Source organism: Haliotis rufescens, unplaced genomic scaffold, assembly GCF_023055435.1.
Source record: "Haliotis rufescens isolate VD_foot unplaced genomic scaffold, xgHalRufe1.0.p SCAF_10, whole genome shotgun sequence".
NCBI classification, from domain to species: Eukaryota; Metazoa; Mollusca; class Gastropoda; order Lepetellida; family Haliotidae; genus Haliotis; species Haliotis rufescens.
The window spans coordinates 37,704,115-37,848,293 of NW_025963780.1; the positions used below are offsets into that span (position 1 = coordinate 37,704,115).

Sequence of the window (144,179 nt, forward strand, 5' to 3'; positions counted from 1 at the left end):
TTCGATTAATCTGAACGTACGTGATAATATGCGCTAATACGTTCATAAAATGCAGTTCATACTTAAATAGTTGTATGCTGAATGAAAACCTCCTAAAACATTTAAAGTATATCACAAAATGAACGTCATCTGGCAATGGTGATTGACTGTACTCCCGACTTAAAAGAAAGGTTGAAACTCAAATTGTCATATTTATATATTGATTGATGGCTTAGTTACTAAGATTTGTGGTTTCTATTTAGCACTTATTATGAACCATTTTCGAGAGGTACGAATTTAGATGAGTCAAGGTGGATACAAAAGAAAGTCAGTAAACACTAGCAAGGGCGGTTCAGTTTTTAATCACTATTGTGAAAGTGGCATTCCTTTGATACGTTTATTTTGACAATGACTGTTGGATAGATACCTTACCTGCGATTAGTGGTTTACATGAAGCACTTATTTACTACTACCGATTGCAATAGGTTTTTATAAGGATAGAATTTAGATTTAGACTAATGGGGTATATGTTATGGAATGTGGTGGTTCAATAATATTTTCAAGTCTGTGATTTAACAAATGTGCCCATAACATAGATACTGCATTTTGTAAATTATCCTCAAGAAATAACATACTAAATGTTAGTATGAAGGTTCAACAAACATAAAATATATTTCAATAAAAAAATAAAATATGTTTCATAAAACCGGTATTAGTCTAGCCTAGTACAAGTAGCTACACGCGCACACACATACAAGGCCCCAGGAAAGTACAATAATCGTCAACGTGACATTAAACCAAATTTCACCTCACCTTCAATTGTATTCATATTTACGCCAGGCTGTCAAGCACCTGTAACCTAAACTTGTAACATAATATGTGAAAACATGTTTACATGTTCAGTGATGTGTTCACAATGAAATAAAATGTGCATATTTGGGAATGTGAGTGATGGTTTACGTCAGAAAGCTTTAATATCAACATTTAATAATAGCTACTTAGAATGATAGTATCTGCTTTGCCATAGCTTAGTTAATTTTCATGCATGGACTGTGGTAAATAGTCATCGTTATTATTCACCACAAGGGCTGTATGAATTACATGTACAATATAGGTTACAGTGGCTTAACGTTGGTCTACATGTGCAAACATTTGTCAATATTTCGCTTTGCTTGAACTTGTATACACGTTTCTATATACATAAAGAAATACACATGCCTTCGATCACATATAATTCATTGGTTATTCATATAGGATGAACCATTTCCTGTCTTTTTCAATCATTACAAAATGCTACCTTTTGAAACGCGTAAGGTATTATACCCAGCTGATCTGGTTTTCAAAGTTGGATCCCCCGACTGGCGATAACAACGACATTGTTTGTGTTGACAGAGGTGAGCGCATCGATGTCTTTTGTGAAATTTCACTCTTAAGAAGTTGTTTGTTCACATCTTTACACAAATACTAAAGGTGTGCATACAATTATATTCACACTTTTTGCGTACGCATAGAAATACACATTATCTCTGTATGATAGCAGTGTTCAGGCATTTTGGATTCCGTTCTTATTTTTAAGCGAACTATAGGCGCACATTGAAATTGAGTCTTCACAACCTATTTAAGTGTAATCGAAAAGGCATTACCGTAACATCTGAACAAAATCAATAGTTAAAACGCTACCTTTTGATACGCAGAAGGTTTTTAAATCTGCTTTATTTTTTCAGTCCCGTCCCACGCTCGGCGTTGACACCAACACTACTCGTGTTGACACTAGTACTTGTGATTTTCACACTTTAAAATCCAGCATTATTGCAACCTTACACATATTAATGCTATTCTAAAGATCTGATTTCAACCTGTTCATTATTGGTTTCAAACTCGCACTTTAAGGGTTATACTTGAACATACATGTTCTGAATATAACAAATATTAACTGTCCTTTATTGTGTTTGGCATGCTATTGCGTAAAAGCAACATGCTAACTCACGAATGAACGAACGAACCCGTGAGTTAAAATTTAACGTCGCATCGACATTAATTCAGCCATGTAGCGACTAGATCAAATTCACATATACACAACTTATTCATGAATACAAATTTATATTTAAAAACAATTTGTCAAACATATTTAGGTTTAACAATATCATTTATACAGTTTAAAACGTGGGATAGGGGCGGTCGGGTAGCCTAGTGGTTAAAGCGTTCGCTCGTCACATCGAAGACCCGGGTTCGATTCCCGACATGGGTACAGTGTGTGAAGCCTATTTCTGGTGTCCCCCGCCGTGGTATTGCTGGAATATTGCTAAAAGCGGCGTAAAACCATACTCACTCACTCACTAAAACGTGGGCTAGTCCACCTGGATCCAAAGCTAGGACACCTTGCTGGGGATCATGGGGACGTGTGGTGTCTCTGCTACCTGCACGATACCCCAGCAGAATTTACGTCATCACTTTAGCGAATGGTGGTTGTGCTAAATTCTAGCTAATATATATAAAAACAAGCAATGAGTTGGCTTAAAACACTGGATGATGATTGTCACATCGATTATGCTAGGATTACGTGTCACACAGGGGGACAAAAATTTTACGGTACTACAATCTCCTGGACATAGTCTTCAATAATGAAAGTTAGTAAAATCATCCCCCCAAATTTTAACACAAGCAATTAATTATTCACATACATATTTTTTTTTTTTTATACAGACCAGTTCCCCTCAAGTAGCTGATAAAGAGAAGCCCGCTTTCACGGGAAAAGAGATCTTTCAGATTTACTGTTTGACAATGTGAATCCCTTGCAATTGTAAAGTCCACACAGTCTAGCAATATATGCTTGACGGTGAACCTTTCATCGCAAGGGATACACTTAGGAGGTTCGTCCTCATCTCTTTCAAGCCGATATTCGTGGGTAAACCGACTGTGGCCAATACGACATCGGACCCGTCAAGATCCGGGGTAGAATAGGTCCTCAGCAACCCATGCTTGCCGTAAAAGGCGACCATGCTTGTCGTAAAAGGCGACCATGCTTGTCGTAAAAGGCGACTAACGGGACAGGGTGGACAGGCTCGCTGACTTGGTTGATACATGTCATCGATTCCAATTGCGTGGATCGATGCTCACGATATCAATCACTGGATTGTCTGGTCCAGACTCGATTATTTACAGACCGCCGTCATATAGCTGGAATATTGCTGAGTGCGGCGTTAAACAACAAACCAGCAAACCAATACGACATCGTCGAAATACGACCTCATCATGCCTTGACTGACAACCCAAGTAGGCTTGACCGATTGTTATGTTTAAATTCGCGAAGTTTATTGATTCCTACCTGTGTGACCACATCTTTTGCATTTAAGGAATTCTTGATGGTTGGTTTGAAATCACTGTACGGGGTAAGTAGTGGAAATAACGGTTTGTCGAGAGCTGCTTAAGCTGAAAGTAGAAAGATCATTATACAGTTCATGGATAATAGGGTCATACGACGAGACATTTTGAGTGCCTTAAGGCAAGACACCAAACAGAGAAGATGATTCTTTTTAGTTTGGGTTTGTTGTTTAATATAGGTTAACGCTGTTAGGATAGCGTTTGTCTCAGCAGTGAAGATTGAACAATTACCTGGGAAAATACCATGTCATCTGCCTTCTCATCCCTTTTATCCGACAAAACCTATTCCATTGGGCGTAAAAGGCAAACTTAGCGATGAAAAGAGTATGAATGGAAAATACATCGATTAACAAGGGTAAGTATTTTTGTTACCCCTCATTGTTCTGTACTGATATTACGTGAAACCATCTTCACTCATTTACAAAACATAGATATAATACCGACAAAATATAATGGAACTAATTATTTGGATGTATAGTCTGGAAGTTAATTTAATTTACAATATCTGAAAAACTATTGGACCTACTCCAGTCAAAGTTGGTATCAGATTATTAAATAGTCATACATAACTGGATATTACATTTAAAGACAATCGGTGCATGAATAGAAAATCTGTCTATTGAGCTATCACTATATTTCATCAACAACCAGACCTGTTCGTCACGGGTGGAACGAACATTCATTGTAACAGCCATCTGCATAATGCTACCCTTGCGTCACAGGGCCATATGACACGGTTGAACCAATCAACTCAACTCGAAAGGTTGCACGGGAATCACGCACGCACGAAATACGGTGTTAGCATTAGATTTCATGATGTCTCAGTGCAAGCATCTTTCCGCTGATGCGAAAGGTTTCGTTGTTAAAATATTTGAATACTTTAAGGCTGAAAGTGAAAGACGTTCGCCCTTCGCTTACATGAAAAGAACAATTCATGCGTTACAGCTTCCCAAACAAACCGTAGTTAAGATTTTGAACTCTCATAAAAACAAATGCTCCCCTGCACATCACTTACCGGGCATCTCAAAACAGGATAGGAAATTAAAGCTAGATTCCTTTGATAAGAAAGTTGTCAGGGACGTGATGCGATGTAAAACTATTACTCACTCACTCACCCAAGGACATATTTTCAGTACCGATTACGACCCCAACAGCCTAAAGTTCCCCAGTTAGCACACTACGTTTTCATAATGCTGTGGATTGCGAATGCAGTAATAGAACATTTTCACAACCGTTACAGTTTCATACCCCCTTCACATACACGGATTTTTCTTTCGAGTCCAAACGGATCGCCAAATCGTGGTCAATCGAAAGCATCCGTAAATAACTCGCTGGTATCCGTAAACAACTCGTCACTACTCGCAACAACTCGCAGACACTCTTAAGGATCCGTTGAAGGGGAGGCAAATTTTTTGACATGTCAAAAATCATCTTACGATTGTCCACGGATGGATTTTTTCGTAAATAACTCGTAACAATCCGTAAGTATCATAAACCGCTCGCAACAACACGTAACCATCCGTAAACTGCTCACAAGAATCCGTAATGACTCGTAACAAAAGAATTTACGATTTGTTACGGTTAGTTGAGGATTTGTTTACGTATTATTTACGGATTATTACGAGTGCTTACGTGTTGTTTACGATTTTATTCGGGTCGTGTTACGATGGCTTTACGGATTGTTACAAGTAAAGCACTTTACGTGTAGTTACGAGTTCTTTACGAATAGATACGTATACTTTACGTAGTCTTACGTATTGTTAACGATTTGGGAAAGGTGTAAAAGCTGCAAAATCGAACACTTCATTTTCAGTTGTTATTATGAAGTCATAGAAGTCACATTTCTGCATATCTACTCTACAATATCTACAAGCATGGCTCCAAAGAAGAAGTCAGTCAACAAGAAGTCTCCTGCTCTTCGAAAATCTCCGCGGAAGAAGAGGACACGCTCGCCTTTCCCTGAACCACCACTGCAGCTAGACCCTGTTGATGTAGAAGACGCTGAAGACACTGAAATTGTCTCTCTGGATGTCAGTTGTCGAATGATGATACATTGAGATTTGCAGGATTTATATATTTTTTGACAATAAATCTTAAGGACTCGTAAATACTCGTAACTAACTCGTAACTATTCGTAACAACACGTAAACAGTTCGTAACTAACACGTGAAAGATTCGATGAATAGTAACATTCCGTAATATACTCGTAACAATCCGTAAAAAAGCTCGTAAAATGCCCGTAAGTTCCTCGTAGTTAATCGTGACAACTTGTAACAAATCGTGGAATTTTGCCGTAAATTCATCGTAATAACTCGTAACTATTCGTAACAACACGTAAACAGGTCGTAACTAACACGTGAAAGATTCGATGAATAGCAACATTCCGTAATATACTCGTAACAATCCGTAAAAAGCTCGTAAAATGCCCGTAAGTTGCTCGTTGTTAATCGTGACAACTTGTAACAAATCGTGGAATTTTGCCGTAAATACATCGTAATAACTCGTAATAATCCGTAATAAACCGTTAATAGCTCGTAATAACTCGTAACAACTCTAAAATCAGTCGTAAAAGTGGCCACATCGTTAGGATCCGTGAATTTGTGCGATCCGTAAGGACTCGTAATAAAAATCCGTGTATGTGAAGGGGGCACATGTATAGACTAAATGTCTCAAGAAAATATAGCAGATATGAGTAAGACAAAAGTTCACATGATTTATTTGTTGCTGATCACAGAGAGTGTCACAGGCAATTACATTTAGTCGCGCACATAAGGCAGGGGCGTGAGAGAACCTTGAGAACTGAATAGATATAGTTCTAAGGTAAAAGACCCATTCTCTCACATTTAATTATTTTTCATGACTAGGTATGAAAACGTTTTTGAAAATTTATCACACAAAAAATGTTTTTAACATGTTTTTAAAACGTTTGTAAAAACTGATATCACACAAACGTTTCGAAAACAATTTTAAATGTGCCAAAATGCTTTGTCTCGTGAAATGACGTCGGCTGGTCACACCACATGGGTGAATATGGGACACCCCGGTTCTGCGGCTGGTACACCACATGCGGTATGTCGGACACCCTGGTAATGGGGCTGGCCACACCACATGGCGTATGTCGGACGCCCCGGTTGTACGGCTGGTCACACCACATGGGTGAATATGGGAGACCCCGGTTCTGCAGCTGGTCACACAACATGAGGTTTGTCGGACAACCTGGTAATGGGGCTGGTCACACAACATTGGGTATGTCGGACGCCCTGGTTGTGCACACAACATGGGGTATGTCGGACACCCTAGTTGTGGGGCTGGTCACACCACATGGGGTATGTCGGACACCCAGGTTGTACGGCTGGTCACACCATATAGGTGAATACAGGACACATCTGGTACACAACATGAGGTATGTTGCACACCCTGGTAATGGGGCTGGTCACACAACATTGGGTATGTCGGACGCCCTTGTTGTGCACACCACATGGGGTATGTCGGACACTAGGTGCGGCTGGTCACACCACATAGGGTAATTCAGACACCCTGGTTGTGGGGCTTGTCACACCACATGGGGTATGTCGGACATCCCGGTTGTACGGCTGGTCACACCACATGGGTGAATATGGGACACCCCAGTTCTTCGGCTGGTCACACAACATGGGGTATGTCGGGCGGTCCGGATGTACGGCTGGTCACACCATATTGGTGAATATGGGACACACCGGTTCTGCGGCTGGTCACACCACATGGGGTATGTCAGACACCCTGGTTGTGCGGCTGGTCACACCACATGGGGTATGTTGAACACCACGGTTATGTGGCTGGACACACCCCATGGGGTATGTCGGACACCCCGGTTATGTGGCTGGACACACCCCATGGGGTATGTCGGACACCCTGGTTGTGGGGCTGGTCATATCACATGGGGTATGTCGGCCACCCCGGTTGTGAGGCTGGTCACACCACATGGGGTATGTCGGACACCGGGTGCGGCTGGTCACATCACATAGGGTATGTCGGACACCCTGGTTGTGGGGCTGGTCACACCACATGGGGTGTGTCGGACACCCTGGTTATGGGGCTGGTCACACCACATGGGGTGTGTCGGACACCCTGGTTATGGGGCTGGTCACACCACATGGAGTATGTTGAACACCCTGGTTATGGGGCTGGTCACACCACATGGGGTGTGTCGGACACCCTGGTTGTGGGGCTGGTCACACCACATGGGCTATGTCGGACACCCTGGTTGTGGGGCTGGTCACACCACATGGGGTGTGTCGGACACCCTGGTTATGGGGCTGGTCACACCACATGGGGTGTGTCGGACACCCTGGTTATGGGGCTGGTCACACCACATGGAGTATGTTGAACACCCTGGTTATGGGGCTGGTCACACCACGTGGGGTATGTCGGAAACCCTGGTTATGGGGCTGGTCACACCACATGGGGTATGTCGGACACCCTGGTTGTCGGGCTGGTCACACCACATGGGGTATGTTGAACACCACGGTTATGGGGCTGGTCACACCACATGGGGTATGTCGGACACCCTGGTTATGGGGCTGGTCACACCACATGGGGTATGTCGGACACCCTGGTTATGGGGCTGGTCACACCACATGGGGTATGTCGGAAACCCTGGTTATGGGGCTGGTCACACAACATTGGGTATGTTGGACGCCCTGGTTGTGCACACCACATTGGGTATGTCGGACACCGGGTGCGGCTGGTCACACCACATGGGATATGTCGGACGGTCCGATTGTACGGCTGGTCACACCATATTGGTGAATATGGGACACCCCGGTTCTGCGGCTGGTCACACAACATGAGGTACGCCGGACGCCCTGGTTGTGCACACCACATGGGGTATGTCGGACACCGGGTGCGGCTGGTCACACCGCATGGGGTATGTTGGACACCCTGGTTCTGCGGCTGGTCACACCACACGGGTGAATGTTGGAAAACTTAAAATCATCAACAACATCAGAGATTTCAATTTATGAGCCCATGTGTGGTACAAGTGTGTCATGACAAATAAGACGGCGGCTGGCAAGTCAGACTACGAACTTTCGAGTTATGAAGAAGTAGTTTCTATTCATTACGGGGGAAGAATCCCCTTCTGAATAATGCCACTGTGCTTACGTCCTGGCACAGTAGGTGGATTAGCATCCGGGCGTACGGGATGCCCAGTCGTCGAAGGCGCCGCAATTATGTCTTCAGACTTGCGTGTTTTGGGCAGGCCAGAAACCTATGATCGAAGCCCGGTTCGTCATAAATATGTTTCTAGAGTTGTCAGCCACAAACCCTTGCTCTCGGGTTTCAACAAAGTGATAAACGGTTACGAACTGCATTATTTCGGGCTTACATATCACATCAAGCTGATACGCTGTGATATCCCTGGAACACTGTTCTGACCGGGGTTAATCCAATCACTCCTTACGAATCATAAAGGATTTAAAGTCCCCAATGGATAGATCGTTATATGACTCTTGACCTGGGCATTCAATATTCAAGGCCTCTGCAAGGCTTCCATAAATGTTTTGGTTGACATGAGGAGGCTATTTCCAAATTTGACGCATCAGTGACAAAAATAATGTCCTGTCCCTATTTTGACTTGTACCATATTTTCCCGTGCTTTTTCAGGTGAAGAATTGTCTTACCTTTGCATGTGTTTGTATCGGATGTTTTGTTTGTTCACGGAGAAGTGAAAATAAAGTATATAAAAGAGTCCTATAAAGCCTTCAGAAGAGATAGGCACTAGTGAGTGGGTGAGTGAGTTAATATTTAACGTCACATCGGCAATATTGCAGCCTTATCGTGACGAGACAAAATTTGCCTTTAATAATATTTTTGTAAACTGTATAAAATTTTGTCGACAAAGGACAGTAAAACAACTAGATTATCACAGATATATGTTTAAAACTAGTACATAACCATAAAATTTGAAAATTCATAACATTACAATATAAAATTGGGCTATATATCACCAGCAACTAAAGTGAGGTCACCATACTGAGGACCATGGGGACATACAGTACCTTTGCTACCTGCATGGACCCCAGCAGGATTTACACCATCCCTTTAGTCACTAGCGACCATTGACAGGGTTTAGCCGGAGAATTAAAACAAACAAATATACTACGATTAAAACACTGGCAGATATAAAATTACTTTGATTTATGTGGGCTTACTTATCCTCTCACGGGGACAATACTTTAACGCTACTTCAACTCCCTTCGAGGATATAGCCACTAACAATCTCAGTTGTAGTTGCATACAGCAATAAACATATGATACACTCTCTGTGGCGTCATGCACATGTATGCTCGAAAGGAGGATATTTCACATACAGTAAACTACGGTTAAAACGAACACAAAGGGACGGGCAATTTTAGTTCATTATAATCGTAGTTCGCTATAAGCATATTTACAACATATATACAGCAAATGGCCGGAACCAAAAAATAAATTCGTTATATCCATCAGTTCGTTATAACCGTAGTTTACTGTAATGATAAACTGTATACAGGGTTCACACACGCTGGTCACATCTGACAAGGTTATAACCGCCTCCACCGGATCATTGCAACATGCGATCATAACACGTTAAACAGCGAAACAAACACAGTGTGTCCAAAGGATTTTACTGAATCATCATACACCGGACCGCCTCCGTGGTCTTGTGGTAGAGCGTCCGCCCGGAGAGCGGAAGGTCCAGGGTTCGATCCCGGGCCGCGTCATACAAAAAGACGTTAAAAGATTGTACTTGTTGTTACCCTGTCTGGCGCTCGGCATTAAGGGGCTAAAACAAGGACTGGTCGGCTCGGAGTCAGTATACTGTGTCTGAGTGGGGTATTCATGTTAAACTGCGGCATGGTATCTCAGTGAGCTAGCACTATAAATCGGAATCAGTCCGGACTAGTACAAGCAGCCACACACACACATACACGTGCATGCACGTCGCTATATAAGTGCAATAATCTTGGACGCGACGTTAAACCCAATTTCACCTCACCATCATACACCGATTGCAATAACAAGTATACCTTGAATTTAACATATGCATTTTGGGGACAAAAACATTTCTGTTAGGTTTTGACTTTGATCGATGTGTTTTGATATCCTTCATTGTCCTCCTACCTGACCCTTCCTTCACCCCTGTCTCGTCTGTAAATGTCAACACAAAGCACACGTTGTCACTCACCGTATTTCAACCTTGTTATCGTGAAAATACATAGCGTGAATAGCAAAAGTTGTATTTCTTAAAATTGTATTTCGCGGCTGACGAAAGTCGGAAAGGAAATTGTTTGGATTTATTTCTCGACTGATAAAAATGAACAAGTGTCACATGCTGTTATTTTTTTCCAGCGAAGGAGCTTTGTGTGTGTGTGTGTGTGTGTGTGTGTGTGTGTGTGTGTGTGTGTGTGTGTGTTACTTTTACATTAAATCATTTAGTTTCTCTTGACATAAAGCGACCCTAATTCCTATATCTTCTTACGGCTTTATAGGACTCCTTTTCAATAGTTTATATCCACTACTATATGAACAAATAAATTTCTTATGTGCCCCCTGGCGGGGGAAAGTTATAATGCTGTTTTCTAGTACAAACTGTATTGTGTGACAGACGAAAGTCTAATAAATGTTAGCAAGTCTGTAATGTTGTTTTGACGCAACATAACTGTGATATGTATCACTTTTATTGGTGAAAAGTGTTTCATTTATACAAAAAAGTGTATAAAAAATTAAAGCGATGGAGACGAAAATCTGAAAGAAAATTATTTGGATTTATTTTCTCGACCAATAAGTCTAAACAAGTTTCAAATGTTGTTTTGACGCATCATAATTGTAATATGTATCACTTTTATTGGTAGAAAGTGCTTCATTTATGCATAAAAGTTTATAAGAGACTCAAGCGGTGGAGTGGATACAGCGTTTGCTCGTCACGCCTAAGACCGGGGTTCGATTCTCTACATTGGTACCATGCGTGAAACCAATTTGGTCAACAATAATAATGAAGAATAAGCATGTTTTCATGATACTATAACCATGTTGTTTACTGTGTTCATTTCATGAACCTCGCTCATTAGGAATGAAGTTGAAACCATTCAAACGTAGACCTCGTCGGTCCCACTCCACTCTTCTATGACAGAGTCTCCTGTAGCTCCTTCCTACGGTAGGTTCGAAATATTTGTTGGGACTTGGTCAACTAGAACAGACATAACCAATTGTTATCTAATATAAGCTGTAAACAAGAAAGTGACAAATAAGTAGTTGGATTAGGTTGCAATATTTTAAGATTACTCCTGCAATTAGATGTTACATCAGAGATCTTATGCAAAAGAAGTGGGACACCGCAGTGGGTATCAACAAATTACATTGCGGCGTAAAACAACAAACCAACCAAACCAACGATACTTATGATATCAATCACTGAGTTGTCTGGTCCAAACTCGATTATTCACAGCGCTCAGTGCGACGTTTAACAAACAATATCAATATACAGGTGAACAACAAACCAACCAACCAACCAAACACGCAATTGGGATCGATGACATGTATCACCCAAGTCAGCGAGCCTGACCACCCGATCCTGTTAGTCGCCTTTTACGACAAGCATAGTCGCCTTTTACGGCAAGCATGGGATGCTGAAGACCCATTCTAACATAGCTAATAGTTAATGCGTGATACATAACCAATCAGGATATGTATGCAAGAGTGCAACCAATTTCCTCCCAAATATATTACTCTTAGATATGTTATAATTGGTTTCTGCATATTGCAATATTATCACTATATAGAATGTATATCATAGAGACTCCCAAAGCATGTTTATCAATCCCAACCCAAATGTATGCTGGAAAAATCTGTCACAAACTGCCCCTGGCAATTGTTATAAAGTATACCTCCCTGAGTCACGCAAGTATGTGGTCAATGCATGTTTACTTCATTCTGCGATGGCATCAGCCTGCGGACAAAAACAGATATCCCCAAAAGCCACATAAACACTCAGGTATCCCCTTGTTAAGGATTATCCTATTTAGGATACACTGGTACTTGTATATAGATGAAAGCAGGCATAACATTGACCTTGGTGACTGATCGAATTCTTTACTTGTTGAAATGAACCAAAATTGACACAGAATGCTATAAAGTTGTTTGCGTCCGTTCATGCAGGGGGTACATGGAGGTATATAAGACCCCCACAGACATTATTTGCAGTACCCAGCTCTACACCTCGCACAATGCAGATCTACAGGACACCGTTGGCGATTTCTGTCCTCATCTTTGTAGTCACGATCCATCTACCCTACACTCATGCCCAGGGTAGGTACACAGCATTATTTTAGAGAGATTTTCACGTATGTGTATGACGTGCCTGGTCTTCTAACAAATCCTTGTACGTGTAAATGTAAAAACTCACTTTTGGACATTTTATTATATAACTAGTGCATAATATGTTAAAAACATTTCCAGACTATTTCCAATTTATTTTACCTTTGAACAAGGTAGGTAGTTCTATGGATATGAAACTTCATTGTTAAAATGGTTGCGATGTTACGGTGTAGATACTAACATCGTTGGTAAGCAAGTGATCAGAAGTTGTACATCCATTTAACTATCTCCCTTCCTCATTATATCAACTTCTAAATGCCACCCAAGGACTGATTTTTACCTTTACTTTGAATTATTATTTGAATGGGGAACTAGATTTGGTCAATGGATAGTCCAAGCAAATTTGATTCACGTCTCTGGGATAAGAGTTTCTTTGTCAGTTAGTTCAAAATGTAAATATGTATCACTTTTACAGTTATTGATAACCCTAATTACATAGACAGAATACTTAAGTTACATTCCAGAAGGCACAACCGTTTACTTATATTGCCACCAAACAAACTCCAGTGAAAAACGAATGTAGACTTGCTTTGAACAAATTCTACATTCCGGTGCTGATGTGAAACAATACATCCTGGAACCACATGTATAATGTTATAAATTATGTTTCCATGGGAACAGATAAGTGTTGTACATTCTGCTTCATCTCTCGTGGCTCCCATCCCGTTAAGATCCGGGGTAGAATAGGTCTTCGTCAACCCATTCTTACCGTAAAAAGCGACTAACGGGATCGGTCGTCAGACTCGCTGACTTGGTTGATGCATGTCATCATGCCAATTGCGTGGATAGATGGTCGGGATGTGAATTTCGGGATTGTCTGGTCCAGACTCGATTAATTATAGACCGCCGTCATAAAGCTGTAATATTGCTGAGTGCGGCGTTAAACAACAAACAAACATACAAATCTTGTGGCTCCCGATGTTCCAGTAATCATTCGTTAGTACCACTGGCTAGTTAGTACATGGTACAACGTTTAGCCAATATTACAATTAGGCCGATGGAATATCAATTGTCAGCTGCATGTCTACATTGTACGTTACCTCGTATTACCTATACATGTAACTGATGTCCGTATATGTTACTACAGCTCAGTGCGACACCGCGGGCTGCCTGAATGGCGTATGTCTCTTGCCTCCGGCTGTAGCTACCCCTACATGCAATTGTTCTCAAGGGTTTTCGCCAGACCCGACAAACCCAAATGTTTGCAATGGTAAGAAATCCATATTAAATGTCATTATTGCCAAAGGAATTAACATAATTGCATTCTGATTTAAGATGTATTTCGCATAATTTTGACATCATATATGTCAAAGTTTGGATTGGGGACTAAATTCCCTCAAAACATTACCAAACGTAAAATGATTTACGTTAGATTGTGATCAATTTTGCATTCAATTTAGGCGATATTAATAATAACGTCCACGTGAATGCGAAAAACAACTTCCATTCACACTAAACATTCATGTTTCATAATAATATTGTCTATAGTATCAACACTATTCTAGAAACAAATATTTCTTCTAATTGATTTCTTTCATATAACAAAATGTGTATAACATATATGGCTTGGTTTTGTTTTGTTTGTTTGTTGTTTAATGCCGCACTCAGCAATATTCCAGCTATATGGCGGCCGTTATATGGATTGGTAAAGGTATCAAGCCCGAATAATAATAAGTATCAGTTTCCTGACAAATCCCGTTTTTGCAGTATATGTACATGCTAAAACTACAATTTAATAATATTCGTTTCTGAGATCGCAAACCCGTGAAGATGTTGGGTAGTGAAGGTCTTCAGCAACCCATGCTTGATGCTAAAGTCTACTATGCTTGTCGTAAGAGGCGACTAACGGGATCGGGTGGTCAGGCTCGCTGACTTGGTTGATGCATGTCATCGTATCCCAATTGCGTGGATCGATGCTCATGTCTGGTTCAGACTTGATTATTGATAGATCGCCGTCATATAGCTGGAACATTGCTGAGTGCGGCGTTAAACAACAAACAAACAAAACAGATCTCAAAGATCTTCAACTTGCATGTCCAAATGTATTCGTCTTTTTCTTCTTATTATTATTGTGAAAATGTTACCCTTTCTGTTTTGTTTAGTGGCAGATTTTGACGAATGTACTGCCAACCCGTACATTTGTGGCTACGCCTACAATCCGACATACGGTCAATACGGCCCGACTGGCACTTGCGTGAACGCCCCAGGCACCTACTACTGCATGTGCTATCCGCCATTCATGGCCACCTATATGTATAAAAGTTGTTACTGTAAGTACTGTATGTCTAAGAGTTTGGTTTAGCTCTGCTTTTGAACAGTATTCCAGTTATATCACGGTGTGTCAGCTTAATGAGACGTCTCATACGTTTACCTTCGAGCACGGGTATGATGCTGACAAATATACAAACATAAACGTGTCAAATCGGGATTCGAACCCACTTTCATAGTGTTTGGCGGAACCAAGGGCCAAACTCAGCACAAGGCATCTTAGAGAGGAGAGGTATGTTAGATTTTTAGGATTGCTAATTGTTTGGTTGTCGGTGATAAAAAAGTGAGTGAGTGAGTGAGTGAGTGAGTGAGTGAGTGAGTGAGTGAGTGAGTGAGTGAGTGAGTGAAGAAAACAGGTGGACATTACCATCAGTGCCATGCCAGGTGAAACAATTATCATCACTCGTGAAGAAATTATCGCTACATTCTAATTCTCCTATATGTCACATACTGTGTAAATACAGCATTTTCTAATTGTTTACTCAAACCACTTACAAAAATGTCTCACTCTTCTTTTACAGATTACCAACCCCCTCAACAGAACGTATACCAGGATCTTTATTCGTGGTACCTATTCAGCGACGAATTTGACTTCGGATTCGATTAAAATGTCGATTTGAAAATATTTGTAAAATTTCCACCATTTATCTTAATTATACTTTTAGCACCCTTCCCCCATGCATGTATATGTGTAGAAACGTATTGCGCGTACAGCTGTGTGTTCTTTAGTTTGTGTGTCATCAGTGTACTGATATCGTTGTTAACTTTGTTTCATAAATATTCTCGCAAGCAACTTGAGCAACCAAATTGAAGACCGATTTACTTTGTATATATTTCATGTAGCCAGTAGCGTTTACGCCCTTGTATTTTTTACTTTGTTTACATGTCAAATAAAGAACTTCACTCACGGTCGGAATTATATTTATTCTACGAACAACTCCAAAATATATCCCAGTGTACACAGGACAAGCCATGACGTCGAATGTTGTATCACTTTTTCACCATGCTAATACCAATCACTCTCACAATATGCGTGTATAACAAAAATGCACTTATTCGTTGCAGTTCGATTTTACACCGCCACTTTTCACGTATATTCAAGTCATACCATATATTACGCCGACCTGTGAAGATCCGGGGTAGCTACAGAATAAGTCTTGCCTCTCGTAAGAGGCGACTAACGGGATCGGGTGGTCAGGCTCACTGACCTGGTTGATGCATGTTGGATCGATGCAATGTTGATGCATTGCGTTGATCGTTGCTCATGATGTCAATCACTGGAATGTCAGGTCCAGACTCCACTATTTACAGACCGCCGTCATATAGCTTGAATATTGCTGAGTGCGGCGTTAAACAACAAACTAACAAACATAGTACAAAGACTGCTATACAATGGAATCTGACCAAATTAAAAGAATGGCTGCCCGTGAAGATTCCGGGGTAGAATAGGTCTTCAGCAACCCATACTTGCCGTAAAAGGCGACTAATGGCATCGGGTGGTCAGGCTCGCTGTCATGGTTGATACATGTCATCGATCCCAATTGCGTGGATTGATGCTCATGATGTCAATCACTGGATTGTCTGGTCAAGACTCGATTATTTTACAGACCGCCGTCATATAGCTGGAATTATGCAACCCCTTTAAGACTTAAAGCTAATTTTCGAGGCACGGGTGGCCCAGTCGTCTAAGGCGCCGCGATTCGCTGTGCAGAGTTGCGTCCCTTGGGCATGCCAGAAACCTATGATTGTGGGTTTGAATCCCGGTTCGCCCCGATTATGTTTCTACGTTTGGCAGCACTTCAGATCGGCACTTCACAGATCTCATGCTAGTTGCCCTGGAATCTCCATCGGTGGAAGAATTTGATCCAACTGATTCAATCAATCATTGGAACAATTCTTCCACTAGATCCAGAAGACCAGTCTTCATGGAAAACCAGGGTACTAGCAGGAGATCTGTTTCTGTAGATGGTGATAACAACAATGCCCAAGCTGAGGCGGAGTCTCTCCAGGAAATGCAGCAGATGGAGTCCAGAGCATTTCGCATGCTCCAAGCTGCATACACATTGGCAAAAAACATACATGTTGATGCTCTTTGTGGGGGTGATCATTAATGAGCTCGTGACGGAAGTCATCATGATGTGTTTGTCACTCAAGATATTAGAGATTTAATGTTACTTCTATTTCATGATATTATAATGTTTTCATACTCTGTTAATGGTCTACAGAAACAATTGAATGTATCACATTCTTTTTGAAGTTGATGGGGATTGAAAGTTAAATTGTCAAACGATGTTTAACAATAGACATAAAAACAAGATGTTAATGATCAGTCTTATACCTTCATAGCCATATTGTTGAAACATATATTCTCTGTCAGTTTTTATATGTCATGTATATCACGTGACTAAACCAATGAATTTGAAAATATACCAACTGTACAATGGGCCATGTGGCCTAAGATACCGAACACAATATCTATATATCTGTTAATGATTTCCTGGTTGTTTCTTTATTTAAAACTTATAAGGACTACTTAAAATTAGAAAGGACTAGTAATTTTTTTTATCCACTAGTCCTTGTGACCAATTTCAGTTAGTTTCTACCGCTGCCTCCACAATTAGAACAAGTTGTTCCTATGGCAGGGCATTTCTGTTTGATGTGGTGCGATCCTCCGCATGATCCACATTGCTGTCTATCTCTCTGTATGGCATGAATTCCATTCTGTTGAGTGTGAACATTCTGTAATTGTGCCATGTGTGTAATTGATGCTTCATGAGTACGTCCACATCTCTAATGTAAGGGGATGTTCCTTCCCTAGCAGTTCCTTCTGTAATTCAGGATACCTAGTGCCAATAATTAACTGTTCAATAAGCCTCTCACCAAACTCTGCTTCTGTAAATCTGCACCTGAATGCTTGTAGTTTACTTCTTGTAACAAAATCATCAACACTCTCATTTTCTCCTTGTCTGTATTTCTGTAGATTAAATCGTTGAACACAAAAGTTTATCTTAGGCTCTAGCTGACTCTGAAATTTGTTCCAAACTACTTCTGGATGATTCTTTTCTTCTTCTGACAAACACCATGAGTCGAACCTCTCCAAGCCTTCATCACCGGTATACAGTAAAATATAGTCAACTTATTTTTCAACTTTGGTTTCTTTCACGGAAAAATAAAGTTCACATTTCTGACGAAATAATCTGAAAGCTCCCACTTGGTCTGGGTTAGACCAGTCAATCTTAGTTCCAGAATCCATATTGTTGTCAATGATCAAGTCAAAAGTTCAAATGGTTATAAAATGTCACTATTATGAAGTTTCCCGATGGATACGTGTGTTTGTTTACATTTTTCCGGAAGAGGAACTTATGTCCGGTAAGTCATATCCGGCAATCCTGTGAGGTCAATTTACTCTGATGCTTGTTACTTTTCGCGGGGTTTTCAACCAACGTTCTGAGATATCATGAAAGTTCCAATAATACATCTTTAATTCAAGAAAAGTGTTCCCAATAATCCAGTTCTAGTGAACGATGATATTTGTTATGACAAGTATTCATTTACACCGGTAGATTGAATGATTTTGATTACAGTTCCAATGACAGATTCTTCAAAATGGCGGTGCGTCGTTACGGACGACAGTTCATGTTCAGAGTACATACATTTCTTACTTACTGCGATACAGTGTTATTCCAATCCATGAATATCCTTATGAATGCCTAAGAATATATTTCACACTCGCGCACAATTTCAAAGCACGCACTGATAGGCCTAATTGATTTAAGATATTTGATAGATCTATTCCGTCCCCCTGTCAGCCCAACGTCTCAGTTGTGAGTCCCCTAATTTTGTCTGTTTTTCCAAACGATGAAAATTCTGCAATTTCAGCACCATCACTAATCCTAAATGATCAAACACACAGGGTGACGAAGCCAAATTTCACAGATGAAACCAAACTAAACTAGTATCCTGACGGATAATTATGGATCATATATTATTATAGGTATATTAATGTCAATCTGTTACAACGGAGGTGATTCCGGGGTAGAATAGGTCTTCCGCAACCCATGATTGCCGTAAAAGGTGACTATGCTTGTCGTAAAAGGCGACTAAAGGGGCATGCAACACATTGCATCGTGTGAACGGGCAAGTCGGTCCAACTTTTGACGCATGCAACTTGTTGGACGTGAGTTGTACGGAATAGGACATGCTCTATTTTCATGCGACAAGTTGTATGTACGCAGCCAATCAAAACGCGTATCCAAATCACTTGATATTTTCACCTCCAAATGTAAACAATCATGGCGACCCCAGCGTCCCGCTTGAAGAAAGTTCAGATGTCTAGAGTGGAAACGGAGCGGTTTATCGGCTATTATGCGTCCCATGATTGCTTGTGGAATGTATCCAGTCCATTTTATTCCATGCGGGAACACCGACAAGCAGCCTACATCTCTATTGCAGAGATGATGGGTAATGGGATGACAGATGAGAATTCATGAACATGATATGCGAAGTATCAGCTGATAACACACGGCATTTGTAGAAGCTGTACTCGTTTTCGGGCATTACGACTAGGCGGAAATTGTTAATTTGGGACATTTGTACACATAGAAGGGTCAGATAACGATTTCATACTTCTAATTCATTGTTTTATGTGATGAACTATGACCTCTTACTTCGGCGATTGATAGTGTGTGTAAAACGTGCGTCTGCTCTTCGAGCGTGTTCAGACAGATCAGCGAACATAAAATGAATCAGAAATACGTGTTCAGCTTGAAATGATGTTGAATTTGAGAAGCTATATCTCCTACTATGGGCAGTCACCGATATATGTTATTACAACCCTTTTTAAATGTCGATCCACGCCTTTCTGTTTACACTATTTGACCTACATGCGAGAGGCTCCATTGGAGTGATACATGTCATGCTAATGTTGGAATAGAGACCGCTTAAGTATGTTATTCTATGAAATTATAAGGAATATTCCGGCTCAGTGATAAATTATATTTTATCTGAATATTTTACAACAATGAAATCTTAACAATCAATCATATTGTACAGCTGCATATATACACACAAAAATCATTTAAATTATATTAGCAACAATTCATATCACAGTTACTTCCAAGTTGACATATATTTCCATGATGATTTTCAGACATGATCATAAAGTACATGAGCGTATTCCAAATAACAGTCTTACAAATAGTCTTACTGTCATGTGTGTGTGTAATCAATCATAATGTTAATTCCACACAGTTCTCACATTGTTCACACTAATTTTCCAACTCAAGTTCATGTTTATTTATGTTCTTATGTAATAAACCTAAATTGCTCTTTGTTGTGTATCTTAATCTAAAAAAATTCAGTCCCTAAATGTAATATTGAAATTCATGCACTCTATCAGTAAACATTGTAAAAGAATCCAACTATCCGTCACTTTCTTGTTTCCAGCATTTGATACATATATGACAATATGTATGTCTCTTCTAGTTGATCAAGTCCAAACTAAAGTTTCTACCTTACGAACATACTATGGTAAGGAGCTGAGGAAGGAGACCCTGTCCAAGAAGAGTGGAGCAGGGACCGACGAGGTCTATGTTTCCACATGGGAATGGTTCCAACTTCTGGATCCATTCCTCAGGAGGAAGGTTCATCAAAAGAACACAGTTAACAACATGGTTGGTGTCATGACAATAGGCATATTGCTAAAAGCGGCATAAAACCATACTCACTCACTCATTCAAATGAAGATTGTACTATTTGTGCTGTTGCTGAAGTGGGAACATATGAATGACCATGAAATTAAAGAACTGTCTCCATCTGTACTTGTGGTACTATAGGTAAAGGGTATTAGAAATATAACTTTAGATGACATGGTCCCATTGCCACTGAACCTGACCATTTGTAGAAAAAAAAATATTCTGCAAATTCCTCTCTAACAGTTCTTGCATTGGCAGTGTTTCTGTTTCCCCCTTGCTGGACAAGTGATGTTGCGCTACTCTCTCTCTTACAACAGAAATATCAGTGCTATTTGATTCTGTGTATACATTGTCACATTTTGTACGAAGAAAGTTGTGAAGAGCCACAGATGCCATAACAATCTTAATGCCGTTTTCAGGTTCAACAGTAATAGTTCTTTGAAATACCGCAAATCTGTTAACGAGTTACCAAATGCATTTTTAGAGACACGCCTAGCTCTAGAAAGACGATAATTGAAGACCTGTTTGTCCTCTGTGGTATCCCTAAAGGGAAATGGTTTCATGATATATGTCTTTAGTGGGAAAGCATCATCCCCAACAATGACATGGGGCACAGGTTCTTGGCGTCCAGCAAGGGGGGAAGGGGGTGGTACGTTCAGAGTATTGTTCTCCATAGCTGCATACACTGAGGAGTTTGCAAATATACCTGCATCACTGGCTCTTCCATTGGCTCCTACGTCAACATAAATAAACTTATAATTTGCATCAACAAGGGCCAACAAAACAATGCTGAAGAAATTTTTATAATTGTAATACAATCATCCAGTGTTTGTAGGGGCCCGAATGGCAATGTGTTTCCCATCCAGTGCTCCTATACAGTGTGGGAATTGCCACTTGTCACTGAATCCCCGACTTATGTCTGCCCATTCCTGTTCTATGGTTGGAACCTGAAATTGGAATAAAAAATAATGGATAACATTGTAACCTTAAATTTACAGAACAGCTCAGAGAGACAAGACACAGATGAACAGGAGCAAAGCAGCGCCTCTGACAGTTTGTTGACAAGTCCAATGGATACAGAAGACTGCCCTTCTCTGCCCCCTGGCAGAGTCAACACCAATCAAGAAATCAAGGCGCTCAGACAATAACAGTTTGCAAACCCAAGTTCTGCAAACACTAAAATCACTCGAGCAAAGAAGGGCAGCGAAAGAGAATAACGGGGACATGTTGTTTGCTAAATACATAGCTAATGAATTATCAAATGTCACCAATGACAGAAAGAGACAAGAATTAAAAATAAAAATTCAACAATTAGTTTTTGAAGCTCAGTTAGACAACTGAAGTGAAATTGTTATTTCGAGGTTATTTATGATGCACAATTTGAAAAACATGATCGTTTTTACCAAACCTTCTATATGTATTAATCAGGGGATGATGTGGTGCATTTTGTCAATTAGGATTTTAAAAAAATATTCCTGTTTCCATGGCAACAATTTTTACTTTAGTAGTGTGTTTGTCCAGACCATATCTAAAGTACTCTTTCTTGAAACTGTACACACAAAAAAGACCAGGTTATCAACTGGTGCCTATGCTATTTATATTGTTTTCGATAAACTTTGCTTTCAGGAAATAATTTTTAATAAAAATATCAACAATGCCTTCAGGTAATCAACCTTCAATGAGTCATAAATCGCTTGGCAGACATTGGGAATAAATCCACATATTGTGTTGCTTGGTATTCTGTATAGATACTCCAGTGACTTGTAACTATCTCCTGTTGAAAATAAAAAAATCCCATAAAAATATGTATTCATAGATTATCATTATAGCATCACTCAATTTTGGAGATAACATTACCACCCAATAAAAAGATCATTACAAAGTAGAATTTAAAATTAAATAAATTGTTATATCATTTACAATTGCATACCCACTTCATTGAGTACATATGTACTAATTTTCACATCTTTGAATCAATAACAAATGTAAATGAAAATGTTTCATGGCATCTGGTTATTTACACACTTGTGTCAATCATTTTATCACTTTGATATATACAGTTCAGAATAATAATTGATAAAAATATGTAATGATCTGAACTTGTAATGATTTTTTTTTATAGAATAAAAACAACATTAATTCTAACTAACATTCTTAATTAATTAATTCTAAGTAACAGACCCAGAATGAGAATGTAAATGCCAAAGATGGTGGTTGTGTCTCTAAATGTTAACATGCCAATTTAAAGTGCCTATGTATTTGTGTCAAATAAAGAATTGTTTGTGGGTTTTGAATAAATTAAATCAGTAAAATGTAATAAATTGAAATAATAAAGCTTCGCACAATTTATCACATACAGCTTTATTATTTCAAAATATTTTTCTTATTACATTTTACTCATTTAATTTATTCAAAACCCACTCAACGGTTATATATTTCAAAACAGACACTTCACATCGATGAAATATACCTGAACATGTACAAAATAGATACAATTCATCTTCAAAATAAGCGTTTATGTTTTCTATGGCAATACATTAATGATAATAGACTTACAGTGGAAAATCAAGCATTCTCATTCACCCATACTCAGTTTTACTGTTTGCCTTCCGAGATCTTATGCAACAGAAGTGGGACGCCCAAGTAGGTATCAATAAATTATATGAAATTAAACCAAATATCGGTTACACCTACTTGGGCTGTCAGTCCAGATTTGAAGAGGTCATTATGCGACGATGTCGTATTGGCCACAGCAGATATACGCACGAATATTTATTACAAGGTGAGGATCCTCCGTTTTGTATCCCTTGTGATGAAAGAATCACGGTCAAGCATGTCCTGCTTGACTGTGTTGATTTTTCCATCACAAGGGATAAATATTTCAATGTAAAAACAATTAAGGACCTTTTTAATGATGTTAATTCTCGTTTAATATTATGTTTTTTAAAGGAAATAGAGCTTTTTCATAAATTTTGATGTGTTCAATGTATTGTTTTAAAAATTGGTAGTGCGAAATTCATAACTTAGATTGTTAGTGGCTGTACCCTTGAGGGGGGTTGAAGTAGCGTAAAATTATTGTCCCCCTAAGAGGGTATGTAAGTCCCAAATCATTCGAAGTATTTTTCTGCACACTAGGCTTTTAAACGTAGTATCTTCGTTATTTTAATCTAAGGCTTAACTGGTACACTGTCGCCAGTGACTGAAGGGATGATATAAATCCTGCCGGGGTCCATGCAGGAAGCAAAAGTACTGTAAGTCCCCATGGTCCCCAGTATGGTGATCTCCCTTCAGTTGCTGACGATTTCTAGCCCATTTTTAAATTGTGATGTTCATTAATGCTTACTGCCTTTTAATATTCTCAACTAGTTTTAAATCAAGTCTGTGATATTCTAGTTATTCTACTGTCCTTCGTTGACAGCTTTTTATTCAGTTTAAATATATGTATCATATATGTATCATAAATGTACTTTCTCGTCATGATATGGCTGAAATATTGCCCATGTGACGTTAAATAATAACTCACTCACTCACTACTGTTTGCCTATATACTGGTATGATGAGATGTAGCAATGTGTTTGTTGGAGGTAGTGATTGGCCTAATCTTTCCTTTAGGTAACGTGACATACAATAACTTATCATATAATGGGTAGGTTTCTCGGCAGGATAAAGCCAACGGATAAAAACGATATCCGTTGGGGTCATATGCGGATCGTTTCAGTAAGATTCCATGTCCAGTCACACGTCCGATAATGCCGGTATCCGAGCAGACGGAGACGAATACAAGGTTTCGTTTAGTTGTAAATGAGGATATCGATGAAATCATTGAGACAAACGAAAACAAAAACACCGCAAAAAAGACTTTGTACACAATGAACCTTGTGGGCGAATTTCTTTCCTCTCAAAATGAACATAGGCCTATTGAGACCATCCCCCCATGTGAACTTTCACCTTACATATGCAAATTTCTCGTTGGCATAACGAAGAAAGACGGCTCTGACCCCGAACCTTTAACCCTTCGGTCATACATATCGATCATTGACAGATATTTGAAGCGAAAAGAATATGGGTGTACACTTTCCTACTCCCCAGAGTTTGGCAAAGTACGGGAAGTTCTGAAATGTCGACAAATAGCTCTCAAAAAGAAAGGGAAAGGCAACCTACCCAACAGATCAGATCCGTTATCCGACGAACAAGTGAATAAACTTTGGGAAACGGGTCAGTTTGGCGCACACTCTCCCCATGCAATCATAAACACACTGTGGTTTCACAACACAGTCCACTTTGGCCTCAGGGGTGGGGACGAGCATCGATCCATGTGTTGGGGAGATGTGTTGTTGAAACGTGATTCAAACGGGTTGGAGTTTCTCACTTTCAATGAAAAACAAACGAAGACACGTCCAGGTACAAATCCAAAGGATATCCGGGATGTTACTCCCAAAATGTTGGAAAATATTGACGATCCTGATAGGTGTGTTGTTAAAATCTACAAGGTGTATGCAGCAAAACGTCCGCTTGATATTATAATGAACCAAATGATCCTTTTTACATTTCGACAAACACTCTTGGTCCAAACGCACAATATGGTGATTCCAACACATGGTTTCGTCGCCAACCAATTGGAGATAGAAAAGTGTGTTCACTTATGAAATCCATGAATGAGTCGGCAGCACTCGAAACATCCAAACGCCTTACAAACCACAGCGCAAGGAAATATCTGATTCAAAAACTGTCAGACTGCAACGTCCCTCCCAATCAAATAATGCAGCTTTCGGGACACAAAAACATGCAATCAATAAACAATTACAGTAAACTAAATGAACAGCAACATCGTGACATCTCCCGAGTTCTGTCAGATACAACTAGACCCAGTTTCAGTTCATTCAATCCTGCCTTGTGCTATCCTGTCCCACCGATCGGCACCTTTGGCTTGGCCGCGCCATGTGCGACTTCCACAACTCGGTCACAAAACGAAATGACTGTGAATGTGTCAGGCGGTGTCATGGGGGGAAACATCACTGTGAATGTGTCAGGCGGTGTCATGGGGGGAAACATCACTGTGAATGTTGTTCCTGAGCAGAAACCCTCACCACCGCGAAAATACCGGCGTCTGGCAGGAAACAGTCAGTAGCCAGGAAACTCTTGACTGATGTCGTTGTTTCGCCTCCTAACTTGATGACCCGTTACACTGCCCACGTGCAGAAATTTGAACCAAAACAAACCTTTGAAGTTATTTTCAAACGTTCATTGAAGCACATTCTCCCTTCATAACGCGTTTTTGTTTTCATTATCAAATAAATAGTCTCAGATGCCAATAATCAGTGTCTAAAAATACAAGTTTCTGTTGGAACTATATTGTCTGTTGTCTATGTCCGGTTGACAATAGACTGGTTCCCGGAACGAACGGGAACCAGTCTAAGTGACTTATCACTTACTGTGTGACGTAATATATTAATGCGCACATTTCACGAAAACTTGCAATGTTTGTGGGAGATGAGAATACTTTTTTCAACGGTAAAAGTTAAGAATGACATTATATGATAAAGAGGTTATCACGCTCGTGTGTTTGGGGATGGTAAAAATCCTGCATTAGGAATAAACATTGTATTTAGCTCGTGTGTTTGGGGATGGTAAATATTCTGCATTAGGAATAAACACTATGTATTTAGCTCGCCAAGGCTCGCTAAATACAATGTTTATTCCTAATGCAGGATATTTACCATCCCCAAACACACTCGCGTGATAACCTCTATATATACGAAAAGCTGGCGGGCACACATTTAGACCCTCGTTCAAAGCTCCTCGCACACTTATTCCGTTGATGTATAACAAGCGATTATGCCATTGTACAATGTGAGGAGTATTGCCTGTTCATCGTGCCCTTGCCCTTCAATAACAGCTTATCACGGGTAAACAATAGATCTCTTTTCGGTGGTAAAGATAGCGGAGAGTAATGGCCAACTTCTCACCGGGTGGAATGGCATCACGCATGGGGGTGTCCGTTTTGGCAATAAGAGGTGACACGCGGTCTAGGAGATCGGTGAAGCTTGACTTGTTCATGCGAAGAAAATTGGAGAAGGCCTTTGTATCCTCGGCTTCGAGCTCAGCCAAAAGAGCGCTGTATGCTCCAAATTGCCCTCGCCTAGCAATCCATGGCCTGACCCAACATGACCGCTTGGTTCTAACTTGTGAACAATCCGCAAGCAACGCAACTGTGGCAATCTCAAGTATATCGTCACCGCTATAATAGTCATACGCAGACGCCATGATAACATCGTCTTATAAATTGAGATCTCGTGAGATTTGAAATCTTGCGAGATCCGAGTATGCAACTCGCCGCCGTGTGAATGCTGAGTTGTATACAACTTCAGTTCGTGCAACTAGTTGCATGCAACAAATTGTATATAACTAGTTGTACCGTGTGAATGCCCCTTAACGGGATCGGGTGGTCAGCTCGCTGATTTGGTTGATACATGTCATCGATCCCAATTGCGTGGAGCGATGCTCATGATGTCAATCACTGGATTGTCTGATCCAGACTCGATTATTTTACAGACCACCGTCATATAGCTGGAATATTGCTGAGTGCGGCGTTAAACAACAAACAAACATAATCTACAATGTCATCCCTCCAAATTAAAAAAACAATTAACTAATAAATAAATAGACAACACTGTAAAGCTAGGAGCACTTGATGGAAAACACCCCTTCAAACAGTGGTTCGTTGCACTACAACTCCAAAACTTTCTTCAGCATTGTTCTGTTGTCACTTGTTGATGGAAATTTTAAGTTCATTAATGCAGATGTAGGACCCAACGGAAAGCCACAGTGTATGTTGGTTGGTTTGTTGTTGAACGCCGCACTCGGCAATGTTTCAGCTATATGGCGGCGGTAAATGATCGAATCTGGACCAGACAATCCAGTGAGTGACATGATCATCGCCAGGAACCTGTGCCCCATGTCATTGTTAGGGATGATGCCTTCCCACCAAAAAAAATATTCAAAGGCATGTATAATGAAACCATTTCTATTGAGGGATACCACTGAGGACAAGGAGGGTTTTTTAATTATCGGCTTCCCAGAGCAATTAAGACTCGTTACTAATAAGGGAACCGTGAAAACCCGGGGTAGAATAGGTCTTCAGTAACCCATGCTTGCCGTAAAAGGCGACTAACGGGATCGGGTGGTCAGGCTCGCTGACTTGGTTGATGCATGTTATCGATCCCAATTGTGCGGATCGATGCTCATGTCAATCACTGGATTGTCTGGTCCAGACTCGATTATTTACAGACCGCCGTCATATAGCTGGAATATTGCTGAGTGCGGCGTTAAACAACAAACCAAACAACGTTACTAAAAAAATTGGAATTCTCATTGACAGGTTTGCTGTATTTCAAACAACGATTACAGTTGAACCGGAAAATGGCAACTGTAGCCCTTCACAACTTCCTGCGCAGTAAATGTTAACCAAACAACACTGATATGACTGCTGTTAAGAGTAGAACAACATCACTTGTCCAGCAAGGGGGAAACAGAAACACTGCCAATGTTGGAACTGTTTGCAGAATATTTTTCTACAAAAGGGCAGGTTCAGTGGCAATGGGACCATGTAATCAAAAGTTGTATTTCTCATACCCATTACCCACCTGTATGACAAGTTTGTTGGTTTGTTTGGCCAAAAGACCCAGAAGAAATTCGTACCGCGATGCAAAGGTTGGTTGGTTGGTTTGTTGTTAAACGCCGCACTCAGCAATATTCCAGCTATAAGACGGCGGTCTGTAAAATAATCGAGTCTGGATCAGACAATCCAGTGATTGACATCATTAGCATCGCTCCACGCACGTGGGATCGATGACATGCATCAACCAAGTCAGCGAGCCTGACCACCCGATCCCGTTAGTCGCCTTTTACGACAAGCATAGTCACCTTTTACAGCAAGCATGGGTTGCTGAAGACCTATTCTACCCCGGAATCTTCACGGGTCATCTGTATGACAAGAACAGATGGTGACGGTTTAGTTCATTGGTTTCATATGACTCGATTATTTACAGACCGCCGTCATATAGCTGGAATATTGCCGAGTGCGGCGTAAAACAACAACAAAACTCAATCTCTTTGCCGCCGCCTGCAACACCTTAATGCTTTCCCAACCGTCTGTCACGAACTCGCCTGCCTGCCTGCCTTCCTATCCTCTGATATGTCCTCGAACCTGGGCAATCTTACTCTGACCTTCACAGTAGCCGTCCTTGCCTCTGCTAGAGTCCTCTCCAGAGCCACATTGCTCTCTTGAAGGCTCGCTTCCAGGGATGATGAACTTAGTATCTCTGGAACAGGCGCTCTGATGACAGTGCTGATAGGTCGGTTGCTCTTCTGTTCCTGCTTGGCCACTTGTTTGGTCCGACCTCTACACCCTCGTGGCCTCCACTTTTGCCAGGACAGGGCAATGGTCGCAGGGTCAATGAAGTTCTCATTCGTCTCCATAGTTATCTCTGCCCCCGAACAGAACTGTCGCATTAATCACTCTCATCATCAGATGCACATTTGCGGCATGGAATTTGAGTGCTCTTTTCGTTGATTTAGATGTTCGGCAACCACTCTGAGCGCAGGCAAAGTGCTTCTGAAATCTCAGATGCACCTGCGCCCAGTGAGCATCGAGGTGGTGTTTCTCCTTGTAGTTTCCTTCCTTGCACACAGGGCAGGTCATGCCTGGACGAAATTTAATGGAATTTGTCCCTGGCCCCCTCAATGTCTCCGTCTTACCCCAACTCCCTGTTGTCTACCTTGATTTCAAAGACTTCCATAGTCCTGTTAGAATATTAGGGATAAATCTATTGTATCATATTGACACAATCCAGCATCAATAAAAACATTTCAATACTATAAGTTATAATTCCTAGGTTTGGTCCATTACCAAAAATATCTCGTAATTATTTAATCAAAATAGATACACAAAGGTTTAGTGGGGAAAGCTTCCGACAAGCACAAATTTTAAATCTCCCACCAACACCTTGATGGTACTATCTTGACAAATTAACGTTTCCATCATCTACTTATATGTACAATGCAACCAACATGCATCTCCACTTACGATGTAGTAAACAAGCTCAAATCTTTCATAAATCTATAAACAGATTAAAAGAACAGGCAAGGCAAATAAGGTCAGCATCTTTACTGCGGCCATTCCTTAAATTTGCAAGTTTATTTTATGTAATTGTGTCTATTAGAAATAATGTGTATTTGATTTTGTCATAACTCTTTCATTATATTTCTTAACAGGTACACCAAGTTGGCGGATCATTTCCCTCGTATGGCATCAATCTATCAATATCTACCACCCGAGGTGTATTGTTTCGACCATTTTGGATCCTAAAGGTAATGTCATCAATTTTCTTTGTCCTGACCCAACCTTTTTTCCAACAAGTGACACATTTCTTCCGTTTTGACATAATCTTGTTTGGGTTGTAAAACCAAACAGGTTGACCAACTCGCAGGTTTGATTGCTTTGAATGTTTCAGGTGGGAACGCGCGGTTGTAAAAGCATGATCAAACTTTTCCTGCAAGTCAGAAACATAAGTCATCAACCCATGTTGGTCGAGTTAGGGTTCCCTGTCAATAAATGAACGGGAAATCGTACATCCCTACCAAGTAAGTACTAGCTCATTTGGCCTGAAGTGAGTAGATTCAAATGTTTCGATGACCTATAAGCAGCCATTACAAATGGAAGGTGTTAAATGCCATGTTCTGGGTTTCCCATCCGCATAAATGCTTAACATGAAGCTCAGTGTGCTATTGAACTGCTCGACCTGACCATTAGCTTGACGTCTGAGAGCTTCGGTTCTCGTTTTTACCACTCCCTGCAATTTGCACATCTCTTGGAAAAGACGAGCTTAATATTGTCTCCCTTGACCGCTGTGCAGCAAAGCTAGAGCACCAAATCGGCACACCCATTCCTCAACAATCTTTGCGGCTATTGTTTTTGCCTCAATGTTTGGCACTGCATATGCCTCCGTCCATTTTGTGAATGCATCCGTGACAACCACAATGAATCGGTTCCCCGACTTAGTGCATTCAAGTGGACCCATTATGTCAGCCGTGAGACGCTCCATGGGAGATCCGGTTACATATTCCTTCATGGGCGCTCAGCATTTTGCTGGATGTTTTCTAGCCACACATTTATCACACTGACGACAATAATTCTTAACATCATGCTTCATTCTAACGTAGTAGTATGACTGCTGGATCTTGCCATGGGTGCGATTGACACCTTGGTGTCCACCCATCAGGCTATCATGGTGGTGCGATATTATCGACTGACGGTTTGTTTCAGGCGCAATGATTTGCCAATGCCATCTTTTTCCCTCACTGTTCTCAAATTTGCGATGCAAAACACCATTTCTGAGAGAAAATCAGTTAAACTCATCACATAATGCTTTACATACTTCAGAATTACCTAAGATTTCTTCCCAATCAGGCCTAATATTTGCCTCGTTAGCCTTGTGATTGAGATCCCAGGGTCATCCATTTGCAATGTTTTCCTTTGTTCTTGGTTAATGTCAAACTTTTGTTTTGCAGATTGTGATCTGGTGATTGCCCCACATAATGAGGATGTGACATTGTCTTCAACTGATGGAGGATCACAGCAAGTACCATCTTCTCTCTTGCACTGGGAACATGGACCTGGAGGTTTCTGACTGAGGGCGTCAGCGTTCCAGTGAGCTCGCCCAGGACGATGTACCTCATGGAAGTCGTAGTTGCCCAATTCATCAAGCCAACTAGCCATTTGATTTACAGGCTTCTTTATCTTTTTAGCCCAGGCTACTGCTGTATTATTAGTTCAGATGATCACAGGTCTTCGGAATACATATGGATGCCAGTGCCTACAAGCAGTGACAACTGCTAAGAGTTCATGCCTTGTTACACAGTAATTTCTCTCTGCAGGTGAGAAGGTCTTGTTTAGATATCCCAGCACAACCTCGTGGCCTTTCTGCTCTTGAGATAATACTGCTCCAAGCCCCTCAACTGAAGCATCAGTATCGATCGTCAACTGACTGTCAACTCGAGGATATCCTGGTATAGGAGCTGATATGAGTGATTGCTTTAGCTGCATGAATGCAACATCAGCTTGGTCGCTCCACTCAAAATCAACTGAATGACTGGTGAAAGAGGTCTTGCTATTTTGGCAAAAATCTTTAGGTACCGCCAATAGTAATCGACAAATCCAAGGAACCTGAGGATGTCTTTCCTACACTTTGGGGTTGGCCAGGTTTGTACAGCCTCTATCTTATCTGTTTGAGTGTGGATGCCTTGTGAGGAAATGACATGTCCTAAGAAATTGACTTGTGTCTGAAAGAGGTGACATTTCTTTGGCTTTAGCTTCAAGACGTGCTTGAGTTTGCTCAAAATTGGTACCAAAGACGGTTATTTCATCTAGAAAACATAGACATTCAATCCACTGCATACCTCTTAAGACAGTCTCCACTAGGTGCGTTGCATAAACCAAATGTCATAACAGTCCACTCGTACAAGCCTGATCTTGTCACAAAATTTGTTTTTTCTCGGTCTTTGGGATGCATCTCTACCTGCCAGTATCCTGCTTGAAGATCCATCGTGCAGAAAAGTTTTGCTACTTCGAGACTGTCGATACAGTCATCTACTCTTGGCAACGGATAGGCATCTCTTTTGCTCAAACAAGTTAGAGCGCGGAAATTGCAGCAAAATCAGTAACGGCCATCAGGACGTTGCACTAAGACTGTAAGAGATGCCCATTGACTAGTAGAATGAGTTTTCACCCCTTGGTCTAACATGCAGGCAATCTAAAGTTATAAGTACCATGCTATTCTATTGTATGTGTATGTGAATGTCTGGATTTGTATCAAGTATATGAATTAAATAACATACAACGGTCCACCTTTAGAATTCAGACGTCCCTTTAACAAAATTATCGTAGCGCTAAGGTTATCGCAACTCACATACTTTGACTAACGACCGTCGTTTTGCGCTACAATACGAACGGGGACCTTGCACCTCAAAGTTTACAATCACTGTCCCACTAGTATGACGAATGCATGAATTATTACGCCACAGTCCCATTAGAAAAACGAATGTATGAACGGTTATCATTGTTATACTTAAGGGTTCTTTTCTTGTATGATTGGCAGGACACCCATCCTTCCTTCCCCCGATGTCAGGTCAACACAGACAGTGTTGGAATATTGGTGGGAACCCTGTTTTACTGAGGGGCCCTGGAAAACAGCACCTAACCCACCTGTGATTATGATCAGTTACGATGAAGCACGCGCTAATTCCCATGGATGTGGACACACCCACCCTGCTTCTTTTTCAAGAAGATCAACACAGCGTGAATGTAGTAACTGTCGTCATAACAACATGTTCAATGGATGTACGTAGCCATGGACAGACTTGTTGGTTTCTTCGAGGGACATTTAAAGCACTCCCTCAGCAGTTGTCCATTGATTCGTATTTTCTATGTATATATGTTGATGTTGCTTTCATTAAGCTGATTCATTGAACTGACTTTTTGTCTCATGACTTATCTCAACTCCAATAGTTGGTTGGTTGGTTTGTTGTTTAACGCCGCACTCAGCAATATTCCAGCTATATGACGGCGGTCTGTAAATAATCGAGTCTGGACCAGACAATCCAGTGATCAATATCATGAGCATCGATGACATGCATCAACCAAGTCAGTGAGCCTGACCACCCGATCCTGTTAGTCGCCTTTTACGACAAGCATGGCAAGTATGGTCAACTCCAATAGAGAGCCAAACCGAGGGTAGAGGCTGAGTTGAGATGTAACATTGTCTGTCATTTCTGTGCTCGTGCTAGTTGAACAAGTTTCAGAGTTCTTTCTTTGCAAAACACTACTTTAATTTGACAAAATTGTAATTTTGCTGGTTTTAAATCCAAGAAAAAAAAGAAAAAAATGATCGTTTGTTTTTAAAACCAGAAAAAATAAAAATTTTGAGGAGGAGGAAATTGTGGTGGTGGAGGTTTTCACTCTATAGGAGTTGAGATAAGTCATGAGACAAAGTGTCCTGTCAGAAGAAAGATGGCGACCCATCAGTGCCTGTGCAGCACAGCAAATATGTGGGTGAGGAGGTAGTCTTTCACGATCCTACGGCCCTTTTCAGGGTTACCCAACTGTCCCGAAAGAACACTTTGAAAATTTCAAAAAAAACCCCCCAAAACCAAAAAGAACCCCAACCCTCCTCGCCATCTTGGATGGTTACCAGGGTACCCCATGGCACTAGGGTACACCCCTACACTACTCGTATGGAAGGATTTAGCCAAATCCCGAAGAATTTGTACAACATAACCAATTCATTATTGTTAATTGTATTTATGTTTCTGGAGAGGCATTCAAATAGGTCTGTGGCTTGTTTGCCAATCCAGATTCAGATTTGTTTTGAAAATAAGTATGTTTAGAACAAACTATGGTGATATAAGTGGTAATAATTCCTGGGCGAGTGAACTCGGACTGCATGATCTACTTAAAAATGTAATGCTTTTTCTAAACTAAACTGTATCAAATGTATTTTTTCTGGCATCCTATGTGATTAAAAAATATATTTGATTTCTCTTTTGAAATAATTTAACGTGATCTAAGATGAAATGTATTAAATCATTCACTCACTCATTTCTTGTAAATTATGAAATTAATTACTTACAATGATTTTTTTAAAAACAAGTTGCAATTTATTGATTAAGACTAAGAACCTCAATCCGCTCGCGTTTGGACAGCGTAACCAATGATCTACTGATTTGTTTATGAATCCCAAAGAAAACGAACACCACAAGACTAAGTCGATAGTTTGTTGAATGTTACTTCGTGAATGTACCAATTGCGTAACACCGTCCCTGAGCACAGACCTAAAGGTATCAACCCGCATCGTCTAATTTTCCAAAACAGGTAAAAAGTAGCTATTGGACATAGTCAGGGATGAGTGACTTTGCTGGTAGGCATGTGGATCAATCTATTTTACTGTGAACAGGGATGCACGAAATTAAAACAAGACAACTTTTCTAGCATAATGTTTTGGTCTATCTTAGCACTTTAAAAGAGCATATTCGACACAGACCCTTCACTGTTCACGACAAGCATGAAATTCAAGAATTATTTGCTACAGACTCTTTACTGTTCATAAGAAGCATTATATTCAACAATTATTCCACATGGACTCTTTACTATTCACAACAAGTTTAAGTTTCAGCTGTACTGACAGAAATGTTAGAAAAATGCCTTTTTAAACAAGATGAAATGTTTCACAGACAGATGATAATGACTACCGATCTACCTACCCGTGGTTAGAAGTATTTCAGTTACAAGTGTTCTATTGATAATGTTTCTATTCTGAACAACATAAGTTCCTGTGACATTGAATAAGATTTAATGCAAAGTTATGTTTTTTACCAAATCTGAAACAATTTCGGTTTGCAACAGATAAAAGACTCCTGTTAGTGCTCAAATGGTTTAATTTGCCATACTGACTGCAGAAAATGCGTGATTTCATAAAAAAACATGAACATGCCAAAATGTCAATTTACAAATCAATAGCGTGTGTGTCAACCTCTGGTTGCGATGCATCTTCGACTCATGGAATGGACCAGGCGTCGCACAAAGTCCTGTGGGATATCTGTCCATATCTGCTGGATCATGTTTCGAAGTTCCTGGAGTGTCTGTGGAACACGTGGTTGACGTCGAAGGCGCCGATCCATCTCATCCCACATGTGCTCGATTGGTGAGAGATCAGGGGAGCGAGCCGGGCAGGGAATGACATTCACGTTGTTTTTGTTGAAGAGAATCCTGAACAAGTCGAGCAATATGAGGCCGGGCGTTGTCATGTTGAAAGGTAACGCCTGGGCCGTGACGACGCAAAAAACGGTAGAACAACAGGGCCGATGATCTCGTCGCGGTAGCGCTGTCCATTGAGATTTCCCTCTACCACTTTCAAACGGGTCCTCAGTCTTGCTGTCATCCCATCTCATACCATAACGCTGCCGCCCCCGAAACGATCTTCTTCCATGACACAATGATTGACGTAACGTTCACCTCGACGTCGGTACACTCGAATCCGTCCATCGCTGTTGCTGTGGTGAAAACGAGACTCGTCAGTGAAAAGAACTTGTCCCCACTGCATGGCCGTCCAGCGGAGAAGCTGTCTGCACCACTGTAGACATGCTTGACGGTAGTTTCCTGTCAAAATGGGACGTCTGGCGGGTCTTCTGGCAACAATCCCTGCACATTTGAGGCGACGACGTACGGTTGGTGAAGATTTCCGTCGAAGGCCAGGGATGCTTCTTGCAGTCACGGTTGCTGGCTGGAATCGATTTCGTAGGTGTGTTGTTTGAATCCAGTTGTCTTGTCGATTATTGGATACGCGTGGCCTGCCACTCCGAGGATGGTCTCTGACTGCATTCGTTTGTCAGAGACCAAATGGTGTTTCTGTTGACGTTAAATTGTATTGCATAATCACGTTGACTCGATCCTGCTTCAAGCATACCAATGGCTCGAAGACGCTCATTTTCAGACAGGCGTGGCATTTCGTAATGTTGAATAATTGCGTAATTTTTTTGTTTAACTGAGTGGTTGTTGTCAGCACGATGCTAAACAATGCATATGGCATCCCGTTAACGCACATGTTTTTATACCCTTTTTTGGGCAGTGAAATGCATAGGGGTTGCATAAAAGTCACCTTTTGCATTGAATGCATGCATTTCTGTAGCAGTTGCGTTTTTGTGACTCGATTCCATACATGTACTACGATATTGAAAACCAAACTAATACACTAAAATATTGTTGTCACAGGAACTTTTGTTTTTGAGTATATTACCTGCCTTTTCTCTCGATATTGTCAAACTATCTTATTTCACTTACATTTTTTCATGGAAAAAAACAACTTCCAATTATTCTTATTCCATTACTAAGAATTTGAATAAGTACACGGCTTTATTAATCTCCATCTCAAGGTGTCCCTATCCCAACACCACAATGCCCATCGATAGTCTCTCCCAGACAGATCCGGGGTCAAATAGGTCTTCAGCAAGCCATGCTTGCCATAAAAGGCGACTTTGCGTTTAAGAGGCGACTAACGGGATCGGGTGGTCTGACTCGCCTACTTGGTTGATGCCTGTCATCGATCCGAATTGCGTGGATCAATGCGCATGATATTAATCACTGGATTGTCTTGTCCAGACTCGATTATTTGCAGAGCCAACCAACCAACCCAGACATATTATACAGTCAGTGACGACGCGGAATACACTGAGCCATTGAGCCATCACTCCTGCATGGTTAGACAACCCAGACATTGTGCCTGTCCCTTGTGACACTAGTTGATTGGAGAATATATTGCCACTACAATAGCCCAAGTATGTCCCAATGTCCCAGTTCTCATAGGATTCCGGGGTAGAATAGGTCTTCAGCAACCCATACTTGCCGTAAGAGGTGACTATGCTTGTCGTAAAAGGCGACTAACGGGATCGGGTGGTCAGGCTCGCTAACTTGGTTGATGCATGTCATCAATCCCAAATGCGTGGATCGATGCTCATGATATTAATCAGTGGATTGTCTGGTCCAGACTCGTTTATTTACAGACCGCCGTCATATAGCTGGAATATTGCTGAGTGCGGCGTTAAACAACAAACAAACCAACCAACCAATCATAGGACTGCTGGCCGTGTGATTGTAATTTATATTTACCATCAAATTTACCAGTTACATGTATCTCATAACATGTAGTTGTCATAATGAACATAGTATTACGATATTATGGTCAAGAATACGGTCCGGTACCAATCAACGATATACTGTATGGAAACATGTATATGCAAACAATAAACAAGCATTTATTGGTTTTTCCGTTGGATATACCAAATATACAAAATTGTATTTTGTTATATACAACATATACAATAAGGTATAATTTGGATATATTGGAATTTTTCCTTGTGTTTCATCAGGCTTCGAGAGATTGCATTTGTTGTCGAGTCCCGTCACAGCTGGTGAGATTACGCCACTCGTCGTTGGGTTGAAGCGCTGTACGCAATCTCTGAATAGAAACATTTAATCAGCCCTTTACATTAAAACGTCTTACGGATTTCTTCTTGACAAATAGATGTCCAAATATATATCCACGAATCAATTTTGTGTTACAGTATTTACCCTAGGTGCTTGCTAAACAGTACACAATTCATCAGTTAGATAAACACCTGTGACTACTTTTATTCATAGACCCGTGAAGATCCTGGGTAGTATTGGTCTTCAGCAACCCATGCCTGCCGTAAAAGGTGACTCTGCTTGTTTTAAGAAGCGACTAAAGGGATCGGGTGGTCAGGCTCGCTGACTTGGTTGATGCATGACATCGATCCCAATTGCCTTCATCGATGCTCGACCCGTGAGGATTCCGGGGTACAATAGGTCTTCAGCAACCCATGCTTGCCGTAAAAGGTGACTATGCTTATCGTAAAAGGCGACTAACGGGATCAGGTGGTCAGGCTCGCTGACTTGGTTGATGCATGTCATCGATCCCAATTGGGTGGATCGATGCTCATGATATCAGTCACTGGATTGTCTGGTCCAGACTGGATTATTTTGACCGCCGTCAAATAGCTTGAATATTGCTGAGTGCGGCGTTAAACAAGCCAGCAAACCAATCATCGATGCTCATGATATCCATCACTGGATTGTGTGGTCCAGGCTCGATTATTTACAGACCGCCGTCATATAGCTGGAATATTGCTGAGTGCGGCGTTAAAGGACAAACAAACAAACAAACAAAACATTTATTCACATACCTCCCTTAGCGTAGAACCAGGCGTGTGGTACAGGGTCCAGATGAAAACTATGGGCAGCTGAATTATGGAAATGCTTGATATCACCCATCCGACTCCTGTTGCCCAGGTAGGGTAGATGTAGTCTCCATACTTAGGGGGCCGGTAGGAGTAGATGGAGTAGCAGAAGATGGCCTGATGAAAGAAGCAAATATAATGTGATGTAGATAGTTTGCTAATTGCCCTTTGTATAGTTTTACTATCATTAAGCTGAAAGAGAACACCCTTACATACATGTAGCCTGCAATGTTCTGTGAACATTTAGCTGATAACCATCGGTACATAACCATTGAGCAGGATGATTAACCTGGCAATATGTTTCTTCGATTAGTATCATAATTAGTTACTAATCCACCGTGGATATAATCATGGCAGATGTTGCGTATAACGAAGCTAAACCCACCCTCTACAATAAGTATTGAGCTGAGTACTGAGGTTTGATATTACAAAACATTGTGAAGATCCTCCCGTGCTTGTGTTCCCTTTTATAAATGATACGGTAGAAAAAAAACCACTCGTTGCATTTGACTTGTAGATTACTCAATACCAAAAGTTTGATGTTAACAATGTGTCACAGCCTTACCTTATTGTCCCCCTATGAGAGAATGTAAGACCACATCATTCAAAGTACGTTTATTTCTACCAAAGCTTTAATCGTAGTATACTTGTAATCCTTATTGTTGGCTTAACTTTCAAACAATCACCTGTAGCCAGAGGGATGGTATACATCCTGCTGGAGTACCATATGTAGGTAGCAAAAGTACCATAAGTCCCCATGGTACCTAGTATGGTGACCTACCTTTGGTTGTTGGTGATCTTTAGCCCATTTTTAATTTGTATTGTTATGAATAGTTCAAATGTTTATAATGACATGCTAGTTTTAAATATACGTCTGTGATAATCTAGTTATTTTACTGTCCTTTGTCGACAGGTTTTATAGTTCAGTTGTGTGTTTCATTAATATATAACTTGATTTAGTCACGATATGGCTGAAATATTGCCGATGTGACTATAAACAATAACTCACTCACTCACACAGCCTTACCAACAGCAGAACTGGACACACATATTTGACAGACAGCATCATGGCTCGGGGGACTGTCTTTCCCCACATAAGAATGATATCCCGTTTCAGTCTATCTAAACCTGAAACACACGAACCCAAATATGACATAGACTTTTCTTGTGAGAAGTAAATAAGCACCGTCATCTTCAATGTTAAATGAATATCGCAATTATTGTTTTAATTAATGATAAGGTAATAAATGTTATCAAGCAAGAACAGTAGTTACTGATTCTTTGCTATCTATGTTGCTAAACATCCATGTTTTTTGCATTACACATGTTGTTTGTGATTAGATATTTAGATCAAAATATTTTGTTTTCATAAGGTGACGGTTTGTTGGTTTGTTGTTTAACGCCGCACTCAGCGTGACGGACAAACTCTACATTACATGTCTTGAAAAGCTGATAAAATGCAATGCTCTTGAATCTTGTTGCAACTATACCATACTCTATCGGGCAATTTATAACTCATTTAGATCATTAAAGATCTCAAAAGCTGTAAAGATATTTTGCTAAGGCATTAATTTGACACATTTGAATGATCAACAGCTTAAGCTTACATTATCACATTATCTAAATCATTGTAAGAATAAAGTATACACATTCTTACCATAACACCAACTCACAACAAAACATTCCAGCATTGCAAATACAGCTACGGCAGGGAAGTAGGTATACCAGTCGACCAGTGTCACAATGTAGATTCCACCCTAAGACATTCATGCATGTATACAATGTCTGCAATAAACGGCTGACAATACAACGAACCCAGATATTCGATACGATGCATTGATATACCCTATTCACGATGTGACACCAGACGCTATTATGGAGCATAGATGCGTTGGCATTTTCTAATTTATACAGCAGAAAAATCCTAAGCATACATCAATATTCAAGTTTATGATACCATTAAGGGACACACCAGATAAGATAGCAAATATAGTTATCATTTTGGATAACTTGCATACGAAGATCTGCGGATATTTTGGTGCCAATGGTTCCAGTTGTTCCATACCTGGGTGGTGCAGGGAAGGGCAAACAAGAAGTTGCTCAACAGGATTACAAAAATGACAACCCAGCGTCGCTTTGCTAGTCCATGGAAAATGTCTTCAACGGCTGCAATCATTATCACCAACCCTGGTAACTGTGGAGCGAACGGTTCAGGAAACTGTTATATTACCAGGATCAGATTCAAATTGAGTCATGTTGTTCCAGATTTTAATGAGTGCAAGGATAATAGGTCACGGATGCCCTAGTGCATAACATTGTACGACACCGACACGAATATGATTATCTATTACCGAAGCAACTATGCGGTTTTGAGGACGTAACATTACTCAAACATTTTTTATGTAAAAAGTACAAGAAGGGTGGAAGAATTTGATGACGTGTTGTAAGTCAAGAAACCAAGTTGGTTTGGTCTGTTTTTTTATGCCACACTCAGCAATATTCCAGCTATATGACGGCGGTTTGTAAATAATCGAGTCTGGACCAGACAATCCATTGATTGATATGATGAGCATCGATCCACGCAATTGGGATCGCTGACATGCTTCAACCAAGTCAGTGAGTCTGACCACCCGATCCCGTTAGTCGCCATTTACGGCAAGTCGATCCCAATTGCGTGGATCGATGATCATGATATCAATCACTGGATTGTCTGGTCCAGACTCGATTATTTACAGACCGCCGTCATATAGCTGGAATATTGCTTAGTGCGGCGTTAAACAACCAACCAACCAACCATTGGACTTGGCGTGATGTCGTCGAGTCGAAATCATTTTTTGTCCTCATTCTGTCATTCGAATATACTTCATGTACTTTATACATGAAACAGATATGATTTAATATATATCCTTTAATGTCCACATGGTGCCCTCTCCTCGTTTGCCCATCCCATACTGAGCAAACAGATTAGCACCATGTGAGTTAATGGTAACGTTCTGCCGATTGACTATATTGAGAGTATTACTCTATCTTTCTCTTGTAACCAGCATGCCATGCAATGACAAGGATAAGACATAACAAGGACACTAAAGACTGTGAGCGTTACAAATCAGTCAAAGTTAGATGCCCTTCGGAGATTGAGTGAAGCTTTCTGCTCGGAGGTGACGGAGTCACTCATTGTATGAGATTGTCGGGTGCATGAAAGGTGCGGTTGTGTGTGTGTTTGCTTGTTTGTTGTAAACACCGCACTCAGCAATATTCCAGCTATATGACGGCGCTCTGTAAATAATCGAGTCTGGACCAGACAATCCAGTGACTAAGATCATCGTAATTGGGTGGGTGAGTGAGTTTGGTTTTACACCGCTTTTAGCAATATTCCAGCAATATCACGGCGGGGGGCGCCAGATCATCGTAATTGGGATACGATGACATGCATCAACCAAGTCAGTGAACCTGACCACCCGATCCCGTTAGACGCCTCTTACAAGCATAGTCGCCTTTTACGACAAGCATGGGTTGCTGAGGACCTATTCTACCCGTGAATCGTGAAGGCGCAGTCATCTAGTGCGAATTCTTTTAACAAATATCTTGATATGTGTTATAATAATAATGTCAATCACCACATGAACGAGTTGAAATATACTCCATAAGAATATGTGTATTAACGATTAATAAAATATCATCATTATAATACCAAGCAAAATAAAAAAATTAAGAATTCTGTATTTACATATTAAAATCAATCGTTCGTTTAAATTTCTTTGTTTTATGTTTACACACCTAAGCAGGTGTTTGTAACTTTGTTGTGTATTTACATACCTAAAACAGTTGTTTGTTACTTTGTTGTGTATTTACATACCGAAAGCAGTTGTTTGTAACTTTGTGGTGTATTTACATACCTAAAGCAGTTGTTTGTAACTTTGTTGTGTATTTACATACCTAAAACAGTTGTTTTTAACTTTGTTGTGTATTTACATACCTAAAACAGTTGTGTGTTACTTTGTTGTGTATTTACATACCTAAAGCAGTTGTTTGTTACTTTGTTGTGTATTTACATACCTAAAGCAGTTGTTTGTTACTTTGTTGTGTATTTACATACCTAAAGCAGTTGTTTGTAACTTTGTTGTTAATTTACATACCTAAAACAGTTGTTTGTTACTTTGTTGTGTCCAGCCATAGTAATGATGTTTCCCATAGCTATGTTCAGGGAATATAGTGCCAGGCTGCAGGCCTCCACCCACATCTGCACAAATCAAAGAAAATGTCATTATTTTGATCGTCGGTCTGACGTTCGGCCAACGTTGGCTAAATATCGTTAGGACAACGTATCCTTGCCAACGATATTTAGCTTACGCTCAAAACAACGTTCGCCCAACGTCGATAGCCATTGTTGGCCCAACGTAAGTGATAATTAACATTGCCCAACGTTAGAATAACGTCTGTTTTATTCCTCAATACCTCCCAGGCAGCCTGAAATGTTTGTACCAATCCAGTTAGGGTATCACGTAGCAAGCGATATGTTCTGCAAGATGAATTGACTTTTAACTCTATCAGCTAAACTCTCTTGGCAAGGGACCTCTGGATTGTTTGATGTAGGGCCAAGACAACTTTCAAAGCTATGTGCATATTGTTCACAAATGTATCAATACTGTTAAAAGATATCTGATTATCCAAAGAAAATGACAAATTAAAAAACAAAAACATCAGACAAAACGCCCTGAACAAAGCCTGACATAATGATGTGAAACAATTCAATTGTTCTTGGCCTGATCCGGGGGCACGGGTGGCTCAGTCGTCTAAGGCGCCGCGATTCGCTGTGCAGAGCTGCTTCCCTTGGGCACGCCAGAAACCTATGATTGTGGGTTCGAATCCCGGTTCGCCCCAATTATGTTTCTAGGTTTATCAGCACAATACCCGTGCTCGTGGGTTTCACCGAAGTGGTAAACGTCTGAGACCTGCATCACTTGGGCTTTCCTCTCTCATTAAGCTGATATAACTGGGATACTGTTAAAAGCGGCGTTACACCCAACTCACTCACTCTTGGCCAGTACGTTCAACAGTGAGGGCAAGATTGATGCATCTGATGTTCCATGATACCATGATTTCCATGATTTCTGGATTGTCTGGTCCAGAATCGATTATTCACAGACCGCCGTCATATAGCTGGAATATTGTTGAGTGCGGCGTTAAACAACAAACCAAAACCAAACATTTAAGAATATTTGTTCATTTGAGGTTTTGCTCTGGCAAATTACCTTTACTATTAGCTACATATGGTGACAATACTGTGTTTCTGTCGAATTTTACTATAAAAAAAATGATAGATCAGTGGTAAACGTCTGAGACCTGCATCACTTTGGGCTTTCCTCCCACATTAAGGTGACACGCCGTGATATAACTGGAATACTGTAAAAAGCGGCGATAAACCCAACTCACTCACTCACTTATTCACTCCCTCACTCATGCATTCTGCGTGAAATGGGGACTAGTTATCTCAGAAACTACTGAAGTTACAAGATGAAAGTGTGCATGCGTCGCTATAAGATACTTGTCAAGTTCGAAAATGTGTCCTGTAAATTAGAGTTCTGGGGCTCTCACACTTTGCCGAGTTGCGTCACGAGTACGGACCCGAGCTGACTCGGGGGTACTCGTATAGAGCACGCAGCGAGGTCGTACTAAACTCGGGGCAACTCGGGTTACCTCGTACTGATCGTTTTGGAACTCAAAACAGGCAGGCCGCCAGCCAACTCCCAGTTAACTCGTAACAAACTCGTAACACACTCGTCCTACTCGAAGTACCCTTGTGACCACCCCTGGTGCTCGTACAGAACTCGTATGAGGATCGTCTGCAAAATGTATTGCCGAGTCTAAAACGAGCTGTACGAGTGTAATTCCCGCCGAATTATTTAGCAGCTCGTCGCCACCTCGTACCAAGATCGTACCAAACTCGTACAGCTCGTATCGAGATCGTTGTGCTCGCATGCAACTCTTAATAGACTCATATTAGACTCCTATTTGACTCCTTTGGGGCTTATAACACACTAGTAGTCTGAAGACAAATAGAACCTGGAGGTCAATAATGCCAGATTGGCCCATGAGCCACCGCCTTCAGGCATGGGGCTCTAGGCAGATTAATATCACATTCAAACTTCTGAATGGAATACAATTTGCATAATTTGGTCGCCACATACGACAAGCAATGGAGTGCTGAGTACATATTCTCCCCCGGGTCCACACAGGGGAAGAGCGATTAGTGTTACCCAGCACTCATCACGTGGAAATAGCTCTTCATGAATGCGTGATGGCCTTGGAAATGCAAACGGGTTTAATTTTAAGGGTTGGTGATCTTATGCTTCGAGTACACTGAATCGAGCCCAGGAATCAAATTGTAGATCAGTTTCTTCTAAGTGTTTTCTTTTTGAACCAGGGCATTTTTATCGAGACAATGGGAGAAAGCGGTTCTGTACCCCTGCTCCACACCCACCATCGAGTATCAACAAGGACAGTGTCTTAATGTATTGGATATCCAAAATGCAAAACCCCGGGCTACAGGGGTGTTATACTCCAGCAAATATGACATGAATAGCTATATATGTCTAGTAAATTTATTGCCAAGTTGGTTCTGCCAATAACAATAATTTAGAGGCATAAAGAATTCAGCAGTCAGCATTACCTGATTGGCCCATGAGCCACCGCCCTCTGGCATATGACTCTAGGCAATATATTTATTTCAATATATATGTTTTGAAAAGACAAAGCAATACATGTGTGATAAATTTGATACATGCCTGTGCATAAATAAGCCGTAATACAGACAAGGCTTGGCGTGACCAGCCGATAGAACCGCTCCAATTCTACAACCCGTCCAGCTGAAGATAGGGTCAAAGTAGTGTGTTGGGCAAAGGAACACAGTTCCAGGAACCAGTGCCCAGGAACTACCAGACTCCCCTCCTCAACCGACACAGTGGAGCAATCCACGGCAAACGAGTGGCCCAATTCGGTCGCCTTTTACGACCAGCAATGGGGTGCTGAGGACACATTCATGTTTATCGTCCTGTTACTGAGCACTGATTCTACCGGTAAATAAACATGTTATATATTTCTTAATTATACTGTTTAAGTTTCAATTATACTGCTGGAACCATAGGAAAAACATACACTTTTTTTGCACTTTTCTTTCACTATATATACTAAACACATACTAGTATATCCCCATAACAATCTAGTTTCAAATGATTACTTTGATACTTCATCTTCATTGTTTGTGTGCTGTGTTTAATCCTTGTTGAAGATCATCATGTCTACTCCTGCCGATTTTAGGTACGGAGACGACATCTACCCTGCCTGGGCCATGGGACTTGGATGGATGATATCCTGTGCGTCACGCATGCCATTACCTATTGTATTCATCTGGACGGTTTACAAAACAGAGCCAAACACAATCATGGATGTGAGGTGACCTTTTGTATGGTGTAATTCGGAGTTCGAGTGCATGGTCGGTTCTCTGTGAGAATCTGTGACTTCGCTTTTTGTGTGCCATGGTATCCCAATGCTAATATTGCTGTCTGCGACGCTGAAATTCCCTCAATAATGATAGTTGATATGTTGTTTCCATCTGATGTCACCAGTAAAACGAGGCATCAGATAAAGGAAACTGTTGTATTTAGGGTGGATACATTGCTTTCAATTACGCTGGATTGTTGTGGGTAATCAGTTCTTGTAAGATAACCAATGCAGGCGTGGTTTTGGGAGTGTTAATGTACACTTTTAATAGTGTTTTCATCCTATTTCCTCATTTATAGATCGGTTTAATGTATATATTTAATCCAAAATAATTGCATTCACTGTTTATGTCTAATACATATAATTCTGTTTTTGTTTCCAGAAATTCGCTCTGACCCAAAATTTGCTTGGGTCTCTCGTCGTCTGCCTCAGATACTTTCTGAGGACACTATGGAAACAATGCTTTATTTCCATTTCATTGTACACGTTCATTCATACATATGGTCATGCAACATATTAAATCAAGTATTTGTTAAGGAAGTGAACGACTATCATTGTATTTTGTAAGTATCACTGATACATGTACACTGATGGTGACATAGCCTCAAACAACAACATCGACTACGAAACAAGCTTTTGTTCATATTGTAGTTGACGATGTAATAATATATGTTTGTTCTGGCATTATATTTATTGAATTGAAGATACTCAAGAATTTTTTAGATATTTTCAGCGGGACATTCACTCAATTTCTACTTCTTCGAATGTCAAGTGAATCGTTTTAAGGTCTCCATTTGTCTTAATAATGATAGGGTCTTCTATCACTTTGATTATTTTGGGTTTTTTAAATTTAAGACAATACCTCAGCAATATCATAGTGCTCACATTCGCATGGCAATTGTGTCAAATACACTGAGATACCAATGAAAAACATACTAATATTATCTGTTCACAATCAGCTATTGTCAAGTCGAGAATGTTCTGTCAACGAAACTCTATGGTATTCCAAATGCTCCTCACTATTCACTCAAACAAAACACAAACTAGTCCCCATTTTATTGTGTGCACTTGATATATGGATATGCATTCATCGTTTATTGTTCCATGTACGTTTTGGCAGGCAGGAACTTCTTTTTTTCCAATTGCCAACTTACAAAACTCAATCTTAGCCCGTCAACTACTGTAAGCCTAGGTGAAAGTGTAAGCGCTACATCAATCTAAGCGCTTGTGTCGATTTATGCAAACGCCTTCACGGCTGGCATAATCAATAATCACCATAATTTCATTTGATGTCTTCATGGCGATAAATGCCATACTCGAAAACAGGCACTTATATCTCAGATATGTTGTACCTAAAATTCCGCCACCCTTTTGGCATCGCTGATTGGTTACTCGGCAAATGAGTTGACCGATACCAGGCTCGCCCTCACACAAGACCATGTAACAACATCAAGTGAAGGCAGGAGAAATAACATTTTGATCACTTCCGTTGTAGTAATCCAATATTGAACAACTTTGACACAAAAAGATACCGACATTCGTGATCTCATTAGGAAGGTGTGGCCCTCATTGTCAATCATTTTGAAATGAATATTACACGGCAGAAAGAAAATCGTGCGGATGTGCCCTTTTCACAAACGGGCATGCTCTCCAGCCATTGGATAATACAATTACATGACTGACATTTGACAGTATATTCAAAATATCCGCGATCCATCATGCGCTACGGATCCCTGATATTTTATATACACAGCCTATCATCATTTAACTATAACGTACACTAACAATATCCGAGACAGTTTGGCAAGTTTTCTGAAGATTTTTGCCTAGTTTTTGAGTGCAGAGAGGGTCATCAACATTTGGAGGTCCAACGAAGACATATGTATGTAGACGAGCTGCCTGCGTCTCTGTTGATCATCCGTAAGGGCCTAACCTTCTGTAGCTTTTCATCTTTATTTAAAATGTACTTTATTTCCATAGGGGAGTACAACTGGAAAACTAATCCCCAACCGTCATGGCAACCAATCTGTGTAATTCATGTGTATCAAGTTTGAGCTCGTTTCAGGCAAGATTTTGTTTAACATCGATTATCTGCATTTGGATACTGTCACACCTATGTCAAATTTAGAAGTTAATAATTTGCAAGATGTGTTTAATTTAGGCACTTTTTATTGCCTAACTTTAGGATTGGTAAATTTTAGTTGAACAACATGCAAAACAGTTTGGGGATCAGGATTGAAGTTAGAATGTTGCATTTGCATATTCTGCCTGTGAAGTTTATCACTATATTTTATGTCACCAATTATCACTGTCTTTACAAATATTAAGCAGGTGGGAATTGTCGCAACGGTAAGGGGCCGCAAATGATTGAACTACCAGTAAAAAAAGGTCAATGCTGTCATGGCCAGAATTGAAAAGTACTCAACAACAGCATATGTGTTTTTTTCAGAATGGTTTTGAGGGGGAATTTTGTTATCTGACCTTTTGAGAATATGAACATGGCTTGGTCGTTCCAGAAACTGCTTGATAGGAATGTTTCTAAAGGGCTGTATATAAAGCGACACTAGGGCAATTCGAGGCCTTTTTCGACACGACTTGTATTAAATCTGCTTGTCATGCACAGATAGGATACCTATTTGGAAACACAGAATTTCTGCCAGCTTCGGACACTATTCTTGATTCAAGAATGGAGCCTCTTTCAAGACATTCAACAGTGACAACATTCTGAACATTCTAAAGTTCACTGTCACTTGGCTGGGATTTTGTGTGAAAACTAGATATTTTTTCAATGATGTTTTGGGGGCAAACACACTGTTTTCGTTTTAACTGTCTGAAGAATATTTATTGTTTTCAAGCATTTTCTGAACAAGAACATTGTTTGTGCATACCCGTGACCTTTGCTCATTGTTGTCCAAGAGTTTGTTATTAATCTTTCCAGAGTTGCGTCCCATGCTACATGTATTTATACAGAATTATGCCCCTTGCTCCATGCCTTTTAACATAGTGCATACTGCGTTATATGGTAACCAGTTTTCTCAGATACTACTGAAGCTGAAAGTTTATCTAAAAGACACTTAAGTCTGAGTTCGAAATTTGATGCCGGAAATGATCTTTTTTACATAGTTACGGGTCTTGATCCATGTGAGAGGGAATTTATTGATGTCATCCTCTATATTATGAGGAACACAGCGTTTCCGAGCATATGCGTACTCCTTTATCAGGTTCATTCACTTGAGATGAAGGAGTAAGTCACTTCTAAATACCATTCAAAGACTTGATGCTTCTTATTTTACTTAGCGCATTTTGTCTTCAATGGGAAAAAAAGCAGGTAGCAAAAGTACAGCAAGTCTTTTTGATCCCCAGTGTCGGGATCTGTCTTCAGCCTGTTTTTATCTTGTTTTACATGTTTTCAACTAGTTTTATATTAAATCTGTGATATTCTAGTTATTGTACTGTCCATCGATGAGAGGTTGTTATTAAGCGTACAGATATGTATTATTCATGTATAACTTCTCGACACGATATGGCTGAAATATTGCCGATGTGACGTTAAATATTAACTCACTCACTCACAACAATGAAGGGGATTCTTTATAAACATCCATGACCCCTAACAATGCAATAACAGCGATAATGATGTATTGTAGATTGTGTAAAAGAAACATTTTACATAGATAAGTGTTAAGAGCAACAAGAAAAGACAACTTGCTATCTACTACAGTCCGTTTGACTCCAAATGAGAACGATGAATTGCAAAATAACTCGAAATCCAAAAAAGTGTATGAAACATCAATACGGTACTTGACCATGAATATCCTTTTCCCAACAAAATCTGAATTTTGTTTAATATAAGACCCATGACGGATGAAGTTCTTTAAGAAACTATCATGTAATTTTGTATAGAAATGTGTACATGACACGTACCAAACCGTGGAAGGAACAGCGCAAGCACGGTCTGCACGTGCTACACAGTGACCGTGTTCATTCAATGACAAGATGCGCTACTCAGCAAATGTTAAACAGTTGATGTTGAATGTGTATGATTTCTTTAGAAGTGAAGCAGAAAGAGCAAAGCCTTTTTATGCAATTAATAAATTCTTGAAACGAGCTTCAAAAGCTCTTGGTATGTCCCCTCAGAAACTTAAAAATGTTGTTAGTCGACGAGATACAATTAGTCAGGCCAAGGAGGTAGGGAACATGTCAAAACCACGCAAGGTTGATACATTAGACAGTTTTCAGAGGGATCAAGTCAGACGTGCAATTGTTAAACTGCACTCAGAAAATAAGTACCTGTCCCTAAGAATTTTGAAGAAACACCTTGAAACTGACCATGATTTACGTGTTACAAAGTACAAACTATGGCAGGAAATAGGGCTGTGTTGTGTGAACGGTCTGACATTGTTCGTCTCCGAAATCATTACCTTCGTACCATCAAGCAGAAACGTGAAGAAGGATATGAGCCCGTCTTCTTAGATGAGACATGGGTAAATGCTTCACACACAGCTAGCAGTCAGTGGGTACCCAGTGGTGACTGTAAGGAGTCTGGTAGAAGGTTACCAATGGGAAAGGGTGAAAGACTCATAGTTCTCCATGCTGGTTCTGCTAGTCTGGATTCTCTCCCAGACTGTGACCTCGTCTTTAGAGCCAAGGCCAAAGACAACAGGGACTACCACACAGAAATGAACGGCAATGTATTTCTGGAGTGGGTGAAAGATAAATTAGTCCCTGCTTTGCCTACCAAGTCTCTCATTGTCATGGACAATGCACCGTATCATAGTGTGCAGGATCCAGAAAGCAAGACTCCAACCTCTAATAACCGTAAAGGAGACATGGTTACTTGGCTGCAACGGAGGAACTTTACCTTTCCTTCTCGAGCGACGAAACCACAGCTCTATGAAATCATCAAAACTATGAAACCTGACCCCGTGTATAAAGTTGACAGTTACATCAAGGGTCAGGGTCACGCTGTCTTACGACTGCCACCTTATCACTGCGACCTGAATCCAATCGAGTTGGTATGGGGCATCGTCAAGGGTGACGTTGGACGATCGAACACGTTCAAATAACGAGACGTTGAACAACTCGTAAAGGAATCCCTTGGTCGGGTAACAGTAGAAACATGGAGGCGTTGTGTGGCCACAGTCGTTGACGAGATAGAGCCACGTTATTGGTCACGAGATGGACTACGACCAGCAACAGTCCAACCTATAATAGAGGCAGTCGGTTCAGGCACAAGCAGTTCCGACGACGAGATCTATGGCATGAGCGAGTCAGATTGTGACTGAAATTATCATGAGACGGCCCCTCTAACGCTCTGTCATTTCCCCTACCACAGAACGTGCAGTGCATGCGCTGTGCCTTCCACGGTTTGTCCCCCCTACGTGTCATGTACACATTTCTATACAAAATTACATGATAGTTTCTTAAAGAACTTCATCCGTCATTGGTCTTAAAATAAACAAAATTCAGATTTTGTTGGGTACAGGGTATTCATGGTCAAGTACAGTATTGATGTTTCATACACTTTTCTGGATTTCGAGTTATTTTGCAATTCATCGTTCTCATTTGGAGTCAAACGGACTGTAAGAGAAAATGTCATTGTCTGATATCTATGGCCCAGTCGTCTAAGGCGCCACAATTCGCTGTGCAGAGTTGCGTTCCTGGGGCACGCCAGAAACCTATGATTGTGGGTTCGAATCCCGGTTCGCCCCGATTATGTTTCTAGGTTTGTAAACACCATACCCGTGCTCGCGGGTTTCACCGAAGTGCTAAACGTCTTAGACATGCATCACTTCGGGCTTTCCTCCCACATTAAGCTGACACGCCGCGATGTAACTTGGATAGTGTTAAAAGCGGTGTTAAACCTAACTCAATCACTCACTCTAATATCTGACGGAATTGATGTAATAAACAATCATCTTAACTGTATTTACGTCAAAGCATATTCTACACATTACTGTAGGCCTTCTTTTGTGTGGCCTTCAGGACAGACACTTATCACAATGAAATAAGATCATCTTTTTGCACAGTTGACACCAATTGCGACATAAGCAAACGGAGATAATAACTGATACATTTTGCAAAGTGGGTCTTTAAAATCAGTAATTTTAACAACAAATCTTCTGACACATATTTTACGTTCAGTACATTCATATATTTACTTATAAACATCCCCTCAAGAACGATATTCGTCAGCCTTCAAGAGATTGCATTGGTTGTAGAGTGTTCATGTCAAACGTCGCTCGTTGGCGCCACTGAACAGAAGGTTGAAGTGATGTCCGTAATTTCTGAATATAAGTATTTCTTCATGAAATTATATATACATAAACTTGAATATAATAGACATTTCTTATTCATAGGCATACATGTACAATAAGGATAAAACACAATCCTCAGTTATTGTATTAATTCTAGATGTTTCCAACATGGTATTTAACAAAATCAATCCATTAGTAAGACTTATTAGTGAGTGAATATTATTAATGAATAAATGTCTTTATATACCTCCTTTAGCGTAGAACCAGGCGACTGGTACAGGGTCCAGATGAAAACTATGGGCAGTTGTATTATGGAAATGCTTGATATCAGCCATCCGACTCCTGTTGCCCAGGTAGGGTAGATGTAGTCTCCATACTTAGGGGGCCGGTAGGAGTGAATGGAGTAGCAGAAGATGGCCTGTTAAAAGCGAATATAACGTGCTGTTGATAGTTTGCTCAGTGCCCTTGGTCTACCATTATTATGCTGAAAGAGAACATCCTCAAAGAAATTGACATAAAATGTCTTTGTATTCAATTATCTTTAGAAGTCAAAATGGCACTCATTTAATGTAAAATATATATTCCTCAGTAGTAATTGTTTTGATGGTAACAATTTTTCATAGCCTTACCAATAACAAAAGCGGGCACACATATTTGATAGACAGCATCATGGCTCGGGGGACCTTCTTTCCCCACATGGCACTGATATCTCGATTCAGTCTCTCTAAACCTAAGCACAAGCAACCAGATATGACATAAGCATTTGGTCTAAGCTGATAAAATATTAGGCATCTTTAAGGGGTATACAATATATTCTTCAAGTCGCAATTTACAGATGGAATAAAGGTCAAGACAGTATACATTGCCAACATTTATGAATAAGCAAGAGATAATAGATACTGTTGTTCAAACCCTTCTTAACTAAATTTGGAATATATTAGTTGATCATCCTATTTTTTAATAAGTTATCTGGTTACCTATTAGGAAAGGGCCATAAATGAGGTCATTTTTGTACGTCTAGAGCAGATGTCACTCTGAGGTCATGTAGGTTCCCCAATTGCATCCTAATTTGCGTTATCTAGCCTAGACTGCCTCAGTGATATAATACAAATCCTTTAGATCAATATTGAATTCAAAAGGTTCACATATGTTTTCTTGAGGCATGTGGTTGATCAACGTTTAGCTAGCATTAAGCCAATATTAGCAAATTTATCTCATTATTTGGATCAGTGGAAAAAACCAAACACGTTCTTACCATAACACCAACTAACAACAAAGCATTCCAGCATGGCAAATACTGCTACGGCAGGGAAGTAGGTATACCAGTCCACCAGAGTCACAATGTAAATTCCACCCTTAGAATCAAACATTCTTGTTTACATTGCCGTCAAAATAGGGCAGACAATACATTCTATGGTATGTACTGAAGCCACGATACGACACGCAGCATTTTGATACTTTATTCACGATAAGTTATGTACCTCAATTCTAGAGTACATGTGAGTTGATACATTCTAATTTTGATACACCAGTAACATGATCAGACTGAGTTCTTATTTTGTATACAAAAACCCAAAAGAACATGTCTCAGTATGCTTGAAAAGTACAAATAATTAAGCCGATTATGAAGAAATAATACATATTAATACAGAACAAAGCGTATGTGTCTTGTTAGATCTTTTCAACTTAGGACAAGCAAAGGTTCCTAGGGTCCAAGTCCAGATCGGAATCCCCACTGGAAAAGCTAGATAAGATTAGAACACTTTGTTAACATTTTTTATATCCAATGATCGATGGATCTTTTGGTGCAAATGGTTCCACTTGTTCTATACCTGTGTGGTGCAGGGAAGGGCAAAGAGGAAGTTGCTCAACAGGATTACACAAATGACAACCCATCGTCGCTTAGCTAGTCCACGAAATACGTCTTCAACGGCTGCAATCATTATCTCCAACCCTGGTAACTGTGAAGCGAACGGAATGGAAAACGTGTACAAGGTCAGTCTCAAATTCGTTCTTGGTCTTTTCATTCAAATGAAATGATTGTTATTATATCACAGATGCCCTAGTTCACTACATCCAAATAAGTACCAGCTTATGACGACTCTTTCATTTTTTAGACTTACTCGGCATTACTTGGTATCCATAGAATGTAGCGTTTTTCTTAGTTGGTTGTCTGAATTATACCATTTTCAATTTTCAGTTTTTTCCAAACTCAGTAACATGAGTTTTCCATTTTTAATCTCCCACTCCAATCTTGGTCAAAATATGTTCAAAACATTTGCTGCTGTCGCCCAACCACAGTGTAAGACAGTAAGCTATAAGCAACCTTATAATATAATTTACCATTGAGTCCACTTCAAGGGTCATCAATGCAAGGAAGGTCATTGCGGACCAAACGTGTGGCAGGGGGAGATACGCCATGACTTCGGGGTAGACAATAAAGGCTAGGTTGAAGCCTGAAATAAATTTATCCTAAAAGTTACAATGTACTAAAAAAATGAAACAGATGATAACACCACGTGAATTAGCACGTGAATGAATGTCGATATGAATGTACTCGTCCCTGGGAAACAATCTGTTCCTGTATTGTAAAATTCCTCCCTTGCATCGTTCATTTTCAAAAGACTCCGCCCGCCATTGCTCAGTCGCTGTGTTCGTCCACTTCCGAGTTTGCTTGATGGATCGCATGGCAAGGTCACTCTTTGAAACGTTCGTAAAATGTTACGCGTCGTTTATTGTAGGTGACTGTGAATGGCGTTTATGTCAAATGCCTATCATATGACATCAGTAAAACTGCGGTGTGCTGCTTTCTCTTCCTCCTTTTTATCTCCATCCATCAATGGGTGATTAGGGATGTTAAAGAAGTCTATTAGAAATTCGACTAAAAGACATAGAAATTGAAACCTCGAAATTGTAACGACAAAACCCCTTCTTTAATCTTCAGAAAGTTTAGTGTTCTGCTTTAGTTGTAAAACGCCAAGAACAAATTACTGCGTGATTGAGTCTGGAGATAAAAAATAGAAACAGATATGAGCCTGTGAATGAAATAACCCCCTCCCCATCAATCATCAGACTGGCATCAGTCCGGACAAGCACAAGCAGCAACACACACACACGTACATGCACGTCGCTATGTCATTGCAATAGTCTTGCACACGACGTTAAACCCCATTTCACCTCAAATGGGGGTCCACTACTTCTCTTTCACAATATGATCCAGTGACAATAGGGTTTTGAGGATTGAAAGTGTTGTAAAAATGTGTTATTGTTGGATGATTGTATTGTAAGTCGGTGATGATAAAAAACATTAGAATATGGAGGTGCAGAGACGAAACACATCTAACGAATTTAAAATTACCTGATGATTCGAAAGCTTCGACTGGAACCCCACGTAGGTAAGCAACATGTCCAATAATAGCAAAGAAGGCAAAACCAACAAAGATGAGGCAAAGCATATCGGCGATGCTAACAATCAGAACATCCCTTAAACAGAAAGTATTACATTCGGTGTAGCATAACTAAACTATTGACTATGCAATAATAAATACTTCAGTGCCTGCAATGTTTTGGGCTTTTGTTGTGTTATTTCATTTTCATGACGAGTGTTTCCATCAACAAGAAAATTATAAATAAAAAAGAGACTTCAGCGAATTCGGAGGATGAAATGCATAATAGAAATGCCACATTTTTTAACTACCAACGGTTGCATTGCTCGCATTTATTTCTTATTTGCATTGATTGCTAACAATCAGGACATCCCTGAAACAGAAATCATTACATTGTTTTTTGTTTTGTTTGTTTGTTTAACGCCTCACTCAGAAATATTCCAGCTGTATGACAACGAATTGTAAATAATGGAGTCTGGACAAGACAATCATGAGCATTGATCCACGCACTTGGGATACGATGATATGCATCAACCAAATCAGCAAGCCTGGCCACCCAATCCCGTTAGTCGCTTTTTACGACAAGCACACTCGCCTCTTATGACAAGCAAAGGTTGGTGAAAACCTATCCTAACACGGATTTTCACGGGTTTAGGTGCCATCAAACTAATACTAGGGCTGCTGAGGTCATCAGATCCTCTTAGAGATCTATCATCTCTGAAGCTATATAGCTGAATAAAGCAAATCACTTTGAGTGTCAAGCAAACCCTGCACGATGGCATGACAGAAATTAGTATTAAAAAGGCTTTTATTTACCATGTTTTGTACCTACATAACTAAAATAGCTGTTTGTTACTTTGTTGCGTATTTACATTGTACATGCCTAAAACAGTTGTATGTAACTTTACTGTGTATTTACATACTGAAAACAGTCGTTTGTAACTTTGTTGTGTATTTACATACCTAAAATAGCTGTTTGTAATTTTGCTGTGTATTGCATACTAAAAACAGTCGTTTGTAACTTTGTTGTGTATTTACATACCTAAAATAGCTGTGTGTAATTTTGCTGAGTATTTTACATACTGAAAGCAATCGTTTGTAACTTTGTTGTGTATTTACATACCTAAAATAGCTGTTTGTTATTTTGCTGTGTATTTACATACTGAAAACAGTCGTTTGTAACTTTGTTGTGTATTTACATACCTAAAACAGTTGTTGGTAATTTTGTTGTGTCCAGCCATAGTAATGATGTTTCCCATGGCTATGTTTAAAGAGTACAGTGCCAGACTACATGCCTCTATCCACATCTACACAAAAAAGCAAGTTGCAGGGCATGTGAGTCAGTCTCAGTTTCAATCATTTATACCACTCCATAAAACATGATTACAACTTAGCAAAAGTTCTATCGCACAAAACAAGCTAGTCATTTTATGAAAACATTAAATCAAAACAAAAATTGAAAGTGAATGAGTTCAATTTGCATTGCTTCATATTCGTCGTGAACAAGGATTTGCGTTTGTGGTGACATATCAGCTCATAAACTTACTCCTGGTTCCAAAAGTTTCTCAAATTTAGGATACACATAGAAGTAAATTCCATCTGCAGAACCCGGAAGCAGACATCCCTGGATGAGGAAGACCAAAAGGAGGAGGATGGGAACGCCCACTGTGACGTACACGACCTGTACAAAATGAGGATTTGTCCAACCATGTATAATGCTTCATTATTATGTTCACATAACAATAATCAATGCCAATTGTAAACATAAGGTCTAAGTCAATCTGGTTTCAGAGCAAAGTTTAGTTAGAATTATATCATTTGAGGGTATCCCTTTCACAGGAGTCCGAACAAAGTGGGCCTAACGAAGTGAAGACCATGTGCCATGACTTCCTGCGATAACTACACGTATATAAACTGCACCGATACTGGTTACTTGCCTTTCCTGATACTCTGATCCCTTGAAAGATGAATAAGAACATGATCACACAGGTAACTCCCATTAACCCAACTAGGGGCCAGCGGGTACCACCAAGATGTTCCAGGCCATCAGTCATCTGTAACGCCTGGAATCTGGGAAGGAGAAACATCACTGGAGATGAATTGCCGGGAAAAAGAAAGCCAAAACCTTATTTGATTTGACCTAAACATTACGAACGGTATCACTAGGACGTAAGCAGTTGTCAAAGCTCTCAAACGTAAGGTGAAAGAACACAATTAAGATACCCGTATCAAATACATCACCGTTGAAAATGTGTTTCCTTTTCAACCAGCATCAAACATGGGTGTATACTTTCTTTGACCCTGCAGATTATGTTCTACACCCTTTTAAACTACAGTAATGTGTTTTAACTCACACCCTCAAATTGAAAATGGTATGTTTTAAAAGTACTTAAACGTAAACATATAGCACACAAAGACAATAAACCAGATGCAACCAGTTTGGGACAGGATTTGAAATCACAGATATGATGTTTGTTTGTTTAATACTACACTCAGCAATATTCCAGCTATATGACGGCGGTCTGTAAATAATCGAGTCTGAACCAGACAATCAGTGATTGACATCATGAGCCTCGATCCACACAATTGGGATACGATGCCATGCGTCAACCAAATCAGCGAGTCTGACCACCCAATCCCGTTAATCGCCTCTTACGACAAGCATAGTCGCTTTTACGGCAAGCATTGGTTGCTAAAGACCTATATTCTACCCCGATCTTCACAGGTACACACATATGATACGCAACATATGCGCAACTCTTGAATCGTAATGAACAAAATCAGACAAATTCAGTAATTTCTTTCATATTCAAGATGAATTTATTCAGTTCTTCAGTTTGTGCTTCAGTGCAAATCACACCAGAAGGTGCAATGCCGATCACTATTAATCATAGTTTTCACAACCCAATGTGTATTGACACGTGAGGCGACAAACGGGATTGGGTGATCCGGCTCGCTGACTTGGTTGATTCATGTCATCGTATCCCAACTGAGTGGATTGATGGATTTGCGTTAAACAACAAACAAACCAAACCAAACCCTATTTGTATAACGTCATTCATAATTATGGAAAACGCACGCTCATACACCCATAGTTCTGGCTTTATATAAATTCCGATGATGAAACGTTGATGTTTATGATAATAACAGTTACAGCAAAATTTGAAACCACCATGAACATACCTCCAAAACTCTTCTGCAGCAGTCACACCCGGGACTGTTTCAGTGACATTGGTGAAGTTACTGTGACTGAGGCCAGTAACATTAGCTACTGTACTGTTAAAGGTGCTTCCGTTGCTATTTGCTATACATGCAGGGGTGTTCCAGGAGTTGTCACAGCTGGCCCAGGGAAGCTTGCCGAGGAACGAGTGGTAGAAGTAATACATAAACCAGGCGAATATGGCCATGTAGTAGGTGACATACAGCCACATCACCAAAGCAATCCCAAAACCAATACCTGCAAAACGTGAGAGTCACTTAAGTTTGTGTTTACCATATATTTTATTTCCATATTTTTATATTTCATGACCTAAACAACACCATACTAATTTGGTAAATCGATTGGGTCTGTCATTAGAATTCAGCCACATAAAGTGAACATTCGCCTGTTTTTTTGTTTAACACAACACTCAACAATATTCCAGCTATATGACGGCGGTAATATACCATCACGCCACAATACCGTTTTACCTAATATGCGAAATTGTGTTGCAGGAAACACCAGAGAAACAGAGGTTAGCATGTCAACATTGTTTCAAGGTTTATCGAGAGCGTGTAAGCTCCTTCCAGTGGTCGTTAATCTCTACACGCTTGGAGTGAGTGAGTGAGTGAGTTGGGTTTAACGCCGCTTTTAACAATATTCCAGTTATATCGCGGCGTGTCAGCTTAATGTGGGAGGAAAGCCCGAAGTAATGCAGGTCTCAGACGTTTACCACTTCGGTGAAACCCACGAGCACGGGTATGGTGCTGACAAACCTAGAAACATAATCGGGGTGAACCGGGATTCGAACCCACAATCATAGGTTTCTGGCGTGTCCAGGGGACGCAACTCTGCACAGCGAATCGCGGCGCCTGAGACGACTGGTCCACGACAACTCAAGAAGCATTACGTGCCAGACATTGAAATTTAAGACGAGGTCCAGATCGGAAAAGGTCGTGACAGAACTTTGAGTTGGGTCAGTGTCACATTAGATGCCATTCTTAAAGTAAGTTTGACATTTTCATTAAATGCCCTTTTCTGCAGATACCTTATGAATGTTGGTGGCTATATGCAATTCAAATCCATGACAAATGATTAAAATCTTATTACAGTAAACTACTGTTGTAATGAACTCAAGGGGGCACGGGTGGCCCAGTCGCCTAAGGCGCCGCGATACGCTGTGCAGAGTTGCGTCCCTTTGGCACGCCAGAAACCTATGATTGTGGGTTCGAATCCCGGTTCGCCCCGATTATGTTTCCAGGTTTGTCAGCACCATACCCGTCCTCGTGGTTTTCACCAAAGTGGTAAACGTCCGAGACCTGCATTACTTAGGGCTTTCCTCACACATTAAGCTGACACGCCGCAATATAACTGGAATACTGTTAAAAGCGGCGTTAAACCCAACTCACTCACTCACTCACTCACTGTAATGAACTCAAAGAGACCGCTAAATTTAGTTCGTAGTTCGTTATAAACATATTTTCAACGTATATACAGGAAATGGCCATGACCAAAAAGATCAGCTTGTTGTATCCGTCAGTTCGTTATAAGCGTGTTCGTTATAAACGTAGTTTACTGTATATCAGTGGTAAGTCATTGTGACCTACTTTCAATGAGTAGCGTATGGTCCTATTCCGTTGCATTCAACCAAGGGACAGCATATATGGTTTATGGGCTATGTAGCCCTTGAAGGTCAAATTAACTCTCAAATCCCGCCATGCCCGTACTCGTTGGTTTCACCGACGTGGTAAACGCAAGAGACCTGCATCAATTCGAGCTCCCCTACCACATTATAGCTGACACGCCGTGTTATAATTGAAGCCTGCTCAAAGCGGCGTTACACTCAACTCACTCACTCAAGTCCATCCGCTCAATATTGTTAAAACCGTGAAAATCCGGGTTCGAATAGGTCTTCGGCAACCCATGCTTGCCGTAAATGGCGACTAACGGGATCGTGTGGTCAGGCTCGTTGATGTGGTTGGTGCATGTCATCGTATCCCAGTCGCATGGATCGATGCTTATGCTGTCAATCACTGGATTGTATGGTCCAGACTCGATTATTTACAGACCGACGCCATATATGTATCTGACATTTAAGTTTCCGTTTACCTTTAAATGGTGGACATAAGTTCCAAACGTTGATAGGTCCACTTTGAGAGAGCTGACCAATCACCATTTCCAAGAACACACAGGGAATAGCGCCGATGAAAGTGAAGACAATATACGGTATCAGGAATGCTCCTGAAAAGAAAATCGTCTTATTTCAGATTGCACACTTATGACAATCATATCTGACAAGAAAGAAAAACACTAATATCAGAATGATTTTCTAAACTATAAACGTATTGTTAATACGACTGTGTGTTTCATTAACGTATGTCGCTTTCTGAAAAATGAGCTTACATTTATGTCTACTTTTTTAAACAAATAGACCTCCATCGCTTTGTCCTCAACATGTGGTATTAACCTAACTATTGTACTGTCCTTTATCGACAGATAATTCAAAAGACTATTTGTTCTCATTGCCTTATGGCTGGAATATTACCGATGTTCACTCACTCTCATTCCTTCCCTCGCACTCGATCAAGGTTTGTTTGTTTGTTTGTTGTTTAACGCCGCACTCAGCAATATTCCAGCTACATGACGGAGGCCTGTACATAATTGGGTCTGGACCAGACAATCCAGTGGTTGACACCATGAGCATCGATCTACGCAATTGGGATCGATGACATGCATCAACCAAGTCAGCAAGCCTGTACCCGATCCCTTCAGTCGCCTCTTACGACAAGCATGTCGCCTTTTACGGCAAGCATGGGTAGCTTAAGACCTATTCTAACCCGAGGTGGAAGTCTATCGAAAATACTTAAGAATTGACTCAAATGAACTCACACAAAGTGAAAGTCAATTCTAATAATGTTTTATATCACTATGTCGTACCTCGAGGGATGTATTACACAATTTTATTTAGAACGTGTAATGCGGAATATAATAGTTCACCAAAAGGAGGGCGTATTTCTGCTCCACATGCTCCACAGAAACATATCTTGTAGTTTGGTTGCAACCACAAACATATCCCCAGATGAACAAGGTCTCTTTAGGGCTGCCTCAGTAAGTCAATCATAGTTACAGCGCGCTATAATAAATATTCATCTAATACGGGACGTCAAAATGACAGCCACGATAAATGTGACGGAGAGGTTTCCGAAGTTTTTCATGAACCTGTGGCGATTACACAGCGATGACGTGTTCGTCATCATTGATCAATTGGCCTATCATTGAAAGGTGATTATGAATATTTGCCAAATAGATACTAAAGTACATTTATAGATTGCTGTGGACTGTGGCTTGTTAGTCTAGGCATAGGCCTTTTTTGGATTTGCCTTACTTTCTTTTGTTCACTGGGATGGGTCGTAACGCGGAAATATTTGAACGGGAATTCACTCTCTGACGTATCTAAATGTATGTTAAGTTCGAGATTAAAGGGCCTAAATGATAAAAAAAATTCACGCTGCTGTGTTTCGTCGTCAGCCGCCTCTTACGACAAGCATTGTCGCCTTTTACGGCAAGCATGGGTTACTGAAGACCTTTTCTACCCCGGATCTTCACGGGTCGCCACACTGAACTGATCATTCTGAACACAATATGGACATACACTGGTTATTAAATAGTCCAGCAATATATCGACAGGATATGTATACATGAAGGTGCACAAGATTACAGGGTTCACATTGTACTCATATGGGACATCAAAACGAATGTTAGCGTTAATTACCACGCAACACATTCACGAAAGCATTACTTGAATGCGCTGTTTAATATCTGGAGAAAAACACAAAGATGCACTGACTTAGATCTACTGACGACAGTTGATGTATACAACACATTAACTACAAACTAATACAATTAGCTGTCTTACTGACCGTCTGTCTGATTGTAATAACCTGTTCAGTACGTGCTAAACGTGTATAAATGTACACGTTCTAGTGTTATATCACAATGACAATGAGCATATGTTACCCACAGTGAGTGAGTGAAGTAAAATTTAAAGTCACATTGGCAATATTTCAGCCATATCGTAACTATCAAGGGTCAAACATAATAAATAATTGGGACTTATATAAAAACCTGCCAACGAAGGACAGTAAAATAACTAGACTTATCACAGAAATATATTTAAACTAGTATGTAATCATAAAGTGATGTAGAAGGTAGATCACCATACTAGGGACCATGGGGACTTTAGCTGCATGGACACCAGCCTGATTTACATCTTCCCGTCAGGTGTTGGCTATTATTGACAAATTTAGCCAAATTAAAAGAACATATATTCTACGATTAAAGGAGAAGTAGTCAGGAATATTCTTTGGATGGCATGGACTTACGATATCCTCCCCGGGGAACAATAATTGTACACTACGTCAACCCCCTTCGAGAATACAGCCAGTAACAAACTCAGATATAAATTCATTCTATCAATTTTAAAATTTAGTTTTGTACAAAACATCATCGAAATTTATTCTACCATGAATTTGGAATTTACTAGATTCTGATTGGTCAATCAGAGGCTATTAAATCACAATAAACCCCCTCTGATTGAAACAGCTGGTTTAACGGCCTCTTTACCGCGTAAGGATATGCATGTGCACTTTGTGCTTGCCCATAAACATGGCGGAGCTCACGAATTCCGTGTCAGTGGGAACTTTTGATATAGGAAGTTTTGCTGATGTCTATCTCGACCCTGCAAATGAATGGAGTGACGATGATTTTGACATTATACTCTCCAATCTGGACAATTCTGGTGACTACAATAACACAAACATCTTCAGAAATATGTTTTGAAAATAATCAGTTGAACAAACACGTAAACGACATGTGTCGTCTGCTGCTCAATCTATCATATTATGATGTAAACACATCCCCCCCCCCCTAAAAAAACAAATTATGATGAAATTGTGAAAGATGGCATTGTCTTTACTGACAGACGTGAAGGACACGCCGCCGAAAAGGCAAAAGCTTGCCGCCGAGCGCCCCCCTAATGAAGAAGTACCCGAATGCTCGGACAAAATCAGCCTAGGTAATATTTAATTTGTCAAAATAAAAAGACATTTACATACATTTTGGGGAAAATGATTTGAAATAAAATCGCTTTGCTAGACATCAGGACACCTGATTATATTCATGTCAATAAGAATATTTATTGACAGCATTATTAGAGCAGGGATATATTACATGTATTTATCACATATTACATAACCTGCCCATGTATGGATTCACAGTGTAGCATCATAGTATACATAGTGTGTATGGAGACAATTGCCATGACCTGCAACGTGTTGGCGGCGTCACAGTCCCAAAAAACTCCTAATTAGTGCCATAAACAATAAAATTATTCAGATAATTCGCGAATTATTTGCAACTTATCCGCGGATTATTCGCAATTTTACTGCAGAAGACGACAACAAACTTCTGCGTTGTAGTGTAACATGCAAACTAATCAAACTGATACAGGGCTAAACAGGAAATCGGTTTAATTGAGTATCTTGTGGAGAACACAATTTCTTACATACTGATTATTGTGATATTAAGGTTTGAATTTTAAGAAAAGAGTCTGATTGAGTTATAGTTGATTTAATTTAATTGATAATAATTGATTGCCTAACTATATCTTAATATAGTTCTCCTTGACACGACGGCACCTAATATGATAATACTATTACCCATTATTATAAGAACACTTAACTCTGTACATACTGATGCCTCTGATTAATGGGTTTATGGGTTTTATATAGTGTCCAAACATTCTTGAAATTTGAAATGCTAGGGCGCCGCTATTGACTGCATGTAAGCACGTTACGGTCCTTAGTCTTGCAACCGCTGTTCATAGGTTGGAATCTCAAAGAAGAGAAAAAACGCATGTATATGCGGTTGTTCATATTTTTAGTACAAGGTGCATATTTTGTTATGGGTGTTTTTAACCGAGCATCATGATTAATTTGCTTAACGCCGCACTCAGCAATATTCCAACTTTATGACGTCGGTCTGTAAATAATCTGGACCAGACAATCCAGTGATTGACAGGATGAGCATCGATCCACGCAATTGGGATCGATGACATGTATCAACCAAGTCAGCGAGCCTGACCACCCGATCCCGTTAGTCGCCTTTTACGGCAAGTATGGGTTGCTGAAGACCTATTCTACCCCGGAATCTTCACGGGTCTTGATTAATAGGCCGATGGCACCTGGCCCAGATATCAAAAGGTGGGTTATGAAATGACTATACCACAGAATGGATAACAACATATAGGGAAAATCTAAGCACAGTTTTTATAACCCACATTACCAAATATGAAAAACAAAACTGATCTTTTACAAAAACGTAAAGTATTAATTACTCCAAGACCCACTCAATACCAAAAACAAGTAGGTGAGGTGAGGTGAAATGGGGTTTAACGTCGCGTCCAAGATAATTGCACTTATACGTGTGTGTGTGTGTGTGTGTGTGTGTGTGTGTGTGTTTGTGTGTGTGTATGTGCGCTTGTACTAGTCTGGACTGATGCCGATTTATAGGGCTAGCTCACTGAGATACCATGTCGCAGTTTAACATGAATACCCCACTCAGACACAGTATACTGACTCCGAGCCGACCAGTCCTTGTTTTAGCCCCTTAATGCCGAGCGCCAGACAGGGTAACAACAAGTACCATCTTTTAACGTCTTTTGGTATGACGCGGCCGGGGATCGGACCTTCCGCTCTACGGGCGGACTCTCTACCACTAGACCACGGAGGTGGTCCAAAAACAAGTAAATAGAAAGAGACATCAACGTCTGACCGATATAAATGTGGTTGTCTGCACTAACGCAGACATAGTTATGCCAAAATTAACGCGTTTCTTTAACCTTGAATACATAGATGTTTATAATATAAAGTATGGAACATCTTTATATAATAACTGTACATGTATAAGCGACGGATTTTAGGAATAGGTCGAAAATTTATTTAATTCTTTTTAGAAAGAATGTTTAAATATACTACACACAAAAATTATGGGAACACCCCTAAATTTCATAGCCATGTATAAAACTTAACGTGGCTTGGTCATTTATGAACTTCAGTAAATGCAACTTTTTGTGTGCACTGAGGGCACTTTAAATGACGTGTTGAGTCATGCATTTTTGCAAGTGCTTCATTTTTTGAAGAATTTGGTCAAATTGATTAAATGCTTAAACAGGAAAAAACTTGGGTGCAGAAAGACTCCCTCGCCATGTCAGATTAAAACGCCAAAACACAACAACCTAGTGCACGTGAAAGTCAGAATTCCCATGCAGTTGGTGACAACTTTTCTTTATAAAGAAGCTTCAGACACTGTGAAGTTACACATTTCCTTAAACATGCCCAAGCGAAGACCGTTAAGCATTCACGACAGGATTAGGGCCATAGCGTGGCTACAAGATGGTGCATCCATAAGGAATGTTGCCCGTCGTCTTCAAGTGTCACCGCCTGTCATTCACCGAGTGAGGGAACGGTTCCAGACAACAGGGAGAGTGCAGGACAGACCGCGTTCTGGTAGACCCAGAGTAACATCCAGGGAAGATGACCGATACGTTGTGCTGCAAGCCCTTCGGAACCGGTTCACAACAGCCAGTGCTTTGAGACTGCAACTCCGACAAGCAACACACACCAACGTAAGCGTATCGACCATCAGGAACCGCCCCAATGCTGCTCATTTAAGGTCACGTCGTCCAGCTGTACGTCCTCATCTTCGTCCTCATCACCGAGCTGCAAGACTTGCCTGGGCAAGGGCACATTAGAGATGGGATAATCAACAATGGTCAAGTGTTCTCGTCACTGACGAGTCCCGCTTCTTTCTTGAGCATAATGATGGAAGGGTAAGGGTTATGAGACGTCCTGGAGAACGTTATGATGATGCCACTGTACGAGAAAGAAACAGGTTTGGCGGTGGCTCTGTGATGGTATGGGGAGGCTTCAGTTTGCATCACCGAACACCTCTCTATCTTGTTCAAGGCAATTTGAATGGAGTGAGGTATCGTGACGAGAATTTGCGCCCTCTTGTCCTACCACAGTTAATCATTATTGGTCCAGGAGCAATCCTGCAAGATGATAATGCCAGACAACATCGGGCTAGAGTCGTTAGAGACTGCAACAGAACAATGTGACTGTGATGCAGTGGCCAGCATATTCACCGAATTTTGCTCCAATTGAGCATCTTTGGGGTATCCTGGGACGACGTGTCAGGGACAATCATGGAGTCGCACCAGCTCTTCAGGTTCTGGTTCAGTGGCTCCAAATGGAATGGCAGGCGATTCCACAGGCTACCCTTCGCACCCTTGCAAGATCCATGAGGCGAAGATGCACCGAATGCATCAAACAACGTGGAGGACACACTCGCTATTGACATTGTGATTTCCTTTTTTGACCCCAAATTTCTTATTCGACTTGTTCGTGTGTGCTTTTCAATGACAGCTACCTGTAAATGTTTTAGTTTTGAAGCTTGATAATCTACTAATGCACAATTGTAATGATACGATCACATGTCATTAAATGTTCCTTTTTATAACAGAATATTTTGGTGTTCCCATTTTTTTTGTGTGTAGTATATATTGTTTCAGTGTGTCTGCACATTTATATGATCTCCTTTATCTATCGTCAAGATCAACTATCCCTACCATCTCTGCTTGCCCCTTTTACCGTCCGCCCTTCGTCTCACATGCGGTAGTCGTCACTAGTCCCCGCCCTTGAAGTGTGTAATAAACAAAGGCCAGATCTCCCTATCGTGGACAGTGGAGCCACGCGCAGTAACATGGACATGCCAGGATGAATGGGACCATTTCTTGTAAATCAATTGCAAATATAATGGACAATAGGAACCAAATGTGGAGCTCGAAACAAGGACGATAGAATATTCTATATAATACAATTTCAGAATGCATTTTGAAATCTTGGTGTTCTGATTTTAGCAAAATGTATCATATATGTATTATGAAAAGAAGAGTAGATGTATTGATCTATAAGTGTCCATATTTTTTTAATTTGAAAATGCCCATCACTCTCGGATAGGGTATAATTGGAATTACAATCGAACAATGTTCTAGACAATTAAAAAAAAATATACGTTAGCGACACAGAAGTCCGAGTAAAAAAACATTCGCACATGAGTATATTTATCTTAATAGCTCTTAATTCATACGTTTGTTTTACTTCAGGTTGTTATTTGTTCATCTTTGCCTTTTTAGAATAATATTAGAAGCAGGGAAATTGTTACCACGTGTTAGAACATGCTCTACGAACTGGTGCCCAGTTTCCGTCTATGTACAGACGTTGTGATCAGTGACTTATGTGAAATTAAGTCACTGTGTGTGTAATATAATGCTGTGTGATCAATATACCTGCTGTTGCATCTTAAACCTGCCTCGTAATATTTGCATCTATTTGTCAGACAGCTTTTGCCACGTCCTACACCACTGCACATAAACCCACTTTGCACTTAGGTGTACCTAGTTCTTATCAAACATTCCGGGGTAGAATAGGTCTTCAGCAACCCATGCTTGCCGTAAAAGGTGACTATGCTTGTCGTAAAAGGCGACTAACGGGATCGCGTGGTCAGGCTCGCTGACTTGGTTGATGCATGTAATCGATCCCAATTGCGTATAGCTGGAATATTGCTGAGTGCGGCGTTAAACAACAAACCAAACAAAAAGACCAATTATGTGGATCGATGCTCATGATATTAATCACTGGATTGTCTGGTCCAGACTCGATTATTTACAGACCGCCGCCATATAGCTGGAATATTGCTGAGTGCGGCGTTAAACAACAAACCAAACAAAAAGACCAATTATGTGGATCGATGCTCATGATATTAATCACTGGATTGTCTGGTCAAGACTCGATTATTTACAGACCGCCGCCATATAGCTGGAATATTGCTGAGTGAAGCGTTAAACAACAAACCAACCAATCATATCAAATAATCTGCACAGAAGCCAGTCTCATTTTTCAGGCAATGTCACATCACACAGACCAGTTTGCATCACGTTGTGTAAACATTTTGACAATATATTTTGACCGGTAACCAGTCAAATTGCTCAGTATGTTTGACGAAGAAAAGTATTGTACAATGTTACTTACCTCCGTTTTAAAACTGTATACATCACGGTGTTATGCTCAGATATATTTCCTAAATTGTTTTTAAATATTACTGTCCATAAATTGCCCAATTGTAAATAAATTAACTTGGTCTAGTCGCTATATGGCTGAAACAGTAAGAGGTGACTAACGGGATCGGGTGGTCAGGCTCGCTGACTTGGTTGATGCATGTCATTGATCCCAATTGCATGGATCGATGCTCATGATATCGATCACTGGATTGTCTGGTCCAGATGCGACGTTAAATTTTAACTCCCTCACTCACTACTTACCTCCGCCGTTTCGCATACATAAATACGGGAACTTGATGAGTGAACCAGAGCCAATACTGCCACCGAGGAGGGTGATGAGGTAGTCCAAGTGGTGACGCCAACGTTCAGGTGCCATAGCTGGAACGAGATAAAAACGCTACTGTTGAATTCCACTATACTAACGCAAATAGACGACGCGTTTACCGCTGTTGCTGCATCAGCGAGCCAGCGTGATACAGAGGTAGTAATGGAATAAATAAAGGCAACAGATAGACGTTAAATATCACTGCTAGGATATATAAATATATAAATCATAAAAGTGCATGGACCCATATAGACATGACATTATTAAGTGACTTTATTACCATGAAACAAATGTAGAACCCAGTGCCCTCTGAGGTTATATTTATGAATCGTTGTCAAATGCATTGTACAAAAATGTGTTTGGATCCTCATTGAAAACCAATTTCTTAATTATTTGTACATTAACCCAGAAAATGGAATGAAGAGAAAGCAAGATACCATCAAATGTAGATTTTATTTGGGGTTGTGTCCAAGGTATTTATCAGACATTGTGCTTGAAATGATAATGCCCAGGGTTATTTGAATTTCTTTTGGCGGGAACCGGGATAACAAGAAGCACGTCCGTCTACATTAACTTCTCTATTGCAAGATAAGCTTAAGGTTCAAAAATATATATTCTTTGAGATTCCAACAACCATGTGTTTAGCATGTGGCCGCCATCTTGACTGTTGTTTTCATGACTACCATTGTATACACTTAGCTTCAATGATCTGGACAATGTCGTCAGACAAAACTATCCTGTTTTAAAAAAACCTCTTCAACTGTTCTCGTTCGTTTTGGCAGCCAGAAATTATTTTGTAAACGTATGATGTCACATTCGGAAACGTCAAGTAACTTCATCATGTTGAACCGTTCAAGGTCGAATCCTCGGATATTCGCTCTTAGGAAGAATTAACTCTAATCTATAACTATTTCATCGCCGCTTTTAGCAATATCACGGCGGGGGACACCAGAAATGGGCTTCACACATTGCAACCATGTCGGGAATCGAACCCGGGTCGTCGGCGTGACGAGCGAACGCTTTAACCACTAGGCTACCCGACCGCCACGGGATGCTTTGGAAAGATCACGTGAGGCAATTTTAACTTCAGTCATCATCTTTTGGTAATTCCAAACCAATTGTTATTATTCACCAGATGGTTCGTTGTCAGCACTTAATATGTGAATATGTAAATGGTAATGTAGGGAATAACAAACTTCAGGAGATTATGCCACATGAAATGGTAATGTGGATACACGACAGCTGTGAATCCTGAATATCATGTGCAGCTGAGCACATAAACCTTAATCGAATCATTTACAATATTGAGCCATTCCTGAGGTCTACATACTTGTAGTTGTTTGGGTTGTTAGAACTGGCTTCCTCTCACTCCAAACTTTGGTTTTCAGGTTTGGGAGGAATTCTTGAATGACAACGTCCTTGTCATATCCAGGATGGTTGCGTACATCACGATAAGTTGTGATAAAGCTGTTTGAAGTGTTGATTGTGGCTGGACAGTCTTTTCGACAGCAACGCCAATATACACTCGTGTTTCTTTTGTTCTTGGTTTCTAAATCTATATCTATTATTACTACATTCTGCCCATCCTGGGAGTAAGCAACAAACTAAATACTTACATGATCATTTGCCAATGATTATGTGATCCGTACAAAAATCATTACACATTACACTTACTAAGCAGCATATGAATTTCCTTGTAAATATGTATATGAATAAACAAATGCTTGTTTTTAAATTTGGTGTGATGCTATCATCAAATGACGACCCGTGAAGATCCGGGGTAAAAAAGATCTTCAGCAACCCAAATTGCGTGGATCGATGCTCATGATATTAATCACTGGATTGTCTGGTCCAGACTCGATTATTTACAGTCCGCCGTCATATAGCTGGAATATTGCTGAGTGCGGTGTTAAACAACCAACCAACCAACCAGTCATCAACTGACATTAATGAAGTCTCGGTCCAGGGGGTTAAAGTATCGTAAAATTATTGTCCCCCTTTGTGACACGTAATCCTCACATAATCGATGTCACTATCATCAACCAGTGTTTTTAAGCCATCTCATTACTGTGTATTGTTTTGATATTGGCTTATATTGTGCACAACCACCAGTAGCTAAAGTGATGACGTAAATCCTGCTGGAGTATCATGCAGGAAGCAGAGGTACTGTAAGTTCCAATGATCCCCAGCGAGGTGGCCTAGCTTTGGTTACTGGTGCCCTTTATATAGCCAGTGTTTTAAAGCTGCATATTTCATATTGTCATGCTCAAATATGTTTCATAAATTGTTTCTAAATATATGCTCAAATATCTTTCACAACTTGTTTTCAAATTAAACTTTGCATAAAAATCAAAATTGTAAATATATTAACTTGGTCTCGTCGCTTTATGGCTGTAATAATGCCGATGCGACGTTAAAGTTTAACTCACTCACTCACTCACCCGTGTTGTTTCAGGAGATCAATTGAAATACTTTTCCATGTGTTTGTGATAAGTTCCGCCGTCATATACATGTAGCTAGAATATTGCTGAGAGCGGCGTTAAACGAAAACAAACAAAACGTGCACGTGATACATTCAACCTGCTAGTTTATGAAGCAATAGATCTCAGTATCAGATGTCTTATTGCGGCGAACACTGCTTGTTTCATTTATTCATTTTTTAAACATGGCGGAAAATCGTATGGATTAGGAACAAGTGACACACTTAGGAGACCTTCTGTATACTTCTATATGCATTTCATCTCCATCTAATTCATTCAAAACTTCAGAAATATCAAAAACAACGAGAGGAAAAAGTGAATTTTAATTCTGACAATGGCTGAGATTATTATAAAGTAGTTGTACTACATGAGCTACACACTGCCTTGGCTCAAGTTCATGATACTTCAACAGGAGTTGATGAAATCAATTATCAGCACTTAAAACACTTGCCTGAATCTTGTTTCCAAACACCACAAAATATTTTTATGATATCTGGATAACGGGACATTTTCCTTCAAAAGCCTGACAGGGACCATACAGATAGCTAATCTTTAGTTTGGTGTTTAGAAACCAACAATCTAATCAAATAAAACCAATGCGGCTTCCGTAAAAAACGAAGTTTAATTAACCATTTGGTTGGTTTAGAATCATTCATTACAAATGCTATTGTCAACAGACAACAAGCTGTATGTATCGTTTTCAATCTCGAAAAGGCTAATTTAATATCGGTTTTTATCTGACAATTTCAGGTTCGTGTTGGACTCACCCTGTCCGATCATTATAATCAGGATTAGGGGGTTTCACAAGGCAGTATTTTTTCTGTCGCATTGTACGCTTTACGCTATTGCTCAGGGCCGGTAGTTAGTATTTGTTTTTTCATACCCGTTCTGCGGTTGTTCCAAAACTATTCGCCCACCTTGTATATTATAGAATGGCCCGCATTAAAAGAAAACAAGAGTTTGCCACTAACGTGGCTATATCACCCGCCCCTGTTGCAGAATTTATGACATAATTAAATCTAAACAAACCCTAACCTTTTTTAACCGAGGTGGAACTTGTCATGGAAATTGTAAAAAAAAGAAGAGTTTGGAACCTAAGTCCATCTTGCTGCCATGGAAACGTAAAAAAATTATATTTCTAAAATTTCTAAATAGCAAAAGGCACCAGTTCAGCATATACCTGACAAACCTGCAAAGTTTGATGAAAAGATATTGAACGGTTTATGAGTTATGCTCCGGAAACGAACCCTACCCTCGCAGAACCTAAGTCCATCTTGTTGCCATGGAAACGTAACAAATAAAAAATTATAAAATTTCTAAATAGCAAAAGGCACCAGTTCAGCATGTACCTGACAGACCTGCAAAGTTTGATAAAAAAATAAAGAACGGTTTATGAGTTATGCTCCAGAAACGAAACGTGACGGACGGAGCCCGTTTCTATATCTCCCGCCAACTTTGTTGGATGGGGGATAATAATATAATATTATTCATGTTGGGTTGTTTTTTTTAATAGACTTTGATAGGCTGTTTTAACTTAAAAGCGTATCTTAAATAATGTAATATATCCATGGACAGTTGTTCATACAATGTATGTAGTTTTTTATCCAGTCATTGTTCATTTTGTGTTGTGTTTACATATACTGAGGATGTATTGCATCCTATGTTTGTGCGTTTGTTGTTTATAGACGGCACAGATGAACATTTGATGACCAATTTTGGTTAATTATCCTCTTTAAAGTTAATTATTTTTTTAATTTTAAACCATATATATTTAAACCTACGGGTCTGGATTTTTCGTATGTAGTAGATATTGACAGTCTTCACACATAGCAAACGCTCTGACAAAATCTGGCTCTTGAGTGACAATGATGGTAGAAAACGACTATATCTGGGCCGACAAAGTCAACAAAATAACCGAATGCAACATTCGATGCTTATACATAATGCCAATTTGCCATGTTGTGTATGCAGAACTTTTAAATATATCCTTTTTTAAAGATGACTCTCTTCATGTCCGTAGCTCTAGTGTCGTTGGAAAGGCATTCAAATGGGGTTTAATTGCATATTCCTGTGCGGCTAATTTTAGTATATTTTACGGAGTTTCAGATACAAAATATACACCAAGCGCCGTTACTATACTACAAACTATGGGCATCACACGCTGTTGGTGCATACAGATCCAAAAGAGACACGACTTTTTAAAACTAAATTTATGAAAAAAAAAGATCATAATTTAAATCCAATTTGTACACCACCAAATGATATTTGAAAGTATTTCAACAAGTAGGTTCACAAGAGAACATTGAAGAGAGATCTACCCTAAATAATGTGAAAAAGAATGTTATTGTTTGTTGCAGGCGGTTTGATGTTTTTTCAATGGTCTTAGGCATAATTATTTTTTCAAGATATTTTCGAGGACAATATTACGGAAGCCTTTTAGGGCCATGTCCAAAAAACAATTCATATCCCTATTAACTGGAAATTTCCACTTAGTATCTGGAAAATTCCACATAGTATCTGGAAATTTCCACTTACTAACTGGAAATTTCCACTTAGTATCTGGAAATTTCTACTTAAATGCTTTAAATAGAGTCAACAGCTATTTTGGAATACCTATTAACCTCAAACTATGGAGAGGTGTGTTAACATCATTCGAACATACGTATGCTTAGATTTGAGCAATAAAGACATTCTATATTTTCTGGTTCATGATCACAAGATTTTGATAAGTGAATGCACACTGAAAAGAAAACTTGCAAAAATGAAGCTCTATCGGAGAAAAGGAAAATCAAAGCTGGTTGATATCTCTCTTCATCTTGTCTGAATGTGAGCCTCTGGTATGCTACATGGCTATCGATGGATGCATCAAAGGTGTAGGGAAAATGGTTTGACTGTTGACAAAGAAACTGTAAGAATATTGCTTGGTATCGTTGATCCTCGGGATGTGAAACGTCGTAGTAAAAGAAGACTGGAGCGCCGAAAGCACCTCTCATCAGGACCTAAAAAAACGCTGTGTGGCATATCGATCGGTATGACAAATTGAAGCCCTGCGGAATTTGCATTCATGGATGCATTGATGGATTTTCACGTAACATCATATGGTTGCATGCATGGAACACGAATAACAATCCAAAGCTTGTAGCAAGTTATTTCATTGATGCTGTATCAACATATCAAGGATGCCCAGAGAGAGTGCGCCCTGATGCGGGGACAGAAAATATGCAATACTTTCTGAGGAATGATCATGTGGACAGATCCCAAATGTCAGAAAGGTGGTCAAACTCTTCACATTTCAAGAAACAATGTCATCTTGTCAAACAGCTTCTTCAAAGTTTCTTATCAAGTTTTTTTAAAGAACTAGAATCCGATATGTTGGCAAAGCTACTCAGATTTTGTATCGGTTCTGATCTCCTGCTAGTCGATGCTTCTGGGAAGCAGAAATCCATCGCTGTGAGGTTCAACACACTGAAGGGAATATAACGTCATCCTGTGGCTCACACCTGTGGTTATGTGCTGGAACTACCCGAGCAGTACGACAACTATCTTGAGTACAGGTCCGAATTCACGTCTGTGTTGAAGAGCGACATCTGGATAATGGACAGATCCATTATCCAGATGTCGCTCTGGATGCATATTCTCGCAGTGGAATATGAATACTGAAAGACAACACTATCCATGACACAATGGTGCTAAAGACCCACCTCCCTAAGTATTACAGAAACTGGGAGCATGAGAGAACACTGCTAGTTTGAGAACATTATTTCACCGACAGCCTTTCCAAAAGTTGTGAGATTGCAAGTTTGACATTGTTTATCATTTATCAAGTCCGTTGTTACAAAGTGCGCCCATCACTTCTGTTTTGACGCAAGTCCGTTGCGGCTGTGCATTGGGCTTTGTAACGGGCCGGTTTTGTTTTTAAGTGCGTCTCTGCGTTGGATTTACTTTCCGGCTTTTTCTTGAAATGAATAAAGTTTCGAAAAAAATTCAAAGTTCTTTTTTTCAGGTATTTTAAAAAAAAGGGGAGCCATCTGAGTTTTCAGGGGCCATAAATTTATTATCAGTGACAGTGACAGTGTTGCAACATGACAATGGTATGACAATGCATACATACACTGAACAGCATTGAAAACGCACCAGCAATAAATCTTGAAATATTACAAAAACAACTTGAGCAATGACCAGACATAGACGGATTATTAAGAAAGACGACAAAGGAAACAGGAATACCACACAGTAATTACATTTACGTCATCAGTGTAAGGAAGACACATAGCGTTAAAATGAAAAGTCAATATCTGGTATGTCCGCCATTAGCAGCAACACAGGCCATGCAACGTCTTCTCAGTGATCGAATAAGTCTGCGAATAGTGTTCTGGGGCATTCCACTCTTGACGTAGTGTATCTTCAAGTTCTCTCAGGTTCTGTACTTGCAGACGACGTGAGAGGCGTTGACCCAGGTAATCCCATAGATGTTCAATTGCCGATAAATCGGGTGACAGGGCTGGCCATGGAAGCAGAGGCACATTATTGTTCGCTAGGTACTGTGTTGAAACACGTGCTGTGTGCGCTCTTGCATTATCTTGCTGGAAGGTGTGCATATCCTGGTGCTGATGAAAGAATGGGATGACGTCATTTGCCAATATGTTATTCCTGTAGTAAAGGGCATTAACTCTTCCACGATAAACACGGAGCTCTGTTCGATGGTTATGACTGATGCCGCCCCACACCATGACACCCCCCATCGATCTGTCTGTACAACGCAGTCATTGTGGTAACGTTCTCCACGTCGACGCCACACTCGCAGTCGACCGTCAGCATTCCGTAAATGAAAACGGGACTCATCAGAGAACAGCACACCATGCCACTGCCGCAATCTCCAATGGCGATGCCTTTTGGCCCAACGCAGACGTTCATTTCGATGTTTATCAGTGAGTACGTGTCCAACATATGGGCGTCGAGCACGTAGCCCTGCTGAGCGAAGACGTCGACGTACAGTGTCAGTGCTGATCAAACCCCGTCGGCCTTGTACGGTTGCTGCAGTTCTGGTAGCCAGAAGTGTACGATCACGAAGATGCCGCGAACAATATGGCGATCCTGACGTGGTGTAATTACACGACGTTGACCCGGACGTGGTCGATCTCTGGTGGTTCTTGTCTGCTGGTATCTGTTCATTAGCCTGAGGACTGTTGAATGATGGCATTGAAACCGTTGTGCAACGACTCTACTTGACGTACCAACTTGAAGCATGCCCAAGGCACGTTTACGTTCACGTTCCACTACTGTTAATCTTGGCATTTCTTGTGTCAGTACCCTTTACGTCTGCAGCAACAAGTGATGTGGCTTTCAAAAGTCTGTTTTTTATAGCCCTATTCTGCATGCTTCCCGTGAAACAAAACACGTTTTCCATGATGTGCACGCAATTTGTTGCGTTTTGGCGATGTCGCTCACAAAAATTTAGGAATGTGTTTTGACGAGCTGTTCTTCATCATGCTTCGTCCAGAACGTCATATATTACTCATTCACTTATATATGTTCATATGACTTAAGCCCGGATAAAAATACATCCATTTTCATGGTGGTGCGTTTTCAATGCTGTTCAGTATACTTTATGACGTCACGTAACAATGGCTTTGACGTCATTATGACAATGGCTGATGGAAGTAGAGCTTCTTAGCCAGGCAGTGTTTTCTGGATGTTTCCTCGTGTAGAATGATATTGGGTGATAAATAAAATCTCACTCAAGTGTCTTTTGATATCAAATATATCACCACGAGTTGATAAAAGTGAAACAACTCAGAGACTTGATCACACAAGATGAGGAGAGCGACATCAACCAGCTTTGACCAAGTTTTTTTTCAGTGTGCGTTCACTTATCAAAATCTTGTCAGAAAATGAGCCAGAAAATATAGAATGTCTTTATTCCTCAAACCTAAACATACGTATGTTCGAATGATGTTAACACACCTCTCCATAGTTTGAGGTTAATAGGTTTCCAAGATAGCTGTTGACTATTTAAAGCATTTAAGTGGAAATTTCCAGATACTAATTGGAAATTTCCAGTTAGTAAGTGAAAATTTCCAGATACTAAGTGAAATTTTCCAGATACTAAGTGGAATTTTCCATATATTAAGTGGAAATTTCCAGATACTAAGTGGAAACTTCCAGTTAAAATGGATATGAATTTTTTTGGGACATGGCCCTAAAAGGCTTCCGTACAATATAATTTGTTCTTATTTACTGTGGAATCTACGGAAGCCTTTTAGGGCCATTTGAAAAAAATTAAAAAATCGATTTTTCGATACTATCTTGAAATTTCAGGATACTAAGTTGAAATTTTAAGATACTATCTTGAAATTCAAGATACAGAAGTTGAAATTTCAAGATATTAAGTTGAAATTTCAAGATAATAAGTTGAAATTTCAAGATAATAAGTTGAAATAAGTTGAAATTTCAAGATACAATCTTGAAATTTCAAGAAACAGAAGTTGAATTTTCAAGATATTATGTTGATATTTCAAGATTATTCACTTCAAACGTATTTTTACATCTTAGGATGTAGACTAATTATTTTCGTGAAATTTCAACTTAGTATCTTGAAATTTCATCTTCTGTATCTTGAAATTTGAAGATAGTATCTTGAAATTTCAACTTAGTTTCTTGAAATTTCAAGATAGTATCTTGAAATTTCAACTTAGTATTCAAATTGAAATTTCAAGATAATATCGGAAAAACTTGGCCCTAAAAGGCTTCCGTATGAATCTGTTCCAGCAGAAAATTGAAACAAGATTACTGTGTGGCGTCGACGTTTAGAATTTGATGTGAATCTTTCCACGTGACTTTGCAAGCATGGGTTGCTAAAGACCTATTCTACCCCGGAATCTTCACGGGAAGATTATTTACAGACCGCCGTCATATAGCTGGAATATTGCTGAGTGCGGCGTAAAACAGCAAACCAACCAACCAACCAACCAACAAATAATCGAGTCTGGACCAGGCAATTCAGTGATTGATATCATGAGCACCCACGCAATTTGATGTGTATCTTTACCAAAGTTTATATTGTCGGAATATTTTAATGGACTCAAATTTTAGCAAAGGTTTCTTGCGATTATGTACATGGTTGTGTTGCTTTATTTACATTACAAAGTAGATGAAGTAAATCGTTAAGACAATCCTCGACGCAGTTTCCAAATTGTGTATGGACACTCTTCACCCGACGCCAGTGTGACATGACGAGAACCGTGCCTCTCACGGCAATTATCTATCTACAGCTGTTGTGCAGAAAGAATTGAAAAACCATAATTATATAGGATAAGCTTTACAGTCGTAATAGAGACATAATATATATGCTAATGTATAATGATTTGTATATTTTTTTGCCTTGATGATACTGTCAGGTATCAGTTTGCATTCACATCATGCTTGTCGTAAGAGGCCTTGTTTAACGCCACACTCAGCAATACTCCAGCTATATGACGGCGGTCTGTAAACAATCAAGTCTGGACCAGACAATCCAGTGATAACGGCAAGCATAGTCACCTTTAACTGCAAGCATGGATTGCGGAAGACCAATTCTACCCCGGATCTTCAGGGGTCCATATATTTAATAGACATGCACAAATCCACGTGTTTATTAGGTTCAATGATTATTCTTGTATTACACAATGTAAAATTTCTTTTTTAACTGTTTATGATGTGATGGTCGGCTGTAAGAGGAACCGACAAAAACGAATCCTAATCCGTCATATCTGTCAGACAGTTCATCTCACAGCCGACCGTCCCATCAGGTTACCATCATTTCATCAACTAGAATCACACATGCTGAAATCAAGACGTTGTTCTCTCGGGGTTCGTCCCTTATCTTCATCCCGTTTGGTGTTTTTTTTTTTTCGTTGTTTAACGCCGCACTCAGCGATATTCCAGCTACATGACGGCATGGGGCGGTCGGGTAGTTTAGTGGTTAAAGCGTTCGTTCGTCACGCCGAAGACCCGGGTTCGATTCCCGGCATGGGTACAATGTGTAAAGCCTATTTCTGGTGTCCCCCGCCGTGATTTGATGGAATATTGCTAAAGGCAGCATAAAAACCATACACACACTCGCTAAGTGACGGCGGTCTACAAATAATCGAACCCGTGAAGATCCGGGGTAGAATAGGTCTTCAGCAACCCATGCTTGCCGTAAAAGGAGACTAAGCTTGTCGTAAAAGGCGACTAACGGGATCGGGTGTTCAGGCTCGCTGACTTGGTTGATGCATGTCATCGATCCCAGACCCGTGAAGATTCCGGGGTAGAATAGGTCTTCAGCAACCCATGCTTGCCGTAAAAGGTGACTATGCTTTTCATAAAAGGCGACTAACGGGATCGGATGGTCAGGCTCGCTGACTTGGTTGATGCATGTCATCGATCCCAATTATGTGGATCGATGCTCATGATATTAATCACTGGATTGTCTCGTTCAGACTCGATTATTTACACACTGCCATCATATAGCATGAATATTGATGAGTGCGGCGTTAAACAACAAACCAACCAAGACTTGGTTGATGCATGTCATCGTATCGCAATTGCAAGGATCGATTCTTAGGATGTAAATGCCCGGATTGTCTGGTCCAGACCCGATTAATTACAGACGACCGTTCGTAGCTGGAATATTGCTGAGTGCGGCGTTAAACAACAAACAACAAGAACAACCGTCATCTCAGATCAGCTTCAGCCAAACCCCACCCACCAGATCAAGTGGACCGCCCTGGTCTCCAACATCAAGATGATAACTATTAGACCATTTGACCATATATGCATTGGGTCATAATACACCTTAACTGTACGAATCGTTTTGATATAGAAAATGACAATCATTATAACAGCGTGTAACTCAAGATTGAATTATAACAAATGGACAATGATATGAGAACGTTTTACATATTGAATCATAGTGCTTGAAGTAACAGACGGCACCACTTACCTTTTATAATAAATACTCTGTGTTAGCAATATTGATATGTGTAAAACCGTTCGCTGTATCACGTCATATGCAATTTCACAGTGGTGGGTTGTATGTTTCATGCATCTGCAGACCCGTGAAGATTCCGGGGTAGAATAGGTCTTCAGCAACACGTACTTGCCGTAAAAGGCGACTATGCTTGTCGTAAGAGGCGACTAACGGGATCGGGTGGTCAGGCTCGCTGACTTGGTTGATGCATGTCATCGATCCCAATTGCGCGGATCGATGCTCATGACATTAATCACTGGATTGTCTGGTCCAGACTCGATTATTTACAGACCGCCGTCATATAGCTGGAATATTGCTGAGTGCGGCGTTAAACAACAAACCAACCAATCATGCATCTGCATCACGTTCATGTCTGAATCAAATTCTTTCTGATGATGGAGATATATCTGCATAATCACTGTAACTGACACGATAATGCGACTGTGGCTCGAATTGTTTTCTCTGTTTAACAACTGATTTCTGGAGAGGATACACGGAGATACGTGTTGGTTAGTATTTTGTCGTTAAATAACTATACATAAAGAAAGGTTGGAATAATGCACGTCGATGTCCACATCTTGATAATGGGTCAACCTTAGCTTTAAGAAATCACTTTTTGTGTTATTTCTTCTCTGTAAAATTTATGATGGAGTTACAATTTAACGTGGAATCGTTAGTATATCGATCTAGTCATGAAGGGATTTCGATCCTTTTGGATGTGAGGGTGTATATCATGTAGAAGGAAATGTACACGTTTCAGTTATAACTAAATATTGTCCACTTGATTTTATTCAGACAAAGAAAATTTCATATATGATAGTTGTTTTGCTCTTCTGAAGTTATTACTGATAACACGAGTAGTTTGTTACTGGCTGTATCCTCAAAGGGGGTTGACGTAGTGTGAAATTATTGTCCCCATAAGAGGATATCGTAAGTCCATGATAGAATCCGGGGTAGAATAGGTCTTCAGCAACCAATGCTTGCCGTAAAAGGCGACTATGCTTGTCCCTCTATCGGCATCGGGTGGTCAGGATCGCTGATCCATGCATGTCATCGATCCAAATTGCGCGGATCGATGCTCATGATATTGATCACTGAATTGTCTGGTCCAGACTCGATTATTTATAGACCGCCGTCATATAGCTGGAATATTGCACGAATAAAAGTTTGCATGCTTAGAGATACTTGTCAAGACTAAGTTCGAAAATTGGTCCCTTCATTCATATTTTAGGAGTTGTGTCCCTTGTTCCGTGCTTTTCAACTTAATGCAAGTTACATGAATGAAAGTGTGCATGCTTATCTGAGAGATTCTTGTGAAAATTGAGTTGTCGAAAATTGGCCCCTTCAGTCGTTGTTTTACAGAGTTATGTCCCTTGCTACGTGCTTTTCAACTGACTGCAAGTTACATGAACGAAAGTTCGCATGCTTATCTGAGAGGTACTTGTCAAGACTGAGTTCAAAAGTTTGCCCCGTAAATTATTTTTAATAAAGAGTTAAGGCTCTGGATGCATTTGTTTATAGCCCGTGAAGAGTCGGGTTAGATTAACTTGCTGTAAAAGGCGACAATATTTGTAGGAGGCAACTAACGGGATCGGATGGTCATGGTCGCTGACTTGGTTGATGCATGTCATCGATCCAACTTATGTGGATTTATGCTTATGGTGCCAATCACTGGATTGTTTGGTCCAGACTCGATTATTTACAGACCGCCGTCAAATAGCAGGAATATTGCTGAGTGCGGCGTTTTACAACAAACAAACAATCATAAACTTCCGCAAAAGTCTTGAGTCGTTCATTTAAAAAACTGTTGTCATCAACTTTCCAAATACATCCATCAGCGTTATTCCTGACATCATATATTATCTTTCTTATGCAGAGGAACTACTATACTCTCAACAACAACAAACAAACAAACAAACACATATACACGCAATGGTTTTAATAGCTGTTTGTTATACGACAGAAATGGATCACGAGACTTGGAGTTCCCACCTGGACTATTTGCTGACCATTCTTGGATACTCGGTAGGGGTGGGAAGCTTGTGGAAATTCCCGTACATGTGTATGAGAAATGGCGGAGGTTGGTATTTAATAAACTCAGACCTTGTCGTAAAGAAATTATATTAAAGACACTAAATGTTCAGTTTGTTTTAATAGTTGTCCAGTGGATTCTTAAAATTGCGTTTCTGAATCTATTGAAGGTTTGACGTACTGTATTTATGTTTTTGAAATATTGCCTTGAAGGGGCAATGCTGTTACTATACTTCGTGTTCACGATTATCTGCGCAATTCCCTGTGTGTTTCTGGAGATGGTGATTGGTCAGTTCTCTCAGAGTGGACCAATCAAAGTCTGGAACCTGTGTCCACCTTTCAAAGGTACTGCATGTACGCAAACGTTAACGGTTAATACATGTCAACGTGTCAACTGATCTTAGTGTCCCAATAGTGCGTATGATATTGCGGGGGCGTGTTAATATATATATTCATTCACCCACCCACCCACCAACCAACCCGCTCACTCACTCACTCAGAATACCTTTAGAACGCTATGCGGCTCTACATCCCTGTGAAACCGGGGTAGAATATATCTTCAGCAGACCATTCTTGCCGTAAAAGGCGACTATGCTTGTCGTGAGAGGCGACTAACGGGATCGGGTGGTCAGATTCGCTGACTTGGTTGATGCATGTCGTATCCAATTTGCGTGGATCGATGCTCATGATATCAACTACTGGATTGTCTGGTCCAGCTAGATTTTTTACAGACCGCCGTCAAATAGCTGAGTGTGAAGTTAAACAACAAATAAACAAAAGCATTATGGACACAATATATTAGGAAAAACGATCATACACACATAGTCATATTACACCATGTGTCACAAGGATACAGGCAAGAGCGAATAAACTCTATCTATTATCCAGGTATCGGAATGGGGCAAGTCCTCATTAACGTGCTCTACAGCGCTTTCTATTCTGCTCTGCTTGCCTGGATTTGCTACTACTTCTACTACTCATTCTCTCCAAATATACCCTGGACTCATTGTGACAATCCATGGAACTCGCAGTCGTGTATATCTAACAACATCAACGTCGACGATGATTCAGTTGCCGTAAACAATGCAACAAGGGTCATTCACAACTCTTCTGTCTCTGCTAATGAGACAATGCATTTGAAAGGGATGACGTCGGCTGAAGAATTCTGGAAGTGAGAGGGATATTTCATTTTGTACTAATGTAAAGTATAATCTGGATTATTTGAAAGAAGATCGCTTATCATAAACCTAAGAGTTAAGTAAAACCATGTGAAAATAGAGGTGATTTGACACACTGGAAACGTGAATCTATATGACAAAAAGACTATTTCATACAATTGTCAAATTGGACTATATCATGTCTCGTGAAGTCTGAAGCTTCACATAGGCCGTGCTCGTGGGTTTCAACGAAGTGGTAAACGCCTGAGACCTGCAACACTTCGGGCTTTCCTCCCACATTAAGCTGACACGCCGCGATATAACTGGAATATTGTTAAAAGTGGCGTTAAACCCAACTCACTCACTTACCCAAACGGAATCTTTATTTTATTTACACAGATTCCGGGTTTTGGAGATTACTGACGGTCTGGAACATCTCGGTCACATACGGTGGCCTATATGTGGGTGTCTGGTTATCATGTATGTCCTGGTGTTCTTATTACTGTCTCAAGGGATCAAGGTTTCTGGAAAGGTAAATGAATCAACATACATCATTGCCTCAATCACCTTCTAACCATTGGGCACGAACAATTTGGGGATACATTAAATGACTCTTTTCACGAAATAGACTAAGTCTTTTAACGTGAACATGGCTATTTTATACAAAAGTCTTGTGAATGTCCACAATGTTCATAAACCTTCAGCAACCCATTCTTGCCGTAAAAGGTGACTATGTTTGTCGTAAAAGGCGACTTGGTTGATGCATGTCATCGATCCCAATTGCATGGATCGATGTTCATGATATCAATCACTGGATGGTCTGGTCCAGACTCGATTATTTACAGACCGCTGTCATATAGCTGGAATATTGCTGTGTGCGGCGTTAAACAACAAACAAACAAACAAAAGTCATAAACCGTCAATGTCTTACATTGAAAAACAACACAGATTATATGATAAAAGTATTGGACACTTGTGTTAAGGTCTGTTTTCATGGGAACAGGTGGTGTATGTCACAGTGGGTATTCCTTACATTCTCATCACAATTCTCCTCATCAAAGGCTGTCTACTTCCGGGCTCAGCTGATGGGATATACTTCTTCATTTACCCACACTTTGAGAGGCTGTTGGAACCTGAGGTGACGGTCATGTTGAAGGATGTATTTGTATGTGAATTGATCTGACCCCTTCATAAACATAAGATAAACATGAGATCGTACGGTTGAACTGAAGCATCATGTACGCGACTTTCCACCCGTGCTCCCTCACAGTAAAGAGTGAGCAGAGTTTTGATGGGTGGATACAAGAGAAGTTGTTGAAAATTATGGTAGATAATGCATTACTTATCCCAACATGACTCGTTTCGTACTCGGTATTTTCTCATATGCCGAAAATGCTTGGGACATCAGAAATTTGCTTCACAAAGTGAACCCATGTAATGAATCGAACGAGCGCTTTAACAACTAGGCTACTCCAATGTCCCCACTGTTATACGACCGACTCCGTGGTCTAGTGGTAGAGCGTCCGCCCAGAGAGCGGAAGGTTCGGGGTTCGATCCCTGGCCGCGTCATACCAAAAGACGTTAAAAGATGGTACTTGTTGTTACCCTGTCTGGCGCTCGGCATAAGGGGCTAAAACAAGGACTGGTCGCCTCGGAGTCAGTATACTGTGTCTGAGTGGGGTATTCATGTTAAACTGCGGCATGGTATCTCAGTGGGCTAGCACTATAAATCGGCATCAGTCCGGACTAGTACCAGCAGCCACACAAACACACACAATTACACAGACACATTTGCATGCACGTCGCTATATAAGTGCAATAATCCTGGACGCGACGTTAAACCCCATTTCATCTCACCTCACCAACTGTTATACCATTGACTGTGTAATAAACGTTCATAGATACTCATTTAGAAACAGTCATAGTCATTTAGAAACAGTCATTGTTACAAGTATATATTTAACGGTTTTAACTCCTTATAAGTTTCCAATATTTTGTATGTGTCATGAAGGAATTAATTACATTTAATATATTTTCCGTTTCTTATTTTTGCGCTGAATACATGTTATAACTGGCATTCGGTGACTTATTTGATTGCATGTCATTATAACCGTCGCCTTGGCCCGATGCTCACAAGATCAATCACTGGTTTGTCAGGTCCAGACTTGACCATTGTGTAGGCCGCCGTCATACATCTGAAAATATTGCCAAGTGCGGTGTTTAAAAACAACGCAATAATTCCATTTGTAGATTTGGATTGAGGCCTGTAACCTGTCCTTGCTCTCAATCGGAACTGCGTTTGGATGTCTGATAACAATGGCTGGACACAACAAGATCAAGAACAATTGTTTCAGGTGGCTATCTTTATTGTTTGACTTCCTACATTCCTATTACAGTTAATGCCAGTTTGTTAAAGTTTAAATATAAAATGTCAATACCTGAGAATATCCAGCCTCGGTTATCCGCACATAAGCGGTCAAAATGATATAAATTAATACTGAAAACACTGATGACACCAGATGTTCGCGAAAAGGGTAAGCATGTCAATTACATAATAAATGAAATATTCAAATTCTTCATGACACATTATCAAATGTACAGAAATGAATCAATGTTCTCAAACAACACTTTATATAACAGGTTGGACTGAAGTGTGAACGTAATAGAATGTTATCTGTATGATTTCTTGTAAAATGTACACAACTGAAGTGTTTCTGTGGAGATTCCGAAAGTAATACCTCAAGATGTATAAAGTAATTCTCGAAATCCATTAGACACAAAACAACCAATATAACGACATGTGCCATAAATTACACGGAAGAATGTATGCATTGATTTGGATTTAACTTATAGTTAGTATATGGTTATGATTAATTTAGATTTCATCATACGTAATTGTCAATGTGACACTTGCCAATAAGCACGGTTATATTAGATTAACACAGATTATCATCAAACGTAGTATTTATAATTACATGCCCTTTAAAATGGTTAAATAAAGTGCAGACATTTTACAGAACTTGGCTATTCTGAACAATGACTATCAAGGGTATAAACACATCAACAAAATGATACATTTTATGCATTTATTAAGACCTATATCCAGAGACATAAGCTTTCTTTCCTCCCAGGGATGCTTTGAGTGTAGTTGCTGTTGATGCTTTGACATCTGTGTATATTGGGCTTGCCTTCTTCGCCATCATGGGTCACGTTGCCCACCTGCGTGGAGTGACTGTTGAGGCGTTTCAGTCATCAGGTAATGCTTTTTTTGTTTGGTTAGGAAGTTCATTGTTAATTCTCAGCACTCAGCAATATTCCTGATATGTGACGGCGGTCCAGACAATCAAGTGATTGCGGGGGAGGGGAGGGGGCACGGGTGGCCCAGTCGTCTAAGGCGCCGCGATTCGCTGTGCAGAGTTGCGTCCCTTGGGCACGCCAGAAACCTATGATCGTGGGTTCGAATCCCGGTTCACCCCGATTATGTTTCTAGGTTTGTCAGCACCATATCCGTGCTCGTGGGTTTCACCAAAGTTGAAAACGTCTGAGACCTGCATCACTTCGGGCTTTCCTCCCACATTAAGCTGACACGCCGCGATATAACTGGAATACTGTTAAAAAGCGGCGTTAAACCCAACTCACTCACTCACTCACTCACTCACTCACTCACTCATCAAGTGATTGCCATCATGATCATCAATCAACGCAATTGGGATATATTGGAATACGGAAAACATTGGTGTGACATGGCAATGTTAGAATATTGATATAGTGCAGTCACATGGCCATGTTGGAATATTAATGACACTGGTGTGACATGGCCATGTTGGAATATTGAAATAGCGCAGTAACATGGACATGTTGGAATATTGATATAGTGCAGTCACATGGCCATGTTGGAATATTGATGACACTGGTGTGACATGGCCATGTTGGAATATTGAAATAGCGCAGTAACATGGACATGTTGGAATATTGACATAGCGCAGTAACATGGCTATGTTGGAATATTGACATGGCGCAGTAACATGGCCATGTTGGAATATTGATATGGCAATGTTGGAATATTGATGATAGTGCAGTAACATGGCTTTCTTGGAATATTGACATAGCGCAGTAACATGGCTATGTTGGAATATTGACATAGCGCAGTAACATGGCCATGTTGGAATATTGATATGGCCATGTTGGAATATTGATGATAGTGCAGTAACATGGCCATGTTGGTATATTGATAGTACCCGTGAAGATCCAGGGTAGAATAGGTCTTCAGCAACCCATGCGTGCCGTAAAAGGCAACTATGCTTGATGGGTATCTTGGAATATTGATGATAGTGCAGTAACATGGCCATGTTGGAATATTGATATAGTGCAGTAACATGGCCATGTTGGAATATTGATATAGTGCAGTAACATGGCCATGTTGGAATATTGATATAGTGCAGTCACATGGCCATGTTGGAATATTGATATAGTGCAGTAACATGGCTATCTTGGAATATTGATGATAGTGCATTAACATGGACATGTTGGAATATTGATATAGTGCAGTAACATGGCCATGTTGGTATATTGATAGTACCCGTGAAGATCCAGGGTAGAATAGGTCTTCAGCAACCGATGCTTGCCGTAAAAGGCGACTATGCTTGTCGTAAAAGGCGACTAACGGGATCGGGTGGTCAGGCTCGCTGACCTTATTGATGCATGTCATCGATCCCAATTGCGTGGATCGATGCTCATGATATTTATCACTGGATTGTCCAGACTCGATTATTTACAGACCGCCGTCATATAGCTGAACTATTGCTGAGTGCGGCGTTAAACAACAAACCAACCAACCAACCAACGATAGTGCAGTAACATGGCCATGTTTGAATATTGATATAATGCAGTCACATGGCCATGTTGGAATATTGATATAATGCAGTCACATGGCCCTGTTGGAATATTGTTATATCGCAGTAACATGGCCATGTTGGAATATTGTTATAGTGCAGTAACATGTCTATGTTGGAATATTGATGATAGTTCAGTAACATGGCCATTTTGGACTATTGATATAGTGCAGTAACATGGCCATGTTGGAATATTGATATAATGCAGTCATATGGCCATGTTGGAATACTGTTATAGTGCAGTAACATGTCTATGTTGGAATATTGATATAGTGCAGTAACATGGCCATGTTGGAATTTTGATGACATGGCCATTTTGCTTTTTAGTTAACAGTGGTGAAACATAATGAGATGTCATAAGCAAACATGCTTGGTTTGGTTTTGGTTTGGTTTGTTGTTTTACGCCGCACCCAGCAATATTCCAGCTATATGAAAGCGGTCTGTAAATAATCGAGTCTTGACCAGACAATCCAGTGATTGACATCGTAAGCATCGTTCGACGCAATTGGGATCGATGCCATGCTTAACCACGTCAGCGAATCTGACTACTCGATCCCGTTAGTCGCCTCTTACGACAGCATAGTCGCCTGTTACCACAAGCATGGGTTGCTGAAGACCTAGTCTACCCCGGATCTGCACGGGTCTTGGAATCACATGCTAAAGCTATATGTGATATCATATTATCGCTTACAAAAACATGTCATGTCTTTAATACGTATGTCGCTGCTATGATAAACTGTTTACGGATGACTTGCAAAATAATGTTTACAATGTTTGGCACAAAATCAGGAATTATGTGTATAACATCAGTGAGACGTGTATTGTCATTCTTTTTCCCATTTGTTTAGGATTCAACCTTGGATTCATCGTGTACCCCGAAGCCGTGGCTTCACTCCCCTTACCTCAGCTGTGGTCATCCGTGACTTTTCTCATGCTGTTAACCCTCGGAATCGACTCGATGGTAACAAATAATTTCCGAATGAAATTCGAGGAATCTGTGAAAGAGCGTTGTCTCCTTAGTTCTGTGTGTTCTTGAAATGGGAAATCGCAAATCGGTAGTCGCAACACTGTCTCGTGGAATTCTGGGATAGAATTGGTATCCATTAACCTATATCAGCTATTTAGGCGATTAAATGGACTGGGTTAAATCGATTATTTAATGATGTACCCCAACGACTCATACTATCAAGAAGTGGTTTGTCTGGTACATACTCCATTAGTTACAGGTGAGGTGAGGTGAAATGGGGTTTAACGTCGCGTCAAAGATTATTGCACTTATATAGCGACGTGTATGTACGTGTATGTGTGTGTGGCTGCTTGTACTAGTCCGGACTGATGCCGATTTATAGTGCTCACTGAGATACCATGCCGCAGTTTAACATGAATACCCCACTCAGACACAGTAAGTATACTGACTCCGAGCCGACCAGTCCTTGTTTTAGCCCCTCAATGCCGAGCGCCAGACAGGGTTACAACAAGTACCATCTTTGAACGTCTTTTGGTATGACGCGGCCAGGGATCGAACCCCGAACCTTCCGCTCTCCGGGCGGACGCTCTACCATTAGACCACGGAGGCGGTTCATTAGTTACAGACGCCCTGATAAAGCTCAATTCTTATGAGCTGACATACTGACATGCAACAACAAACAACCATTAGGTGTAATATATGTTTATTATGGGACAGTCACTTCAGTGAAACTATTGTATAACATAGAGAAATCATTATTTGACGTATCAGTGACAAGAACGATGTCAAGTGCAATTCACCATTTTGGTTTGTACCATATGTTCCCGTGGTTTTCAGGTGAACAATTGCCTTGCCTCTGCATGTGTCAGGTACCGCCGGTGGGGCAGGATGCGCTCACCTTTTCGCCTGGTAGCATAACTATTTGATCAAGGTTCATAATTACATGCTCCCAGATTTAGCAGATATTTCCTGTGGCTTTTGTACGGGTTTTGTCCCTTTTAATAATATGTTTCCCTTCCATCCATGTACATGCAGGTTCCATGTCTTGAGATCGCCGTTACAGCTTTGTCAGATCAGTACCCCAGTCTAGCACGCCGACGGTGGCTGGTCATCGCCATGGTCCTTGTTCCATGCTCGTTATTTAGCCTCCTTTACATGACACAGGTGAATAGCATTACATTGTTATCTTTGATTTTCAGTGAACCATGGAGGTTATCACGCGAGTGAGTTTGGGGATGGTTAATATCCTGCATTAGGAATAAACATTGTATTGAGCGAGCCTTTGCGAGCGTGATAACCTCTTTATCACATATTGTCATTCTTTAATTCTGTGCTTTAAAATCGCTTTCCCCCTCTCACAAATATTACCGAAACATTGCGAGTTTTCCTGGAATGCGCGCATTAATATTTATAACGTCACAGGGTAAGTGATGTGTCATTTGGACAGTGACAGTAGCCAATATAGTCCCAACTGAAATTTGTTTCTTATACAGTGGCGAATCAACATATACGCAAAACAACAATTGTTGTTACTTGCCTTTCGCGGCAATCCATCGGTCTGTCTGCTAGTGTAACTGCCCTTTGTCAAAGGGAAGCTACTCTAACCCTATTTTGAGACATTACATGACACACATTTAGGTAAACACTTTCGATGTAAAGGCGTATTCTCAATACTATTACGCTCAGGGTGTTGCATTTGGTACCAATCTCCTTTTAATCTTTTCAGAACTGCAGTGGGTTTTACATATGACCATAATGATGATACATGTATGTGCTCATAAATTCTTAGCTTGATAGAGGAGGCCAAATATACATCTTGTCTTTCTGACAATCACGTGGCTTCTTAGCTGACGGTTTGTCTCGTATAATAAAGGCCGGAAATTTTTGTATTACAGGGCGGTATCTATGTTCTTACTTTGGTGGACTGGTATGCGTTTTTCCCCTCAATTGCAGTCTTTGGCATGTTGGAATGTTTTGTTGTCAGCTGGGTCTATGGTAAGAATGTTTTGTTTGCGGGAAGCTCTAAGATTTATCAATACACTTACTTTATCCCACGGTGCATATCTTGTGTGCACGGGAGCAAACTGAGTGAGTGACTGAGTATGGTTTTACGCCGCTTTTAGCAATATTGCAGCTATATCACGGCAGAGGACATCAGAAATGGGCATCACACATTGTACCCATGTCGGGATACGAACCCGGGTCTTCGGCGTGACGAGCGAATGCTTTAACCACTTGGCTACCCGACCGCCCCTGGGAGCAAACTGAATAAGCGAGTGCATTGTGTTGTGCAGAAAAGATGTATCTCACCTTGTAACCACCAAATCCACTTTTTGTTTCCTCATACACGAGCCACAATATTCAGATACATTCACTGACTCAAAGTCTTCGTTAACTGACCTGGCCCAACTGTAGCCCGTTTTTATTGTGCATTGTTATATTTTATGATTACATACTAGTTTTAATATGAATCTGTAATAGATTAGTTGTTAATGTCCTTTGTTGACAGGTTTCTATAAGTCTAAATGTATTTATTATTCATGCATATCTTCTTAGAGTCACGGCATGGTTCAATAGCTGCATGTTCATGCACGTGTGTGCGTTGCTGCTTGTACGAGTCAAGGCTAAAGTCTGTTTTCTTGTGCCAGCCCACTGAGATACAATGTCGCAGTCGCAGGGTAACAAGTACTAACTTTTTAAACGTCATTTGGTATGACCCAACCAGGGATCGAACCCCGACCTCCCCCTCTTTAGCGATATATTGGAGATACCAGGAGTCGAGTGTGTGTTGTAGGCACTCACAGACTGGAGAGGATTATCGACATGATGTGGGAGAAGACCTTTCCTCGGGTCATGACCTTTTGCCTAAAATACGTCTGTCCAGGACTCCTTTTGGTAGGTGACAGCAGCGATTCATGCCTGTGTTGGTATATAGGTGACACCGGTGTGACATGTCTGTGTTTGTATGTCAGTGACAGCAGTGTGACATGTCTGTGTTTGTATATAGGTGACACCGGTGGGACATGTCTGTGTTGGTAGATATGTGACAGCAGTGTGATATGTCTGTGTTGGTATATAGGTGACACCGGTGTGACATGTCTGTGTTTGTATGTCAGTGACTGCAGTGTGATATGTCTGTGTTGGTATATAGGTGACACCGGTGTGACATGTCTGTGTTGGTAGATATGTGACAGCAGTGTGATATGTCTGTGTTTGTATATAGGTGACAGCAGTGTGACATGTCTGTGTTGGTATATAGGTGACAGCAGTATGACATGTCTGTGTTGGTAGATATGTGACAGCAGTGTGATATGTCTGTGTTTGTATATAGGTGACAGCAGTGTGACATGTCTGTGTTTGTATATAGGTGACAGCAGTGTGACATGTCTGTGTTTGTATATAGGTGACAGCAGTGTGACATGTGTGTGTTGGTATATAGGTGACAGCGGTGTGACATGTCTGTGTTGGTATATAGGTGACAGCAGTGTGACATGTCTGTGTTTGTATATAGTCGACAGTAGTGTGACATGTCTGTGTTGGTATACAGGTGACACCGTTGTATCATGCCTGTGTTGGTAGATAGGTGACAGCAGTGTGACATGCCTGTGTTGGTAGATAGGTGACAGCAGCGTGACATGCCTGTGTTGGTAGATAGGTGACAGCGGCGATTCATGTCTGTGTTTGTATATAGGTGACAGCGGTGTGACATGTCTGTGTTGGTATATAGGTGACAGCAGTTTGACATGTCTGTGTTGGTATATATGTGACAGCAGTTTGACATGTCTGTGTTGGTATATAGGTGACAGCAGTTTGACATGCCTGTGTTGGTAGATAGGTGACAGCGGCGATTCATGTCTGTGTTTGTATATAGGTGACGGCGGTGTGACATGTCTGTGTTGGTATATAGGTGACAGCAGTTTGACATGTCTGTGTTGGTATATAGGTGACAGCAGTGTGACATGTCTGTGTTGGTATATAAGTGACAGCAGTGTGACATGTCTGTGTTGGTTTGTCAGTGACACTGGTGTGACATGTCTGTGTTGGTATATAGGTGACAGCAGTGTGACATGTCTGTGTTGGTATGTCAGTGACAGCAGTGTTACATGTCTGTGTTGGTACATAGGTGGCTGCAGTGTGACATGTCTGTGTTGGTTTATATGTGACACTGGTGTGACATGTCTGTGTTGACATATAGGTGACAGCAGTGTGACATGTCTGTGTTGGTATATATGTGACACTGGTGTGACATGTCTCTTTGACATATAGGTGACAGCAGTGTGAGGTGAGGTGAAATTGGGTTTAACGTCGCGTCCAAGATTATTGCACTTATATAGCGACGTGCATGCACGTGTATGTGTGTGTGTGGCTGCTTGTACTAGTCCGGACTGATGCCGATTTATAGTGCTAGCTCACTGAGATACCATGCCGCAGTTTAGCATGAATACCCCACTCAGACACAGTATACTGACTCCGAGCCGACCAGTCCTTGTTTTAGCCCCTTAATGCCGAGCGCCAGACAGGGTAACAACAAGTACAATCTTTTAACGTCTTTTTGTATGACGCGGCCCGGGATCGAACCCTGGACCTTCCGCTCTCCGGGCGAACGCTCTACCACAAGACCACGGAGGCGGTCGCCAGCAGTGGGGACATGTCTGTGATTGTATATATGTGACACTGGTGTGACATGTCTGTGTTGACATATAGGTGACAGCAGTGTGACATGTCTGTGTTGGTAGATAGGTGACAGCAGTGTGACATGTCTGTGTTGACATATAGGTGACAGCAGTGTGACATGTCTGTGTTGGTAGATAGGTGATCGCAGTGTGACATGTCTGTGTTGACATATAGGTGACATCAGTGTGACATGTCTGTGTTTGTATATAGGTGACAGCAGTGTGACATGTCTGTGTTGGTATATATGTGACACTGGTGTGACATGTCTGTGTTGACATATAGGTGACAGCAGTGTGGCATGTCTGTGTTGGTATATATGTGACATTGGTGTGACATGTCTGTGTTGACATATAGGTGACAGCAGTGTGACATGTCTGTGTTGGTATGTCAGGGACACTGGTGTTACATGTCTGTGTTGGTATAGGTGACAACAGTGTGACATGTCTGTGTTGGTATATAAGTGACAGCAGTGTGACATGTCTGTGTTGACATATAGATGACAACAGTGTGACATGTCTGTGTTGGTATGTCAGGGACACTGGTGTTACATGTCTGTGTTGGTACATAGGTGACAGTGACATTATATGTTTATATTGGTATACAGATAGCAGTGACATTATATGTTTATATTGGTATACAGGTGGCAGTGACATCATATGTTTCTATTGGTATATATGTGGCAGTGCCATTATATGTTTGTATTGGTATATAGGTGGCAGTGACATTATATATTTGGATTTGTATATAGCTGACAGTGACATTATAGGTTTATATTGGTATACAGGTGGCAGTGACATCATATGTTTGTATTGGTATATATGTGGCAGTGACATTATATGTTTGTATTGGTATAGAGTGAGTGAGTGAGTATTGTTTTACGCCGCTTTTAGCAATATTCCAGCAATATCACGGCGGGGGACGACAGAAATGGGCTTCACACATTGTACCCATGTCGGGAATCGAACCCGGGTCTTCGGCGTGACGAGCCAACGCTTTAACCACTAGGCTACCCGACCGCCCGTATTGGTATATAGGTGGCAGTGACATTATATATTTGGATTTGTATATAGATGACAGTGACATTATATGTTTATATTGGTATATAGGTGGCAGTGACATCATATGTTTATATTGGTATACAGGTGACAGTGACAGTATATGTTTATATTGGTATACAGGTGACAGTGACAGTATATGTATTTATCGGTATAAAGGTGAAAGCCACTGTTTGCCATTGTACCAGTAGAGCAGGACATGCTCACTTATTTCGGGAAAACCGTGTTTCATTACTGATTATCAGTGGTAATCAGTTTTTTTAATCAATTTTATGAGAAATGGAACCTGTTTCTGTGGAAAATCGAGACTGGCTATTCTCTGAGGTTGACGTTTTATATTTAATCAATGCCACAAGGACAAATCTGATTGCGCATACATCAGTGTCCTTATTATATATCTATGTGGAATGTCGCATTGAAACATAAAGGTTCACTTCATAATTGACATATACTTGTATGTACCAATACCTGTAAGGCTCGGTGATATTTCAGATGTCTTACTTCTGGTTTTGCAAACCTTGACTTTACATTACTGTTACTGAGCACATGGTATATATTTCTAAAATATACTGTTTGAGTTTTAATTAACTGTATTGATTGAACCATAGAAATAATGTACAGTATATTCACTATATACACTAAACAGATATATCCCTATAACGATGTAGATTCAAATAATAATAATCTGCATTGTTTGTGTGCTGTGCGTGATCCTTCTTACAGATCATCTTCGGCTACTCCCTCTATTCCTACCGACCCCCTAAGTACGGAGACTACATCTATCCTGCCTGGGCCACGGGACTTGGATGGATGATATCCTGTGCATCACTCATGCCATTACCTGTTGTCTTCATCTGGACGGTTTACAAAACAGAGGGAAATACAATCAAAGAGGTGAGACGACCTTTTGCATAATGTAATTCGGTGTTCCAGTGCATGGTCGGTTCTGTGTGAGAATTTGTGACTTCGCTGTTTGTGTGTCATGATTTCACGACGGTGTGTATCATGCTGGAATATTGCTGTCTTAGACGCTGAACGAAATCACTCACTCACTCAACTGTTTCCAACTAATATCACAAGTAAGACGAGGCATAAGATAAAGAAAACTGTTGTATTTATGGTGGATACATTGCTTTCAATTATGGTAGATTGTTGAGGGCAATAGAATCCTATAAAAAAAGTATGCAGGCGTGGCTGGTTGGTTGGTTGGTTGGTTGGTTGTTTAACGCCGCACTCAGCAATATTCCAGCTATATGACGGCGGTCTGTAATAATCGAGTCTGGACCAGACAATCCAGTGATTGATGTCATGAGCATCGATCCACGCAATTGGGATCGATGACATGCCTCAACCAAGTCAGCGAGCCTGACCACCCGATCCCGTTAGTCGCCTTTTACGACAAGCAGTCACCTTTTACGGCAAGCATGGGTTGCTGAAGACCTATTCTATCCCGGAATCTTCACGGGTCTGGTATGCAGGCGTGGTTTTGAGGGTGTTATTTATACATTTAATATTGTTATCATTGTTCTTATTTGTCATCCTTTCCTCTTATAAATATCGTGTTAATGCATCTATTTAATCCTAAATGTCTGTATGGACTGTTTATGTCTAATACATATCATTCTGTTTTTGTTTCCAGAAATTCAAGAAGTCGTTCGAACCGAAAACAAAGTGGGGACTTTCTTCGAATTCGTCTGCCTCAGATACTTCCCATGAGGACACAATGGAAACAATGCTATGATTCTATTATATTGTTCACGTTCGTGCACATATATACGGTCGTAAAGACGGTATGCAACAAATTAAAACAATTACTTGAAATGACAAGAAACGACGCTCAAATTAAAAGTATCATTGTATTCTGTAAATATCAGCATCTGGTGCTGCTATCACCGACACATGTACACTGATGGTTACAATGCCTCAAACAACAACATCGACTACCAAACACATCGTCATACTACAGTTGACGATGTAATAGCATATGTTTGTTTTGCATTATATTTCTTGAATTTAAGTTATTCACGCTTTTTTAAAGTTAATTGCACACAATTTCAACGAATATCGACGGAATTGTTTAAGGTCTCCATTTGTCTTAATTATGGAAGGGTATTCTATTCACTTGTATTATTTTATTGTCTTTGAATTTAAAACTTCAATAACTTAACACTATTATAGCGCTCACAGTTCGCATGTCCACTGTGTCACATACACTGAGATATCCATTCAAAATATGCTCTTTTTATCTGTTCACAATCGGCTATGGCCATCCGATGTCGAGTGCTGTGCTGTAAACCAAACTCTATGGTATGCTAGATGCTCCTCGTTATTCACCCAACCAAAAAAAGAAAAAATCGCAATTCTATTTTGTGCACGTGATATATGTATATACATAGGTTGTTTATTGTTCCATGTTACTTATAAGTCACAATTGTGTGTGTATGGGTACTTTTGGTCCGCCAGGAAGTCATACTTTTCAATTGCCATCTTGCAAAACAAAATCCCAGCCCCTCAACTTCTGTAAACGTTGGTAAAAGTATAAAGGCTTCACCAATCCAAGGGCTAATTTGTGTAAACGGCTTCACTAACAAGTGTGTAAATGTATCTAAAATCCAATAGCTGGAATAATTTCCTTGTTGATGTTTTCATGGAGATAAATGCGACACTTGAAAACAGATCCTGATATGTAAAATATCACATATATTGTACCTGAAATATCGCCACGCCTTTTTTTGCATCGCTGATTGGTTACTCGTTGGCCAATAACTGGGTCACCCACACGCAATTATGAATATTATGTAACAACATCAAACGAAGACAAGAGAAATAACATTTTCGATCACATCCGTTGTAGTAATACAATATTGAACAATGTTAACACAGAAATACCGATATTCATGATCTGATTAAAAAAAAGGTTTGGCCTCACGTCAATAATTTTCAAATGAAATACATTCCACGCAAGAAAACGATAGTGCGGATGTCCCCACTCTGGGGCATGCTCTTCAGCCATTAGATTTGTTTGTTTGTTCTCTAACGCCGAACTCAGCAATATTCAAGCTATATGACGGCGGTCTGTAAAATAATCGAGTCTGGACCAGACAATCCAGTGATTGACATCATGTGCATCGATCCACGCAATTGGGATCGATGACATGTATCAACCAAGTCAGCGAGCCTGACCACCCGATCGCGTTAGTCGCCTTTTGTGACAAGCATAGTCGCCTTTTACGGCAAGTATGGGTTGCTGAAGACCTATTCTACCCGGAATTTTCACGGGTCTCAGCCATAAGAAAATAATGTTACATGATTGACACTTGAAAGTATTTTGTATACGCAGCCTCGTGTCATCATGTAACTTTAGCGTATATGAAACAATCGGAATAATATGTGTTTGCCAAGTTTTCTGAAGACTTTTACTTTGCATTGGGTGCAGAGACGTAAAGCTGGAATAGTGATGAAGGCGGCGGTTTACAACAAACAAACAAACAAACAAACCATGATTGATTCAGGCTTGGTCGTTCCAGATGTTGCTTGATTCGGAAAGTTTCTTTAGGGCAGTATATAATAAGAGCGACATGAAGGCGACTCGAGGCCAGTTTCGATATGACTTGTTTCAAATCTGCTTGTCTTGCGCGGACTGGATACCCATTTGGAAAGCTAGCTGCTAGCTTACAACACTATTCTTTCTGGATTCAAGAACGCAAACAAGCCCATTTCACGTCATACAACAGTGACAATATTCAGAACATACGCTAGTGCACTAACACTGGGCTGTGATGTTTTATTGAGACTAGATAGTTTTTAATGATGTATCTTTTTGATAAACAACTTCTTTTTGGTTTTTCAACTGTCTGAAGAATACTTTTTGTTTTCAAGCATTGTCGGGGACAATATATTTGTTTTAAACTACCGTACACCTTCTAATGATTGTAAAGTTAAAAAATGTAAAAATTAAATAATGTAAAACTGACGTATCCTTGGATCATCGTCTACAAAACGTAATGAGTGAGTGAGTGAGTTAAAATTTTAAGTCACATCGGCAATATTTCAGCCATATCGTGACTAACAATGGTTAAATATAATACATATTTTGAAACTTATATAAAAACCTGCCAACAAGGGACAGTAAAATAACTAGACTTATCACAGAAATAAAGTTAAAACTAGTATGTAATCATAAAATCAATAGCACGATACAAAACTTTACATTATAAAAACGGGCTATAGATCGCCAGCAACTAAAGGTAGATCACCATGCTAGGGTCCATTGGGACTTACAACAAAACGTAATGAAAAAACAGAAGCATGTGGATGATATCCACAAAGTGTTATTAAATGAAACATAAGAAGCTACAAATAGAGAAAATGGCTTTTGTAATGAATAATATTAGACAGTATGACAATGGTTCTATGGTTCTCGTGGTTCTATGACGTCATGGCAAGTTGATACAAATCCCAATTTTAACCTAAAACATATGTTACTGTGATATTTCACGTTAACAGATGATTTGCATTTTCATATGTTTGCAACAGCTGCCACCAGTGGGGCGGGCCAAGGATACGCTCGCCCTGTCGCGACACCTTGCATAGTCACTATTCAATAGTGATAAACATATGCTCATAATATAGTGGAAATTGAACAGTGGACATTTCATGTGATTATGAACATGCTTTTGTCACTTCTATCATACATAGACCTCACTACTATTTGTCATCAACAAACAATCAAGATCATTTATTTATTAACAATGGGCTTCACACATTGTACCCATGTCGGGAATCGAACCCGGTTTGGGTATTGGTATAACTATAGCATCACACCATGAAGGAGGAGATTTCCCTGTCGTCCAAATTTCATCAAAAATAGACAAAAGTGTTTCTAAAGATGATTCTGGTAAGTACTTCAGGAGTTGATAATGAATGTTATCAGCTCCTGTAGCAGTATCGTGAGCTTGTCCAAGGGCAGTATGGCGTTCATAAATAGAGAATAGTTCATTATAATCTTCCCTGTTATCTGAATTAAAATTAATAGGTTTCTGAGTGTTAAGCTATGGTTTCACCAAGTTTATTTGCAATATCTGATTTATGAGTTAGTAAATGGTCCCCATTTCTAAAATGTATACAAGATTTTGTGCCCTGACCTTTGATTTTTTTGGATCCTGTTCAACACCTTGGACATGGGCGTTCTTGAATTTATTTTTGAAACATAATTTCGCCAAGATTGGCGTTTACTTTATTTAAATGTACGCTGTGCTTCTGCGTTTAAAATTTAAAATTAATTGAAGTTATGAACCATGGGTTGGCGGCAGAAATATCGCTCTGCCTTTTCCCTCGCCTTTCCGCTCGCTTGCAGTCATTGGCAAACCATTGTTTACATATATGAGGAATTCCAGAGGACTTTTAAACACATTCTTATTGTCTGATGTTTAGTTCATCTGAAGTTTTAAAGTAAGCTAGAGGGCCCTGGCTGTTTCTTCAGTTTCTTTTTCACTTTTTTCGATTAATGAAAATCTGATACTGGTTCTATTGTTTTATTTGAAGGCTGTGAAGGTTGTACAACCTCCGTTTGTGAATCTGATGTTGCGGTATCATGTTGAGATGTTTGAGCTGGAACATCTGTAGCATCCGCTGACCACCAATCCAGGAGATAGAAGGTTGGTTGGTTGGTTGGTTGGTTTGTTGTTTAACGCCGCACCAAGCAATATTCCAGCTATATGACGGCGGTCTGTAAATTATCATGTCTGGACCAGACACACCGGTGACTGGTATCATGAGCATCGATCAATGCAATTGGGATTGATGACATGCATCAACCAAGTCAGTGAGCCAGACCACCCGATCCCGTTAGTTGCCTTTTACGACAAGCATAGTCATCTTTTACGGCAAGCATGGGTTGCTGAAGACTATTCTACCCCGGAATCTTCACGGAACGATAGTAGGTTGGCATGATGTGGACACTGTGGCAATTTTGATAACAGGAATAGCAGTTACTGCAACTGAGTATGATTTAGATGAGGTATTTGGAGATTGTGACTAAACAATTTTTTTAGCTTCATGAAAAGAGATAGTGTTAGTGTGTTTGATTTTAAATATTTGTGATTGAAGAAGAAATGCTGGACAGAGTTCGACTGAAGCCAAATGGTCCCCCTTGCAATTGGTACATTTTATAGAAGCTATGCACTCTCATGTGACCCACTGCAGCGGGTATAGATTGTACTGATAGTGCAGGCCTTAGCACAGTGCCCAAATTGTTGACATTTGTAACATCGGTCAGGGATTGCAGTCTTCTTGCATACTATACAAGTTTGGAGCCATTACGCAGGCAGGAGACATTTTCTACTTTGCTACAACAACCACTGATGACCTTGGAGTGCGTGAGTTAAAATTATAAGTCACATCGGCAATATTTTAGCCAAATCGTGACTATCAAGGGTTAAACATAATAAATACATTGAGTCGTATATAAAATCCTGCCAACGAAGGACAGTAAAATAACTACACCTTTCACAGAAAAGGATTTAAAACTAGTATTGAATCATAAAATGGATAGCACTGTACAAAACAATACATTATACAATCGGGCTATAGATCGCCAGCAATTGGAAGTAGATCACCATCCATACTAGGGACCATGGGGACTTACAGTACTTTTGCTTCCTGCATGGACCCCAGCAGGATTTACATCATCCCTTCAAGTGTTGACGATTACTGATTAAGTTAGCCTAACATATTAAAATGACACATATTCTACGATTAAAACATGGTAGTTCTAAATTTACTTTGAAAGGTGTGAAACTTACGTATCCTCTCAGGAGGACAATAATTTATCAGTTATCTAGCAGTCTACATGGTAATACGCCTGGATCCAATGACGGTGGCGCTGGCAACTGCGGCACCATCCTTGGATCAATCTGTAAATATAGATTTGTATGTATTATATGTGCTTCGTAATTCATTGTATTGTTGTTGATAAATGAGTTGATTTCTATCAGATTTCATTAGTTTATTATATATTATACTCACCTCTTGTCTTACCAACTGTCATGGTAGTGACGACAGGAGTTTGGGGCTATATTTTCAAGATTAAGTTGAGAAGCAGAAATATGAGATTGTATTCTGATTCTTAGGGGTGGAGTAAGAGATAATTTTTTTGTTATAGAGATATGGAACGCCGTGATATAACTGGAATACTGTTGAAAGCGGCGTTAAACCAAACTCACTCACTCTTGATGTGGAGGATTAAAACACAATCGTAGGCTGGATTGGAATGATTTGAATGCAGTTTAGAAATATACTGTGAAGATAACTTAATGCGACGTTGTTTAAGCAATGGTTCATCAGCTCCTACATACAAGCTATTGAGAGGCCTTAGGATGATGAATACTATCTAATATACTCAACAACAAAAGTTCCCGTGGCACCAATATATAAGTGTATATTTCAAACAAGTAAAGTTTGTTTTTCAATATTGTAGTACATGTATGGAATCAAGTCACAAAAACGCAACTGCTACAGAAAAGCATGCATTCCATACAAAAGCTGACTTTTATGCAAGCCCCATGTGTTTCACTGCCCAAGAATGGGTATAAAAAAACATGTGCGTTAACGGGATTCCATATGCATTGTTTAGCATCGTGCTTACAACAACCACTCATAAAAGCTACAAAATTACGCAATTATTCCACATTACGAAATGCCACACCTGTCCGAAAATGAGCGTCTGCGAGCCATTGGTATGCTTGAAGCAGGATCGAGTCAACGTGATTTTGCAAGACACTTAAACGTCCACAGAAACACCATTTGGTGTTTATGGCAACGTTGGAAACAGACGCTTGCCGACGATACTACACTTATTAGCGCATCACCGAGAGACTTACAAACATCCCTTGATATTGTACATACATATGCCTCAAGGTGGCGCCTAACATATAATCCATCAAAAAGTGCAATAATTGTGTTCACCAAAGCAAAACGCAAGGGGTATAACTGTCATTGTAAACTTGGTAATATACACATCACTACAACTGACTCTACGGTGTGTGGTGGAATACTTCTAACATACAATCTGTCCTGTAAAACAAGAATTGAGAAGTACTGTCAGAAAGCAAGACAAAATATTAACTCCCTTAGATCTTTAGGATTAAATAGTTATGATCTTCATCCAATTTCAAGCGGGAAAATATGGCTCAGAATGATACTCAAAACCAGCCTTTATGGATATGAATTACTCCATGACATTAAGAGTCAACATGCCGCTCTGTTGGAAGGCACGCAAAGATATTTTGCACGCATTGTACAGGTACTTGATAAAATATCTCCTTCAGAATCTACTATTTCGAACCTTCGACTTTGGACAATTACTGCATATATTGATAAATGCAAACTTTTATTTCTTGGTCGTTTATGCAATCTGAACTGTAATAACTTTGCAAAAGATATTTTTTGCGCGTCCATTGCAAGCCCTGTCAATTCAAAGACAATCTGTGGAGAACTTAAATCAACACTTGATAAATACAATCCGGGTCCCTACCTTCGTACATATACTCAGTACGGTACTTTCCCTCCAAAATTGAAATGGAGAAATCGTGTTAACGAAACTATATGCAAATACGAAGAACAATCATGGCTCACAAATGCATCAAATAACGCAAGCATGTCCCGTTATAAGAGAATTCATACGAAATTAACATACCATGTACTTTGGCAATTAGCTTTTATGTACCCGGAATATCGACCTGCTTAACAACTCTGTGTGAAAGTCTCATCACGCAGTAAACTTTCGAAAGAGTGCATGCTCTGTAATAGGGATGCTTTCGACTATGAAAACCACATTATTTTACATTGTGAAGCGCTGATGTCAGAAAGAAATGCGTATTTCTCTTCTCTCATTGACGTACTTGACGTTCAAAAATATGTTGATTTTGAAATGCAAGACGAAACAGATATGTTATCAGTCTTATTTGGGGCTGAAACAAAATTTACTCACAATCTGGATCAACACACCTGGGAAACTATTATACTTCAATTCGCCTCGTATTTGTACAAACTAAGGCATCTTTTGATATATATCTTCTAGTGAAAATCTGTCTTCATTTAGGTATCTGAATTTGATAAACTGTGTGTAATTGTAAATATGTTATGCCTTTTTATTGTGTTAACTGCGTGTATTTGAATATATTTTCATTGTAATCTTCGGAATGAGTGAGTGAGTGAGTTATTATTTAACGTCACATGGGCAATATTTCAGCCATATCGTGACGAGAATTAATACATTAATAACAAATAAGTATACATAATTTATAAAAAAAACAACCTGTCAGCAAAGGACAGTACAATAACTAGAATATCACAAAGTGTATTAAAACTAGTTGAGGAACATATAAAAGCAGAAAGAATTAACAACACAATATAAAAATGGGCTAGAGATCGTCAGTAACTAAAGGGAGAACACCATACCAGGGACCATGGGGACTTACAGTGCCTTTGCTTCCTGCATGGACCCTGGCTGGATTTATATCAGTCCTTCAGTCACTGGCGATAGTTGACCAGTTAAGCCTTAGATTAAAATGACAAAAATACTACGTTTTAAAATTCTGGTATGCATAACAATACATTGAATGATGTGGGACTTACATACCCTCTTAGGGGGACAATAATTTTACGCTACTTCAACCCCCCTCGAGGGTACAGCCACTAACAATCTAAGTTATATATTAGCACTACCAATATATAAAAACATATTATGTACATCAAAATTTATGTATTAAATCAATTTCCTTTAAAAAGTGCAATACTAAATGAGAATTAACTTGACTAAAAAGGTCCTTGACTGTTTTGACACTATAATATTTATCCCTTGTGATGGAAAAATCAATACAATCAAGCAGGACATGCTTGACTGTGATTCTTTCATCACAAGGGATGCAAAACGGAGGATCCTCACCATTTAAAAGATACTCATGTGTATATCGTGAATGGCCAATACGACATCGTCGCATAATGACCTCTTCAAATCTGGACTGACAGCCCAAGTAGGTGTAACCGATATTTGGTTTAATTGCATGTAATTTATTGATACCTACTTGGGTGTCCCACTTCTGTTGCATAAGATCTCTGATGTAAGATCGAATCATGGGTTTAAAATCAGTGTATGGGATCAGAAGTGGTGTCACAGATTTGTTGAGTGCTGCTTTAGCAGCAGCATCGGCCATTGTGTTACCAATAATTCCAACGTGGCTAGGTAACCAACAAAAGACGATGTCGTACTGGCCAGTCGCAAGATTATTAATTAATTCGAGAATCTGGATTAAAAGTGGATGTTTGGGTGACATATTTTTAATCGCCTGAAGGCATGAAAGTGAATCAGAAAAAATAATGAATTGTTTATGTTTAGATTGACGACTGACATATTTAAGTGCTGTAAAAATGGCGTTTGCTTCTGCTGTGAATATTGAACTGTTATCAGGTAAACGTGAAGATATTGTTCTGGATCCAATGACAGTGGCACTAGCAACTGCGCCACCATCCTTGGATCCATCTGTAAATATAGATTTATAAGTGTCATAATTGTTTCTTAATTGACTGTATTCTTGTTGGTAAATTAAGTCGTTAGTGTCTGATTTCTTTAATTTTGTTAATGTAAGGTCAACCTCTGGCCGTACCATTTGCCAAGGAGGTGTTGAAAACAGTTGAGTTGGAGCTATATCTTGCAGTTGAATATTGGAAGCAAACAGGGCAGACTGGATTCTGATTCCGAGTGGTGGAACAAGAGATGACTTTTTATTGTAAATATCTTGGTAAAGAGGATTGAAGACGCAATTAAAAGCTGGATTGGACTGATTAGAATATAATTTAGTGACATATTGTAAAGATAATTTTAGACGGCGTTGTTTAAGAGAAGGTTCATCCGCTTCTACATATAGACTGTGAATGGGAGACGTCCGGAAGGCACCAAGGCAAAGCCTCAGGCCCTGATGATGTACAGTATCAAGTTTTTTTAAATTACTTTTACAGGCTCCACCATAGACGATGGAGCCATAATCAAGTTTTGAACGGATTAGTGACCTGTATAAGTGTAAGAGAGTTGTTTGATCCCCTCCCCACTTTGAATTAGAAACTACTTTCAATAAGTCGAGTGCATTCAGGTATTTAGCTTTAAGGTATTTAATATGTGGGAGGAAAGTTAAGTGGCTATCAAAAATAAGTCCCAAGAACTTGGCCTCCTTAACAACTTTGATAGGGGTGCCATTCAGAAATAGTTCAGGGTCCTTATGCGGTTTATATTTTCGGCAGAAATGAATACAATTAGTTTTTGATTTGGAAAATTTAAACCCGTTTTCAAGACACCACTTGTTAATTTTATTAAGACATAATTGTAATTGCCTTTCTATTGTGTGCATATTTTTACCACGACAAGATAGATTAAAATCATCCACAAAAAGTGATCCATCAACTGAATCATTTAAAACTTTTGACAAACTGTTAATTTTTATACTGAATAAAGTGACAGACAAAATACTGCCTTGTGGGACACCCTGATCCTGATTATAATGATCAGACAGGGTTGTACCCACTCGGACTTGAAATTGCCTGTCCGTTAAAAACTGGGATATAAAATGAGGCAGACGGCCTCTTAATCCAAAATCATGAAGATCTTTTAAAATACCATGTTTCCATGTTGTATCGTAAGCTTTTTCTAAATCGAAAAAGATCGATACAGCATGTTGTCTATTTACAATGGAATTTTTAATGAACGATTCTAAACGCACTAAATGATCGATAGTACTTCTATTTTTCCGGAAACCACATTGTATATTGGAAAGAAGATTATTTGTTTCCAAGTACCACACTAATCGATTATTTACCATGCGTTCCATCGTTTTACAAACACAGCTAGTTAAAGAGATAGGTCGGTAATTTGATGGATCAGAATGATCCCGCCCAGGTTTGGGAATGGGGATAACAATGGCTTTATGCCATGAAGCTGGAAACATCCCAGATGTCCAAATATCATCGAATATATTTAACATAGTTTCAAGGCATGATTCGGGCAAGTGTTTCAGCAGCTGATAATGAATATTATCAGCGCCTGCTGCTGTATCATGAGCTTGCCCTAAGGCAGTATATAGCTCATGTAGTGAAAATACCTCATTGTAATCTTCACCATTATCAGATGTAAAATTTACTTTTTTCTTTTCCTGTTGAAGCTGATATTTTTGAAATTCAGGAGCGTAATTAGATGAAGAAGAATGATGAGATAAAGTTTCACCAATGCTATTGGCAATGGCAGATTTATCAGTTAACAAAGTATCGCCATCCTTCAGATGGTTAACTGTAGAATTTGATCCCTTGCCTTTGATCTTTTTAATCATGTTCCATACCTTGGACATAGGGGTACGAGAGTTAATTTTGGAGACATAAGTCCGCCAGGATTGACGTTTATTTTGCTTAAATAGACGTCTTGCCTTGGCATTTGAAATTTTTACAATATTTAAATTATGGACAGTGGGATGTTTACGGAAGTACTTCTCCGCCTTCTTACGACATTTCCTAGCTTGTTTGCAAGTGTCATCAAACCACGGTTTACGAACACGTGGGTTGATCGAGGACTTAGGTATTGATTCATCAGCAATTTCATTCAGTTGATCTGAAAACAACTGAATTGGGTCAGTAACATTCTGAAAAGAAGTAGGTTGTAATTTATCTTTGCATAAAGATTGAAATAAAAGCCAATCAGCCTTCACAAAATTCCATCGAGGTGAAGGTGGATCAACAGCTGGATTAATGGGCTTAAGCACCGTGGGGAAATGGTCACTCCCACATAGTTCATCATGGACGGACCATGAGAATTCATTTAACAAAACTGAGTCCGTCAAAGACAGATCTAAAGATGAATAGGTACCAGTAGCAGGGTGTAAGTAAGTGTCGGAGTCATCATTAAAAATGCAAAGATCGTTATCGGAAACAAAATCCTCGATCACTTTTCCTTTTTGATTAATGGTTGAACTTCCCCATAGAGGATTATGCCCATTTAGATCACCCATGACGACACAGGGCTTTGGGAGTTGGTCATATAGTTTTTGTAGATCATTTCGCTGAAGACTTGAAGAAGGAGGAATGTATAAGGAGCAAAGTGTGAAGGCAATATGCAGTGTAAGTCTAACTGCAACTGCTTGCAGAGTCGAGTCAAGCGGAACAGGACTGTGAACAACGCCCCGCCGCACTAAAATAGAAGCACCTCCAGTAGCTTTATCACCTGGAGGAGAGAAGGAATGATATGAACTATATTGCTTTAAATCAAACTTATCTGTATTTTTAAGGTACGTCTCTTGTAAACAAATTGCTGATATATTTAAATCACTTGTTAATAACTGCAGTTCATGAAAATTATGCCTAAGTCCTCTGCAATTCCATTGCATTATATTAGACAATTGAGTCATGGTGGCTCAATTGGAGATCGCTCGCGTGAATGGGAGGAGGAACTACTCCCCCGCCTGTCCTGTGAGGACAGAGTAACCTCCATGTCCAGAGGCCCAAAGGAGTTCTGTAAAGGAACCTCTGAAGGTGAAGGGACGATTGGCAGAGGTTTTTTCTTCAATTTCTTTTTTTCTTTAGTCGACAAATGAACAACGACTGGTTGTTTGACTGACGTATGTGATGGTTTCTCAGACTGAATCTCAGTCTGAGATCCTGAACTGGATAGACTGATGGTAGAAATAGGCTGAGTGATTGGAATAGTATCAACTGGTTGATCTGACGTGACCCATGTCAAGTCAGTCTGACACGAAATAGTAGATGTTGTAACAGAGCGGGAGACTGCAGCGGAGTAGGACATAGTTGAGGGCGTAGTGGTCTGAATTTTGAATAGTTTTTTGGCATCCAGATAGGATATGTTTTTTTCACATTTGATTTTCATTATTTTGGATTCCATTTGCCACACAGGGCAAGATTTGGATGAAGCAACATGTGGGCCTGAACAATTTGCACACTTCAGATCATGATTACAGTCAATGCTCTCATGGCTGTCACCACAACGATGACAAACCACAGAGTTATGACAGGATTTTGAACCATGACCGAAATGTTGGCACTTGTAGCATCGGAGCGGATTGGGGACATACACATCCACTCCGATGTTCATATAACCTGCTTTTATTGACTGTGGAAGGGAAGTTTGGGCAAACGTCATGAGATAGGTATTGGTGTTCGTGATGACACCGTCTTTCTTAAACGTGAAACGTTTTACAGCGGTTACAGCTTGGTCTTCCAATTCAGTAGCAATTTCATCCTCAGACATGTCGGACAGACAACGAGCCCTGTCACGAACAATGCCTCGACAAGAATTTAAGGTTCTGTGCACAGACACAGCAACCTCAATATTGGCAAATGTAGAAATAGACAACAGACAACAATTGAGAGATTGCTGTCTCCGTGCACACTCCACCAGAAGCGAACCACTACGGAGACGGGTGACGTTCTTGACTTCACCACAAATCCCGGACACAGCCTTAGAAATGGCAAAAGGATTTAATTTGATAGGCAGGTTATCAGCAGCCTCAATAACCAGGAATCTAGCCCAGGTATCAATATTTTGAGAAATACTTCCAGACGAAATATCAATGTCTTCTAATCGTCTCTTTTTTTCATTGCGAAAAGAACCAGATAGTTGTTGAGCCATGATGAAAGAATATTATTCAGCACCCCTGTTCCCCACCCGCCATCGAGTGTCAACAAGGACAGTGTTATATTGCACCGGATATCCAGGATGCAAACACAAGGGATACAGGGATGCTATACTCCAGCAAATATGACTTGAATAGCTATATTTATCTACCAGATGTAGTGCCAGGCAGGTTCAGTCCATGACAAGAAACTGGAGACATACAGAATACAGAGGTCAACATCACCAGATTGGCCCATGAGCCACCGCCTTTTGGCATAAGACTCTAGGCAATTTATTCCATCAAAAATTGGTAATTCATACAAAGTATGATTGGCCAAGTCCAAAATATACATTATAATACAACACAGGAGTGCATATACAATATTACGCACAGGGCCTGGCATGACCAGCCGATTGATAAGACCGGGCCCATCTTACCACCCGTCTAGGCGAAGTAAGGGTCGAAGTAGTGTGTTGGGCAAAGGAACACAGTTCCAGGAACCAGTGCCCTCAACTACCAGACTCCCGTCCTCCGCCGACACAGGGACGCAACCCACGGCAAACGGGCTGCCCACTTTGGTCGCCTCTTACGACCAGCAATGGGGTGCTGTGGAAATATTCTACCCCGGTTCCACACGGGGGAAGAGCTATTAGCGCTACCCAGCACTCACCACGAGGAGGTTGCTCTTCACGAGTGCCTCTTCGGAATGACATCTGGAGGAAATAGAGAATCTCTCTCTCTCTCTCTCTCTCACTGGAATACTGTTAAAACCGGCGTTAAACCAAACTCACTCACTCTTGATGTGGAGGATTAAAACACAATCGTAGGCTGGATTGGAATGATTTGAATGCAGTTTAGAAATATACTGTGAAGATAACTTAATGCGACGTTGTTTAAGCAATGGTTCATCAGCTCCTACATACAAGCTATTGAGAGGCCTTAGGATGATGAATACTATCTAATATACTAACAAAAGTTCCCGTGACACAATATTTTAGTGTATTTTTCAAACAAGTAAAGTTTGTTTTTCATTATTGTAGTACATGTATGGAATCAAGTCACAAAAAACGCAACTGCTACAGAAAAGCATGCATTCCATACAAAAGCTGACTTTTATGCAAGCCCCATGCATTTCACTACCCAAGAATGGGTATAAAATTACGCAATTATTCAACATTACGAAATGCCACACGTTGGAAACAGACGAATGCAGTCAGAGACCATCCTCGGAGTGGCAGGCCACGCGTAACCAATAATCGACAAGACAACTGGATTCGAACAACACACCTACGAAATCTTTTTTCAGCCGGCAACAGTGACTGCAAGAAGCGTCCCTGGCCTTCGACGAATATCTTCACAAACCGTAGGTCGCCGCCTCAGATGTGCAGGGATTGTCGCCAGAAGACCCGCCAGACGTCCCATTTTGACAGGAAACCACCGTCAAGCACGTCTACAGTGGTGCAGAAAGCGTCTACGCTGGACGGCAATGCAGTGGGGACGAGTTCTATTCACTGACGAGTCGCGATTTCACCTCAGCCAAAGCGATGAACGGATTCGAGTGTACAGACGTCGAGGTGAACGTTACGTCAATCATTGTGTCATGGAAGAAGATCGGTTCGGGGCGGCAGCTGTTCTACCGTTTTTGCGCCGTCATGGCTCAGGCATAACCTTTCAACATGACAACGCCCGGCCTCATATTGCTCGTACTGTTCAGGATTCTCTTCAACAAAACAACGTAAATTTCATCCCCTGGCCGGCTCGCACCCCTGATCTCTCACCAATCGAGCACATGTGGGATGAGATGGATCGGCGCCTTCGACGTCAACAACGTGTTCCACAGACACTCCCGGGACTTCGAAACATGCTCCAGCAGATATGGACAGATATTCCACAGGTCTTTGTGCAACGCCTGGTCCATTTCATGAGACGAAGATGTGTTGCTTGCATCGCAACCAGAGGTGGACACACACGCTATCGATTTATAAATTGACATTTTAGCATTTCATGGTGTTTTTATGAAATCACGCATTTTCTGAAGTCAGTATGGCAAATTAAACCATTTGAACACTTACAGGAGTCTTTTATCTGTTGCAAACCGAAATTGTTTCAGATTTAGTAAAAAAACATAACTTTGCATTAAATCATATTCAATGTCACAGGAACTTTTGTTGTTCAGATTATATTATCAGACCCTGCAGCAGTATCATGAGCCTGCTCAAGGGCAGTATTGAGCTCATGGATGGAAAATATTTCATTGTAATCTGCCCAATCATCTGAATTAAAATTTATAGTTTTCTTTTCTTGCTGCTTTTGATATTTTTGGAATTTAGGGACACAGTTCGAGGCGGAAGAATGTTGAGTCAGAGTTTCACCAAGTGTATTGGCAATATCAGAAGTATCGGTTAATAACATTTTTCCCATTTTTTAGGTGGTGGATACTAGATTAAGAACCCTTACCTTTAATTTTATAAATCATGTTCCATACCTTAGACATCGGCGTACGTGAATTTATCTTGGAGACATAATGTTGCAAAGACTGAGGTTTATCTTGTTTAAATGTACGCCATGCTTTAGCATTTAATATTTTAAACTTATTCAAATTGTGGGACATAGGATGGCGACGGAAATATTGTTCAGCTTTTTTCCTTGCCTTCCTAGCTAGTTTTCAATCATTGCTGAGCCATGGTTTACGTATTTGAGTATTTGAGGAGGACTTCGGAATACATTCATCATCTATTTTATTAAGATTATCAGAGAAACTTTTTATAGGATCGGGAACATGAAGAAAAACATCAGCTTTTAGTTGGTCAGTGCAAAGGACTTGATATAAAAGCCCAGTTTGTTTTATGAAAATTCCATCTTGATGATGGGATAACTTCAGAAGGTGTTTCAGATTGTAAAATGGTAGAGAAATGGTCACTTCCACAGAGGTCATCGTGGACTGACCATTCAAATTCATTTAGAAAATTAGAATCTACAACAGACACGTCTAGACACGAGTAAGTTCCAGTTGCAGGATTTAGATATGTGTGAGAACCATCATTAAAATGCACAGATCGTTATTTAAGAAAAAATCCTCAAGTAATTTTCCTTTAGTATTGGTGTCAGTACTACCCCAAAGCGGGTTATGACCATTCAAATCTCCCATGATAACACAGGGCTCAGGGAGTTGGTCATATAGTGCCTGAAGATCACACCTGTTTGGAGAGGGTACGATGGTGGTACATACAACGAACACAAAGTATACGTACTGCAAAAGCCTGAAGAGGGGTATTGAGAGGAACAGGACCGTGAGTGACGCCCTGCCTCACCATAACAGAGGATCCTCCAGTTGCTTTATCACCTGGAGGGGAAAAGCAATGGTAAGAATCGTGTTGTCGTAAATCAAAATTATCTGTGGTTTTAAGGAAGGTTTCTTGAAGACAAAATGCAGATGGTTTGAAATCCTGAATTAACACCTGAAGGTCGTTAAAATTGTTCCGAAGTCCTCTACAATTCCATTGGAATAAATTCGGGGAGCAGCTCATGGAGGCTCAATTGGAGATCGTGAGCGGGGAGAAGGTCCTCTACGCTGTAATGGCAGCGATGTAACCTCCATATCTAGAGGTTCAAAAGGGTTATGAGCCTCCAGGGGAACATTCAATGGCAAAGGCTCAACATGTTTAAGGGCCCTTGTTTCTTTTTAACGTTTTTTTTTTTTCACTTTTCAAAAGCGGCCTATTTGTTTTTAAGTCACAGTGTCTGGTTGAATGGCATGTTTGGGCAAGGTTACAGTTTCCGCCAGCGGTTCAGTTTGGGAAGCTGATGAAGAGGAAGTGCGGGGGTCATCAGTATCAATTTGATACAATATTTTCTGAACATTCGACACCCGGTTAAGAGCTGTTTGACAACCATTATCAGCTTTGGTAGAAGAGGAGATTGCAGCAGAATAAGTCAGTAAAGAGGTGGAAGTGGTTGATTCACTTGTTACCGGTTTCTTCGCATCTCTAAATGAAATATCACTGGTTTACTTTATTTTCAGAATTTTGGTTTGTGTTACAAAAGATGGACATGATTTTGAAGTGGACATGTGATCACCGCTGCAATTTGCACAATTGATGGTATTTATGCAGTCAGTGCTATCTCGAGTCTCACTACAGCAGGAGCAAATTTGGGTATGATGACAGGATCTAGCTCCATGTCCAAATTGTTGACATTTAAGACAGCGGAGTGGATTTTGTATATACACATCCACTCCGATGTTGACATATCTGGCTTTTATTGATGATGGAAGCTTTGCGAGGTTGAACGTAAAAAGGTACGTATTGGTTTTGATGATGTCACCATCTTTCCTGTTGAATCGTTTGACTGAAGATACACCTTAAGGCTTTAATTCTGCTACAATGTCCTCTTCAGACATGTCTATGAGGCACTTCGCATGGTCACGTACAATGCCTCTACATGAATTGAGTGTTTTGTGCACAGAGACAATAAACTCTGTATTTGCAAAATGATCGGCGTTGAGTAGATTCAGAGATTGCTGTCTCTTTGCACACTCTACAAGCAGTGAACCGGACCGAAGACAATACAGACACGGGTAGCTAAGAGAGTCAAACAGAATAAAGTCAGGCTAGTTCCGCCCTTGACAATTTTCTGAAAACAAATAGAATCCGGAGATCAGTAATGCCAGATTGGCCCATGAGCCACCGCCTTCATACATGGGACTCTAGGCAGATTAATATCACAATCAAACTTCTGAATGGAATACAATTTGCCTCATTTGGTCACCTCATACGACAAGCAATGGGGTGCTGAGGACATATTCTGCCCCGGGTCCACACAGGGGAAGAGCGATTAGCGTTACCCAGCACTCACCACGTGGAGGTTGCTGTTCATGGATGCCTGATGGCCTTGGAAATGCAAACGGGTTTAATTTTAAGGGGTGGTGATCTGATGCTTCGAGTACAATGAATCGAGCCCAGGAATCAAATTGTAGATCAGTTTCTTCACCAGAATAGCTGGCATCTAAGTGTTTTCTTTTTGAACCAGGGCATTTTATAGACACAATTGGAGAAAGTGGTTTTGCACCCCTGCTCCCCACCCACCATCGAGTATCAACAAGGGCGGTGTCTTATTGCATTGGATATCCAAAATGCAAAAACCCGGGCTACAAGGGTGTTATACTCCAGCAAATATGACATGAATAGCTATATCTGTCTGCTAAATTTATTGCCAAGTTGGTTCTGCCAATAACAGTTATTTAGAGGCATAAAGAATTTAGCAGTCAACATTACCAGATTGGCCCATGAGCCACCACCTTCTGGGCAATATATTTATTTCAATTAATATGTTTTCAAAAGACCAAGCAATACATGTGTGATAAATTTGATAGATGCATGTGCATAAATAAGCCGTAATACACACAAGGCTTGGCGTGACCAGCCGACAGAACCGCTCCAATTCTACAACCCGTCCAGCTGAAGATAGGGTCAAAGTAGTGTGTTGGGCAAAGGAAAACAGTTCCAGGAACAAGTGCCCAGGAACTACCAGACTCCCCACCTCAACCGACACAGGGGCGCAATCCGCGGCAAACGGGTTGCCCAATTCGGTCGCCTTTTACGACCAGCAATGGGGGTGCTGAGGACACATTCTTATTCATCGTCCCCGGGTCCCCACGGTGAATTTTGACTTAAAAATTCTGTTACTGAGCACTGATTCTACCAGTAAATAAACATGGTATTTATTTATTAAACATACTATTTTAGTTTCAATTTTATTGCTGGAACCATAGGAAAAACATACACTTTTTTTTCACTATATATACTAAACACATATAACCCCATAACAATCTAGTTTCAAATGGTTACTATGATACTTCATCTTCATTGTTTGTGTGCTGTGTTTAATCCTTGTTGAAGATCATCATGTCTACTCCTACCGATTTTAGGTACGGAGACGACATCTACCCTGCCTGGGCCATGGGACTTGGATGGATGATATCCTGTGCGTCACGCATGCCATTACCTGTTGTCTTCATCTGGACGGTTTACAAAACAGAGCCAAACATAATCATGGAGGTGAAGTGACCTATTGTATGGTGTAATTCGGAGTTCGAGTGCATGGACGGTTTTCTGTGAGAATCTGTGACTTCGCTTTTTGTGTGCCATGGTATCCCAATGCTAATATTGCTGTCTGCGACGCTGAAATTCCCTCAATAGTGATAGTTGATAGGTTGTGCATCAGATAAAGGAAACTGTTGTATACTACTCAAAAGGAGTTAATGATCACCCGATTCTTCCATATTACAATAGTTAATCTCTCATGCCATGACAGATTAACATTACCGATATGAAAGAATCGGGTGATCCTTAACTTCTTTTGAGTAGTATAGTTAGGGTGGATACATGGATTGTTGTGGGTAATACATTCTTGTACGATAAACTATGCAGGCGTGGTTTTGGGAGTGTTAATGTACACATTTAATAGTGTTATCATTTTCATGTTTTCATCCTATTTCCTCATTTATAGATCGGTTTAATGTGTATATTTAATCCAAAATAATTGTATTCACTGTTTATGTCTAATACATGTATTTCTGTTTTTGTTTCCAGAAATTCGCTCGAATCCAAAATTTGCTTGGGTCTCTCGTCGTCTGCCTCAGATACTTTCTGAGGACACTATGGAAACAATGCTTTATTTCCATTTCATTGTACACATGCATTCATACATATGGTCGTGCAACATAGTAAATCAAGTATTTGTTAAGGAAGTGAACGACTATCATTGTATTTTGTAAGTATCACCGATACATGTACACTGATGGTGACATAGCCTCAAACAACAACATCGACTACCAAACAAGCTTTTATTCATATTGTAGTTGACAATGTAATAATATATGTTTGTTCTGGCATTATATTTCTTGAATTGAAGATACTCAAGCATTTTGTAGATATTTTCAGCGGGACATTCACTCAATTTCTACTTCTTCGAATATCAAGTGAATTGTTTTAAGGTCTCCATTTGTCTTAATAATAATAGGGTCTTCTATCACTTGGATTATTTGGGGTTTTTTAATTTAAGACAATACCTCAGCAATATCATAGTGCTCACATTCGCATGGCAATTGTGTCAAATACACTGAGATACCAATGCAAAACATACTAATATTATCTGTTCACAATCAGCTATTATCAAGTCGAGAATGTTCTGTCAACGAAACTCTATGGTATTCCAAATGCTCCTCACTATTCACTCAAACAAAACACAAACTGGTCCCCATTTTATTGTGTGCACTTGATACATGGATATGCATTCATCGTTTATTGTTCCATGTACGTTTTGGCAGCCCGGAACTTCCTTCTTTCCAAATGCCAACTTACGAAACTCAATCTTAGCCCGTCAACTACTGTAAGCCTAGATAAAAGTGTAAGCGCTACATCAATCTGAGCACTAATGTCGATTTGTGCAAACGCCTTCACGGCATGCATAATCAATAATCTGCGTAATTTCATTTGATGTCGTCATGGCGAGAAATGCCATGCTCGAAAACAGGCACTTACATTCAGATATGTTGTACCTGAAATTCCGCCACCCTTTTTGGCATCGCTGATTGGTTACTCGGCAAATGAGTTGACCGATACCAGGCTTACCGATACAACTTTGACACAAAAGGATACCGACATTCGTGATCTGATTAGGAAGGTTTGGCCCTCATTGTCAATCATTTAGAAATGAATATTACACGGCAGAAAGAAATTCGTGTGGATGTGCCCTTTTCACAAAGGAGCATGCTCTGCAGCCATGGGATAATACAGTTACATGACTGACATTTGTCAGTATATTCAAAATATCCGCGATCTATCGTGCGCGACAGATCCCTGACATTTTGTATACACAGCCTATCATCATGTAACTATAACGTACATAATACCATTGGAATAATACCCGAGACAGTTTGGCAAGTTTTCTGAAGATTTTCGCCAAGTGTTTGGGTGCAGAGAGGGTCATCAACATTTGGTGGTGGTGGTGATGGTGAAATGGGGTTTAACGTCGCGTCCAAGATTATTGCACTTATATAGCGACGCATCAACATTTGGAGGTCCCCCGACGACATATGTATATAGACAAGCTTCCTGCGTCTCTGTTGATCATCTGTAAGGGCCCAACCTTCTGTAGCTTTTCATGTTTATTTAATATGTACTTTATTTGCATAGGGGAGTACAACTGGAAAACTAATCCCCCACCGTCATGGCAACCAATCTGTGTAATTCATGTGTTTCATGTTTGACCTCGTTTCAATCAAGATTTTGTTTAACATCGATTATCTGCATTTGGATACTGTCACACCTAGAAAATTTAGAAGTGTAAGCGCTACATCAAACTGAGCACTAATGTCGATTTGTGCAAACGCCTTCACGGCATGAGAAGTTTTAGAAGTTAATAATTTGTAAGATGTGTTTAATTTAGGCACTTTTTATTGCCTAACTTTAGGATTGGTAAATTTATTTGAACAATATGCAAAACGGTTTGGGGATCAGGATTGAAGTTAGAATGTTGCATTTGCATATTCTGCCTGCGAAGTTATATATATATCTTACGTCACCAATTATCACTGTCTCTACAAATTTTAAACAGGTGGGAATTGTCGCAACGGTAAGGGGCCGCACATGATTGAACTACCAGTAAAATAAGGTCAATGCTATCATGGTCAGAATCGAAAAGTAGTCAACAACAGCATATGTGTTTTTTTCAGAATGGTTTTGTGGGGGAATTTTGTTATCTGACCATTTGAGAATATGAACATGGCTTGGTCGTTCCAGAAACTGCTTGATAGGAATGTTTCTAAAGGGCTGTATATAAAGCGGCACTAGGGCAATTCGAGGCCTTTTTCGAATCTGCTTGTCATGCACACATAGGATACCTATTTGGATCACAGTATTTCTGCCAGCTTCGAACACTATTCTTGATTCACCGAGGTTGTAAACGTCTGAGACCCGAATCACTTCGGGCTTTCCTCCCACATTAAGCTGACACGCCGTGATATAACTGGAATACTGTTAAAAGCGGCGTTAAACCTAACTCACTCACTCTAATATCTGACGGAATTGATATAATAAACAATCATCTTAACTTTATTTACTTAAAAGCAAATTCTACACATTACTGTAGGCCTTCTTTTGTGTGGCCTTCAGGACAGACCCTTATCAAAATAAAATAAGATCATCTTTGTGCACCGTTGACACCAATTGCGACATAAGCAAACGGAGATGATAATTGATACTTTTTGCAAAGTTTGTCTTTAAAATCAGTAATTTTAAAAACAAATCTTCTAACACATATTTTACATTCTGTACATTCATATATTTACTTATAAACATCCCCTCAAGAACGATATTCGTCAGCCTTCAAGAGATTGCATTGGTTGTAGAGTGTTCATGTCAAACGTCGCTCGTTGGCGCCACTGAACAGAAGGTTGAAGTGATGTCCGTAATTTCTGAATATAAGTATTTCATCATGAAATTATTTATACATAAACTTGAATATAATAGAAATTTCTTATTCATAGGCACGTACAATAGGGATGAAACACAATCCTCAGTTCTGGTATTAATTCTAGATGTTTCCAACTAAGTATTTAATAAAATCCATACATTAGTGAGACTTATTAGTGAGTGAATATTATCTTTAAATAAATGTCTTTATATACCTCCTTTAGCGTAGAACCAGGCGTATGGTACAGAGTCCAGATGAAAACTATGGGCAGTTGTATTATGGAAATGCTTGATATCAGCCATCCGACTCCTGTTGCCCAGGTAGGGTAGATGTAGTCTCCATACTTAGGGGGCCGGTAGGAGTGAATGGAGTAGCAGAAGATAGCCTGTTAAAAAGCGAATATAATGTGCTGTTGATAGTTTGCTCAGTGCCCTTGGTCTACCGTTATTATGCTGAAAGAGAACATCCTCAAAGAAATTGACATAAAATGTCTTTGTATTCAGTTATCTTTAGAATGTGTCAAGTAAAAACGGCACTCATTTAATGTAAAAGATATATATTCCTCAGTATATTCCTTTTGATGGTAACAATTTTTCATAGCCTTACCAATAACAAAAGCGGGCACACATATTTGATGGACAGCATCATGGCTCGGGGGACCTTCATTCCCCACATGGCACTGATATCTCGATTCAGTCTCTCTAAACCTAAAACACAAGCAACCAGATATGACATAAGCATTTGGTCTAAGCTGATAAAATATTAGGCATCTTTAAGGGGTATACAATATATTCTTCAAGTCGCAATTTACAGATGGAATTAAGGTCAAGAAGGTATACATTGCCAACATTTATGAATAAGCAAGAGATACTGATGTTCAAACCCTTCTTAACTAAATTTGGAATATATCAGTTGATCATCCTATTTTGTAATTAGTTATCTGGTTACCTATTAGGAAAGGGCCATAAATGAGGTCATATATGTACGTCTAGAGCAGATGTCACTCTGAGGTCATGTAGGTTCCCCAATTGCATCCTAATTTGCGTTATCTAGCCTAGACTGCCTCAGTGATATAATACAAATCAAAATTGAATTCAAAAGGTTCACAGATGTTTTCTTGAGGCATGTGGTTGTTCAACGTTTAGCTAGCATTAAGCCAATATTAGCAAATTTATCTCATTATGTGGATCAGTGGAAAAAACAAAAACACGTTCTTACCATAACACCAACTAACAACAAAGCATTCCAGCATGGCAAATACTGCTACGGCAGGGAAGTAGGTATACCAGTCCACCAGAGTCACAATGTAAATTCCACCCTTAGAATCAAACATTCTTGTTTACATTGCCGTCAAAATAGGGCAGACAATACATTCTATGGTATGTACTGCAGCCACGACACGACACGATGCATTTTGATACTTTATTCACGATAAGTTATGTACCTCAATTCTAGAGTACATGTGAGTTGATACATTCTAATTTTGATACATCAGTAACATGATCAGACTGAGTTCTTATTTGGTATACAAAAACCCAAAAGAACATGTCTCAGTATGCTTGAAAAGTACAAATAATTATGCCGATTATGAAGAAATAATACATATTAATACAGAACAAAAAGTATACGTCTTGTTAGATCTTTTCAACTCAGGACAAGCAAAGGTTCCTAGGGTCCAAGTTCAGATCGGAATCCCCACTGGAAAAGCTAGATAAGATTAGAACACTTTGTTAACATTTTTTATATCCACTGATCGATGGATATTTTGGTGCAAATGGTTCCACTTGTTCTGTACCTGTGTGGTGCAGGGAAGGGCAAAGAGGAAGTTGCTCAACAGTATTACACAAATGACAACCCATCGTCGCTTAGCTAGTCCACGAAATACGTCTTCAACGGCTGCAATCATTATCTCCAACCCTGGTAACTGTGAAGCGAACGGAATGGAAAACGTGTATAAGGTCAGTCTATAATTCGTTCTTGGTCTTTTCAATTACATTAAATGATTGTTATTATATCACAGATGCCCTAGTTTACTACATCCAAATAAGTACCAGCTTATGACGACTCTTTCATTTTTTAGACTTACTCGGCATTACTTGGTATCCATAGAATGTAACGTTTTTCTTAGTTGGTTGTCTGAACTATACCATTTTCAATTTTCAATTTTTCCAAACTCAGTAACATGAGTTTTCAATTTTTAATCTTCCACTCCAATCTTGGTCAAAATATGTTCAAAACATTTGCTGCTGTCGCCCAACCACAGTGTAAGGCAGTAAGCTATATGCAACCTTATAATATAATTTACCATTGAGTCCACTTCAAGGGTCATCAATGCAAGGAAGGTCATTGCAGACCAAACTTGTGGCAGAGGGAGATACGCCATGACTTCGGGGTAGACAATAAAGGCTAGGTTGAAGCCTGAAATACATTTATCCTAAAAGTTACAATGTACTAAAAAAGAAACAGATGATAACCACGTGAATTAGCACGTGAATGAATGTCGATATGAATGTACTCGTCCCTGGGAAACAATCTGTTCCTGTATTGTAAAATTCCTCCCTTGCATCGTTCATTTTAAAAAAACTCCGCCCGCCATTGCTCAGTCGCTGTGTTCGTCCACTTCCGAGTTTGCTTGATGGATCGCATGGCAAGGTCACTCTTTGAAACGTTCGTAAAATGTTACGTGTCGTTTGTTGTAGGTGACTTTGAATGGCGTTTATGTCAAATGCCTATCATATGACATCAGTAAAACTGCGGTGTACTGCTTTCCTTCCTCCTTCTTATCTCCCTCCATCAATGGGTGATTAGGGATGTTCACGAAGTCAATTAGGAATTTCACTAAAAGACACATAGAAATTGAAACCTCGAAATTGTAACGACAAAACCCCTTCTTTAATCTTCAGAAAGTTTAGTGTTCTGCTTTAGTTGTGAAAAGCCAAGAACAAATTACTGCGTGATCGAGTCTGGAGATTAGAAATAGAAACAGACATGAGCCTGTGAATGAAATAACCCCATCCCCATCAATCATCAGACTGGCATCAGTCTGGACAAGCACAAGCAGCAACACACACACACGTGCATGCACGTCGCTATATCATTGCAATATATCTTGCACGCGACGTTAAACCCCATTTCACCTCACCTCACCCAACCAAATTAGGGGTCCACTACTTCTCTTTCACAATATGATCCAGTGACAATAGGGTTTTGAGGATTGAAAATGTTGCAAAAATGTGTTATTGTTGGATGATTGTATTGTAAGTCGGTGATGATAAAAAACATTAAAATATGGAGGTGCAGAGACGAAATACATCTAACGAATTTAAAATTACCTGATGATTCGAAAGCTTCGACTGGAACCCCACGTAGGTAAGCAACATGTCCAATAATAGCAAAGAAGGCAAAACCAACAAAGATGAGGCAAAGCATATCGGCGATGCTAACAATCAGAACATCCCTTAAACAGAAAGCATTACATTCGGTGTAGCATAACTAAATTATTGACTATGCAATAATAAATACATCAGTGCCTGCACTGTTTTGGGCTTTTGTTGTGTTATTTTATTTTTATGACGAGGGTTTCCATCAACAAGAAAATTATAAATCAAAAACAGACTTCAGCGAATTCGGAGGATGAAATGCATAATAGAAATGCCACATTTTTTAACTACCAACAGTTGCATTGCTCGCATTTATTTCTTATTTGCATTGATGGCTAACAATCAGGACATCCCTGAAACAGAAATCATTACATTTGTTTTTGTTTTGTTTGTTTGTTTAACGCCTCACTCAGAAATATTCCAGCTGTATGACAACGAATTGTAAATAATTGAGTCTGGACAAGACAATCCCGTGACTAAAATCATGAGCATTGATCCACGCAATTGGGATACGATGATATGCATCAACCAAATCAGCAAGCCTGACCACCCAATCCCGTTAGTCCCTTTTTACGACAAGCATACTCGCCTCTTATGACAAGCAAAGGTTGCTGAAAACCTATCCTAACACGTATTTTCACGGATTTAAGTGCCATCAAACTAATACTAGGGCTGCTGAGGTCATCAGATCCTCTTAGAGATCTATCATCTCTTAAGCTATACAGCTGAATAAAGCAAATCACTTTGAGTGTCAAGCAAACCCTGCACGATGGCATGACAGAAATTAGTATTAAAAAGGCTTTTATTTACCATGTTTTGTACCTAAATACCTAAAATAGCTCTTTGTAACTTTGTTGCGTATTTACATTGTACATGCCTAAAACAGTTGTTTGTAACTTTACTGTGTATTTACATACCTAAAACAGTTGTTGGTAGTTTTGTTGTGTCCAGCCATAGTAATGATGTTTCCCATGGCTATGTTTAAAGAGTACAGTGCCAGACTACATGCCTCTATCCACATCTACACAAAAAAGCAAGTTGCAGGGCATGTGAGTCAGTCTCAGTTTCAATCTTTTATACCACTCCATAAAACATGATTACAACTTTGCAAAAGTTCTATCGCACAAAACAAGCTAGTCATTTTATGAAAACATTAAATCAAAACAAAAATTGAAAGTGAATGAGTTCAATTTGCATTGCTTCATATTCGTCGTGAACAAGGATTTGCGTTTGTGGTGAGATATCAGCTCATAAACTTACTCCTGGTTCCAAAAGTTTCTCAAATTTAGGATATACATAGAAGTAAATTCCATCTGCAGAACCCGGAAGCAGACATCCCTGGATGAGGAAGACCAAAAGGAGGAGGATGGGAACGCCCACTGTGACGTACACGACCTGTACAAAATGAGGATTTGTCCAACCATGTATAATGCTTCATTATTATGTTCACATAACAATAATCAATGCCAATTGTAAACATAAGGTCTAAGTCAATCTGGTTTCAGAGCAAAGTTTAGTTAGAATTATATCATTTGAGGGTATCCCTTTCACAGGAGTCCGAACAAAGTGGGCCTAACGAAGTGAAGACCATGTGCTATGACTTCCTGCGATAACTACACGTATATAAACTGCACCGATACTGGTTACTTGCCTTTCCTGACACTCTGATCCCTTGAAAGATGAATAAGAACATGATCACACAGGTAACTCCCATTAACCCAACTAGGGGCCAGCGGATACCACCAATATGTTCCAGGCCATCAGTCATCTGTAACGCCTGGAATCTGGGAAGGGGAATATCTTTGAAGATATATTCGACAAAATAGGGATCTAGAGTAATTTGCGTCGAGAGTGAGTAAGTATAGTTTTCAGCAATGTACCAGCAATATCACGACGGGACACAGCAAAAATGGACTTCACACATTGCAGCAATGTAGGGAACCCTGGCCTTCGGCGTGACGAGCGAAAGCATTGAACACTAAGGTACACGACGTGCACTGGTCCCGATTAATTTTTCTTGCCTCACGCCCAACCATTACCAATCACATTCCATCAGGAAACTGCGTGTCTCACATTGCACATAATAAGTATGGTCACAGACCTCATTGGACAACATGACATCACCATACTTCCGTGGCCTACTGTTTCGCCAGATCTGCTTGTTTTTTCTGTAAGTGCTATTTGGTGATTGCAAAATATAAAATCAGTCTCAACATACCTCCAAAACTCTTCTGCAGCAGTCACACCCGGGACCGTTTCAGTGACATTGGTGAAGTTACTGTGACTGAGGCCAGTAACATTAGCTACTGTACTGTTCAAGGTGCTTCCGTTGCTATTTGCTATACATGCAGGGGTGTTCCAGGAGTTGTCACAGCTGGCCCAGGGAAGCTTGTCGAGGAACGAGTGGTAGAAGTAATACATAAACCAGGCGAATATGGCCATGTAGTAGGTGACATACAGCCACATCACCAAAGCAATCCCAAAACCAATGCCTGTTAAATGAGAGATTGAGACAGACGAGTTTGATTTTACATCGCTATGAACAGAATATCAGTTATATCTGAAGCCTAAGGAATACACACCATTAACTCGATAAATCGGTTGATATTCTTTGTTATTACCCATAAGATATAATGCAAATCGTCTTAATACTGGCATGAAATTTGATTGGTTGATACGCGAAATGCGACCTGCCTGGTACTTCTTTGGGTGAATGGTTGAATGAATTCATTCATACGTATGTTAAAAAACTTAATCAACAATGGAAACTCATAGATACAAATGTGTATACGTCATTCATATGCATATTCATAAATGTATCATCAGCTGTATACATGTTTCATTATATATATATAGATTTAAGTAGATGCAATATATTGATAAAGAATTGTGGTTTGTATGTTGTTCAACACTGCACACAGAATTATGAAAATAGACGATTAATGACCTGCTTTATTCGTGTGGTTTCTTGCATCACTGCCATGGTCCAAAACAAGGCCAAATGATAACCATTAGCACTGCACAAAGTACGAACCAGACTATACTCTCATCTGTGTCGTGGAAATTAATGCAATAACATCCTTTTCATTGTCATAACAAATCTCTTCTGAAGCAAAGTCCATTGTACGATTACGACTATATCATAAGCATGCTTTTATGTATCACTATCAAATAGTGACGATAGCAGCGTATCCCGCCCCTTCAGTTTCACCCGTCACAAACACATGCAAAGGCAAGTCAATTGTCCATCTAAAAAAACCCAGTCAAAATGGGGAACTGCAACGGACATAATTTTGGTCACCTATGAATCAGATTTGGAAATGTCCTCCACTTGTTTACCAAAACACTTTAAAGCTTTGCTGAGGCCTTGAGTGAAACCATGATCAAACAACTTTTGAGCAAGTCGTATGACGCTCTTTGCAATTCCGTGGAAAGAGCAGGCTCAATTGTACCTACAATATATGAAATGTAGACATCAAAGGCTGGAGCTACTGGAATACTGTACTTAAAGGGAAAGTTGACTATTGGAAAATTGAAATATTCCCTATTCTCTTGTGGAGAGTTTGTTGTCACTCTGAATCTTTATGCATATACTTAAATTTGAAACAAATGAAACTGACAAACCACACTTCATCATGTTCCCCTGTCTCTTGCGAAAAGGATGGGGTTGGTTAAGAAAATATGGGCATGAACGTGATAACAAATGGGAAGCGTGTCTATTATTCTGCAAATACTTCCTGTATAGAGTTCACACTTAACAATAGGTATAGCGTTAAATATTTCATGGCGTGTGATGAATTTCATGGTTAGCTTGTATTCTTATTTGTATGCCTCTCTCATGTATCTTAAAACTCCTGCAACGTTTAAATTGTCTGTTGCTCATTATATATTTTAAGTAAGTTTTGTACATTTTCGCATGTACAGCAAAGCATTGCAAATGCACTCATGTTATTTTATTCATGAGTGTTGAGGCGAGAGTGTCTACCATGTAGTTTGTTCGTTTGTGTGTTTATTTGGTGTTCAAGGGCGCAAAAGTCCAGCTTTATGACGGCAGTTTGGAATGAAATCGAGTCTGGGCCAGACAATCCAGTGATCGATATCATGAGCATCGATCAACCTTTTACGGCAAGCTAGGTTGCTGAAGACATATTCGACCCCGGATCTTCACGGGTCTCTAGCATGTAGTGTTGTTCACAGTATTAAGAAATAAACGCCGCCGCTCATGGTTTATTCTCCCAGCTGTGTTTTATTGTACGATAACAACTCCACTCGTCGTTTCCCTCTAAAAACATACGCCGTCCAATTTACGAAGTCACTAAAGTGCGAGCGCATGTTCGAATCTCCAGAAATGACTTCATGTTAGAACAATGTTTTATCGTGAAATTAACAACGTTCTTCGTTGTTCTTTACGATGTATCGCGTAGACCTCATCTTATGTTATATAGTAATACCCCCAGGACGTAACTCTTGAAATGTCTTATTATTTACCAACATGAAGGTCCGTCACACGTTTGTATATTCCTGCAGCCATTTCAATACTATACAATACCTTTAAATGGTGGACATAAGTTCCAGACGTTGATAGGTCCAGTTTGAGAGAGCTGGCCAATCACCATCTCCAGGAACACACAGGGAACAGCGCCGATGAAGGTGAATAAAATGTAAGGTATCAGGAACGCTCCTGTGAGGAAACAATTTGTAGCTCTCATTTTAGACATACCACATGCTTCACACTTATAACAAACCATCTTTGCAAGAAACGGAACTCTAATGTCAGAATGTCGTTGTTACTTTTTGATTCCAATATTGCAACAATTAGTTAACCCAGAAATCTGTGCAAAAACAACCATCACATGATATACAATCAACATTTCTTTAACACAATTATCTAGGTTTACAAATCAATATAAAATTACTGCACAGCAATCATACTGGCAGTATGCAGTAAAGTGGTGGTACAATATTCAATGGCAGAATCAAATAGAAAGTATGATAGCAGTGGTGATATATATACAATGATAACAAGAAAACAGCGTAATTCACTTTCCCCCGCAGAAGTTGAGGGCCCCGTCCTAGGACCAGTAACGTGACTGCGCATGCGCCAAGAGGGGCATTGTGGGTCATGCGTGCGCAAGATCCAAGATGGCGGCATTTCCGTTTCCGTGAGGCGTGCGCACCTCCTTAGACGAACAACTAACATTGCGCTACAATACGAAAGCCTTGTTGAACGAGACCTTGCACCTCAAAGTTTACAATCACATCATAATACCCGATGACATGATTTGTGGAATTTTGTTGCAAGATGCTTCGCCGATGTGACGTCAACCTAGCAACAAAGTTACTGGGTCATCGACTGTGTATAAGCTCGTCTCAGTGATCTATCATCTCCACACGCAATCGCCACACCAGTCAGTGTCATGGCAGGAGACAGGTGGTAGGCCATTGCCTTTGCAGCACAGCACCTACATGTATGTGGGTGAAGAGTTAGTCTCTCACGATCAAACGGCCCTTTTCAGGGCCACCTATCTCTCCCGAAAGAACGCTTTCATCAATTGCTTTGACTACCCTCAAACCAAAACAAAGAACCCACCTCCTCCTCCCTCCCTCTCGCCTTCCCGCCGTCGCCATCTTGGATGGGGAGATTGCACCTCGGAAACGGACGTGCCGCCCTCTTGGAGGTGCGAACGGCTCAAGGAAACGGAAGTGCCGCCATCTTGGATATGCGCACCACCGGAAACTGAAGTGCCGCCATCTTGGATGCTCGCGCACCACCGGAACCGGAAAGGACGTTATCTTGGATGCGCACGCATGGCCCTCTTCGCGCATGCGCAGTCACGTTACTGGTCCTAGGACGGGGCCCTCAACTTCTCCCCGCCATGGGACACATTAAAATTAAATATATTGTAGTGAATATTAACTATACAATAAAAGTCATATAAAGCCTTAGATAGAAGTTGCCACTTAGGCCACTGTATGTCATCAGAAAAAAATATTTGACGTGAGATTAATACGCACGAAAGGCCTCAGTCTTGATACGCATCTCTTAGATAAACTAAATTCAGGAGTTTCTTAGAAAAGTGTCCCCATTGCAGACACTGTTCACCATGTAAAATAACATGGAACAAGGGCCGTCAAGCAGCTCTCACACTTTGCCGAGGTGGTTGCCGAGCTCTCCCGAGCCAAACTCGGGAAGAGACTACATATATACGAGTATCATACGAGTACACTACTAGTGTGTTATAAGCCCCAAAGGAGTCCAATAGGAGTCTAATATGAGTCTATTAAGAGTTGCATGCGAGCACAACGATCTCGATACGAGCTGTACGAGTTTGGTACGACCTTGGTACGAGGTGGCGACGAGCTGCTAAATAATTCGGCGGGAATTACACTCGTACAGCTCGTTTTAGACTCGGCAATAAATTTTGCAGACGATCCTCATACGAGTTCTGTACGAGCACCAGGGGGGGGTCACAAGGGTACTTCGAGTAGGACGAGTGTGTTACGAGTTTGTTACGAGTTAACTGGGAGTTGGCTGGCGGCCTGACTGTTTTGAGTTCCAAAACGATCAGTACGAGGTAACCCGAGTTACCCCGAGTTTAGTACGACCTCGCTGCGTGCTCCATACGAGTAACCCCGAGTCAGATCGGGTCCGTACTCGTGACGCAACTCGGCAAAGTGTGAGAGCCCCAGAACTCTAATTTACAGGACACATTTTCGAACTTGACAAAGATCTTATAGAGACGCATGCACACTTTCATCTTGTAACTTCAGTAGTTTCTGAGATAACTAGTCCCCATTTCACGCAGAATGCATGAGTGAGGGAGTGAATAAGTGAGTGATTGAGTTGGGTTTATCGCCGCTTTTAACAGTATTCCAGTTATATCACGGCGTGTCACCTTAATGTGGGAGGAAAGCCCGAAGTGATGCAGGTCTCAGACGTTTACCACTGATCTATCATTTTTTTTTAGTAAAACTCGACAGAAACACAGTAGTGTCACCATATGTAGCTAATAGCAAAGGTAATTTGCCAGAGCAAAACCTCAGATGAACAAATATTCTTAAAGGTTTGGTTTTGGTTTGGTTTGTTGTTTAACGCCGCACTCAACAATATTCCAGCTATATGACGGCGGTCTGTGAATAATCGATTCTGGACCAGACAATCAAGTGACTGACATCATGAGCATCGATCCACGCAATTGGGATACGATGGTATGCGTCAACCAAGTCAGCGAGCCTGAGCACCTGAGTCCGTTAGTCGCTTCTTACGACACCATAGTCGCCCTTTACTCTGTGAGAAATATATATGTAAATACACCAATTCAGCATCAAGAAAAGGTCCTCCGGCCAACATATTTCTAGAAGGAGTTGCTTCGACTTCAGAGGTTCGTCAATCACATGCTAAAAGATTTTCAGGTCTTACTAATTTGAAAAACACCATTTATGAGTCATGTCATGTTGTTACACCTTAAATGTGACATATGGCAGGAGTTGCTTGATGTTTTTGAATTGACAAAACAACTGTTCTAACAGTGTGACGTTGATTTCAAACGGAGGTTAACTCAAGCTAATTTGATGACGTTCTTAGACCAACCATCGTACATGTCATGTTTTGTTATAATATCATAGTGTTATCATGGTCTTCAAAATTACCACTGAACACAACAATTGATAACTCCATTCTTATAAATAACGTTTTATGTTCAAAGGTCACTTACCTCCGCCGTTTCGCATACATAAGTACGGGAACTTGATGAGTGAACCAGAGCCAATGCTGCCACCGAGGAGGGTGATGAGGTAGTCCAAGTGGTGACGCCAACGTTCAGGTACCATAGCTGGAACAAGACAAAAACATCATGAATCAATGACTGGTCACAACGTAACGGCTTTTCTAAATAAAAAGCCAGTTTCATCCATGTCCGTGAAGATCTGGGGTAGAATAGGTCTTCAGCAACCCATGCTTGCCGTAAAAGGTGATTATGCTTGTAGTAAGAGGCCACTAACGGGATCGGTTGGTCAGACTCACTGACTTGGTGTATGCATGTTACAGTAGCCTAATTGCGTGGATCAATGCTCATGATGTCGATCACTGGATTGTCTGGTCCAGACTCGATTACTAACAGACCGCCGTAATATAGCTGGAATATTGCTGATTGCGCCGTTAAACAACCCAACCGACCAACCTCCCTTGCATACTGAAAGTACAGATGAGGCGGTCTAAATCAGGTGGGTTAATCAGTCGAAGGGAATTGACTATTCGATGGTCATTGAACGACATCAGATCATCGATATACCTGAAGCTAAAGTTAAACCTCTTTTTGACTTTGCCAATTCGAGCTGAAATTCCGTTTCATATGCATAACGAAACACAAGAAAGGGAACACAGTAGGTGCCCCAGGGGATGCCTACTTCTTGTCTAAATGTCTTACCCAAAATTTTACATAGCTGTTAAAGAGTGAGAAAGTCCAGCATTTCACATATTGTATCTAAGTAAACTTCAGATGGCATTGCTTAAATTGTTGACAAATTGTCCCGAACCTCAGAATACAGGTACATAACTGTATCTGTGGTCACCGCCTTTTGTAACAAAATCCCAATGGATCAAGGTTCATCTTGTCTCAAGTACTGAGAATATAAAGAAAGTCCTTCTTTGATTGCATTAAGGATTATGGTTTGTCTTTGAGACAAGGATTTGGTACTACATTTGCTGGACCCATCAATATAGATCTCTTTGTACGGATTTTTTTTTGACATTTAGAATCCAGTACCAAAGAGGAGTGAACATGTCTTCGGGTGTTAGAGTCAAGTCAAAGTTCTTAGAACTGATGTATAGTTTTGTCAGATTTCTTCATCAGTTATCATACTGGCCTCATATTAGGTATTATTTGATATGTCATATATGCCACGTACTTTCGTCAAACACTTAATGGAGTTATGCTTACATGGAATGGTTATGTTATTTGAGGCCTTGTCAGTTGGAATAACTACAACAACTGGTCATGTGGGGCAGCCAGACAGCTGGCTTTTTGTCACATATTGAAACTGTTAAAGCTAAATGTTTGAAGGCACTTGATTGAATAAGTTGTTTCGAATTACAAGTAGGGATGAGACCAGTCGACCCTCCTTGAGTTGTATATGTATGTATTGTGATATGTTTTGATGGTTGAATGAGAGTGTTAAGTATGGAACTGTGATGGTCTGCTTATTTTCCTGTCCTTTTTCACAGGTATTTTATAGTCAGTGTATTTATTATGTATTACCTTTGAAAGTCACTATGTGGCTGATCCTGCTGGGGTATCATGCAGGAAGCAGAGGTACTGTAAATCCCCATCATCCCCAGCGAGGTGGCCTAGTTTTCGTTACTGGTGGCCTATAGCCCGTGTTTTAAACTGTATTATAGATATTGTTATGCTCAAAAATGTTTCATAACTTGTTGTTAAATATAACTTTGCATAAATAACTAAATTGTAAATATATTAACTTGGTCTCCTTGCTATATGGTTGGACTAATGCCGGTGGAACTTTAAATTTGAACTTACTAAAAAACAAACATATTTTCACCCGGCAATATCGCTGTATGGACAAGCTTGTGTCATAAAAGGTTGTGGATCACGACCTTTAGTCAAAGTGATGTCTTCATAAAAAAGTATTGAAAGATGCATTATTAAATTTCAGAATAAATTTATTTGTTATTGAATTTTATATTACGCACGGTTACTTTTTCAGTTTCTTTATAAAGGAAATAAAAATAATTGTCCATTTATCCATCATGGAACATTTGGTATTTAAAATGTTATTTGGGACCGATCATTTGATATTTGTTTTTATTTGAAACTATGAGCCTGAATATATTTTAGAGAAAAACACCTTGCGGCAATGTAATATTTGTGGCAGGCAATTTCATTCCGGATATGTTATTTTGTCGCCTCCTATTGACCAAAGACTCTAAACTTGCTGTGCAAACTAACAGTAGAAACAATTTAGTGTAGACGTTCCAGGGTGGAGATACTTGCTGGTTGTCTACTTGTTGTAGAATAACTGTTCGTGTACTATTTTAAAATACCGAAAGCAGTATCGAGTGCGTCATGTTGTAAAAATATGGTATTCAAACATTGTTTTCTGTACGTTAGACCATTATGAACCATTTCATACACGAATAGGATGTGTATGTGTATGTGAGGCTAAACACATACAAACGTGCTTTTATTAACATGAACGTACTATATTAACCTTTGAATTGATTTACGACTGTCGTCCAGTGGAAGAGCGTCCGGTCAGGTCATAGCACAATATGTTAACAGATTGTACTTATTGTTACCCTGCCTTGCGCTCGGCATTATGTGGCTAAAACAAAGACTTTTCGGCTCAGAGGTAGTATGCTGTGTCTGTGGGGGTATTCATGTTAAACTGCGGCATGGTATCTCATTTGGCTAGCACTCTAAAATCGGCATTAGTTAGGACTAGTACAAGCAATCACACACACACACACACACACACACACACACACACACACACACACACACACACACACACACCGCTAAACCCCATTTAACCCCATAACCTTGAATTAATTTGTACATACTAGGTATTTTACAATAAACTTCATAATGAGACTCACACGTTGACCTTTGTATTGTGGTAAATTAGATTTATTTTATCGTGACTATCATCTTCAATGAAATTTGCATTATTTCCCTTTCTGATATCTCAATTTCCTTTTATTTACATCTAAGGTAGGTTAGTCGTAGAATAAGCAGAGGACCAACTGTGTCCTTGATCTTTACTCCTGTTACTTGAAGAGCAGAAGTTGCTAGCCCGTCTCCGTCTCGCGAACAACTGATGTCTGGAACATTTCATATGATGATTTATGTATAGAGGGGCAGGTGTTATATGGCAGTGTAATATATTGTTAATCAGTGATTGTAACTGTATTCCATTGGTTCTGCTGAGATTAATTAGAAGTTCACAGCATTGTATTTAGACAATGATAATATGTCAGGGATGAAGTACTGTTTAATGGGAGCAGTGGTGGGGAAGTTATTTATATTTTGATGCTCGAATTATCTGTAAACGTCCGGAATAGCATGGATGGATGTCAAGCGTTATAGAAACAAATAGTCTGTGATGTTCCAGTAACACTGGACTGGTTAGACCATATAAGTAGAGCGCGAACGTCCAAGTTTCATCTCACATTACATCAAGACCAGTCATCGTGTGGTGTTATTATTCTTGTCATTGTCATTTCCACTGCTCTCACACTTTATACTGCCATTGAATATTGTACTACCGCTCCATTGTGTAATTGCTGTGCAGTTATTTTGAACTGATTTGTAAACCTAGTTAATTCTGAAATACAGTGTTGCTTTTCAGATATCATGGGGACACGCTGTGCAGTGTTGCACTCCCCGGGGACGCCAGAAAGTTACGATAGTGGGTTCGAACCCAGGTTCGCCCCAATTAGGATTCTAGGTCTGTCAGCACCATGCCTGTGCTCGTTTGTTTCACCAAAATGGTACATGTAAATGTTTGAGTTTCGAAATAAATCATCACATAAGACTCGTTCACACTCGTCTGAAACCTGAGGACATAGTGGCTTCATTTATTTCACGTGGTTGAGTTATTAATTACCTGTTTGTGCACAGATAAAGCTTTTTCATAGACATGCACATGCATAGTCTCTCATGGTGCGAGGCATGAGCACGGTGGCAAAGCAAGTCATTATTCAAAGTAGACACAATTTATGGATAACCACTTCTTTATTTTACTGTAATGTCGACGTTTCGGTATAGATCCTTATACCGTTGTCAAGCAAGGCTGAACTTGGATGTGTCTACTTTTTCACCCGTCAACTTTTTAGAAATCCCTATATAACAAGTCCTTGTAATTTTACAAAAAAATAGTTTTCTCAAATCAAGTCAGGTGTGTTTTAAACAATATTGGTTTCAGTTCATTCCCTGTTTAAGAATTTACACTATGACTACTATTCGATTACCTCCCTTGCATACTGAAACAAACGCGCACTCCCCCCTGTGTATCAGCGTAGTGTCCTATTCAGGCCGCTTATGATGAACCTCCCATTATTTCGAAAACAAATGTCATTTATTTCAGGGTTTAAATGAAACTAAAACTAAACAATTCATAACATGCCGGACATTTTAATGATAAGTTGACAATACATAACATATATATATATATATATATATATATATATATATATATATATATATAAATATATAAAATCGAAATGCATGTACATTCTATATTTGAAAGTAGTAGTGGAAAACTACTTGGTTTTATCGTCAGAAATAAAGCAATTAGCACATACTGCCGAAACGTTTCTTAAACATGACGTCAATTGTCCGCAATCTTACCCGTCCTAAGCTTCTTAGCGCAAAGGGCAGCTTCGAGAATAGACTTAGCTAAGAATTGTTCGCTTGGACACTTTAATAATATCAACGCTAAGACAGCTTAGTGAAGACACCAACGGATGCCTTGCTATATTGAAGAACACATTGGTTCATTTCAAGACACACCCAAAGAGCTTGCGTGCATGCTGGACATTATAAAAAAAATCATGCTTTCCGCTAAACTTTCCTCAAACATACTCCCCGAAAAGATCGAAAGCATAGATTGTTGTTGGTTTGTTATTTATCGCCGCACGCACCAATATTCCTGCTGTATCACGGTAAACAATCGAATTTGGACAAGTCAATCAAGTGCTTAATAGCATCAGCATCAACCTATGCAACTGGAATACGATGACATACATCAACCATGCCGGCGAGCCTGAACATCCGATCCCGTTGGTCGACAACGACAGTCTTACGACAAGTATGAATGAAACGTACAGGTGCTATTGATAATCTTTGCTTGTTTGTTTGTTGTTTAACGCCGCACTCAACAATATTCAAGCTATCCGTCGGTCTGTAAATAGTCAAGTCTGGACCAGTCAATCCAGTGATTTATATTATGATCATCAATCCAAGCAATTGGGATACGAAGACATTCATCAACCAAGTCAGCGAGCCTGACCACCCGATCCCGTTAATCGCCTCTTATGAACTGCATAGTCGCCTTGTATTGCAAGCATGAGTCGCCGAAAATCTGTTCTAACCAGGGTTTTCACGGGTCGATATTAATATTCATATATGAAAGACTTTAGCATGTGAAGCTTGATAATAATATCATTTGGTACCAGATAAATGAATGGTTTTGATGAAATCGTCATACTGCAGCAGGCACTCGTGAAGAGCAACCTCCTCGTGGTGAGTGCTGGGTAACGCTAATCGCTCTTCCCCCGTGTGGAACCGGGGCAGAATATTTCCACAGCACCCCATTGCTGGTCGTAAGAGGCGACCAAAGTGGGCAGCCCGTTTGCCGTGGGTTGCGTCCCTGTGTCGGCGGAGGACGGGAGTCTGGTGGTTGAGGGCACTGGTTCCAGGAACAGTGTTCCTTTGCCCAATACACCACTTCGACCCTTACTTCGCCTAGACGGGAGGTAGGATGGGCCCGGTCCTATCAATCGGCTGGTCATGCCGAGCCCTGTGCATTCAAAATTGCATTTGCACAAGTTATGTTTCAGAATTGTATTTTATTTGAGGCTTGGCCCTGATTATTCTGACTGATGTCTCAATTTCAAATGTTTGTATTTCCAATGTATGTATTTCAAGTTTGAAATTTGCCTAGAGTCCTATGCCCAGAAGGCGGTGGCTCATGGGCCAATCTGGTAGAACAATATCTTTTGTTTCTGCTTGAGTATATCCTCTTGGTATCCTTGGTGTCGCCTGTCGGAGGCCCACAGGCAGATGGCATTGTCCTTGTTGACACTCCATGGTGGGTGGGGACCCAAGAGGATGAAACACACTTAATACCAACATGGAACCCCCTTTAAAAAAACGCTCTCATGTAAATCATGACTGGTTTGATTCTGAAGATGTTAGTCCAAGGACTTCTCCTGTTACTGTTGACAACTGGCCTCGATTCTTGGTGATATCTGCTTCGGATGGCACCCCGTTAAAGCTGAACCCCTTTGCAATTGAGAAAGCAATACAAGGCATAGCTGGAGATGTGGCAGATGCCAAAAGATTGCGGTCTGGGTGCTTATTGATAGAATGTAAGAGACAAAAGCAAGCCGTCAATTTGCTCTCACTTCAGTCACTTGTCAGTGTTCCTGTTGTGGTATCCCCACACAGATCTCTCAATAGTAGCAAGGGAATCGTTCGAGATAGAGGGCGATTCCTGGCAGATATGACTGAAGATGAAATTGTATTGGAACTTAAAGGTCAAGGTGTAACGTCAGTGAAGCGCTTTACTGCCAAAAGACAAAATGAAGTTGTTTTAACAAACACTTATCTTTTTACATTTGGATCTCCTAAAATCCCAGACTCACTTAAAGCAGGCTATTGTAACATCAAGGTGGATAGGTATATCCCTAATCCGCTGAGATGTTACAAATGCCAAAAATTTGGTCATGGTTCTAAGTCATGCACTCATCCATCTGCTTGTCATCGTTGTGGTGGCAGTTGTGCCGACAGTGCTGTGTGTGATAATGTGCCATCTTGTGTCAACTGCTCTGGGGACCACTATTCCTCCTCAAAGGAATGCCCAACTTGGAAATGTGAAGCAAAAATTGTCAAACTGAAACACGAACAGAACATTTCGTTTTAAGATGCTAAGAAACTTGTACTAGCTGAAGCACATCCAACAGTGCCTTCTTACTCAGTTACAGCTTCTAGACCTTTTTCAGGTAATGTTTCAAAAGTTGTTTCAAGGTCTGTTTCCTTTGCATCCATTGGTTGCCAAACAGATTACACTTGGACAAGAACTGAGTCTCCTCAAGTCATCTCACTTTCTCTGGTTAAAACAACTGCATCTAAAACATCTAGTTCACAGACTACTAAATCAATACCTCCTGCTAACAAAAAAAACCCAAACGTTGATTATTCTAAGAATAAGAATAACTCAGATCGTGTCCCAAAAGGTCATAGAGATCCAGTCTCAATGTTTAATAGGTTTGGTGTGTTCGAGGACATGGACGTGTCCTCTCCACAAAACACACGTTCAAGGAGCCATTCTCCAAAGAAGAAAGACCGAGACCGGTCTCCTGTCAATGCTCCTTAAATGTATCATAATACAATCCTACAGTGGAACTGTCGAGGGCTTAGGGCGAATTTTGATGAGGTGAAACTTTTATCAAAAGAGTTTAATCCAGTGGCTTTTAGTCTTCAAGAAACGTATTTAGGTGACTGCGATAATCTAAGCTTCCGTCAATATGATATGTATCATTCATATGCGAAGGTTACTAATGGTAAAAGGACAGGTGGTGCGAGCATTCTCGTTCAACAAGGGACAATCCATAGTGCTGTTCCCTTAAATACCAACCTACAGGCGGTTGCAGTCCGCTTAACTTTGCATATTGCTATAACTTTATGTTCGCTTTATTTACCACCATCAACTGCACTTCAGATTAAAGATTTAGATAATCTGATCACCCAACTTCCTAAGCCTTTCTTGCTTATGGGCGATCTTAATGGTCACAACCCATTATGGGGTTCCAGTGATCAAAATCATAAAGGGAAAATACTTGAGGAGTTGCTTCAGAAGCATGATCTCTGTCTATTTAATGATGGTAGCAACACGTATTTACATCCAGCGACTGGTACTTACTCTGCTCTTGATTTAGCCTTTGCTGATCCGTCTCTTTTGGATGAGTTCTCATGGTCAGTACATGATGACCTGTGTGGGAGTGATCATTTCCCAACCTTACTCAAAACTATCGTTCCTTGTAAAGACCCACCCATTACTAAATGGAAACTTAACAAGGCAGATTGGCAAACGTTTAGTTCCATGTGCAGTGATGAATTGACCTTCAAAAATTTTACTGATGATCCTGACCCAATCAGATCATTTTCGGATAAATTGATCTCCATTGCCACAGAAACCATCCCCAAGACCTCGATTAATCCACATGTAAAAACACCATGGTATAATGAAGATTGTAGGAAAGCTAGGAAAAATAGGAAAAAGTCTGAAAGAGTGTTTAATAAACACCCAACAGCCAATAATTTGAACTGCTTAAGAATGTCTAGAGCAAAGGCTCGTAGAACAATTAAACAAAATAAACGTACAAGCTGGAAAAAGTTTGTTTCAAAAATAAATTCTCGAACCCCCCTTAATAAAGTATGGAATATGATAAGAAAGATAAAAGGAAAGGGGTCACAGAACAAGATTCAGCATCTACAATCTAATCATGATGTATTGACATCAAAACAGGATATTGCTAATAAGTTGGCAGAAACGTTCAGCCAAAATTCCTCATCTGCCAACTATGACCCAAAATTTCAAAAATTTCAAAATCAGCAGGAAAGGAAAACTCTGAATTTTCGGTCTGATAATGCAGAGGATTACAATGAATCCTTTTCGTTGACTGAGTTACAAGAGGCTTTGAACAAGGCTCCTGATACATCTTCTGGACCAGATGACGTACATTATCAATTTTTGAAACGTCTTCCTGAGCCTTCTCTTTTAACCCTTTTATCCATATTTAATAGTATATGGGAAAATGGTAACTTCCCTCCTTCCTGGCATGAGGCTACTATAATACCTGTGCCTAAACCTGGTAAAGATCACACAGATTCTTCTAATTACAGACCGTTTGCTCTGACAAGTTGTCTCTGTAAAACCATGGAACGGATGATTAACCGGCGTCTCGTTTGGTTTCTTGAATCAAATAATCTGATCACAGACATTCAGTGTGGTTTTAGACACAACAGGAGCACCATCGATCATCTTGTCCGATTGGAATCATTTGTACGGAATGGCTTTGTAAACAAGCAACATGTTGTGTCGATCTTTTTTGATCTTGAGAAGGCTTACGATACCACGTGGAAGTATGGTATATTAAAAGATCTCCACGACATGGGTATACATGGCCGTATGCCTGATTTCATCACTCGCTTTTTAGAAGATAGAAAATTTAAAGTTAGAGTTGGATCCACATTGTCCGAGATATATGATCAGGAAATGGGGGTCCCTCAGGGCAGTATTTTATCAGTGACACTTTTTAGCATTAAAATCAACAGTCTTGCTAAAGTTTTAAATGAAAATATTGATGGTTCATTGTTTGTTGACGATTTTAATGTTTCATGCTGTGGTGCAAATATGAATAGCATTGAGAGACAGTTACAGCTTTGTCTCAATAAAATACAGAAATGGGCCTTAGAAAATGGTTTTAAGTTTTCCAAAACTAAAACCTGCTGTGTTCATTTTTGCAATAAACGGAAACTGCATAAAGATCCTGAATTGACTTTAAATAATACTCCAATAAAAGTGGTCAAAGAAACCAAGTTTTTGGGTCTTACCTTTGATCAAAAGTTATCATTCATACCCCACATTAAAAATCTTAAAGCTAGATGTTTGAAAGCGCTTGACATTTTAAAGGTAGTGTCAAATACTAGATGGGGTGGTGATAGAGAAACACTATTACATCTCTATAGAACTTTGATAAGGTCTAAACTTGATTACGGCTGCTTCATTTATGGTTCAGCTCGTAAATCATACATTCAAGTACTTGACACTATTCACCATCAGGGTCTTCGGTTGTGTCTTGGAGCATTTAGGACATCGCCAATTGACAGTCTATATGTGGAAGCCAATGAACCCTGTCTTCGCTTAAGACGAATAAAACTGGCATTACAATATATCACTAAACTCCACTCCCATCCTTCTAATCCAGCATTTAACAATATCTTCAATGCTCCATATCAGCATTTATATCTCAGAAAACCAAACACAATCCCACCACTTGGAATTCGCATGCAATCCCATATCAAGGATGCCCATTTAAATCTATCTGCCATTGCCGAATACAAAATCTCAGAAATGCCTCCTTGGCAATCGATACAACCTGATGTTAATTTAGAATTAGCGAACCTGAAGAAGTCAGACACTAATCAATTATTTTATCAACAAGAATTTCATGAACTGAAGATCCGATATTCCTCTTATACCAGTATTTACACTGATGGTTCAAAAGATGATGAAAAGGTGTCTGCTGCAGCTGTTGCTAACAATTATACTATGTCTATACGTATTACTGACGGAAGTTCGATCTTTACGGCAGAAGCTCAGGCTATATTATTAGCTTTGCAATATATTGAACAGTCTTCTAAAAGCAGTTTTCTCATATTATCTGATAGTTTGTCCTGTTTACAGGCCATCAAAAATCGAAAAGTGGATCATCCATTTTTAGCTGACATTTTAAGATGTCATCTCAATTTATCCGTAGCTGGAAAAGATATAATTTTTTGTTGGCTGCCCAGTCATGTTGGCATCAGTGGTAACTGTAAAGCAGATTCTTCGGCAAAAGCCGCTCTAAATAAACAAATTTCAAACACAAACTTCCCTTATTCTGATCTAAAACCTTCCATCAGACAATATGTGAATGACCATTGGCAAAAAAGTTGGAATACCAAGACTATGAACAAACTTCATGCTATCAAACCACAGATTGGAGGTCACGCATGTTCTGGTTTACATCGTCATGATGAGGTTGTTTTACAGCGGTGCCGAATTGGCCATAGTTATTATACACATTCGTTTTTATTGAAGGGTGAAGATCCACCTTTTTGTATACCTTGCCATAGCCCTCTTACTATGAAACACATTCTGCTGGAATGTGTTGATTTTGCACTTGTCAGGCAACGTTTTTATGATAATGTTCGTACCTTATCTGAACTTTTTACCACAGTTTCTAATCACTTGATTTTAGCGTATTTAAAGGAAATCAAGCTCTATGATAAAATATAGATTTTTACCTGAACAGTCAGTTTTTTACCTCTGAATGTGATATATGACTGAGATTTTAGTGATTTTCAACATCACTTTTATTCTATTGGTTGATATCTGATTATGAAAAGACATTTCTCGCCGCGAATAGCTGCAAAATTGCTGATGCGGCGTTAAGCAATATTCACTCACTCATACTGCAGCAAATGCATATCCAAACGCATAACGCAACACTAGATACAAGTAAAAGCAGCATGTGCATGTTCTGCTTGTAAAAGATGATTTACAGACATGTTAACGTTGAGGAGAAGTCATGCTCATGGTCAACTGAAGCATATCAAAGCGACAAAGCTCTTTCCACATCTTTAAAAAATTCTACCAAATTTTAAAGAAGAATGGATTGTACGATTTCAACATCGATGTAATCAAAATACATGAAATTTGAAGTATATTCTCAGGTGAGAATGGATATCAATCTGAAGATATCGCACGACATCTCACACACTTTACCTATTGCTACCTTTTGTCTTTTGGCATTGTGATGTAAGCCATGGACTTTCACGATGAATCCCATTTTGTCTATACATGTAGAAACAAACCAAATAACAAATAAATGTATCTATGTAATAAATGTTTTCAATGACATACAATATCAATGTATTTACACAATATTTCTACATATGACCGTGAGGCACCGACAGCACTTTCTTCATATTCATCTGATCATCTTGCAGAAATAGCTTTATGAAATATGCGTCAAGTATGTCAATGAGTAGAAGAATTAATGACGTGACAATCAGTATCTTGTCTTATTCCGAAAGCTTGTACTCTTTTTCTAATGGCCGATAGAACATTTACGGTCAACTGAAACCGGATCACATAATACACTGTTGACTTAAAAACAAAATCACACCTTTCTGAAAGTTCAATTTCAAGTGTTGTTTTTTATCATGGAAATCAATCAAACGGAAATGCGTCTTTTTCGACATCATGGGGCACGGGCGGCCCAGTCGCCTAAGGCGCCGCAATTCACTATGCTGAGTTGCGTTTCTTGAGCATTCAAGAAACCTATGATCGTGGGTTCGAATCTAGGTTTGCCCTATTTATGTTTCTAGGTTTTCCAGCACCATACCCAAAGTGGTAAACATCTGAGAATACATCACTTCAGGATTTTCTCCCACATTAAGCTGACACGCCGTGACAAAACTGAGATACTGTTCAACGCTGGGCTCAACCCAACTCTCTCACTCAAATATTAACACTATGTCACAATAACAGGATATATATCAACAGCGAATATTAACAGGTGATTAGCATCATTGTGTGGGGTATCTGGGTTGGTTGGTTGGTTGGGTGGTTGTTTAACGCCGCACTCAGCAATATTCCAGCTATATGACGGCGGTCTGTAAATAATCGAGTCTACACCAGACAATCCAGTGATTGACATTATGAGCATCAATCAACGCAAATTGGCTCAATGACATGCATCAACCAAGTCAGCGAGCCTGACCACCCGACTCCGTTAGTCGCCTTTTACGACAAGCATAGTCACGTTTTACGGCAAGCATGTGTTGCTGAAGACCTTTTCTACCCCGGAATCTCCACGGGGTCTGTTATTTTGTACATTAATTACAACCTGTGTAAACACACCAGCATGTATATATATCAACTCATTATTACTTAAGTAATCATCTGATGAATGGGCAAAAAATAGCCCGGAGACGTCGTTACAAAGAACATAGAAGTTGCTATGCATAAACAGTGTCATACCTGGTAATCTGTTGCAATCCTGGATTATATTCAGAACTGTATTCCAGACACTAAGAGCGCTGTTGTCACACGGTTAAAACAAATCGGCAGACTGGTGCAAACCTCTGTTTGGAATGTGGTTATGTGGTTGTCAGCCTGCGAAGCTCTGTCACCAGTCCGCAGCACTCATGTACACGTGATCTGATTAAAATATTATACTATATACGCACAGCGTCCGATATGACAGTGAACAAGACAGACATGTTGTTGCTTTTTCAAAATGATAACATCGTATTATTAATTGTATAACAGAACAGTCGAATAAGGAGGAAAGAGGACCACTCATTGATCAGGTTCTTGTTAACTTGAGAAATGTATTGGGAATGTAAGGTGATGTAACCAAATGCCAGCTGCAATAGCGGACTGAAAGGAAAAACAGGACTGGTAATTGTGGTAAAT

General features: G+C 40.0%; 7 protein-coding genes and 1 long non-coding RNA gene across 8 annotated transcripts; 4 read left to right on the top strand and 4 right to left on the bottom strand.

Moving 5' to 3' along the window:
- The first annotated feature begins 12,528 nt into the window (after positions 1 to 12,528).
- LOC124142663 (fibrillin-2-like) lies at positions 12,529 to 15,929 on the top strand. The gene is made up of 4 exons (XM_046511247.2): positions 12,529 to 12,684; positions 13,841 to 13,963; positions 14,856 to 15,023; positions 15,543 to 15,929. Exons 1-4 carry the CDS (start codon positions 12,603 to 12,605, stop codon positions 15,626 to 15,628), a joined length of 459 nt encoding a protein of 152 aa, XP_046367203.2. The 5' UTR covers positions 12,529 to 12,602; the 3' UTR covers positions 15,629 to 15,929.
- Positions 15,930 to 28,868: 12,939 nt separating this feature from the next.
- LOC124142621 (sodium-dependent dopamine transporter-like) lies at positions 28,869 to 55,822 on the bottom strand. The gene is made up of 7 exons (XM_048386001.1): positions 55,695 to 55,822; positions 54,680 to 54,792; positions 54,169 to 54,297; positions 40,237 to 40,336; positions 39,607 to 39,707; positions 38,526 to 38,696; positions 28,869 to 29,216 (listed from the first exon to the last, which is right to left on the bottom strand). Exons 1-7 carry the CDS (start codon positions 55,789 to 55,791, stop codon positions 28,869 to 28,871), a joined length of 1,059 nt encoding a protein of 352 aa, XP_048241958.1. The 5' UTR covers positions 55,792 to 55,822.
- A 255-nt stretch (positions 55,823 to 56,077) lies between these two features.
- On the bottom strand, positions 56,078 to 69,523 carry LOC124142675 (sodium- and chloride-dependent taurine transporter-like). Its single transcript, XM_048386011.1, has 6 exons — positions 69,360 to 69,523; positions 61,031 to 61,162; positions 58,906 to 59,179; positions 57,660 to 57,792; positions 57,269 to 57,403; positions 56,078 to 56,095 (listed from the first exon to the last, which is right to left on the bottom strand). Exons 1-6 carry the CDS (start codon positions 69,472 to 69,474, stop codon positions 56,078 to 56,080), a joined length of 807 nt encoding a protein of 268 aa, XP_048241968.1. The 5' UTR covers positions 69,475 to 69,523.
- Positions 69,524 to 81,327: 11,804 nt separating this feature from the next.
- On the top strand, positions 81,328 to 83,263 carry LOC125377811. Its single transcript, XR_007219833.1, has 3 exons — positions 81,328 to 81,401; positions 82,856 to 82,972; positions 83,137 to 83,263. It is a non-coding gene; the product is annotated as an uncharacterized LOC125377811 (long non-coding RNA).
- A 490-nt stretch (positions 83,264 to 83,753) lies between these two features.
- Positions 83,754 to 85,263, top strand: LOC125374727 (sodium- and chloride-dependent glycine transporter 1-like). Its single transcript, XM_048386015.1, has 3 exons — positions 83,754 to 84,094; positions 84,480 to 84,612; positions 85,084 to 85,263. The coding sequence occupies exons 1-3, from the start codon at positions 83,820 to 83,822 to the stop codon at positions 85,261 to 85,263; spliced, it is 588 nt and encodes a 195-aa protein (XP_048241972.1). The 5' UTR covers positions 83,754 to 83,819.
- A 1,071-nt stretch (positions 85,264 to 86,334) lies between these two features.
- On the top strand, positions 86,335 to 98,604 carry LOC125377812 (sodium- and chloride-dependent glycine transporter 2-like). The gene is made up of 8 exons (XM_048391846.1): positions 86,335 to 86,434; positions 87,212 to 87,336; positions 89,821 to 89,933; positions 90,975 to 91,103; positions 91,835 to 91,934; positions 92,734 to 92,834; positions 96,392 to 96,562; positions 97,308 to 98,604. The coding sequence occupies exons 1-8, from the start codon at positions 86,397 to 86,399 to the stop codon at positions 97,407 to 97,409; spliced, it is 879 nt and encodes a 292-aa protein (XP_048247803.1). The 5' UTR covers positions 86,335 to 86,396; the 3' UTR covers positions 97,410 to 98,604.
- An 18,731-nt stretch (positions 98,605 to 117,335) lies between these two features.
- On the bottom strand, positions 117,336 to 124,312 carry LOC124142676 (sodium-dependent dopamine transporter-like). The gene is made up of 8 exons (XM_048391847.1): positions 124,106 to 124,312; positions 123,141 to 123,265; positions 122,114 to 122,226; positions 121,604 to 121,732; positions 121,027 to 121,126; positions 120,415 to 120,515; positions 120,023 to 120,193; positions 117,336 to 119,809 (listed from the first exon to the last, which is right to left on the bottom strand). The coding sequence occupies exons 1-8, from the start codon at positions 124,207 to 124,209 to the stop codon at positions 119,714 to 119,716; spliced, it is 939 nt and encodes a 312-aa protein (XP_048247804.1). The 5' UTR covers positions 124,210 to 124,312; the 3' UTR covers positions 117,336 to 119,713.
- Positions 124,313 to 124,685: 373 nt separating this feature from the next.
- On the bottom strand, positions 124,686 to 127,865 carry LOC124142666 (sodium- and chloride-dependent GABA transporter 1-like). The gene is made up of 3 exons (XM_046511250.2): positions 127,738 to 127,865; positions 125,407 to 125,680; positions 124,686 to 124,972 (listed from the first exon to the last, which is right to left on the bottom strand). The coding sequence occupies exons 1-3, from the start codon at positions 127,802 to 127,804 to the stop codon at positions 124,783 to 124,785; spliced, it is 531 nt and encodes a 176-aa protein (XP_046367206.2). The 5' UTR covers positions 127,805 to 127,865; the 3' UTR covers positions 124,686 to 124,782.
- Between the last annotated feature and the right edge of the window lie 16,314 nt (positions 127,866 to 144,179).

Bases quoted from the DNA above. Each gene is read 5' to 3' on its own strand.
- LOC124142621 (XM_048386001.1), bottom strand. From the start codon at position 55,791: ATGCTTTGCCTCATCTTTGTTGGTTTTGCCTTCTTTGCTATTATTGGA. The intron at 40,337-54,168 runs GTATAGAACAAG...TGAATGTCTTAG, and splicing joins CCCTTCCCTGCACCACACAG to GGTGGAATCTACATTGTGAC. The intron at 39,708-40,236 runs GTAAGAATGTGT...CGTGTGTTTCAG, and splicing joins TGTTGTGAGTTGGTGTTATG to GTTTAGATAGACTGAAACGG.
- LOC124142663 (XM_046511247.2), top strand. From the start codon at position 12,603: ATGCAGATCTACAGGACACCGTTGGCGATTTCTGTCCTCATCTTTGTA. The intron at 12,685-13,840 runs GTAGGTACACAG...ATGTTACTACAG, and splicing joins ACCCTACACTCATGCCCAGG to CTCAGTGCGACACCGCGGGC. The intron at 13,964-14,855 runs GTAAGAAATCCA...TGTTTTGTTTAG, and splicing joins AAACCCAAATGTTTGCAATG to TGGCAGATTTTGACGAATGT.
- LOC124142675 (XM_048386011.1), bottom strand. From the start codon at position 69,474: ATGGCACCTGAACGTTGGCGTCACCACTTGGACTACCTCATCACCCTC. The intron at 59,180-61,030 runs GTAAACGGAAAC...CACGTTTTGCAG, and splicing joins CTTATGTCCACCATTTAAAG to GTATTGGTTTTGGGATTGCT. The intron at 57,793-58,905 runs GTATGTTCATGG...TCTCCTTCCCAG, and splicing joins GCTGCAGAAGAGTTTTGGAG to ATTCCAGGCGTTACAGATGA.
- LOC125377812 (XM_048391846.1), top strand. From the start codon at position 86,397: ATGGCTGGACACAACAAGATCAAGAACAATTGTTTCAG. The intron at 91,935-92,733 runs GTAAGAATGTTT...TGTGTGTTGTAG, and splicing joins TGTTGTCAGCTGGGTCTATG to GCACTCACAGACTGGAGAGG. The intron at 96,563-97,307 runs GTGAGACGACCT...TTTTGTTTCCAG, and splicing joins AGGGAAATACAATCAAAGAG to AAATTCAAGAAGTCGTTCGA.
- LOC124142676 (XM_048391847.1), bottom strand. From the start codon at position 124,209: ATGTGGATAGAGGCATGTAGTCTGGCACTGTACTCTTTAAACATAGCC. The intron at 120,516-121,026 runs GTAAGAACGTGT...CTTGTGTTTTAG, and splicing joins TGTTGTTAGTTGGTGTTATG to GTTTAGAGAGACTGAATCGA. The intron at 119,810-120,022 runs GTATATAAAGAC...ACTTATATTCAG, and splicing joins CTGGTTCTACGCTAAAGGAG to AAATTACGGACATCACTTCA.
- LOC125374727 (XM_048386015.1), top strand. From the start codon at position 83,820: ATGGGGCAAGTCCTCATTAACGTGCTCTACAGCGCTTTCTATTCTGCT. The intron at 84,095-84,479 runs GTGAGAGGGATA...TTATTTACACAG, and splicing joins TCGGCTGAAGAATTCTGGAA to ATTCCGGGTTTTGGAGATTA. The intron at 84,613-85,083 runs GTAAATGAATCA...TCATGGGAACAG, and splicing joins GGATCAAGGTTTCTGGAAAG to GTGGTGTATGTCACAGTGGG.
- LOC124142666 (XM_046511250.2), bottom strand. From the start codon at position 127,804: ATGGTGATTGGCCAGCTCTCTCAAACTGGACCTATCAACGTCTGGAAC. The intron at 125,681-127,737 runs GTATTGTATAGT...CTCATTTAACAG, and splicing joins CTTATGTCCACCATTTAAAG to GCATTGGTTTTGGGATTGCT. The intron at 124,973-125,406 runs GTATGTTGAGAC...TCCCCTTCCCAG, and splicing joins GCTGCAGAAGAGTTTTGGAG to ATTCCAGGCGTTACAGATGA.